Genomic DNA, 144,179 nt, shown 5'->3' on the forward strand with positions numbered 1-144,179 from the left:
TTGGGAATAAATAAGAAACATCAGAAGTTCTGTTCACTTTTTCAGGCCACTGAGACACAAATAAAATTAGTACTTTATTTCACTTCCTGCATCTTCAATCAGTAAATCGTGAAGAATAAAAGCAGCTTTTACATTTTATTGGTAACTTAGGAATGTTCTTTGTTTGGAACTCTGTACACAGCCAACAGCAGTTAAAAATTTTAGGTTTACTGATTGGGCAGTTGCATTGCCATAAAAGTAGAATATTTAAAGAAGTAGGTCAAACTTTATTCTGAAGAGCGTGAGTTAGGAAGAGAACTATTACATAATATCAAAAATAAGTTAGATAATATTATTCTTCTCAATTACTGTAATTTGTTTACTCTCACCCATACACCAGAACTTGACTATGTGTGGGCTCAGACCCTGAAAACATTTTCTGAGCAGGGCAGGGTAATACTAATTCATGAGATAATACTAAAGATGAATAATAGCTAGTATCTATGGAGTGCTTACTGTGCATCAGACACTCTTTTAGCTGCTGGGAATAGCCCATAAATTAGACAGAATATCTGCCCTAACCAGTTTACACTCTGTGGGGGATTCAGACAACAAACAAGTCAACAAATGATTATATAATTTCAGATAGTGAAATAAATTGTTAAGGTATGGGAATGAAGTGCTGAATGGGTATGTTAGGTAGTGTCCAGGATGGGACACATGGTCAGAGAAACCTGGATGAAGGAGTGTGTGAACCTGAGGAAGAACTGGGGAAAAAAGCACAGTAGGCAAAGGGCAGAATGTTTCTGGAATGGCTAAAGCCCAGTGAGTTAGGTGGAAAGTAATTGGAAATGAGAATGAAGAGGTGGCCAGTCACTAGATTATTTAAAGCTGCTTGACCATGGTAATATTTTGTACTTAATTCTAAGTTGATAGATTAGAAGCTTTTGAGAAGGGAAGTAACATGAAATGACTTATATTTTAATAAAATCTATTTCTGAATCTTCTAACTCCAGATGCAATCCACTGAGGGATGGGGCGGGAATGAAAGAAGTAGAAGTCTATTACAGCTCTAAAAATGAAGGCTGGAACTAGAGAGGTAGTGCTGTAGCTGGTGAGATGGACATTTTGACAATATTGTGCAAAGGAGAAATCTGAATTTAAAAAGCTAGATCATTCAAGGGGGTGCCTAGCTGTTTCAGTCAGTGGGACATGCAACCCTTGATCTTGGGGTTGGGAGTTCAAGCCCCATGTTGGGTGTAGATATTACTTTAAAAAATCAAATTTAAAAAAAAATAGAGCATTCAACTGTAATCTTATAGTGCTGTTGCTCCTTACCTTCATCACCTCCCGTACCCACCAATGGATATGTGTCACCGCTGGATGAAATCTGCAATCACTGCAGGCAGCATAGTACTCAGTATCCTCCAGTATTTGCGGGTATGGTATGTGATACTGAGTATTGCCAAGGAGGTACTCTATCTTTTGGGCATCTACTTCAGTAGTCAGGTGCAAACATACTCCATGAATAAAGTGGCTAATGAAATAACCCTAAGGATTACTGGTGCCAAGGATTACTGAAGCAGCACAATGTGACAGAGTTAGTGGAATGGGGGATAGATGGCCAGATGGAAGCTTCCAGAGAGTGTAGCCTTAGGTAGTAGTATCTTTACGCTTATTTGAAACATTTTTTTGGTGACACCTGTGCCCTTTTAGTGCCACGTAGGCCACTTGCAAGCAGTTTTGCAATTACAGATGGTTATCAGGAAACACTTGATATAAAAACATCTACTTGAACTTGAGGAACATTCACATTACTATAAGAAATTTCAGAAGAAATAATGTTAAAATGTTTGTGTTTTAAATATTATTTATGATGATTTGTAGTAATGACTGAAAATTATTATCAACTACTGATCCAAAAATAGTTTCTTGTCAAGAATTTGAAAAGACCATTTTAGCAAAGTTTTGATTAGGGATGATGTATCCCATTAATGGGAAAAATTTTAATATAGTCTTTTGTTAGAATATATTTGGAAAAAATATGAATTAAAAAGGTATTATTTTATCTAATATTTTATATGGTTTTAATCATAATCAGGCCATCTAAAGAAAATGTAATGATTTTTTAAATCAAACCCCATTGGGATGTCCCCAAATTCCCTCCCTTTTTTCCCCAGTGGACCATACATCTTCCATTATCTTCTCTATGTGCCATGATTTGAGAAAGGTCAGGAAGCTCAGAAAATACTGTACCCTAGGAAGGAACAGTTAAGAACATGGAGATACTTCAGATGCTCATGTCTAAATAAATTAAGAGCTTATCTTGTCCTGTTGCTTCTTAGGATCATTCAGGAAGCATAAGGGATAATATCTCTTCTTTCAGTAGAACAAATTCATCTTGAGACTTCCTCTGCTCCAGGAGAAAGCCAAAAGCTTTGTTTTAGTAGAAGAAAAGAATTGGAAGGCCTTTGGTAGAGTTGAAGGAAAGGTTAGGGAGGACCGCATTTCCCAGGATTCAGGGACAGTGGAGGAGGTAATATCCCTGTGAGTGATAAAATCTGGTCCCTATGCTAACGCAGGGCCTTGGGAGGTGGAGCTGTTACATGTAGAGTTGTTATATGTGATCGCTGGTACAGGAAGAACCCTTGGAAATATCAAAAAGTCCTAGTTGCTGAGAGGAGATGAATGGATACTCTAAGTAGTCAAAGAATAGTCTTAAAATGGATCACATGGATTTATGCCACACTTTCCCAACCAAGGTTCTGCAAAACAATTAAGCTTTTTTTTTTTTTTTAGAAATGAGTTATTTTTTTTTAATTTTTTTAAACGTTTATTTATTTTTGAGACAGAAAGATACAGAGCATGAACGGGGGCGGGGCAGAGAGAGAGGGAAACACAGAATGGGAAGCAGGCGCCAGGCTCTGAGCCATCAGCCCAGAGCCCGACGCGGGGCTCGAACTCACGGACCCTGAGATCGTGACTTGAGCTGAAGTCGGACGCTTAACCGACTGAGCCACCCAGGTGCCCCAACAATTAAGCTTAACAGGAAATGAATATTTTGCCAATTTTACAAAGGATGGTTTATAGGTAGTACCATTTTAGGAACATAGGAGAAAAGATAATTCATTATATATAATGAATGTCTTAGGGCAGTAGGGCTTAACTCTTATGGAACCCCTGGTTGAGAAGGGATGATCTGGACAATAACTTTCTCAGGAAAGACCATGATGGATCAAGGACAAAATTATTTTCCAACTTTTTGGATTGTGTATGATCTCTTGAACTCTTATACAACAATTCTTGGGTGGGAAAAAATATCTCCCTGACCCTCCATCATATTGACTTTTATTAGAAACTCTGAAAACAGTAATTTAAGTTAAAGAATTTGAATTAAAAAAAAATGTGATGTTTCTTATTACATATATTTTTTGAGGAGAATGTTTATGCCAATTTTATGTAATAGACAATTATAAACCAGAAGACAGCAAAAGAGAGAACAAATGCTAATTTCATGAGAATTTAATCATCCTGTAAGGTACAACTTAGTCGAAGATTCTTATCACTTATAGAAGAGAATTGAGAAGAACCTGGAAAAACAGATTTCTTCTGTGAGGAAAAGTGGTATCTCAGTAAAATAGTAACTTGTCCATTTCATCAAGTATGGTTTTGTTTATTGTTCTATATCATCAGTGATACTAACAAAATATTTGGTAAATAGAGTTGGTGGAATCAGATATTCTCATTGTAATTTCATTTCTACATAGGAAATCTACCACTGTACTATGTTTTGAACTTCAAAGAACTTTAAGGGATCAGGGAAGATAAAATGATTGATTTCTAAATATACAAGGATTGAACTTATTCGGTAGCACTTAAATACTCTATCAGAGTCTCAATTCACTATAGTGCCAATAATTGGATTTGGCATGACATAATGATTTGTTCCCTTTATGTTTAAATACTAAGCCTAATTTAGGTATGGCCATTTTCCTCTAAGTTCAATCTTTTCATCATTTGTTCAAAAAAAATATTTACTGCCTGCCTGCAAAACACTGTTTTATGAACAGAAAACCTCTTTTTTTCAGTCAAAATTTTTAAAATATCATTTGTTTTAATGACATTACAGAGACACATTAATGTATTTTATGAAACAGACCTTTTATCTTTCTTATCCACCCACTAAGAGACAAATAATTGGTAACAAGACAAGCTAAAAATAAAGAAAAATATATATCCGAAGTTAGTTACTTCTTAGTATATTTTAAAATGAGATTAATTTCTGTGTTTTGGATGCTAAACCAAACCAACATCTTGTCAGCAAAGCATTACTCCCTATAACTCACCCTCTGGCTGCTTAGACTGCGTTTGTTTGCACCGTCTTGAGAAATGGAGCTCACATTGCCTCTCTTAAATGAGTATTCCATAGTTGAATTGTTGTTACTCTCAGGAGACCTTTCTTTCTGGTGTTTAACCTAAATTGTTATTTTTAAAAAATAGATATACCTTCTTACACTAGACTATGATCATTTGTCCTTATTTTAGAATTTATACATTTCCCATATCTATGAGCTATTATTTTCATTCTCACTGACAAAGCAAAATGAGCATTTTTAACCTATCATCTTTCTTTTTTTTCTTTTTCTCAAAGGCATGGAACTTCATGGACTCTTTTACCACTTCCTAGGCTTCCACCACTTGGTCTATTGCTGGAGGCTCTTGAGCTGCCAAACATTAAAAAAAAAATAGTTTTCCAGGTGCAATCTTAACACAGTCATATGGAAAGTGATAATAATCCTCTCATCATGGCACGCTGCCCAAAATAGCTATTGGCATCCTTTGACACTGTGAGGAAGCAAATTTTATATTAACTTATTTCACTTTACATCTACTTGGCAGTCATGCCATGTGACACAAGTTGATAGATAGAAGACCCCCCCGATGACTGAGTTTGAGGTAATCCTACTCTAGCTAGAGAATATACAAAGTACTTGAAAATGAGGAACACATCACTCATTTCTCCACATCCGTGATACTGACAATTCAGTGGTCCGAAACCCATTACACAAGTACAGTCAGTGGTGATTAAGTTCTTTTGTGATGGTTTTACATACTTTGATTTTATTTAATCCTTACAATAACTCTGTGATATATTGTAGTTGGGTAAACTCAGTTTCAGAAGTTAAGTAGCTCAGGCTCTTAGAGCTAATTACTGACAGCTTCCCTACACACAATGACCTTTACATGATGTTTGGGTTTTTTGTTTTTGTTTTTGTTTTGAATGTGAACAGATCAGCTGCATTGCAGCCTGGATTTATTTTTGAGTAGAAAAAAAGAACAGAAGGTGGATAAACTGGTAAGAGCTGCAAAAAGGAAATGAAAAACAAACCCACAAACAAAAAACCCCACATGTAGTGTCTGCACACACAGGTTTACATAATGCTCCTTCAGGGTTTTTCCTTTCGAGGAGAAGTGTAATATACAAACAAAAAAGTGCATGTAAGTGTTCAGATTGATGGGGTTTTGCAAATCAAACACATTCATGTAACCAGCACCCAGACCAAGAGCCTTAGACACTCTCCATGCCCACTTTTAGTAACTATCCACCCCACCACACTCCAAGATTAACCAGGATCGTGAGTTCTAACAACACATATTTTTGCCTGCTTTTGTATTTTATATCAGTGAAATTATATATCATAGTCTTTTATATTTGGCTTAACTTAACATTATGCCTATAAAATCCATATGTATTGTCACATGTAGCTCTATATTATTATTCTAATTGCTGTTTGCTATTCCAAAAAACATAAGTATACCACAATTTATTTATCCACTCTACTTTTCACAGGCATTTAGGTATTATAAACAGTACTATTATGAGCATTCTAGTATATGCCATTTGGTGAAATATGTACATATTTCAGATACATACACACACACTCCTCCTGGGAACAGAACTGCTGAGACATAGGTTGTACAAATATTCAACTTTGGTAAATACTGTCCAATAGGCTTCCAAAATGATTCTACCAGTGCCAATCATTTATTATTATTACTTAATAATCACTATTGCTGATTATTTCTTCAGTTATGACTCCTACTATCACCATTATTATTCCTTGAATAATGATTATGAGCCAGGCACTGTGTTAAGTACTATATGTGTGTGTGTGTGTGTGTGTGTGTGTGTGTATGTATATTCATGTGATATATAGAATACATAATTTATAATGTATGTAATATAAATATAAACATATGCAATATATAAGCACTATATATAAATAGCAACAATAATACAGTATACTCCTTGAGGTTGGAGTATATCTTCTTCTTTGAAAGTGGTATACCTTCAAAAATTCTTTGAAATTATTCTGCATAAGAAATTTGTCTTTTCTCCCTATTTATCCATTATTCAATCATTCGTTTATATCAGTCTAAAATTATTGATATTTATTTTATACTTTGGGTTATAATACAACATGACTTAATTTGCTCAAATTGTTCTCCCTTTGGCTATTAAGAACTCTTTCACTGATTCCAGCCTTAGTCGTAAAATCAGCCATCTATCCAGGGATGTATGGAGTATGGTATGGTATTAGAAACCAAGTTCTGGATACTTGATGTTTAGTTGATACTGGGATGTTGTTACTTGTAGGCCCTTTTGGCTGACAGCAAAAAAAGTATGGTATTTATACAAACTAGCATATATACACATTTATAAATATTTCTGTACATAGCCTTCAATGTTTATGTTAATCTAAATATCAGTGCATACTGATATTTAATTCTAATCTATTCCCACGTAGATAATTTTAGGATTCTCCTGATCCTTGTTCATAAATTCGTATAACAACAGTGAAAAACATGACTCTCACCATCCACCATCTATTTACTTAATTGTTCAGTTCGAGTATATACCTATAGCAATATCAGAAATATTAACCAGTACTCCTGTGGGAATTAACTTTATCAAAGCAAACTTTATGTGCAGTTCCTCTTCCCCCTATTCTTAGAGAATCCACTCACTTTGAAATTACCTAAGTCAGCACCTTCTCCCACCCTACCTTAAGTGGGGTTGTTTCCTATATTTGTAATACAGTTAGATTTTCTTGTCACAAACTGCATTTCTTTCTGGGATCCCCAATACCCTAAATGATTTTTATAATGTTTACAAACATAGTTAGCTCTCTTTGCGATAAGGTTCTGTGGGTTTTGATCAATTCACAATATCATGTATCTACCATCAGAGTATCATACAGAATAGCTTTACTGCTCCCAACAAACCCGTGTGTTTCATTTATTCATTAGTCCCCCCAAACCTATAGCTAACACTGATCTAGTAACTGCCTCTATAATTTGCCTTTTCCAGAATATCATATAATTATAATCACTTAATGATATAATGATAAAGCCTCTCAGACTGGCTTCTTTCATTTCACGGTCTGCATTTAAAATTAAACTATGTCTTTTCATGGCTTGACAGCTGATTTCTTTTATCACCAAATAACATTCCATTATATGAATATTCCAGCTTGTTTATCTATTCACCTATTGGAGGTTGCATCTATCTTTTGCCACTCATAAGCAACACAGTTATAAACATAAATGTGCAGGCTTTTGTGTAGACATAAGATTCTGAATCACTTGAATCTTCAAATCAGTTGAGGCTTTCAGGCCATGTTCATAGACTATCTTTTCATTTATTTATATCCATTATTTTTTTATTTTTTATTTTTTTTAATGTTTATTTATTTTTGAGACATAGAGAGACAGAGCATGAACAGGGGAGGGTCAGAGAGAGAGGGAGACACAGAATCTGAAACAGGCTCCAGGCTCTGAGCAGTCAGCACAGAGCCCGACGCGGGGCTTGAACTCACGGACCACGAGACCATGACCTGAGCTGAAGTCGGACGCTTAACCGACTGAGCCACCCAGGCGCCCCTATCCATTATTTTTTTTGTTAGAGTTGTACAGTTTTCTGCAGCTCTGATCACAGGTAGATCTATGAACTCAACAGTGACTTCAGGAAAATGTCTCTCTGCATTTGACTTCTGTGTTCTTCTGTATTGGCTCTATTCTCATCTTGGCTCTCTCTAAACAATAACCTTAGAAAATTCACTTATTTTCTATGGGTTTAGCAATATCAGGAGAAACTGAAGTCTTTTCCAAGTGGTGAAAGTTTAGGGTGGGACTCTTGAGCCCCTTCTGTATCCGGTGCCCATTCTGAACCAGTCACAGTTACTCTAACTGGTCAATGAACTTAGGGGATGAGGTCAGTCTCATCACAACCACACAGACTGAGAGTGAGAGGAGACTGGTTCTCCAAAGGAAAATTGAAGTTACCAGAAATGGAGTAGGTATTTTTAATACTGGTCCAAGCAAGACTCTGCTACAGTGATGAAGTGTGACATCCAGTCACAATGTAATCATGCATCATTTTGATAGTAAAGAGATTTTGATGATGCCATATAAAGCAGAAATTAATGCTGAAAGCAGTTACTATGCTGGTTGACAATAAACAACTAGTTTGGCAGATTTCTATTCTTGGTTCAATTATCATTATAAAATATGGTCTTAGATTTCTATCTGCTCATGATTAATTCTGACTCATAACCCAGCCTTTCCTAACAATTTGCCTTTAGAAATTTCCCAATAGAAATCTTGAGAAATTAGCATTAGCTAATCTGAAGAGCATGAAGTCTAGATGAAGGAAGTATAGCCAATTTATATAATGAGGCTCTAACTTATTCAACTATAAAAGACTACACAAAATTTGGGCTCTTGAATTGTTAAGAATATGATTTATATATATCATTGGCAAATATCTTCTCCCATTTTGAAGGTTGCCTTTAAATTTGTTGATTGTTACCTTCACTGTGCAGAAGATTTTAACCTTGATTAAGTCCCAATAGTTTATTTTTGCTTTTGTTTCCTTTGCCTCCTGAGACGTATCAAGAAGAAGCTCTGGCTGGTGTTAAAGAGGTTGCTGCCTGTGCTCTCCTCTAGGGTTTTGATAGTTTCCTATCTCACATAGATCTTTCATACATTTTGAATTTATTTTTGTGTATAGCTTAAGAAACTGATCCAGTTTTATTCTTTTGCATGTTGCTGTCCAATTTTCCCAACATCATTTGTTGAAGACACTGTATTTTTTCTATTGGATATTCTTTCCTGCTTTGTTGAAGATTAGTTGACCATATGGTTGTGGGTCCATTTCTTGGGTTTCTCTTCTGTTCCATTGATCTATGTGTCTGTTTTTTTGCCAATACTGTACTTTCTTGATCACTACTGCTTTAAAATATAACTTGAAGTCTGGAACTGTGATATCTCCAGCTTTTCTTTTCTTTTTCAGGATTGCTTTGGCTATTCAGACTCTTTTGTGGTTCCATACAAATTGTAGGATTATTTGCTCTAGCTCTCTGAAAACTGCTGGTGGTATTTTGATAGAGATTGCATGAAATGTGTAGATTGCTTTGGGTAGTATGGACATTTTAACAATATTTGTACTTCTAATCCATGAGCATGGAATGTTTTCCATTTTTTTGTGTGTCATCTTCAATTTCTTTCATCAATGTTTTATAGTTTTCATAGTACAGATCTTGTAAATGACACATCTGATAAAGGGTTAGTATCCAAAATCTATAAAGAACTTATCAAACTCAACACCCAAAAAGCAAATAATCCAGTTAAGAAATGGGTAGAAGACATGAATAGCATTTTTCCAAAAAAGACATACAGATGGCTAACAGACACATGAGAAGATGCTCAACATCACTCATCATCAGGGAAATATAATTCAAAACTTCAATGTAGTATCACCTCACACCTGTCAGTATGTCTAAAATCAACAACACAGGAAACAACAGATGTTGGCAAAGATGCGGAGAAAGGGAACCCTCTTACACTACTGGTGGGAATGCTAACTGGTGCAGTCACTCTGGAAAACAGTATGGAGTTTCCTCAAAAAGTTAAAGATAGAACTACCCTATGATCTAGCAATTGTGCTGTTAGGTATTTACCTGAAGCACAAAAAAAATACCGATTCAAAGTGATACCTGCACCCCAATGTTTATAGCATCATTATTAACAATAGCAAAATTATGAAAAAAGCCTAAATGTCCATCAACTAATGAATGGATAAAGCAGATGTGGTATACACACACACACACACACACACACACACACACACACACACAACCAATGGAATGTTATTCAGCTATAAAAAATAATGAAATCTTTCCACTTGCAATGACGTGGAAGGAGCTAGAGTGTACAATGCTAAGCAAAATAATTCAGATAAATACAAATATAGGATTTCCCTCATATGTTGAATTTAAGACACAAAACAGATGAACATAGGATGACAAAGAGAGAGGCAAACCATAAAGCAGACTCTTAACTTTGGGGAACAAACAGAGAGTTGCTGGAAGGGATATAAGAAAGGGATGGGTTTAATGGGTGAGGGGTGTTAAGGAGGGCACTTGTGATGAGCACTGGGTATTGTATGTAAGAGATGAATCACTAAATTCTACACCTGAAACTAATATTACACTGTATGTTAAATAACTGGAATATTTTAGAAGTTCATTTTATTTTTTATTTTTGAGAGAGAGAGAGAGAGCAGGGAAGGGCAGAGAGAGAAGGAGAGAAAGAAAATCCCAAGAAGGCTCTGCACCAGCAGCACTGAGCCCAATGTGGGGTTCAAACCCCCAAATGAGATCATGATCTGAGCCAAAACCCAGAGTCAGATGCTCAACCAAATGAGCCACCCAGGTGCTCCTAACTGGAATTTAAATAAAAACCTGAAACTACCAAAAAATATGGTTTAGATCTGGATTTCATTGTAAATATCCACATTTACATTCATTATACATAATGAATTATTATGTATACATATGTATGTAATACATAATTATTATTCTTGTAGAGTAGATGGGGTCAGAGAGTTTTTTATAGTTGTGATATAATTGGTATATAACATTGTACAACATAGTGATTTGATATTTGTATGTATTGTAAAATGATTTTCACAATAAGTTTAGTTAACATCCATCTCTACACATAGTAACAATGCTTTTTTGTACTGTGATGAGAACTTCTAACATCTACTTTGTTGGCAACTTTCAAATATACAATACACTATTGTTAATTAACTATAGTCATCATACTGTATGTTATATCCCAGGACTTATTTCCGTTATAACTAGACATTTGTATCTTCTGATCACCTTCACCATATTTCCCATCCCCAACCCTCCAGCCTCCACCTCTTGTAACCACCAATCTGTTCTCTGCATCTGTGAGGTTTTTGTTTTTGTTTTGTTTCATTTTTTTAGAGTCTACATATAAGAGAGATCACGCAGTATTTGTCTTTCTCTGTCTTACTTATTTTACTACACATATTTTTAAAACCAAACTTTGCTTAAGCTATTCTTTTAGAGGAAGCATGGGTGAGAATGATTTCTCCTTCATAAGTGATCATAGAGTTCCTATGTGTAGTAGGAGAAAGGGTAGTTAATTAATATCTAATCAAAGTAATGTTACTACATATTAAGATAGCAGATATGGATGAATTAGAAATACTATACCAAATGAATGAACAAGTTCATTTTAGAAATATCAATACAAATGTTTTCTGTGTGTGGCAGAATCCCTGGAGCATAGGCAAAGTCAATAGAGAAGGAGGCACACATTTAAAAATAGCTCTCATAAAATGTGAATTAGTCAAGCAAAGAAATATCACATTATTTGTTGAGCTGAACTTTGCATGGTAAACATTTCATCACTCATTTTATTCCCTTCACTCTCATTGTGCTCCTTCAGTATCCTGAGGAGGGAGAACACATTGAACATGCTATTTTTATAACAGTCCACAAAGTAATAAGCAGGTTACTGAACAGTTTACAAATCAGCAGTGATCTGAAATGGAACACACACATTATTTGTTCCCTTGGCATTATTTCAACTCTTTGTCCATACTGATATTTCATATTTAGAAACATAATAATAATGTATCCTGACAGGTGCAAAGAATGGAAAAATGATTCTTTTCACTCTTCAAATATTTTCCTGGATACAGGCTTGAGCCTTATGCTTGGATAGATAACAATCCTATTCTGTTGTCACTATCAACAATATAACTTCTTTCCATCATCTGGAAAGCCATATTCTAGGAGGCTATTATTTTGGGGTCTACAGAGGCCATGGCCTTGCTCTCAGCTACTTGTTGACTATGATGAATTTCAGGAATAGATCCAGGACATATCATAGGGGACAGCAGACATTAAAAATCGCCCATTTAAGGAAGCATTTGGATATTGAAATGAAGTATTTCACTATTTCTCAAATCAGGTGGTGGTTAAAGGTATATTTCAGCTCACTATTCTTGCTTCTTCCTCAATGAAACATGAGCCATTAAGTCTTTGTTTCACTCCATTTATGGATGCTTTAAAATGCAGCAAAATGGATTATTAATAATTTAAAAATTATTTTTAAACACCTGAACACATAGACCTGTGTCTATGCTTCCTAAGGGAGATTATTTATCATATCCAGTCACTTTAACCTCAGCATTCACTCAATCACATCCTTTTAATTCAGTGAACAGAAGGCACTCTGCTGAGATAAATGACACATGGTTCTTTCACTTATAATGTGGAGAATAAAAAAGACATATATACAATTAATTATAACATAAGGTAGAATAGAGTGCTGCACAATTTTTATTTATCTGTCCAGTTTGAGCCTTACAAAAATCATTTCAGTAGAGAACCTCAAAATCCAGGTGTCTACCTTGATATCTCTCTCCTTTCCTTCATAAGAACAAGAACAAAGTCTATCGTTCTCTTGTTCCCCTCAATGTATTTGGAATATATTGGCTATTCCGTGTATACATATTGAATAATTGAATGAATAAATGTGTATAAAATAATTCAATAAAGGATAAAAATGACAGATTTATCTGGGGGTAGAGGTGATGAGAAGTAGAGGAAGCTCATGTGGTTTCTCACCTGGTTTCCCAGATTTCTAGTTTTGGCAACTAGATGGGTATTAACAGTAGGCTTTAGGGGAGGGGTGATATACAGTTTTGGAAATGTGGAAGGGAAGAGGAAATAATGCCATCGAGACATTCAAGATTAAATAAACAATAAAGAGAAACACAGGTATGGATCTCAAAAGACAGTATGGTACAGATGTAGATTTGGGAAAAGTCACAGGTGTGAATTAAAAGTATGAAGCAAGCAAAGAATATACTTAAGAATAGATCCTTTGAGAATGATACTATAAAGGCTGGGAATTATGAGAATAGCAGGTTTTTCAATGCAATTCCACTGCAGATGTAATTTTATAAGACATAGGGTCCTGATTCTTATACAAAGATATTTTGATCTGACTTTTCCTCAAAGTTTCAGATATATAAGCATGATGAAAATCAGCCACAAATGCAACGTTTAGACAAGGGGAGCAGAAAACAGAATTTAGAATAGGTTAATAAAAAAGAATTACAAAGAAAAATATATTGCTCTTCTATTCATCTTGGAACTGAGATTTTCTTTTTACTTTGAACCATTTCTTTAGATCAGTACATTTGAGAAGAAGAGGCTGAAGAAACATTGAAGGAAGAAAACCAATGCAGAGGCCATGAGGAATGAAGGATAGTATCCAGGATCATACCTGCTCTGTGTAAGCAGCTATGAGGCCCTAGACACATATTAATTTAGTCCTGATAAATGTCTAAAAAATAGATGTTGTGATCACTGTTTCCACGGGAGAAAACAGACTCTGAGAGGTAAGGGATTACTTGAGGGTGTGTGGTTCTAAGCAGGGAGCATGAAACAGATCTCTTTGAATTCTGCCCACTATTCCTTGAATGAATCTTTCAAGAGTCAGAATCTGTTATGAGAATTAAGTACATAAAAGATGAGAGATGCAGTCAACCAGGAAATTTGTTTGGATAAAGGTACTGTTTATCAATTCCAGTGAGGTACTGACGAGAGGTATATTTCAGTTTGTCTGTATCAGAGCCTCCATTCTCTTTGCTTATGGCGGAGCTTGATGTTTGGTGGTCTCTTCTTATTGGTTGCTGCCATGTCATAGTTACTAAGCATTTTGAATGTTTCCTCTAGGAACCATTAATATCATGTAAGGTACTGAATCTGGAGCAATTAATCATGGTAAATGTATAAAAGAGTCATGTTATATACAGAGGAAAAAAAAGAAGAAAAGAGAAATTTTGTCTGAGATCTCTTTTATGGGAATTCAAATGAAAGAATTGATCGGAAGATATAATATAGACTAATATAGTTTATAGGCCTTTTATGCAAGAAACACCAGAGATAGAATTTACTGCATTTTCAATTATTATCGTTAGTAGACTACGCTCATATTGGAGTCAAAGTATCCTGTGTTCAAACCTTATCTTTTAACATGCTAGTTATAAGACAAAGAGTGATTTTGTCTCTCAGATCCTCAGTTTCATCATGTGTAAAATTAGTATAGTAATACTACACATGTAGACTTGTTATGAGAATTAAATGATATATTTTAATAGGCTTGTATAATGTCTGGGATATTACAGACACTCAATGAATCATACTTTTATTATATTATTACTAGTTGAAATTATTTTTTTGAAAGACAGAAATTTTGGCATGGACATATAAACAAATTCCTCTTACAGGAGAAGAAATGTCAAATAATCGAAGGTGATACATTCTTGTTTTAGTAAACTAAGAGACAGGAAATGAAAGCAAAGGGTTATGCAAATACCCCAGGTCCATTCCAAAGCTGGCTTGCAAAGTATTAATCTTTCGAGTCCTTTTGAAGAGGACTGGTACATCTTTAACCAAGAACTGATTTTTTTCCTGATTTGAGCTAGTGTATTCTTGCACACTCTTAAAGGTAGCTCTCAAATTCATTATATGATTTAAATTTTGGTCAATGTTCCAGAATAAAAGAACTGCACTTATGCTTTTCAAAATCCTCTAAAGACTGAACCCAATCTGTATTTCCAAACATCGTCTACTATTGCATTTCAGTCATTCTATGCTCTAAATCAACTGAATTACTTTCTCTTTTCTATCTACATCCCATGCTTTCCCACTTTAATTCTTTTGCTTGAAGTTGTTGCTTTTCCCTACCATAACTTCCTCATAATCTCTGTCTGTATCTACCCATACTGACAGGCGCTGCTCAAGAACCCTGATCTGGAAAGTCTTCCTGCAAGCAGAACTAATCCTTCCTGCTCTAAATTATTTTAATACTTTGCCTTTAATCCCTCTGATGACATTTGTCACCTTCTTCATTAGATTATATTTAGGTATGTTTAGCTTCTCTGTAAGACATTATTAGTACCTAGACAAGAAATGTACCTTATTCAGTTTTGTACTCTTACAATGCCTGACATAGTGCCTGGATGCAATACAGGAAATAAAAAATGGAAGAAATAATTTATCTAGGTTTCATTGTATATACTGTATCATTACCATTTTAACTTTATTTCTAGGATTCTGAGGTCACCTGTGTCCCTCAGGACATGCAAGAAATGTGGACTCTCTCCTTTTGGAGAGTCTATGCAATTTCTATGCCATAGAATCTTAAAGAGACATCTTGACTTTGCAACTATCACCTGAGTTAAATAGATATTGAGGGATTTTCAAGCCCTTGATACTTTGCTATTGCCTTATGTTCTCTCAAATTTGGTTTCCTGTTTTATAACGTTAGGAGTAAGATTTTTCTCAGTATTATAAGAAGTACCTTACAAATAATTTTGCAAATTCTAAGTTCTTTTAAACTGTTTTCTTCCAAGTGTTAAAATTTCCTGTACTGCTTTCTCTTCTTCACACATATTTCAGGGTTCTTTGATAAAAATAGGATGTTTGAATATGTTATACATTTGTTTAAAGACCAATCCTTGTATATTTCAAGTAGACTAGTAATTACACTCATACAAGTAACTTACACTTTTACATTTAATATGTTGATCTGAAAATGTATGAAGATTATAAAAATAATCATACTAGCACATATTTTATATTGAATAACATTACATATTACATATTTTCATTTATATAGTAGTTTGTTTTATTTAAGACAGAATTGTATTTGTTGCTATTTTTATGGTGGGTGTATAACTTATACACTATTACTAAATGAGAAGAGGCACCTTTTATAAAATTTAAACTGATGCTTAAAATGAGCTATTTCACTACACGCCTATCAGAATGGCCCAAATTGAGAACACTAACAATACCAAATGTTGGCAAGAATGTGGAGCATCAGGAACTCTCATTCATTGCTGGTAGGAATGGAAAAAAGTACAGGCACTTTGGAAGGCACTTTAGTGGTTGCCTACAAGATTATATATACTCTTGCCATATGATCCAGCAATCGTGCTTCTTGGTATTTACCCAATGGTGATGAAAACTGATGTCTACACAAAAGTCTGCATATGGATGCCTATATCAGCTTTATTCATAATTGCCAACACTTGAAATCAGCCAAAATGTCCTTCAGTAGGTGAATGGATACATAAACTTCAGCATATGCAAACAATGAGATATTATTCAGCAATGAGAAGAAATGAGCAATCAAGCCATAAACGGACCTTAAAGGTATTATGCTAAGTAAAGTAAGTCAGACAGAGAAAGACACTCTATGATCCCACTTACATGTGGAATCTAAAAAAAAAAAAAAAAAAAAAAAAGCTGCACTTACAGAAACAGAGAGTGGAATGGTGATTACTGGGAGCTGGCAGTGGGGGGAGGCAAGGGATCAAAGGGTACAAACTTCCAGCTACAAGATGAATAATTTCTGGGGATCTAGTGTACAGTATGGTGGTCCTAGTTAACAATATTATATACTTTAAGGTTGCTAAGAGGGTCCATCTTAGATATTCTCATCACGAAAAAGTTGTAATTATGTGAGGTGATGGATGTGTTCACTAAATTTATTGCTGTAATGTAGTTTAATGTAATTAAATTAATGTAATTTAATGTAATTAAATTAATGTAATGTAATGTAAAATTATTTAATCATTTTGCAATATACACATATATCAAATAGTCATGTTGTACACCTTAAACAGAATGTTATATATCGATTATATATCAATAAGACTGGAAAGATTTTTATTTTTTTTTATTTTTTTAATGTTTTATTTATTTTTGAGATGCAGAGAGACAGAGCATGAGCAGGGGAGGGGTAGAGAGAGAGGGAGACACAGAATCTGAAGCAGGCTCCAGGCTCTGAGCTGTCAGCACAGAGCCCCATGCGGGGCTTGAACTCACAAACCGCGAGAACATGACCTGAGCCAAAGTCGGATGCTTAACCCACTGAGCCACCCAGGTGCCCCTGGTAACATTTTTAAATACAAGAAAAATGAAGTAGGAAGTAAAGATACTCAAGACTAGAGAAGTAAACAGAGGTGAGATCATGAAGGCCCTTAGACATCAGTACTTACTCTCTCTAGCTGGTTAAAGTGGTTCAAGAGCAAGAGTGACAAGATGAGATTTCCAATTAGAGAGTTTGCTGGGATTGTGGCTAATTTTGAAAGATTATATTGGATGCCAGTGGGTCATTTAGAAGGATACTATGGAAACCCTGGGGAGAGAAATTGGTTTCCTGGATGAGGAGAATATCGTTGGGAATGGAAGGGGGGAATGGGTGTTTATGGTTAGGAGTTAGAATCAATGTATTTTGGAAACTGTTGAAGTGTGGAATGAAGGAGAAGAAAGAATTAAATACAATGCCTATGTCAGTGTCTTGATCACTGTAAATTTAAGTACAGGATTGGCTGGTTTGGGACATACAGAGTTTGCGTTGCTATGGAACATTCAAGCAACTCGATTAATGGAGAGCTAGGTAGTCAGAACTACATCTGGGTGGGGAAGGTGTGGGGCTTTTGATTGGGAGTTAGATCAATGGTAACTGAAGACTAATAATAGGAGAAATGTCCAATGAGAGAAGAAGGCCCTAGCTGAAAAGAATCTAGAGAAGTGGCAATATACAATGAGCTGGCAGAGGAATCAGGGACTATGGTGAATATTGAGCAATAGTAGCCAGGAATTTAAGGAAAGGAAAACCAAGAGGATATGATGCAATTGTAGAAAAGATAAAAAAGTACTTCAAGAAGAATGGAGTGGGCATCAGTTAATTGTTGAAGTTTAAATAAAATACATTCTTCAAGGTATACATTATATGTGGTACCTTATTTATTAAAATCTACTACCAGTAAGAACATAGGTAATTATAACAATGGTACATTACTATCATTATTTTTATTATCAATACCATTATATTATTATTAAGTCTGATTAGAGATATTTTATTTTTAACTAAGTTTTATAATTTGAATTTTATAAACATATTTTTGTTCATTTATCCCCTTGAGATAGAATGAACGCTCTTTATAATTGAACTAAAACTGATAATCATGCACACTTCAAAATCCAAGTAGTAATATTCAGTTATTAACTAATAATTATCTGAAGATGACTATGGTGACACTTAAAGTTTTTTAAATTAAAAACATTTTTTAATGTTTATCCATTTTTTGAGAGAGAGCGTGCGCGCTGGTGCCTGAGTGGGGGAGAGGCAGAGAGAGAGTGAGACACAGAATCCAAAGCAGGCTCCAGACTCTGAGCTGTCAGCACAGAGTCCAACTCAGGGCTTGAACCCATGAACTGTGAGATCATGACTTCAGCAGAAGTCAGACGCTTAACCAACTGAGCCCCCCAGGTCCCCCTTAAATTTTTAAATCAAATAGTTACTGTTACATAATTTAAATTTAGCTAGCTGGTGTTCTTAGAATGTGTTATATTGTCTATGTCATGATTTATTTTAAAACGCTTCTAAATAAACAGTATGCTGATTTACTTGAATCCAAAACCAAGGAGTAATTTTTTAGTGACTAAATTATACCAATTATGGGGCGCCTGGGTGGCGCAGTCGGTTAAGCGTCCGACTTCAGCCAGGTCACGATCTCGCGGTCCGTGAGTTCGAGCCCCGCGTCAGGCTCTGGGCTGATGGCTCGGAGCCTGGAGCCTGTTTCCGATTCTGTGTCTCCCTCTCTCTCTGCCCCTCCCCCGTTCATGCTCTGTCTCTCTCTGTCCCAAAAATAAATAAAAAATGTTGAAAAAAAAATTAAAAAAAAAATAAATTATACCAATTAGGAGTCAATACTCTGGAGGTGGCTCTTTAAACTTTTTTTTTTTTTAATGTTTATTTATATTTGAGAAAGAAAGACACAGAGTGAGAGTCGGGGAGGGTCAGAGAGACGGAGACACAGAATCTGAAGCAGGCTCAAGGCTCTGAGCTGTCAGGACAGAGCCCAATGTGGGGCGCAAACTCACAAATGGTGAGATCGGACCTGAGTTGAAGTCGGACGCTTAACTGACTAAGTCACCCTGGAGGTGACTCTTCAAACTTTATTAACATCAAGATCAAAATTGTTACCAGGAGTAGGTTAATTAGCATAAAGGATGCTGGAAAAAATGCAAGATTTGTTGTTAGCCATAAAATTCTATGAAATATAAAAGCTTTATTTTTTAACTAAGGAATGGAATAAGCTGATGTAACTTTTTAATGTTCAAAGTTGATATTCTAAAACACCTCTAGACATAAACAAACATGCTTATTTTCTTTGTAAACAAAGCACACAAATATTTTTAGAGGTCACTGACTTAATATTCTTTAGAGGGAATAATTAAAAATCAATTTCAGATTATGACTTTGTTGATTTCAGTGATAGTATAATTTAAAATGATAACTGAATTTATCCATTTTTACAAGTACATATCCCAAAAATACATTAAAAAGTATAAACTTTCTAATTTGAATGAAGGACTGTTTGCATTTTACAGTGTTCACCACATGGTTTTTAATCTTGAAGATCAACAGGGATATCTGATAAAATTTTGGATTTAAAAAACCAAGATCCTTCATCCTTCTCTGTCTCTGATCTTTTACTGTCATACTAAGGAACCTATAGATGTTTAGCCCTTGGGAATAAGCAAGAGAAGAGTAGGTGTAAAGAATCAGTCTTGATGAGTAAAAGGAATTAAGTAGAAGAAAACATTACTCTCACAACCCAAATTATCTGACTTCCAACAGAATTCCATATTAACCATTCTAGAAACTTCCAGAGAAAGCTATTACACATTCAGTGTTTTATAATCCTCAGTGTCAAGATTTTTTTTTCTACATCTAATGCAAATGCTTAACTGACAAAATCCTTAGAGCTGCTTCTTTTTTTTCTACCTCCAGGCAACGTGCTATCCTCAGGAGGATGACACATACTTAGAAGTTATTATTTAGCTGCTCCCCTGCTTGTTATTCAATGGATGCTCATAGTAATCTAACTCATACCAGCTCGGAAACTCCAAATCAGGGGTGGGAGAGCTGAGGAAGAAGGCTGGACAGAGAGCAGATAGCAAAAATCACAGACCACAAGAGTCCATGTAGGGATGACAAGCCAAGTGTGGAAGTTTTTTGGCAGAGAAGTAAAAGGCAACCAGAAGCTAGCCAGAAATAGCATACCCTAGAATATAACATAAGTGACAACACTGTGGATTTCTTAGAAAGATAAACTTGTAACAGTTCATAGATGCAAGCAAATTTTGCCTTTGAAGGTTGTTAACGAGTGAGACCATGCATTTATTGGAATGTTGGTGTGACTGCCCAAGACTATTTTGGAATTTTTTTTGGAAAAGCCTTCAGAACCTTTGGTATACTCATCTAGCTCTCCCTAATGTAAGAAGATTTCCAGCCATTAATGGAATATTTACTAAAGTATATAGTTTCCCATAAACTACCTCAGAATCACCTAATATAGCTAGTTAAATAGGAATTTCTTGGGTTAGGGCCCACGGTTTGCATTTTTGCAGATTTTTAATGTTTTCATTAAACCATTGTATTAAAAGATGATTTGGTAAACATACAGAATTCTGTGGGGCCAAATCTGGTGACTGTGCACAGTTATACAAATGTGGACCAGGGATACATAGGATTATAAAGGAAAGAAATGGATTTTCTCATGTTACTTGTCAACTACGTTAGACTTTTCCAGAAGAAAATATCCAAATGTTTTGAGAAACACTGTAATGGTGACATTGAAAACTTTGAAGACCTTTGAAAATATATAATATGTGATATGTCTATTTTAAAATGGGCCATTTATTTTATTCTTTCAAATTTTTATTTAAATTCTAGTTAGTTAACATGTAGTGTAGTATTGGTTTCAGGAGTGGAATTTAGTGATTCATCATTCACATATAACGCTCAGTGTTCATCACAACAAGTGTGCTCCTTATACCCATCACCCATTTAACCCATACCCTGCCTACCCCGCATCCAGCAACCCTCATTTTTTTCTCTATCGCTAGGAGACTCTGACACTGTCTCCCTCTCTTTTTTTTTCTTCCTTCTCCTATGTTCCTCTGTTTTGTTTCTTAAATTCCACATGAGTGAAATCCTATGGTATCTGTCTTTCTCTGACTGACTTTATTTTGCTTAGTGTAATACACTCTAGCTCCATCCACGTTGCTGCAAATGGCAAGATTTCATTCTTTTGATGGTTGAGTAATATTCCATTGGGTATATGTGTATATGGTGTGTGTGTGTGTATGTAGATGTGCATGAATATATATATATACATATGTATGTATATATGTATATATATATATGTATATATGTATGTATATAAACCACATCTTCTTTATCCATTCATCAGCTAATGGAAATTTGGTCTCCTCCCATAACTTGGCTATTGTTGATAATGCTACTATAAACAGTGGGTGCATGTGCCCCTTCAAATGAGTATTTTTATATCCTTTGGGTAAATACCTAGTAGTACAATTGCTGGATCATAGGGTAGTTCTACTTTTAACTTTTTGAGGAAACTCCATACTGTTTTCCAGAGTAGTTGCACCAGTTTTCATTCCCTAAAAAGGTGCCATTTAAAAATAGTAATACCTTGCAGTAAATTATTTTAAGACTTTTTAAACCCTTGCCTGTATATTATCATAATATAAAAATATCATGCTTCTCGCCCAGGAGATTTTGAAGTATCCTCTTGTGAAGGTGATAGAACATGTTTTGTTGAGCATTACTGTTTGCATTCAAAAGAGCAAGAATTACTTTTTCCAAAATTATAATAATTTAATTAGAATGTACTTTACTGAACAGGCTACCCATGCTGCCCTTCAATGTTCTGATGCTTCCTTGAAGAGAGTAATTTTTTCCCAATCGAGAACATTATCATACAGAGAATGTAGGAGGGAAACTGGAAAGTAAATACTTATTTTTATATACACTTTTTTTTCCAGGCAAGTGTTGTTAGTAAACTCAAACACCCATTAGGTTCACTCTTCCTGCCCAGCCCCTGGGAGGTGCTGTTTAGTCAGAATTTTTCACGTCTACTATGATCAAATTTATAAGATGATTATTTAATTTTCTTTTCATTTTATTAAAGAATTCATACATTAAAGACAATGATACAATCTACCTCCTCCTACTAAATTAAAGGTGTTGTCACGTAAGCAGTAGCCACAGGCAGGTGTTTCTCCCCATTATGTGAAAAGATAGTGGCAAAAAGTCAGTGAACACAATTTTCAAAAATTACCTTTTAGCAGTATTTTCCCAGGTGGCTGCTAAATCTTAAATATCCATGTTCAGCTCAGGTTCCATCTTGGCATAAACAGTGAAGAAATTTAATGACATCCAGGTGTGGAGATGGTTGCTACTCGCCTGGGAATTGGAGACGTTCTTAGCCAGTCTGAAAATCAGTTTCAGAATTCCATATATTTGCATTTACTCCTTTCTCTTCAGCACAATAAATAGTTATGCTGTGCTAAGGAAACTTTGCTAACATCTAATTTAAGAAGAGTTGGTAAATGGTATTCACAGAATGGACAATATAAATGGAAATCTTAATGAGATGGCAGCAGATCTCAGAAAGCAAGTTTGCTGAAGACTCCAAGTTCCCTCATTGGGACTTAGATGCTTAGACTTGGACACTTGGGGAAAACCCTCACACCACGGATGTGCTGAGTATGGATGGAATCACCTGTGTCTCATCAACGTCTGACCAACTTAGCTGAACTTGGGGCATGTTAATAATGAGAAGTTAGAGTTGTCAATTTAGTCTTTGGTATTATCACTATTTGTATTGACTGATCTTCAATCTTCTCTAGACATACTTCATAATACTGAGTTTCTTTTTTTTTTTTCAATATATGAAATTTATTGTCAAATTGGTTTCCATACAACACCCAGTGCTCATCCCAAAAGGTGCCCTCCTCAATACCCTCCCTCCCCTCCCTCCCAGCCCCCTCCCCTCCCCCCCCTAACTCCCCCCCCCCCCCCCCATCAACCCTCAGTTTGTTCTCAGTTTTTAACAGTCTCTTATGCTTTGGCTCTCTCCCACTCTAACTTCTTTTTTTTTTTTTCCTTCCCCTCCCCCATGGGTTTCTGTTAAGTTTCTCAGGATCCACATAAGAGTGAAAACATATGGTATCTGTCTTTCTCTGTATGGCTTATTTCACTTAGCATCACACTTTCCAGTTCCATCCACGTTGCTACAAAGGGCCATATTTCATTCTTTCTCATTGCCCTGTAGTACTCCATTGTGTATATAAACCACAATCTCTTTATCCATTCATCAGTTGATGGACATTTAGGCTCTTTCCATAATTTGGCTATTGTTGAGATTGCTGCTATAAACATTGGGGTACAAGTGCCCCTATGCATCAGTACTCCTGTATCCCTTGGGTAAATTCCTAGCAGTGCTATTGCTGGGTCATAGGGTAGGTCTATTTTTAATTTTCTGAGGAACCTCCACACTGCTTTCCAGAGCGGCTGCACCAATTTGCATTCCCACCAACAGTGCAAGAGGGTTCCTGTTTCTCCACATCCTCGCCAGCATCTATAGCCTCCTGATTTGTTCATTTTGGCCACTCTGACTGGCATGAGGTGATATCTGAGTGTGGTTTTGATTTGTATTTCCCTGATGAGGAGCGACGTTGAGCATCTTTTCATGTGCCTGTTGGCCATCCGGATGTCTTCTTTAGAGAAGTGTCTATTCATGTTTTCTGCGCATTTCTTCACTGGGTTATTTGTTTTTCAGGTGTGGAGTTTGGTGAGCTCTTTATAGATTTTGGATACTAGCCCTTTGTCCGATATGTCATTTGCAAATATCTTTTTCCATTCCGTTGGTTGCCTTTTAGTTTTGTTGGTTGTTTCCTTTGCTGTGCAGAAGCTTTTTAACTTCATAAGGTCCCAGTAGTTCATTTTTGCTTTTAATTCCCTTGCCTTTGGGGATGTGTCGAGTAAGAGATTGCTACGGCTGAGGTCAGAGAGGTCTTTTCCTGCTTTCTCCTCTAGGGTTTTGATGGTTTCCTGTCTCACATTCAGGTCCTTTATCCATTTTGAGTTTATTTTTGTGAATGGTGTAAGAAAGTGGTCTAGTTTCAACCTTCTGCATGTTGCTGTCCAGGTCTCCCAGCACCATTTGTTAAAGAGACTGTCTTTTTTCCATTGCATGTTCTTTCCTGCTTTGTCAAAGATGAGTTGGCCATACGTTTGTGGGTCTAGTTCTGGGGTTTCTATTCTATTCCACTGGTCTATGTGTCTGTTTTTGTGCCAATACCATGCTGTCTTGATGATGACAGCTTTGTAGTAGAAGCTAAAGTCTGGTATTGTGATGCCTCCTGCTTTGGTCTTCCTCTTCAAAATTACTTTGGCTATTCGGGGCCTTTTGTGGTTCCATATGAATTTTAGGATTGCTTGTTCTAGTTTCGAGAAGAATGCTGGTGCAATTTTGATTGGGATTGCATTGAATGTGTAGATAGCTTTGGGTAGTATTGACATTTTGACAATATTTATTCTTCCAATCCATGAGCAGGGAAGGTCTTTCCATTTCTTTATATCGTCTTCAATTACCTTCATAAGTTTTCTATAGTTTTCAGCATACAGATCTTTTACATCTTTGGTTAGATTTATTCCTAGGTATTTTATGCGTCTTGGTGCAATTGTGAATGGGATCAGTTTCTTTATTTGTCTTTCTGTTGCTTCATTGTTAGTGTATAAGAATGCAACTGATTTCTGTACATTGATTTTGTATCCTGCAACTTTGCTGAATTCATGTATCAGTTCTAGCAGACTTTTGGTGGAGTCTATCGGATTTTCCATGTATAGTATCATGTCATCTGCAAAAAGCGAAAGGCTTGACTTCATCTTTGCCAATTTTGATGACTTTGATTTTCTTTTGTTGTCTGATTGCTGATGGTAGCACTTCCAACACTATGTTAAACAACAACAGTGAGAGTGGGCATCCCTGTCGTGTTCCTGATCTCAGGGAAAAAGCTCTCAGTTTTTCCCCATTGAGGATGATGTTAGCTGTGGGCTTTTCATAAATGGCTTTTATAATATTTAAGTATGTTCCTTCTATCCCGACTTTCTCAAGGGTTTTTATTAAGAAAGGGTGCTGAATTTTGTCAAAGGCCTTTTCCGCATCGATTGACAGGATCATGTGGTTCTTATCTTTTCTTTTATTAATGTGATGTATCACGTTGATTGATTTGTGAATGTTGAACCAGCCCTGCATCCCAGGAATGAATCCTACTTGATCATGGTGAATAATTCTTTTTATATGCTGTTGAATTCGATTTGCTAGTATCTTAGTGAGAATTTTTGCGTCCATATTCATCAGGGATATTGGCCTGTAGTTCCCTTTTTTTACTGGGTCTCTGTCTGGTTTAGGAATCAAAGTAATACTGGCTTCATAGAATGAGTCTGGAAGTTTTCCTTCCCTTTCTATTTTTGGAATAACTTGAGAAGGATAGGTATTATCTCTGCTTTAAACATCTGGTAGAACTCCCCTGGGAAGCCATCTGGTCCTGGACTCTTATTTGTTGGGAGATTTTTGATGACTGACTCAATTTCCTCGCTGGTTATGGGTCTGTTCAAGCTTTCTACTTCCTTCTGATTGAGTTTTGGAAGTGTGTGGGTGTTTAGGAATTTGTCCATTTCTTCCAGGTTGTCCAGTTTGTTGGCATATAATTTTTCATAGTATTCCCTAAAAATTGCTTGTATCTCTGAGGGATTGGTTGTAATAATTCCATTTTCATTCATGGTTTTATCTATTTGGGTCATCTCCCTTTTCTTTTTGAGAAGCCTGGCTAGAGGTTTGCCAATTTTGTTTATCTTTTCAAAAAACCAACTCTTGGTTTCGTTCATCTGCTGTACAGTTTTTTTAGATTCTATATTGTTTATTTCTGCTCTGATCTTTATTATTTCTCTTCTTCTGCTGGGTTTAGGCTGTCTTTGCTGTTCTGCTTCTATTTCCTTTAGGTGGGCTGTTAGATTTTGTATTTGGGATTTTTCTTGTTTCTTGAGATAGGCCTGGATTGCAATGTACTTTCCTCTCAGGACTGTCTTCGCTGCATCCCAAAGCGTTTGGATTGTTGTATTTTCATTTTCGTTTGTTTCCATATATTTTTTTAACTTCTTCTCTAATTGCCTGGTTGACCCATTCATTCTTTAGTAGGGTGTTCTTTAACCTCCATGCTTTTGGAGGTTTTCCAGACTTTTTCCTGTGGTTGATTTCAAGCTTCATAGCATTGTGGTCTGAAAGTATGCATGGTATGATTTCAATTCTTGTATACTTATGAAGGGCTGTTTTGTGACCCAGTATGTGGTCTATCTTGGAGAATGTTCCATGTGCACCTGAGAAGAAAGTATATTCTGTTGCTTTGGGATGCAGAGTTCTAAATATATCTGTCAAGTCCATCTGATCCAATGTACCATTCAGGGCCCTTGTTTCTTTATTGACCGTGTGTTTAGATGATCTATCCATTGTTGTAAGTGGGGTGTTAAAGTCCCCTGCAATTACCACATTCTTATCAATAAGGTTGCTTATGTTTGTAATTGTTTTATATATTTGGGGGCTCCCGTATTCGGCATATAGACATTTATAATTGTTAGCTCTTCCTGATGGATAGACCCTCCTGTGATTATTATATAATGCCCTTTTTCATCTCTTGTTACAGCCTTTAATTTAAAGTCTAGTTTGTCTGATATAATTATGGCTACTCCAGCTTTCTTTTGACTTCCAGTCACATGATAAATAGTTCTCCATCCCCTCACTCTCAATCTGAAGGTGTCCTCAGGTCTAAAATGAGTGTCTTGTAGACAGCAAATAGATGGGTCTTGTTTTTTTATCCATTCTGATACCCTATGTATTTTGGTTGGCGCATTTAGTCCATTTACATTCAGTGTTATTATAGAAAGATATGGGTTTAGAGTCATTGTGATGTCCGTAGGTTTCATGCTTGTAGCGATGTCTCTGGTACTTTGTCTCACAGGATCCCCCTTAGGATTTCTTGTAGGGCTGGTTTAGTGGTGACGAATTCCTTCAGTTTTTGTTTGTTTGGGAAGACCTTTATCTCTCCTTCTATTCTAAATGACAGATTTGCTGGGTAAAGGATTCTCGGCTGCATATTTTTTCTGTTCATCACATTGAAGATCTCCTGCCATTCCTTTCTGGCCTGCCAAGTTTCAGTAGAGAGATCGGTCACGAGTCTTATAGGTCTCCCTTTATATGTTAGAGCACGTTAATCTCTAGCTGCTTTCAGAATTTTCTCTTTATCCTTGTATTTTGCCAGTTTTACTATGATATGTCATGCAGAAGATCGATTCAAGTTACGTCTGAAGGGAGTTTTCTGTGCCTCTTGGATTTCAATGCCTTTTTCCTTCCCCAGATCAGGGAAGTTCTCAGCTATTATTTCTTCAAGTACACCTTCAGCACCTTTCCCTCTCTCTTCCTCATCTGGAATACCAATTGTGTGTATATTATTTCTCTTTAGTGCATCACTTAGTTCTCTAATTTTCCCCTCATACTCCTGGATTTTTTTATCTCTCTTTTTCTCAGCCTCTTCTTTTTCCATAATTTTTTCTTCTAGTTCACCTATTCTCTCCTCTGCCTCTTCAATCCGAGCCGTGGTTGTCTCCATTTTATTTTGAAGCTCATTGATAGCATTTTTTAGCTCCTCCTGGCTGTTCCTTAGTCCCTTGATCTCTGTAGCAATAGATTCTCTGCTGTCCTTTATACTGTTTTCAAGCCCAGCGATTAATTTTATGACTATTATTCTAAATTCACTTTCTGTTATATTGTTTAAATCATTTTTGATCGTTTCATTAGCTGTCGTTATTTCCTGGAGATTCTTCTGAGAGGAATTCTTCCGTTTGGTCATTTTGGATAGTCCCTGGAGTGGTGCGGAACTGCGGGGCACTTCCCCTGTGCTGTCTTGAATAACTTGCGTTGGTGGGCGGGGCCACAGTCAGACCTGATGTCTGCCCCCAGCCCACCACTGGGGCCACAGTCAGACTGGTGTCTGCCTTCTCTTCCCCTCTCCTAGGGGCAGGATTCACTGTGGGGTGGCGTGGCCCGTCTGGGCTACTTGCACAGTGCCAGGCTTGTGGTGCTGGGGATCTGGCGTATTAGCTGGGGTGGGTAGGCAAGGTGCACGGGGGCAGGAGGGGTTGGCTTAGCTCACTTCTCCTTTGGTGATCCACTTCAGGAGGGGCCCTGTGGTGGCAGGAGGGAGTCAGACCCCCTGCCCCAGGGGTGGCTCCGCAGAAGCACAGCGTCGGGTGTTTTCCCGGAGTAAGCAAGTTCACTGGTAGAAACCAGTTCCCTTTGGGATTTTGGCTGGGGCATAGGCGAGGGAGATGGCGCTGGCGAGAGCCTTTGTTCCCTGCCAAACTGAGCTCTGTAGTCCCGGGGCTCAGCAACTCTCCCTCCCATTGTCCTCCAGCCTTCCCGCTTTCTGAGCAGAGCTGTTAACTTATGACCTCCCAGATGCTAAGTCCCACTTGCTGTGGGAACACACTCCGTCAGGCCCCTTGGCTTTTGCCAGCCAGACTCGGGGGCTCTGCTTGGCCGGCGGGCCGCCCCTCCGCCCAGGCTCCCTCCCACCAGTCCGTGGAGCGCGCACCACCTCACTGCCCTTCCTACCCTCTTCCGTGGCCTGTAGTCTTCGCTTGGCTCTGGAGACTCTGTTCTGCTAATCCTCTGGCAGTTTTCTGGGTTATTTAGTCAGGTGTAGGTGGAATCTAAGTGATCAGCAGGACGCGCGGTGAGCCCAGCATCCTCCTATGCCGCCATCTCCGACCTGTTTTCCATAATACTGAGTTTCTTACAGTAGTTTAGTTGAAGCAATACTTTCTCCTAAGTTATTTTTGTGTTTGTTTTGATGGGCTTAATAATTCAATTATATATTATAACAGAAAGCATCTAAGTAATGGATCAAGTCCTTTTTTTCGGTTGTTGTTATAAAATAGAAAGCCTCTACCCTACTCACCCCATAAAAAAGAGAAATGAAAGCCACAAACAAAGGTGTCATTGCTATCCATGAGGTTTCAGCTTTAAGTCAGAAACGTATTTCTAAATAAGACAGTGACTGGTGTCATTCAATTGGTTTGCATTTCATAGGGAAAAGTCAGCTCCTTAGTTTCTAACTGTATTACCGTTTCCTTAATACCTCAGCAATAATGTTCTTGTTTTCTCTAATGTGGCAGTTTAAGTATGCAAACTATCACCTCATTACTTCTAGAGGATGGGAACTCTGGGTAGATGCTGAGCAAAGACCCTTTCCATTCTATCTTGTTTCTCATAAGCTAAAATGTACAAGCTTTAAGGGTATTGAGGGGGGAAGAATGACTTACATCATTTAGGACAGTAAGGGGTTTAGGCCCTCTCTCTCCAGGGTTACTGCAAAACCCCATACCCTGAGACTATTATATATCTAACTGATTTGTGTGTGAGTGTGTCTGGGGGTGAGTTATGGCTCTTATTCTTTGCATGAGCAGGGAATGGAGATTGTAAAGAAGGCTTTGTTTCATTGGAGATGTATTTCTTCATAGTGGTTTTGAAGCTCCCTAAATTATTCTTACTGCGTTATTTCTTGAAAGTAGGAAAAAATTAAAATTTATTTAAGGCTTGAAGTGAGACTCTAAAGCTGTACGTTTTTCTCACTGAAGTTTTTAAGATGATACATATATAACCCATTACCATAATTTTCACTAATATAACATCCAAATGACTTCTTTATGTATCATTAGCAATATCTGAATACAACAAGATCATGAATCAAGAGAAAATGCCATTTTCTTCTCCTCCAGGGCCATTGGACTATAACCTCTTCCCCTACTAAGGTACCTGACTTTGCTTGACCTGGAATCACTCTCCCGTAGGCACTCTGTGGGCTAATAACATTATAGATATCTTATCAAAAATATTTGTAAATCATACATCTGATAAAGGACCTGTATCCCAAGTATACAAAGAACTCTTAAAACTCAAAAACAAATAACCCAATTAAAGATGTAAACAAATATATCACCAAAGGAGATAAATATGTATGGGTACATAAATATAAATATATGTGTATACATACATGTATAGTGTATATATATAAACATATTTCCTTATAATAAATTATATGTGATTTATTATATGTAATTCATATACACATAGTCATATATTACATAATTTATTGTAAGGTATTATGGTACATATGATCATAAAGTCTGAGGATCCCAAGATCTGCAGTAGGCAAGTTAGACACTCAAGACAGTAAAAGTTTAAGTCTGAGGCCAAACGCCTAAGAACTGGGGGAACCACTGGTATAAGTTTCTGTCTGAGAGTTGGTAGACTCAAGATCCAAGAAGAGCCCATGCAATAAAGGGATGTGGTTCCTGATGACTGCACTGTGGATTCCAGCAGGATGACTGCCAGTAAGCTGCTGGAAAAAAATGTACTGTGTCTGATATTCTAGTGGTGGCTACATGACATCGTGCATTTGTCAAAACTCATAGAAATTTATGGCAAAAAAAAGTGTACCTTGGTGCAAAAAAAATTTGTTTTAAATAATATTTAGGATATCAAGGGATCTCAGGATGGCATACAGATGTGATTTTTAAAATCTAATTCTATTACAGTATATAACAACCTCAATGAAGGGGTAGGAGAAAAGTTGATGACTTAAGCAACTTTGGAAATGAATGAAGACTATAAGACTTCATTTTGTATCATCCATATATACTGTGTACAAGCACTGTTCTCAAGTAAATAAAAGTTGTTTCCCATGGAGGGTACAGGTTAGTGAATATAAAACAATTCAGAAACAACCCATATATTCCTGTTTCCCTTATATCTGCTATTCTTTTTGTTTTGTTTCGTTTTTTTTTTCCCTGTAACACAATTTTCTAGAACACTGGATTGATTGATTATTTATTTATTTATTTATTTATTATGCTAATTGTCCATTGTTTCCCCCATTTGAATGTGAGCTCTACAGAGTTGGGCATCTAAGGTCTAGATCACAGCAGATTCTCAATAAATTTTGTTGAATCATTTTTAATTGAACTGAACATCCTTTGTTAAATACCAATGTAATGTCCACTGGAGACGGCACCACAAAAAAATGTTTAATGTGATGACTTCTGTGCCAGCTCGCCTAGAGATGAATCCTATCTCCAACACAAACTTGCTCTATGACCCTGGGAAAGCTACTTAAAATTCAGCTAGGGCAACTGTCATGGCAGACGGTTAAAAAGCAGGATCACCCATCTCTTAATCCTCCCACGTATATACTTAAATTTCATTTTCTTCTCTACCAGTAATTTTAGTGCTATTAAAGCCCATATTGAAGAAGATAGGGAGAAAAAAACCTTTTATCATAGAGTTTAAAGATGTATGTCTCTAAAGAATTTTAAAAAATTGATTTTATTTATAATAAAAAGTACATAGACAGCCTGAAGTCCTTTAATGTGAAAGAAATAATATTCTAGTTGACTTTGTCTACATCAGAGCTTAGGCACAGTAGTCTTGTAGTGTTTCTACAGGAACAGTATAATGAGTAGATCAGTTGGCAAGGTTATTTGTTGAGTAAGTTTTCAAACTGAAATTTTTGGTTTTCTGATTCACCATAGATACAGAGCACCAATAGTATTGTGGAAATAGCAGGTTATTCTAACACTTGGGCCAATCTGGTAGTTATTATCATTGATTAGAATAAGGGAAATAAAATACCAAATTCTAATGAGTAAAGTGGTAGGAGAAAATGATTGATCCTCTATTAACCACTAAGTTCTGAAATTGAATGACAAAGGTTTTATCAAATGTACTTAAAATACCTTCTTTCTCTCTAAATGATAATAAAAAATATATGTCTAAGAAAGGGACTAAAACTAGTTCAAAAGAGTAGAATAGCATTAAGTATTTTTCAAACACCAAGGACATTTAAGCATATTAAGTACGAACAGTAGCTAAATTTCTGAGTTTAAACAATAGAAATAATGTTATCTATTGCCTGAGCCTGAATAATAAAATAACCCAACCAAATAATACAGAGAATAAATAAGCCTATGTGTGAATACAGGACCATATGATAAATCTCCATAACAAAACTTGACAGAAAGAGAAGAATTTCAGTAAAATATCAATTCATAATCAAATTGTTGTTTCCTTTCACAGGTGACTCAGTGTTGCTATCATTAATAGCACCAAAATGGTCTTGACATCATTTGCAACCACACGTTTTTCTTCTAACTTTCCAAAACCCTTGCCCTCTCTGACCAGCCCAACCATAACAGTAGCTTAACACAAGATAATTCCAATGGCCATTTAATGCAAATAATAATCCTGAATGATTTTGGCTTCATTAGAATGACCCATGATGCCATCGTTTCTTGGGGGGTTGTTAACTAACAGTATGCCAAAGAGGAGCCACACTACAATCCAAATTCCTCAAATTTCCTGAGTGATCTGTATAATTATTTCCCAGATGGTAAGACAGGATCTGGAAGTACAAAAATGAGTGCTACGTTCTATCTCCCTTAGGTTGTCCGCAGTCCTGTAAAGGAAACAAACTGTCCACAGTCTAGTAAAAGAAAATAAATAATAACAATTCAAGGTGATACATACCAATAAGATTATGTGCAATCAATTTTACAGAGTGGAGATTGTGTTTAGCAAGTCAGAAAGTCATGAAATCTTCAAAGAAAAACTTAACTATGTTTTTGACACTAAGAGTTTTATAGCCATCAATCTGAGCATAGGCATGCAAGAGAATAAACAGCATTGACAAGGCATAGGAGGGATATTCAGGGACCTACCAAGTGTTTTGATATTTCTAGAACACAAGGCCAGAGATACGGTCAATGTCAAGATTCATATTTTTTGGCACACTACAAAAACATTATCTGGCTGGAAATTAGTCACCGAAGGCATGTGAACTTGAGGGGGAGAAGAGCAGATTGGGATCAGATAATCATTTCAGAGAGCACACTCTGGCAGCAGTGTCCATGATACACCTTATGGAAGTGAGACTGAAAGCAGATGAGTTAGTGGCTGCTGTAATGGGAAGTGACAGACGACGAGTATTTGGACTAAAGTAAGGAAAGTGCAGATGGAGAGAGCAGAAAATTTGAAATCAATTTATGAAATTAAAGTGACAGGACTTGGTGATTAATCGGCTATTGGGGTGGATTACAAACGGAGGAGAAAGGACTCTCAGGGACTTTGTGTACTGTAAGGAATTGCCTTCAACTGCTATTAGCAAATACCAGAATTAACAGTGGTTAAAATAAGTATCACTTTCTCTCTTCAGTGAGGCAAGTGTGAAGGTGAGCACTGTAGGACAAGATGATAGCAACACAGGTTAATGGAGACCTAGGCTCCTTTGATCTGCTGCTCCACCATCTGTTTTTCTTCTTCATTAGAATTTACGTTGTCCAAGATAGTTGCTGGAGGTGAACACTGTTATCATACCCAGGCAGGAGCAGGAAGTGAAAGAACCAAAATGAGCACAACTCAGCCTTTTCTCTCCTTTTTAAAAAGTCTATAGAATCTCCACCTAACAACTTGCACATATTTCTCTTTAGCCAAAACTTAGGAACATGGTCACATCTGACAGGAGGGTGATTGGGAAGTGTTGTATTTTATCTGAACACTTTGCCACTCTGAATACTTAATGTTGGGTTACTAACCAAAAAGTAGATATTAGATAAACAATTACTTTTTTATGAGTACCTTGTAACTAACAAGAAATGTATACTAACAGAAAATGAGGTGTGAGATAGAGAATAGGGAAGGGGAGTTAATGTGTTTACTTTTGAATATATTGAATATGGTATACTGTTGATCTTAAGGAATATACAATCGATATCAGTCAGGTGTACAAATGTCCAACAGACAATCCAACTATTGGTTTAAAAGGAAAAGTAGAGTTAGCTATATTGACTTGAGAGTCATCTATGGTATGAAAATTTGAAAGATAAGCCAGAATTCCTGCTCTCATCAACAGTATTAAAGCTGAAGACAGAGAGAAATTGTGATGATGGAGTCAGGTATAATAATCACATTCAAGTACATTTTTACACCTCCTCGGAAGATTGTGTGTGTGTGTGTGTGTGTGTGTGTGTGTGTGTGTGTTTGAAGGGTCATAAGGAACATGTAGAATATTCTCAAATATAAACCAGGCCAAGGTCAGTAATGACTTCTGATCTTAGGAAGGCATCATCATCATGATCTTGGATAAAACAAGATGCCTCCAGAGGCAGCTTTTTTTAAGTTGCATTATTACTCTAGATTAATGAGAGACAGATACTCTTTCTACCTTTTCTTATCTAAATAAAGATTCCTAAAGTGCCTGAAGCCAAGCTCTAGGCACTGGACTGAAGAAAAGGAAGGTCAAAAAGGAGTCTATGTTACTTGGTAAATATGACTCGTCTCACACCTTGTTATCAATTAGCATGGAAATGAAAATAAGTAGCCTATTACCTTGACATCCACATTCTTGTCAGAAACTTTTTCAAATCTATGGCATCTAACAAGAAAGCAGAGTTATGTCTCTGGCATGTGCAGAATTCCTCATTTTTTGATTATCTCACTATTTCAGAGTCAAAGCACTCTTTTCTCTAAGTTGCATAGATGAATATATTGTACATTTACTTTTATATCTTATGAAAGGCCAAGCCTATAATTATAGAGATGATTTTTCCAATGTGGAAACTGTGAGACATAAGCCTAAAAACAGGTTTGGTAGAGTGTGCTCTTTATGGAATATTAAGCTTTGTATTATTTGAAAACTTTATAATAAAAATGATTTCATGTAATACATGTTAATTTTGATAAGCAACTCCATTAGGCTAACTACAGTTTTGTTCTTTTTATAATAATGTCCTATTTTCAAGTACTTTTTTTTATACTTTGCTTATTTTCTATAAATAAGACTGGTGTAATGAGTCTCAGATATAAAGGTCAAAACTTGTTTAGGCTGGTTCTTAGATTAAAATCAGTTTCTTAAAAAAGTTTGGATTTATCTGCAAGCTAAATTTGGTCTTATTGGCTTATCACATTTTGGAACTACAAGGAATGTTGATTTTAAATATTTTATTTCTCTGGAAATGATACCTCTCTGTTCTAGGATTAAAATTCAAAAGTGCTCAGTTATTGACACTGGACCTAGTGTTAGTTTTCAGTCATCATTTAACTCCCTGTGGATGAGTTAATAAAAGGGTGTGTGTGTGTGTGTCTGTGTCTGTGTAAATTCCATAACTTGGGAATTCAAAACATAATTACATTTTTCCAGTTTTACAAGGTAAACGTATTCCTTTGCTTACTTTCTATTCCATTTACCGTGGACTTTAATACTGAACAAACTGGCTATCCTTTAAAACATCAGTGTAATCCTCTCATACTGGTAACTGAGTTTCACCAATCTTTTTAATAATATAATCTCTTTGGTAACATCATACTCTAAGCTTTAAAGATGCAGTATTTAAGGAATTAAATGGAAACCCACCGTAAAATCCCTGATACAATTTGTAACAGTAGTGTGCTCTAATCACTATATAATTTCCTAAGTAAATTCTTTCTAATCCTCAGGACCATATTTCTAAATCCTCAGGACTGTGCCTTTTGGAAAGGAATACTTTATTTCTTATTAAAAAGCTTCTCAAGAGCTTTTCCTCAAATAGATGGTCAGGTTCGATAAAATAGAAAAGGTTAAGAGAAAAAAATATTATTGTACTTATCAGCTATGAGCCCATGTGTTTTTCCTTCAGAAAATTTCAGTGAAACATTTTTTCACATTCTCAAATATATATAGTTATCTTCACATAGTTTATTAAAAATAAACCTATGTGATAATAAAATAAGTCTCAAAATTCAGTATAATTTTAAACTTCACTTGAATAGAGTGTTTAGTTTAATTTTGCTGATTAATCCCATGCCACCCTTTGGTCTCAAACCTTGGGATTAAATTTACCAGCAGATGTATTGCTTTCTTGTCATAGTAAGAAAGAGAAAATATTAAACATAATTAAGTTTCTTAACTAATTAAGGACTTCATAGTGTCACTATGTTATAGCTTTATGTAGTTACTTTCATAGTATAGCTCTCCATATGTGTAAATGAAGATGATGCAAGAAAGGGACAGGTAAACTGTCATTCCATCTATATAAACCTGCATTTCTTTTCTGAAACTCTTGTCCTTTTACTTTTGTCCCTTTGACCTAAAATTAAAAGTAAAAAAAAAAAAAAAACCATTGTGATAAAATTCTTTGGTCATTGAGTTTGAAGACATTTCATGTATGTCTGCAAATGAAATAATAGTATATACTTTGTATGTCTATAGTTCCAGAGAGATTACATACTTGGATTAATGGGAAAATGTCTGCTCTTCTTCTACTTAGTTTCATCTTAATGACTGTTTCTTTGCTTTACTATGATGGAATATTAACGACATTTGTTGACCTATTTCTGTGTTATTTTTACCATTATCAAGGTTCATCACCCTTCAGGTAGTGTTACCAGTAGTTTCTGTATTTCAAGCCTTTTCTGAAGTTATCAGAAATGTTGCCTACTTGACTTTGAATGTCCAGAGTTTTGCCTTGTCATATTGAAAAGACTCAAGGAGAAATTAGCTGGTCACATATAATAACATACTATGCTGTAGATAAGGGAAAATCCATGTGCATAAATGCAAAACTTTTACACAAAAGATAGCTCCTAGAAGGACTAATTTGCTGAAAGAGAAAGCAGCCCAAGAAAAACTGTCAGCTGAGTATAGCCATTGGTTTCATTGCAAAAAATTTTTTATACTGTGCCTGCTGCTATAATTGGAAGTGAGAACTATCAGGGTTTAGAATTTTCCTCCTGACTGATGTCTTTTTGACATCCACGTTCATTTCACCTGAACTACATGCTTTTGCTTCTGTTGCTGCAATCCTCACAAATAGCTTTAAAACAATCCATCTTTCACCAGGCCTCAAATATGATTCTTCAAAATATTTTGAGCAAAAAGGGCATCATGTTTTGCTTTTATTTTCACTAGAATATAAAATATATTTTTTGAAGTCATTTAGGGTAAATAGTTCCAGGTTTTGCTTGTTTGTTGGGTTTTGGGTTTTTTAATATGTTTTCAGAGACTTCCAGTTCTTTTCAATCAGTTACTCTTCCAATTATGCAGTCTCCTCATTACAAGATCATCACAAGGGGGAAACAATCTGATCCTGTTAGAATCTACATATTGAAAATAGGGAGGCCCATCCTGAGTAAAGGCGATTTTTCCTGCATAAGAAGTACATATTTCAAGCCTTTTGTGAATGAAACCATAGACATGAGAAGATGAAATCAGTTTCCTTTCTGAGCTTAGTCAGTAATCATGTAATCAAGCAGTTTTCATACTGTTAATTCATGCCTGAAAGAAAACAACACCTTGAAAGAATACTGTGTGTTGGGTATACAGCAAGACTGTGCAGACATTTTCTGAGAGTTCATCAGAAGAATGAATCTAAGACTTTATAGTACTAAATCATTTCCAACTTTTCACCCAGGGCACAGAAAGAAAAAAGTCAAGTCATTAACCAACAAATGTTTGAAGTTAGAGTTGATGAAAATGTCAAGAATTTTAAGTGGTCTCTGGTGTGGTTTTCAAGTTGAGATTTTAATTTTATTTCACACTCAACTTTCCTCCTTCCTAAATCTTCAATGGCTGATTATATAAATATGAAATAAAAGAATAACTATTATATTTGAAAATGTAAAAGACTATTAATTTAAATTTTGAATGCCTGGAATAAGATAAAATATTAGTTATAAGGATGATTAATATTAAAATATAATTGCAATGAACTAGAAAATTGTGAATACAGATACAAAATATGAATCTCTTTTCTTGCAAAGGATTTATCTAGTCTGCCATGATGTTTTTAAGATTTGCTCTTAATGGCCCTATATTGGTGTAATGATTTTCTTTTACTGGACACTGGTAAACATTTTAGAATACTTCTGCTCTCTCAGAAAATAATAGAAGTAGAGTTACAGATTTTAGTTTTTTAATATGGCTTTTTAATTTAATTTTTAAATTTTTTGTGGGTATCTGTAGAGACCCATGCTCTAGGATCCATAGAATTGATATAATTCTGGATGACCTCAAATATAATGCTGTGCTTGTAGGCTAAGGATTACAAAGATAACAGACGAGAGTTTTATCTTTGACTCCATGATTTAATGGAATTGACTGGGCTGAAGTGTGATAGGAAGAGGAAATAGTGAAATGACACTGGAGAGATTTTGTAATATCAAGGCTTTAAAAATGTTTTCCTGCCTTTCCTTCATGGAATAGAAATTACCATGTAGTCAATGAAAACTCTTATGAGTCTTCAAACCTCCTTGACCTTTTCTGGTGTACAATGTCATTCAACTCCAAGCAGTCATGGCTACATGGGAGATGACCTTGAGACAGACAAGAGAAAAAAATGAGAGACAGAAATTGTGAGCAATTATTGCCAAGGTTTCATGGAGATGATCTTAACCCCACCTAATATCATGGGGATTGTCTTAGTCCTAGAAGAGGAATGACCATCTACATTAACTGGATAGTCAGGAATGCTAGTCAGAGAAGGCAGGATTCTTCAGTCTACCATAGCAAGTATCCTCCTACTTCTTAGTTGCCCCAACTGGCTACTCTGTCTCTGCACCTCACAAGCAATACAAACCACCAAGTAAAACTAGAGAAAGGATAAACTTTCCTATTTCCCTTTTGGCAAGAACAACCCTTCCACAGAAACCCACATAATATTTAATGGGTACTTACATGACAGTAACAGGATTGCAGAATTTTCTTTGTGAAAATTACAAAAGGAATGGGAAAAAAAGATTGAACTTATCATTTTAAATGGATCTGGGGTGCCTGGGTGGCTCAGTCAGTTAAGCATCCGACTTCGGCTCAGGACATGATCTCACAGTTCATGGGTTAGAGAGCCCCACCTCAGGCTCTGTGCTGACAACTCAGAGCCTGGAGCCCACTTCAGATTCTGTCTCCCTCTCTCTCTGCGCCTCCCCCACTCATACTCTGTCTCTCTCTCTTCTTCAAAAATAAATAAACATTAAAAACAAATTTAAATGGACCTGATCCAGCTGGCCATTCAAGAGTTGATAGCCTCTGGAGACTGGAGTTGAGTATACTGTATGATATCTGGTTATCAGGTAGTCTGCTAAAATGAAAGTAAGTTTACACAAAATTTGCCAAATGAACCACATGTCCTATCAGAAAGATACAAAAATAGTCATATGACATGTTCTTGCAAACTTGGAGATGAATGTATTCTCTATCCTCAAGCACACCGATGAGGACCTTGCCTGAGAAATTCACTCAAAATCACTCAAACACACCTGACAGCAAAATCAGTCTGGTTTGTAGTTGAATTTGACCACACAGTCCTCTTTGTAACATAGACCATGGACCATGTAGAGTTTGGAATATTGTGTGTTACTCCAAAGGCGTTCAGCACCTGGGCATACTGGATATTTACAAGTTGTCCATGCCAGAGATGTGCTACCATTCTGGTGAACCCCATATCTTGAGTGTCACTAAAATTCATCAAACTGGGGCACCTGGGTGGCTCAGTTGGTTGAGCGTCCGACTTTGGCTCAGGTTATGATCTCACAGTTTGTGGGTTGGAACCCTACATTGGGCTCTGTGCTGAAAGCTTAGAGCCTGGAGCCTGCTTCCGATTCTGTTTCTCCCTCTCTCTCTGCCCCTCCCCCGCTCATGCTCTGTCTCTCTCTCTCTCTCCTTCAAAAATAAATAAAAACATTAACAAAAATTTAAAAATAAATAAATAAATAAATAAAATTCACCAAACTAATTTCCAACCATCTTTACGTTAATGTTCCCTCTGGTGTACAGTTATTTAAAACCCCTTGATGGTGAAGCCATGGGCTTAGCTGCTTCAAACACTAACTACCCATGCCTTAAGCGTGAACTAAAGTTAGTTAATCCACACATTATTCTACTTTTTTGCCACAGGACTTTAAAATAAGTTACCAATGTAATATTTATGCAAACATTTTTACAGTACAGAAGAAAGGAAACTTATTCTGAGTAATCAAATGAAATAAATCAAAAGAAGGGAGAAATTAATAATTTGCAACATACAATATCAGGGATACTCAAGGGTACATTAAATCTATCAGAGTGCATACTTTGAGATCAAGAAACAGTGCCTAGCTAAAAAAATAAAATTATTGAATTTAAATGTGCAATGGAGACCTGGAAAAACTGATAAGATACTATGAAAATTAAGCCAATGAATTAGGACAGTTAAAAGAATTCTCCCAGAACACAGCAGAAAAGGGGAAAGAGATAAATTAAAGAAAAAAGAAATAAAAAACTTGAGGGACTCAAAATACATGTAATATGAAATGCAGAACATGAAAACAGAGTAGTTTCTACTATTTAGGCAATCCAAAATTGCCAACTGAATATTTATCCAAGTTATTTATGCTTATAATTAAACTCAAGAAGTTTAATTTTAATACAGAATTTGAATAGTGACTGTCATCCTAGATCTGTATTATCCAACATGGTAGCCACATACCAGTATTGAGCACTTGAAATACATCTAATACAAACTGAGATCTAACTGGGACGTGTAGGTAGCTCAGTCAGTTTGGCATCTGACTTAGGCTCAGGTCATGATCTCACAGTTCACTAGTTCGAGCCCGTGTCAGGCTCTGTACTGACAGCTCAGAGTCTGGAGCCTGCTTTGGATTCTGTGTCTCCCTCTCTCTCTGCCCCTCCCCTGCTCATGCTCTGTCTCTCTTAGAAATTAATAAACATTAAAAAAAATTAAAAAAGCAAACTGAGATGTACTGTAAATGAAAAATTTATGTTGATTTTGTAGACTATGAAAATAATATGAAATATCTAATTAAAATTTTTAACATTTTTTACATGATGAAATGATCATATGTTTGATATGCAGAGTTAACATATATTACTAAAATGTATTCTTGTTTCTTTTTACTTTTTTAATATATCTGTCCAAAAATATTTTTATTGGACAGTACTGCTCTAGACAATACTAACTTGCCTTGGAAACATTTTATTGCTCTTATTTAGAATTACTTTCAAAGCCCTGGGGCACATTCCTGGGAAAACTTTAGAAGTAAATTTCACTTGAATGTGGACCAGATCTTGGAAAACAGTCAAAAGTCATTTTGAAGTAAGCCTGTTAAATGAGGTGGTGATAAAAGTGGGTAACACATGAGGAATCAAAAACAAAGTTTAGCAACTAAATATTGAATCTTCTAATTTTGTGTGACTCATAAATTGGATTTTAGTACATCTCGTTAGAAAATTTCTTTTTCTATAAAATTAGAAGTTCTTACTAACCTATTTCGAAGACTTCTGAAGCCCTCTTATAATTGTAAATAACTGCCCTTTACCCTTGATGTTATAAGATTGTGGAATTGGTTTTGGAATCTGCAGAAATACCTAAAGAATTATATTTTAGCCATGTTCGAATCCACTGATGGTACCATTCACACTAGGAACAGAGACTTTAACCATCATAAGACAAGCCCACTAAGGCGCATTTCCTGTTTTTTCTTTCCCTTTTTGTGTGTTATCACTGGGCCCTCTCTTTGTAAATAAAAGTTTACATACTCCCACACTATACTTATTCATCCCTAAGAAGACCCTTTAGATTTCATGAAATAGTTCCTTCACTTTCCCCTTTGTTTTTTTCAACTATAAAAGATATTTCTTTGCATTTGATTTAGTGAGCCTAGTTATACTATTTTCTTACATTTTGATAAGTGTTCATCCAATGACATTAACTATAAACACTTCCATAAGAACTGAAAAATAATAAAATTGTTTTAATTGGTATTTAGAGAAAATCTTTCAAAGCTAGTGAATAGATTTATAAAGGTAATAAATCTTTTGGTCTTTTTCCATGTGGTTCTGGCAGAGTTTGCAATAGGAAAATAAATAAAATTCTTCCACTGCAAATGTATCTGTTATGTCTCTGAGCAGGAATGTGCTTTTTAATAAAACACTGAGTGTGCATATGCTGTTTTAGTCAAATAACCTAAGGGTGAAAATACATATTCAGTCATAACCTCAAATGCTCTGAAGTTTTCCCTTCCATTTTCAATGAACTCTCCTACCATCATGTTTTTTTTTCAAGGACTCTAGGAAAAATGCTGTATTCTTCAGATACTCTGTGTATGGTGTATGTGTTTTTGGCTGGTGCAAAGTATTTTCATATGGCCTCTAATGGATAACACAAAGCCTGTCCACACTGAATAAAAATGATTAAAGCCATTTGTTAATGAATAAATTTATTAAACATTAAATAAGCTTTGATTCTGGGCATAGTAACAGGCATTTTACCTATGATTCAAGATTCTCGAATCTTAAAAAATAAACGTCAGTTCTATCTCAAAGTGATAATTAAGCAAGTTGGAAAAACAATTCTTAGAACAGAGTAGGATCTCACAAAATATTTGTTGAATAAATGAACCATTGAACTATGTTGTAATAATAGAAACAACTGTTTATTAAGTGCCTGTTCTATGCCAGACCCTATAAGAACATGATGTAATTTGATATGTATAACAAGTTTGCACAAATTATATATTTTTTAAAGTTTTTATTTAACTCTGGTTAGTTAAGATATAGTGTTATATTAGTTTCAGGTGTACAATTTAGTGGTTCAGCACTTCTGTACATCACCCTGTTCTCATCAAAAGCGCACTCCTTAATCCCCAACAACTATTTCACCCATTTCCCCCTCCTCTCCCTTCTGGTAACCATCACTTCATTCTCTACAGTTAAGAGCCTGTTTTTTCCTTTGTCTCTTTCTCTCCCATTTCTCTCCTTTGCTTGTTTGTTTTGTTTCTTAAATTCCACAGATGACCCAAATCATATAGTATTTGTCATTCTCTGACTTATTTCACTTAGCATTATACTCTCTAGCTCCATCTATGTCATCGCAAATGGCAAGATTTCATTCTTTTTAATGGGTGAATAGTATTCCATTGTATGTATATACCACGTTTTCTTTATCCATTCATCAATTGATGGACACGTGGGCTGCTTCTATATCTTGGCTATTCATGCTGCTATGAACATAGGGTGCATGTATCCTTTTGGATTTGTGTTCTTGTATTCTTTGGGTAAATACCCTTTAGTGCAATTGCTAGATCATAAGGTACTTCTAACTTTCTGAGGAACCTCCAAACTGTTTTCAAGAGTGGCAGCACCAGTTGGAATTCACACCAACCATGCAAGAGGGTTCCCCTTTCTCTGAATCCTCACCAACACCTGTTGTTTCTTGTGTTATTGACGTTAGCCATTCTGACAGGTGTGACATGATTGTAATTTTGATTTGCATTTCTCTGATAAGTGATGATGAGCATTTTTCATGTGTGTCTGTTGGTCACCTGGATGTCTTCTTTGGAGAAATGTATGTTCATCTCTTCTGCCTATTTTTTAAGTGGGTTGTTTTTTGGGTGTTGAGTTATACAAGTTCTTTATATATTTTGTATATTAGCCATATATTGGATATGTCACTTGCAAATATCTTCTCCCATTCCATAGATTGCCTTTTAGTTTTGTTGATTGTTACCTTTGCTGTGCAGAAGCATTTTATTTTGATGTAGTCCCAAAAGTTTATTTTTGTTTTTGTTTTCCTTGCCTCAGGAGACATATCTTGAAAGAAATTGCTACCACTGATGTCAAAGAGGTTACTGCCTGTGTTGACCTCTAGGATTTTGATGGTTTCAGGACTCACATTTAGGTCTTTAATCCTTTATGAATATTTTCTTTTGTATGGTGTAAGAATGTGGTTCAGTTTCATTCTTTTGCATGTTGTCCAATTTTCCCAACATCATTTGTTGAAGAGACTATCTTCATATCTTCATTGCATATTTTTTCCTGCTTTGTCAAAGATTAATTGACCATATACTTTTGGGTGTATTTCTGGGTTTTCTATTCTGTTCCATTGATTTATGTGTAAAATTTTGTGCAAGTACCATACTGTTTTGATTACTGTAGATTTGAAGTCCAGAATTGTGATACCTTCAGCTTTACTTTGCCTTTTCACGACTGTTTTAGCTATTTAGGGTCTTCTGTGGCTTCATAAAAATTTGGGGATTATTTGTTCTCATTACATGAAAAATGCTGTTGGCATTTTGATACAGATTGTATTAAATGTGTAAATTGCTTTGGGTAGTATACACATTTTAACAATATTTCTCTTCCAATCCATGAGCATGAAGTGTCTTTCCACTTCTTTGTGTCATCTTGAATTTCTTTCATCAGTATTTTATAGTTTTGGGAGTACAGATCTTTCACTTCTTTGGTTAGGTTTATTCCTAAGTATCTAATTGTTTTTGGTGCAACTGTAAATGGGATTGTTGCTGCCTCCCATAGATTTTGGAGATTTAATTATAATTTGCTTCCCTGTTCTTTTAAATTTCTTCTTTGATTTCCTGGTTGACCCATCCATTGTTTAGTGGCATCTTATTTAACTTCCATGTATTTGTGGTCTTTCCAGATTTTTTTCTAGTGGTTGACTTCTAGTTCCATAGTATTATGGTCAGAAAATATGCATGGAATTATTTGGATCTTCTTGAATTTGTTAAGGTTTGGTTTTTTGCACAAGTTATATATTATCCCAATTTGATATGAGGAAAGGAGGTGGACACAAGTTGGGTAATAGACTTAGGGCTACATAGGTAGTAAATTATGGTGTGAGATTTGGATCTAGGTCCAAAGAACTACAAAGACTATCCTATGAAGACACCTGACATTGTCCTAACACCATGGAGTTCTGAAACTGTGATTGCATGTCAAAACACATCCAGGTATGGTCCAGATAACTGTAGCTCATGGTGAAGCATATGTGGTTGAGAATGCAATTTGATCACCAAAATGGTATAGGCAGTGCAGAACTGACTCAGAGTAAATTCAGTACTCCAGGAAGACCACTTATCCAATGTTAAAGATCATGAAATGATGACACTGATTTTACTATATAGCTCACATAGTTGAACATGCACAAGAAATATGCTTTATTGCTTTTCTACTGCTTGTGGTAACAAATACCACAAACTTCATGGCTTAAAACAACCCAAATTTATTATCTTACTGTTCTTCAAGTCCCAACATCCAAGTATTGGCAAGGCTGCCTTTCTTTCTGGCGGTTCTAGGGAAGAATTTGTTTTTCTGACTCTGCAATTTGTTGAACTGTTTTTGTTTTTGTTTTTAATCACAAATGGATGTTCTACTTTGCCAAATGCCTTTTCTGCATCTATTGAAAGGATCGTATGGTTCTAGAGACTAGTGGCATCCCCTGGCTTGTACACTCTTTTCTGCATCTTCAAAGCCAGCAGCAGTGGGCTTTTCATATCATATCAGTCTGACCTTGTTTCCATTGCCACATACCTTTCCCTGATCTCTTCTTCCTCCTTTGTCTACTTTCAAAGCACCTTATGATTACATTGAGCCCATTTAAATAATCCAGTATAATTTCTGATTCTCAAGATCCTAATAACAATCACATCTCTAAAGTCTCTTTTGACACAGGTTCCAGGGATTAGGGCATAGATATTTTTGGGGAGTTGTTATTTTATCTAACACATATACTAGGTCAGGTATCAGTGCCTTTCACTATTAGTATTCAGTAGCACCATCAGTATTCACTACCAGTACCAGTATTTACTATTACTATTCCTTATCCTTTGCTATTTGTCTTGTGTTTCTTGATTTTATAAACTGTTAAAAATTGGTTACCTGAAAAACAGATTTAGATTCTGAGATTTTGGAGAGAGTATTCCTAGGATCAACACTAGTCAGTGAGTGAATAACACAGGATAGAAGTTGAACTGTAATGAAATCACTCAAAGGTCTTAGACAGTCCCATGGAAAGCTGAGAAGTTGGTATGGTCCTTCAGAGTTATATCATCTTGAGGCAGGGACCTTAGACCTTGATGTCTCTGCATCAACCAGTCCCTGGAAACTGGTTGCTTCTCCTCCCCTCTCCAGAGTTGGCATGGCAAAGGGATTCAGCTGAGAGCCTTCAGTGATCAACATTCCTATTACCCGGGGGTATGAGTGTCTCCATTCTGAAAGGATTCTGAAAAGCATCCACAATACAAACTAAGCCAATTCTGGAACAATATTTTATGCCACACTTTATGTCTTTATTCTTCATTGTAGGAAAATCCAGGAGAAACTACTCCGAGTTAAATATATTCATCAAAGAGCAATAGGACCCAATATGCGTAAATTTAGTTGAGCTTAGTTTCTTGTTCTTCCTTGGCATAATCTATCCCCACAGGCACACCATTTGTGGTTTTTCCTTTTTTTTTTTTCCTAGCTGTAAAGTGACACTTGAAATAAACTGATGTCTCTTACTAGTGCTAATGTGTTTAATTAGATAATGACAGACACTTTACTAAGAAAAGAACAAATATCACTTTCAATGTTGCAATTACTCATCTGTATTTAAGTTATGAAAAAGTGTTATCATCTTCCTTCCAGGATGGATTTTGGATAATAAATGGAAAATATTCTTATGATTATTATTCTTTAATTCCACTTCTCTAAAGATGTGAACAGTAATTTTCTATCATACAATTGACAGAGGGAAAATGGTCTACACCCTTCTTTACTTAGCTTTATCTGTGTGGAGAGCTCTAGAAAAGAGCAGGAGTAGAATAGGAATAAAAAGGGTCAGGAAATTAACACCCATGTGGCTCATACTTAATATTTTTATCCTTTGGGAACCTGAAAAAAATTAGTTTGAGGGCCCAGTTTCTTGGAAGCAAAACTGTGTCAGCAGTTCTGACACCCCTGGGGGCAGTTTTAGGTCATTTTTCTCTCTTCCAAGCAAAGGAGGTAATCAGGTAGAAAATGCACTTAAGTAAACTGTGCTTCAGAGAAAAAATAAAACAATCAAAGGCTTCTCATCCTAACTTTCATAAAGAAGTTAAACATTCTTGACATCCTAGGTAATCAATGATTCAATGATGAGAAAACTGTTTTGGTGTGAGTGCTGATAAAATACAATTTCTTATTTCTTACTGTTTGCAAAGAAAAGGGGAAAAAGATATTCATTGATTTGCTTTTATTCTCTCATTGATAAATAATATTCAAAAAAAAACCACATAGCAACTTGACATTATGGCATACAAGGGTATATTAGTTTCCTAGGGCCGTCATAACAAAATATTTCAGAATTAGATGGTTTAAAACCACAGAAATTTATTTTCTCACAGTTGTGAAAGCTAGAAGTCCTAAATCAGTGTGTCAGCAGAGTTGGCTCCATTTGAGTGCTCTGACAGACAATCTGTCCCATGCCTCTCTCTCAGCTTCTGGGAGCAACTACAATCCTGGTATTCCTTGGTTTGTAGATGCATCACTCTAATCTCTGCCTCTGTCTTCACATGATGTTTGCTGTGGGTTTCTATGTCTAAATTTCTCTCTTCTTATAAGGAGACTAGTGATAGGGATTAGGGTGTACCCTAATCCTAACTTGATTATCTTAACTTGATTATATCTGCAAGGACCCTATCTCCATATATGGTCACATTTACAGGTATCAGGAGTTAGGGCAGCAACATATGTTTGGGGGGGCATAATTGAACCCATAACAAAAGGGAAGAATTGATAAGAAGAGTTAAACATGTATAGAAGACTAGAGATTTCAGATCTAGTGAGGGAAAGTTAATGCCTTAAATGTACCGCCTTGCTCTTTATACATAGTGTGGTTTGCAGACCAGTAATGTGGGCAACACCTAAGAACTTAGCAATGCAGAATTTCAGGTTTTATCCCAAACCTACTGGATCAAAATTTGACAGCAACAAAATTTCTCTGTGATTCAAATGTACACATTTAGTTTGAGAATCATGTTGTAGGGCCCACAGTCCAGAACTTTATTAGATACATAATTCTATTGACTGATGCCACAAGGACGTCATTTATGATTTTTCCTGTCTTTTCTAGCTACAAAATACACTTGAAATAAAATAATGTTTTTTATCAGGCTAGCAAGTAGATAAAATAGTTATAGGAAGATACTTTACCAAGATGGCATAACAAATATCACTTTCAACCCTGCATAAATGTAATCAAATGTATAGTGGCTTACCATAGAAGTTTACCTCTCACTCAAAGTTCAAAACAGATGCTCCTGATCTCAGAGCAACTTTCCTTTCAGTGACAATTCAGAGATCCAGGATCCTTCCATTTTGGGCTCTACCACCTTCATCTTGTGACTTCTAAGTTCATGCTGATCATCTTCTCTGGGACAGTGGACAGGGCAAGAGCAAGGTGACTATGGGGGCAATTTTATAGTTTAGGGAGATATGGATCACCTCAACTCCCATTTCATTGGTTAGAATTCTGTCTCTTGGCCATATTTTCCTAGGAGTGAGATCAGGAGGTGTGGTCTAGCTGTGTGATAAAGAAGAGGAAATAGGTTTGCTGTCCAACAAACCAACTCTATCTCAGGCATTTATGTTTGAAGCAGTAGATTATCTCTGACACCAATCTGTGAGATCCTGTGCCACAAAATATTCATCCTTAGCATTTTAATAGCTCATTCTCTAAAAGAGGTATAAGGAATTGCATGGCTACCTTTAAATCCAATCTAAACACAGACCCTAAACTACTACAGGGTAATGTTGTGAGAAATCATTAAAAGGATGGGATAGGAGGTTAAATCAGTTGCCAAAGCCGGACTTTTCATAGCTTTTTTTTAAAATTTTTTTTCAACGTTTTTTATTTATTTTTGGGACAGAGAGAGACAGAGCATGAACGGGGGAGGGGCAGAGAGAGGGAGACACAGAATCGGAAACAGGCTCCAGGCTCCAAGCCATCAGCCCAGAGCCTGACGCAGGGCTCGAACTCACGGACCGCGAGATCGTGACCTGGCTGAAGTCGGACGCTTAACCGACTGCGCCACCCAGGCGCCCCAGGACTTTTCATAGATTTATTCTTCAGTTCCATTAACAGCTTTTGCTTACCTACTTTGTGTAAGCAATGATAATAAAAATATTAAAAGGACACAGATCACGAACTCGGGAATTTTCATAGTCTAAAAAAGGGACTCAAGTTTGTTCTCACATTGGGATCCTCCAGGTAGGAGGTGGGCAAATTTACCAGATAGGTAAATTATTTTGATGATCAGACTCTACCCTAAGACAATTAAATCAGAATTGCTGGGGAAAGGAGCAGACATTTATTTGTATTCTTTAAAAGTTCCTCAAGGAAGTCTAATGTCCAGACAAGGCTGAGAACTCTTCAATGTTTGGAACTCCCAGTCAATTATCTTAAAATTTTTACCTATAGCCTATAAATGTGGCTGAGGAAATCCACAAATTCACATTTACCAGAACCATAAAGAAGCACCCTTTATGTGGCCCAGCCATCAGAGTCCATGCTTTAACCAGATTCCTAAAGAACTTTTTCAAATCTTTTCCTCTTTCACTTCCTTCCTCCCACCTAATCTCAGCTGGTGACCTTACTTTCTCCTTCACTGAGAAAATATAAACAATTAGAAAAGAACCTCCACTGACTCACAAATTCAACAATTCAAAATGATAAATTCAACCATTTACAGTCTCTATAACCACACATGATGATATACAGTCACAGAAACAAAAATTGCTTTAGGTATTCCAAGAAGAAAAGAATTCAGTACAGGGATTTGAAAAGACAGGCAGAGTGAAGTTTAAGAAAACTTCTGTTAATATATAAGAAATCAGGAAATACCAGAATTATAGGAAAGCATCACATATGGCCTCCACTTCCTACAACACTACAGTGAGTAATATGCACGAAGGTGCCTGTAAGGTTATGGAAAAGCTTATATATGACAGTCCAGCTTACTCAACTCAAGAAAAAAATTTTCAGCAATTCTCCCTCGTCTCCGAGTTCATTGTTTTTTTATTTGTTTGTTTGTTTTTGTTTTTCCTTTTTATGTTCTATGAAGATACCCATATGCTGGCTGTTTGTATCGTTTAGTCTTTCATATTTTCCCTTATTTCTTTGTCTGCTCTTCTATCAACTATAATTGTGAACTTGTCCATTTCCTCCTTTGCATCTTATATTTTGAGGCTCTGTTATTAAATGCACACATAATTTGAGTTTGTTATATATTCTTAATTGGTATTTTTATCATTATGAAATATCTTGTTTTCATTCATTAATAAAACTTTTTATTTCGCATTCTATTTTGGTAGAAATAGATCCATATTAACCTTATGTTTAGTGCTTCCAAGATATACCCTATTTTAACTCTCACTTTCAACCTATTTGTTTATTTCCCGTTAAAGTGTATTTCATGTAAACCATATGTACACAAATCTTTCTTGTTTACTTAGTCGCATAATCAGTCTTTTAACTGGAGCTAGAATGTATATTAATTTGCTATTTAATATAATGTTGCTATTGAAAGATTTAAGTCTTCCATTTAGAAGTTTGGTTTTCATTCATTTCATTTATCTTTGTTACAACCTTTTCTCCTTTTGAATAAATACTGTATTTTTTTAATATAGTGTGTTTATTTTGTGTTGTTTTTTAATCTACAACCTTATGTGTTATTTTTAGTAGCTTCTCTCTCTAGAAAATATGAATACAATATGAATCTTCACATAATTTCAGTCTCAATTCATATATTCACAAACATTTTTAAAGTCTTGCAACCAACTCCATTCATCACCTGTCGTTTTTTTATTCTTAGTATGCTTTTCTTCAATGTATGCCATTAACCCTACATTACTGTTTTTCTTTTAGCAGCCCATAATTTTTGTAAAGAGATTTAAAGCCACACACACACAATTATAACAAAAATATATTTTATGTTTATCTAAATATTTATCCTTCCTAAGTGATGTGGGAAACAAAAGCAGAAGGAAAAGGCAGATAAAATTAATTTTCCTTATAACCTGCAGCCCATTGACAAATATTTGAGGCAGGCAGAACAACATGTTTCTCCAGAAACTCCCCACTATCTTAATGCTAGTGATTTGCTAGAGGCAAAAACAAGCTCAGCTTGACAAGCGCTAGGCCTCCAGTATCCTGTGAGTCTTCTTTAGCATATGAAATCTCATTGGAAACTTCCCCTGGACTTCACCTCCCCCAACTCCATAGTATATACCCAGTCTCTCCATGATCATAGTCCTGGGGCAGCTCTTCCTGCCCATGGGTCTTGTCCCCACGCTTTAATAAAATCAACTTTTTGTACCAAAAATGTCTCCAAGAATTTTTTCTTGGTCATCGGCTCCAAACCACCCCACCATCACCCCAAAACTTCATGACTAAGAATCTTCATGTTTTCCTGCCCATTCAGTGTTTTATCTGGTATCACTTCCCTTGCTTTAAGACCACTTAATACAGTTTTGCTGGAGATAAATTCTCTCAGCTATTGTTTTTCTGAATATGTATTTAACCTTCATTTGTGAAAGGTATTTTCACTGGATAGATAAATCTAGGTTAACATTTCTCTTTCATCACATTGAAGTTCAAGATGTCTCACTGTCTTCTTGTTTGCACTGTTTGTTTTTTTTTTTCTTTTCAGATTTTTATTTAAATTCTACTCAGTTAACATACAGTGCAATATTGGTTTCAGGAATAGAAGTTAAGTGACTCATCACTTACACAGGACACCCAGTTGTTTGTCCTGTTTCTTGTCAGAAGTCAGCTATCACTCATTGTTCTTTCTTATGTAATGTCACCACTCTCTCAGTTTATTTCTACTTTATGTTGCAGACTATTACAAACTAGATGCCCTGGAGAGCTTTGCTTTTGTTGTCATTTAGAGATTTAGATTTCTTCTAAGCTGTTGGTCTGTTATACCTTAGGGCATATGTCTGCAAACTTTTTGTAAAATGCCACATTATAAATACTTAGGCTTTATAAGCCACATACGTCTTTGTGGCATATTTTTCTCATTTTCTCTTTTGTTATAAATGCTTTAAAAATATAAAATAATACTTAGCTGGTAACCACACACAAAAGAGGCCATGGGCTAGATTGCCTGTGGGCTGTAGCTTTCCAACCCCTGCAGCCTGGGCAACATGGTCATCGTTGGTATGGTGGCTGCTGTATTGCTGCTGTGTCCAGTTTCCAATAGGGAGTGAGGAAGGAGAGGGTGTGGATGAGGTGCATCTAATGTTTTAAATCCTGGAGGTCCAAGACTTCTATTTACATTCCACTGATGAAGTTTTCATCACTAGACCACCCCTAACTTCGACAGAGGCAGGGAAATGTAGTTAGTTGGTCAACTGTGTGACCACAGCTCTGTTGTGTGGGAAAGGAAGAATGGAATTTGGTGAATCATCAGCAGTTTCCTTCATGATAGTTCTGAAAAAGTGTCAAATTATTACCCTGCTGTGACAACCACACTTTAGGTTACAGGACTGGATGGCTGAGCTCACGTCATGTTGCACATGTCTTTGTAAAATACTTCAAAATCTATTTTCCCATTCAGGAATGCTAAGCCAAGGGAATCATTATTAATTTATTTTTCCATTTACCCTTTTCTTGCCATCATGCTAAAATGTAATTGAACAAGTCAGTGAAGGGGCGCCTGGGTGTCTCAGTCGGTTAAGTGTCTGACCCCTGATTTCAGCTCAGGTCATGAACTCATAGCTCATGAGATTGAGCCCTGTGTCAGGCCTGTGCTGAGAGTGGAGCCTGCTTGGTATTCTCTCTCTCCTGCTCTCTCTGCCCCTCCCTTGCACATGCTCTGTCTCTCTTAAAACAAATAAGCATTAAAGAAAAAAAAAGTCAGTGAAATTATTTAATATGTGGATTAAATAATTGAGAAATTATTAAGAAATTATTAAGAAATTAATTCTACCAATTAAGAAATTGGTAGAATGTATGATTCTTGGCTTAGAATAAATGTCATTATTTTAAGAAATGCTACATCACTATTGCTTCTCATTGCAGACAAGATGACATTTGAAGAAAAAAATTGGACACTAATGACTGAGTTAAAAAGTGACTCAGAAGAATCAAATATTTATTGGGAAGAAATTTTAGAAATACTTTAAACGTATTTTGCTCATACTTATTTATCTCTTCCTGTAGGCATAACAGTAATGTATCATTTAAAAATCATGTCTATCCAACATAGTTCTTTTTTTAAGGATAAGATACTAAAAGATAAAACTGAATGATATTTGAAGCAGCGGTGTTTTTCTTTTTTTAGTGGTATATAAAAAAGCTTGCCTTACAGTCAATACTATCTTAGATCTGATGAAACAAAGCATTGCAAATGTTATAATTGAGGTCTTCATTTAAATAATATGTCAATTCTAATGAAAATATGAGCAAAACTGTATAATTATAAAATACAAATTGCTAGTCATCATAGTAAAGAAATTAAGGTTATATAGACTATTAGCCCTTATAAAAGCAAAGTTAGTAAGAAAATGTAGGGACTAGATTAGTGGCATCTTAACATTAAACTGTTCTCACATCAAGGTTAAGAAAAAAAAAGCTAGAAAATTTTTCAACGGTCCTTAAAATACACATATATATTTTTTCTAGCAGGCTGCTAGAGTCTTTGTCTTTATCACCATGGGGTTATTCTAGGGGCCTGAGGATGTATGTTTAACTAAATTCATCCATAATTATTTCCTGTTAAAATTATTGAACACCAAGAATTGATGCCAAAGGAAAATACAAGTGTGTGTTCAAAGGGCCATGGTTAAACTACAGCTTTCAAATGTGTGCACCATTACCAGAGGATTTAATGCACTTGTACAACAAAGATTTTGTATTAAGAATTAATTTCCAGGGGTGTCTGGGTGGCTCAGTCAGTTAAGCGTCCGACTTTGGCTCAGGTCATGATCTCACTGTTTGTGAGTTCAAGCCCCACGTCAGGCTCTGTGCCAACAGCTCAGAGCCTGGAGCCTGCTTCAGACCCTGTGTCTCCTTCTCTCTCTACCCTTCCCCCATTCACACTGTCTGTCTCTCTCTCAAAAATAAATAAACATTAAAAAAAGAAGAATTTCCAAAAGTCAAAATCAGGGGCTTGGTTCATTACAGTTTAACAAATTTATATATTTTATCATATTCAGGATATATAATTTAATTATTAATCAGACCTTTCTTTTTTAAGACACAATTTTCTGGTAGAAATATGAATTAGGTAAAATATATGTTTCTGACATTTCTATTATCTTTTAATTAATTTATTTATTAAAATTTTTTTTAACATTAATTTATTTTTGAGAGAGAGAGAGAGAGCAAGCACGAGCAGGGGAGGGGCAGAGAGAGAAGGAGACACAGAACCTGAAGAAGCTTCAGGCTTTGAGCTGTCAGCACAGAGCCCAATGTGGGGCTCAAAGCCATGAACGATGAGATCATGACCTGAGCCAAAGTTTTAACGCCTAACTGACGAAGCCACCCAGGCATCTCGAACATTTGTGTCATCTTTTTAAATGTTCAAATCCAGACATAACACTGCAACCAATATGCCTTCTCCTTCAGTTCTCCAATGCATTAATTAAAGAGCAAAGTGTCCCCCTTGTAGGGAATTTATTAGGGATTCCTAAAGACAGAAAACTCCTTATACCAAGTTGAGCTTTTAGAACTGGACCCATCTGAATTTCACTCCTAGATGTAGCATTTAATTATCTCTATGGTCTTAGAAACGTTACTTAACCCTCGAAGTGCCTCAACATATTTGCCTGTAAAATGGAAATAATAATAAGTATATAGCATAATATATATATATATACACATATATATCATATATATGATAAATACATATTATATCATATGTATGATACAGTCCCTAGATTTCAATAAATAGTAGCTATTTTTATTACTGTTCAAATTACAATACAAAATTTTTAGGCTGTAAAGTACATATATGTGTATTTTTACTTATCAATTTACCAATAAAATGTAAGTTCTTTAACAGTGAGAGTATGTCAATTTTTTCACCCATATTTATTTCCTCAATATTTGGCACATGGTTTTTACATCATCAACCTTTTTATAAAAAAATGGATGAATGGATATTTAGACCTATGAAGTGAGTATTTAAGGGAAGTTGAACAGCTCACAAGAGCAATTTCTGACTGTAGTCAGCATGTGGCTCTTTTTTTTTTATAAAAAAAATTTTTTTTAACGTTTATTTATTTTTGAGACAGAGACAGACCATGAACAGGGGAGGGTCAGAGAGAGAGGGAGACACAGAATCTGAAACAGGCTCCAGGCTCTGATCTGTCAGCATAGAGCCCGGCGTGGGGCTCAAACTCACAGACCATGAGATCATGACCTGAGCCCAAGTCAGACGCCCAACCGACTGAGCCACCCAGGTGCCCCAGCATGTTCCTTCAACAAAGAGATCTATGCCCCCAGAAAGTTGTGCTTTTGCTCAGAGACTGAGTTTTTCTTCAGTGTTGGAAGGTGTACTGTGAATACCAAATGGCGGCATGACCCTAGGAAAGTCTCATTCTCTGTGGTTTTAAATATCCTAGTCTGTAAAATGACAGAATTAGACAAAATTATTGTGTTAAAATATTTTCTTAGCAGAAGAGACTTTTTCTCAAAAGTAACCACTGATGGAGCTCCATTATATAGAGCTGATATAACTAGAACTGGCATAGGAAATGTGTCTACATGTCTCTGTATGGGAGTGGGGGGCTGTGCCCCTCCAGAGAAGCAGAAAATACAGTCCATCAAGCATCATTTGAGTCACACTGCTCACCTCCTACCCCCACCCACTTTGACCATGCACATAAACCTATTAGCCAACTCTGAGAGAATGCTAGAGATCCACTGATCCCAATTTTGAAAATGGAAAAGATGATCCCTGGGTTCTACTCCAGATTTAATGTTCCATAAAATTCTAATATTAAGGTTTACAAAACCCTATATTCCTATTTTCACCCATTGCTTTTTAAAAACTGAGACAACTAAATGAAAAGAATAGGATTAAAGATTCCCTGTTAGTTTCAGGACATTGTGGTAGAGGTAAACCAGGTAAAACTGAAACAGAACAATGAGCAAGAGGATAGAACTGGAGCCCAGACTGAGTCAGACTGAGTTTGTATTTATTTATTCCATGTTATCACACTGACAGCGTCATCTTAAGCTACCAATGAATGAGTTAGAACAGACATCTTGTAAGTGCATGGTGTGACTGAACTGACCAACTGTTTGGCTGAATTGACTGAACTGTTTCTAGTATAATGTGGATATAGCCTGAGAGTTAGAGAAAGCTTGAGAGGACTTTGACTCTTCCTACTCTAGAGAAAAAGCAAAAGAAGCAATAGGCAGGTATAATGCAAGAATATGATGAGTAGAACAATCAGTAGGGGAGCAATCAATAGCCTACTCACGAGTAGGTACAATACTTGATTTCAAGGAAACTCCCTTCTACTTTAAAAGTTATTTTAAAATAAAGAAATGTTGAACAGAGATGATATGAGGCAGATGGCGGGAAAGGGTAATTTAAGACTAAAGAGTGAAAACTGCAGCAATTAATACACTATTCTTCACTCAGAGTAAAATAATCTTAGTTGTTACTATGAAAATTCATTTTGATCCTGTTAAGTTTTGTGTGTTATAACATCAATACTAACTTTTAACATAAAGCAAAAAGAAAGCTGAGTTGTTGGGAAATGTGTTCCTATCACACACACGCACACACACACACACACACACACACACAAACACACAATCTGTTCCAAAGCCAAGGAAAATTTCTTTATAGCATTCTTTTACCACTGATATGTCACTATTTATATTCATTCATCAGTCCTGGTAACATTAGAAGTAGTTATTTCTACTTGGTCAGAAATTCCACCTTGCTTTATTGTAAGCATGGAACAAAAACATTGTGTTTCTCTTCCTGAAAGGCATACCTTTTTTTTTTTTTTAACACAGTGAAAATTATAGATTAAAGTATGGGAATTTTACTCAAGAAATATTGATGAATATTCACACATGGGTTGAAGAATATAAAATATGAAATATTTTGAATCTTTCCTAAAAGTTAGGGAATAAAAATATCTTTGGAAGGCACTCCAAAACAAAACAAAACAAAACAAAAAACACAACAACAATAACCTTCAAAAAACAAAAACAAAAATACTTCTAACATCACAGGGTAAATGACAGATGTATTTATGTTATTGGTAAATTAAGACACTTTTGGACAAACTTAAGAAAGAAAATGGCATGCTATTGTGAATTAATATCAATTATGATGTACTTATGAAGTAATAGTGACAATTAGAGAAAAGGTGATATAATTTCATATATATGGCAACAGTATAATTCCAAGATAACCTTCTCCACTTTATTTTTCTCCATGGCACTTATCTCCTTATATTTTATTATTTCTTTTTAAAAAATTTTTTTTTTAATGTTTTTATTTATTTTTGAGACAGAGAGAGGCAGAGCATGAGCAGGGGAGGGGCAGAGAGAGAGGGAGACACAGAATCAGAAGCAGGCTCCAGGCTCTGAGCTGTCAGCCCAGAGCGCGACGCGGGGCTGGAACTCACAGACGGTGAGATCATGACCTGAGCCGAAGCCGGACGCTCAACCGACTGAGCCACCCAGGCACCCCTATTTTATTATTTCTAAGATCATTTACATCTTTTTGTTTATATGTATCTCTCCTCACTATAAATATAGATCTCCTACTAGAATATAATTTTGTTGTTTTATTTACCACTGTATTCCCAACATTTTTTTAATTTGCTAGGTGACAAATAGGGTAGAATGAATGAACTGATATGTGGCAGTATGTGCCAAGAGATATCCTAGTCAATTTCCTGGAGAATAAAGACAGAATCCTTTTGAAGTCAGGCAAAAAGATCAAGTTAACTAGGAGGGGGGATGAAGTCAACATGGACTCAAATTCAAAGGAACTTTTAATGCTGGTAGGTAAAAGACAGATGCATATAAGTATGAGTTCAGATTTTAGTAAAGGCAGAGTAGCTTAAATAAGGCTAAGTCTCTTGCAAGTAATTATGATAACAAAATAATGTATAAACCAATTTGGAGCACTTTAGAACAACCAAAGGCAGGCAGCAATTATGGTAGATTTCAACCCTTGAAAGAATTAAATGGCACTGTGTCAGATCCACATTGATTTGACTTTTCCCCATAGGCATTTTTCAATTCATATGGCAGAGGGCTGCTATAATTCAAGCAGAAATCTGCTGTTTTATCAGGTTGGGGTGTCAGAGAACAGAGTTTAAACTACCAGATGAGATGTAAATTGAAAGGGAAATTCCTGAGAAGGAAAGAACCACAGGGAAAGAGTCCCCAAATCAGCATATAAATTTTCCTCCAGTTCTTGGCTGACCTTTGAATGCACAAGAAAACCCCAAGAAGTCTAGTGGAAAACAACAGCTGGAAATTTGAAAAAGCTGAGCAGATATCTTAGCTACTGTCAACTGCAGAAGAGATATAATACAGCATCTGAGTCTTGTTTTATACACTTTATACACTGTGATTTCCACAGAAATTACAGAAAGCCGTAACTTCACATTAAAAACCATAAACAAAACTAAAAACCCATTTTTAGATTAAGGACAAAATGAAAAAAGACCTGTGTTTAAAAAAAATGTAAAACTTAAAGTTCTGCATGTTCAAGGTAATATTAGTCAGTAATAATTTTTTTTTTGCTTTCTAGCATCAAACCAGTAGTCTAACATTAGTAGTCTAACATTCGATAAAAATATGACTAGACTTGCAAAGAAATAGGAACTTGTTACTTGTAGTTAGAGAAAAGCAATGTACAGAAGGAAATATGCAGATGATCCAGGCGCTTAATTGGCAGCCATTCTAAAGCAATTACCACAAATACGTTTGAGGATATAAAGACCATGATCATGGCCAAAATGATTAATCATGTGTAAAAGCTCAGCAAGAAGTAAAACTATTAAAAAAAACCCCGAAATATACAATATCTTAAATGAAAAATTCAGTGGATGGACTTAAGAGCAGATTGACAATGACAAAGGGTCAGTAAATTCAGAGACAGATTACTATAAATTATCCATGTGAATGATAAAGGGAATATAATGAACATAAAAAGAATCAGTGAAGCCTCATTGACTTGTGGGGAAATACCAATAGCCTATTGTTTGCTCATTTGAGGTCCCAGAGGTGAGGAAAAGATAATGAGGTACAAGAAAACTTTGGAGGTATAATGACTGAGAACATTCAAAAGCTATGGAAGACATTAACAGATCTAAGAAGCTCAGCAAATCACAAGCCACATACACACAGAAAAATCTAAAGACACACTGTTGTCAGACAACTCAAAGTGAAATATAAAGTGAAAGTCTGAAAGCAGCCAAAGAAAAATGACATCTTATTTGCAAGAATAAAAATCATGCTGCCTCTTTGTCAAAAATAATGGAAGACCAACAATAACCAAGAATGAGAAAGAGAAGAAGAAGAAGTAGGAGGAGGAAGAGGAAGGGGGGTAGGGAGAGGAAGAAGAGCAGGAGGGGGAAACAAAGGAGAAAAACAACTATCAACCCAGAATTCCATATCCAGCAAATATATTCATTAAAAATGAAAACAAATTTAAGGAACTTTTCAGATAAACAAAAGCTAGAAAATTTGTCTGAGGAAAACTAAGCCACGAGAATTGCTAAAGGAAGTTCTTCAGATCAAGTGAACTAAAACCAAATGACAACACAGATTTGCAGGGCGAAATGGAAAGGAATGGAACAGTAAGCTTTGGTAAGCACAAAACACAATGCTTTTTTCCATTAATTTTTAAAGAGTATAATCACTTAAAGCAATATGTATATGTATACATATATGCATATGGCATTTTGGAAGTATTGGACTTTGGTAAGTTAAAACACAATTCTTAGAGAAAAACACCCAAACTGCAAGGACGTTTGGCTAAACAAGTTATTATAGGAATTAAAATAAAATTCCAAAAATATTTGATAAAGCAAAAAAAGGAAAGAAAGGATAATAGAATAAAAACATTTGAGAAACAAAATACCAAAAAATTGGATCCAGCAGTTTATAAAGAAGATAATATACTATATGCAAATGAGTTTTATTACAGCAGTGCAAGTTTGACTTAACATTGGACAATTTACCATATTAATGGAATAAATAACTTAATGGAATAAAGAGAAAAACCACAATCCTTTCAATGAATACAAAGAAAGCATGGAACAAATTTCAGAACTCTCAGCCAACTAGTAACAGGAAGGAACTTCCCTATTATGAAGAGCATCTTTATGAAAAAAAAAACTGTGACCAGTACCATATTTCATAGTGAAACTGGGGAACATGAATGAACTTGGGAACATGAAAATATTACCCATTTTGGTGTCTTTGTTCAACATTGTTCTGATGGCTCTAGTTACCACAATAAAACAAAAATAATAAAAGGAAACAGAAAAAAATTTTAAAAATCCTTACAAATTAGATAGGAGAAAGTAAAGTTGTCTTTATTCATATATGGCATGATTGTTTCTTTAAAAATCCTAAGAAATCTACTTTAAGAATTAAAAAGTAAACACAGGAGCATTGCTTGATACAGGGTCAAGATACAAAATTTACTTATACTCTATACTATCAACAAAAAATTAAAAAATAGGGGAGGCTGGGTGGCTCAGTCAGTTAAGCATCTTACTCTTCACTTTGTCTCAGGTCATGATCTCATGGTCATGAGATGAAGCCCCACGTCAGGCTCTGCACTGACAGCATGGATTCTCTGGGATTCTTTCTCCCTCTCTCTCTCTCTCTCTCTCTCTCCCTCCCTCTCTCTGCCCCTCCCGGCTCATGCTTGCATGCTCTCTCTCTCTCTCCCCCAAAATAAACAAGAATTTAAAAAAATTAGAAGACAAAATTCAAAAATTCTGTTTATACTAGCATCAAAACAAATAAAATACTTGGAAATAAAATTAGGAAGATATGTATATTGCATTTGAGCCAGATCCCAATTATTTGAGAATGTGCTTTGAATTTAGATTTTGGCTTGCTTTACTACAAAGAATGTGTTGGAATATGCTAATAAGAAGTGGTGATCAAGAAAAGTGAATCACTTACAGCCCATCACATATACATTTATACTCATTCAATAAATTGATAAGCAATCATTCAGTTAAGCAATTTAATGGCAGTGAGACCTAGCAAAGCAGGAACACACACATTACTTTAGTCTCAAAATTTGGTCAGTCTTCATCTCTCTGCTTTAGCCACCATCAGTTATCAGTTGGATTATCTACTTTCTCTTGGTTGAAGATCCCTTTGCTCAACACACAAAGAGATTGGAATTACCTTATGGCTTGCATAAAAAACTTCACAGCCTACTTGAATTATCCCACCAGACATACAGGGAACTTGTTGGCTGGTTGTTCCTGTGGCAGTGGCACTCTGAGATTTATGTTCTTTGGGACCCTGGATGTTTTCAGCATGCCTAATATTCTATTTGTTTAAGGTTATTGTTTTTAATCAGTGCCTTTAACCTATTTCTTATCTATCAGGTTGTTTAAATCTTAAGCACATGGTAGGCAGATTCCTTTCTTTTCAGATGAGCTAGTTCATGAAGATAGTTGCATTTTTCTACTGCTATATAACAAATTGCCACAAACTTAGCAATTTAAAACAATACATTTATTATATCACTGTTTCCATGGGCAGGAGTCTAGGCATGACTTAGCTGGATCTTCTGTTTCAGGTCTTCTCACAGATTGTGATCAAGTTGTTGGCTGGGCCATCTCACAGCTCAAACAGGAAAGGATCCACTCCCAAACTCATTGAGATTACGGACAAAACCTTCTTAGCAATTGTATGACTGAGGCCATCAGCTCATAGAAGTCACCCACAGTTCTCTGCCATTTTGCCCATTACTTTAAGGTCAGTCTCTCTCCAGACAGCTAAGTTGGAGTCTTATATGACAATGTAATTATACAGACAAAGAATCATTCTTTGAAACATTCTTTTCAAGACTATAAAACACAATCCATGCTAAGGCTGTCTCACCCTTCTATTTATTTCCAGGTTTTTTATCTGTCTTTTATGTTATGATTCATACTCATTTAAAAATACCCTTTTTATCTTCTCTACATATTAAGTCACAGATTTTTATCAAAGCAGTGACAGTGGATGCTTCTCTAGAGTTCTTTTAAGGCTATGAGTATGGCTCCTTTACTATAATTGCATATTATAATGGAAGTCATTCTTAGGGATTCTTATGTTTGTATCCATCAGCTGGGGTTGGAGGGGGCATTGTCTTACAAATGGCCATCCTTAGAACAATACAATAGTCCAACTACCAATAATCATCCATCTACTTGTCCTTGGGGTGAATCAGTAGTACTTTCTATCTTTCTATCTCTTGATAAATTGGGTAAATCATCCAAAAAGAATGCCATCAGATCATCTTAAAATTGGCATTTTTCTCCAGAAATACACATTTTTCTTCTGAATTTCTATAATGTGTATTTTGAAAACTGATTTGGTAACCAGAGGGTAGAAATAACAGTAAGAGTAAAAGTGCTAGCAACAGTCATAAAAGTACTACAGGTAGTGAAAAAACACATACCTTAGACTAGAAAACACTAGTAAGGGGAGGACAATAATTGATATTTTCATACATCTTCATGAACTTTTCAAAACAAAAGTAACAATATTTTTATCTGTATCAGATTGCTTTCTTCTATTTTGATGCAATGAATGTTGGGATTGCCGTTATCTATAATGTCTCCTGAAATTAGGTATTCTCTTTTGTCTTAACCCAGAGTTTACCTTTCTTGTAGGGGGTGGTTCTTGTTTTGAAGTTACCTCAGAGATTTTTATCATAGAGCATGGTTACAAAATGTCCATTTGCATTATTTTTTGCTTCTACTCTGTTGTCTCATTGACTTGATTAATACACCATGAAATTTCTAGTATTTTCTTTATATTTAGCTTTTCTTTGTCTGCATTTTATGAGCCCAGTCCATCTCTCAGTGACCCTTATTTCAGTGGAAATACGTAAGAGGTGAAATTTTCATATTTTCTCATTTGGGTTACCACATTTCTCTTGGAACTAAAATGGGTTTTTTGATCTGCCATCAATAATTTTTTTTCTACAGAGTAAGTCTTTAATTTGTTTATTTGTTCACTTACTATGGTATCAGCATGAATCCTATAGGAGTGGTAAACTATCACTACTTCTGAAGAAGTATCTGCAAGTTTCCTCACACATATGATGTAAGTTCAAGGCAATCACCTTGAATTTTTGGTACTGCGTTATAGTTTCTATAAGAAGTATCTGCTTCTACTGTGTTTTGGAATTTTGGCCTCATTGCAAAAAATAATGATTTGTAATACATTTTTAATCTGATTATCTATCAGAATTCTTTTTTTTTTACCCATTGGTTAAGGAATTGGCTTTGCCATTGTGCTTTCTGCTATAAGCAAAGCTTCTCTATCCAAGAACTAGATTTTTTATCTTGGTCCTTTGTGAGCTCAGAGCAGGGTGAAGTTTTCAGATCTAATCTGAATTTGACAAAGGCATCTCAACAGTAGCAATTTCATGATGCAAAGGTGACATGTGACGTGTTGGATTCGTCTCATTCTAAGATGTACCCTTTCCATTTTCCATGAGTACTCTACTAAGCCAGTTTTTATATTTTTTATGGGGCTAATTTGAACTACTATATGATTGGTACCTGAGTTCTAATGTTAACAGAGGTAGAGCTACTTAAGAACTCAGGGCCTTTTTAGGCATTATGAATGGCCTATCCTATGTTTTCTAACAAAGAGTATCAAACTCTTGAGTTAGCAACCTTTCTGATTCCAAACCTAATTGGCTGATATGGTTCAAATCTGTATCCTTATGTACAGGAGTACTGATGCATAGGGGCACCTGTACCCCAATGTTTATAGCGGCACTCTCAACAATAGCCAAATTATGGAAAGAGCCTAAATGTCCATCAACTGATGAATGGATAAAGAAATTGTGGTTTATATACACAATGGAATACTATGTGGCAATGAGAAAAAATGAAATATGGCCTTTTGTAGCAACGTGGATGGAACTGGAGAGTGTGATGCTGAGTGAAATAAGCCATACAGAGAAAGACAGATACCATATGGTTTCACTCTTATGTGGATCCTGAGAAACATAACAGAAACCCATGGGGGAGGGGAAGGAAAAAAAAAAAAAAGAGGTTAGAGTGGGAGAGAGCCAAAGCATAAGAGACTGTTAAAAACTGAGAACAAACTGAGGGTTGATGGGGGGGGGGAGGGAGGGCAGGGTGGGTGATGGGTATTGAGGAGGGCACCTTTTGGGATGAGCACTGGGTGTTGTATGGAAACCAATTTGACAGTAAATTTCATATATTAAAAAAAAAAAAAAAAATCTGTATCCTTATGGTCTCAACTGCAAAGACCAGGAGCCATAGTTATTTAAGGTAACTTACTCTACTTTAAAGTCAGAATACTTTGGTGTAGGGATCACAGGCATAGGATATTATAAAATATACTTGACTTTGAGAATTATTCTTTTATCTCTTTGTATCCATTTAAAACCTTGGGATTTTCTTGCTGTCTTATATAAGAACCCCAAGCAAGAAATGATTCTTACAATAACAAACAGAAGGCACAGTTTCAAACTTGGTTTTTACCTTTGGGCTGGCTATTTCCATTATTATTTATAAGAAATGAGTTGAGATTTCAGCCTATTATACTTTTTCTTGAGATAATAGCCATTCTTTAATTTGCAAAATTATTTTTCTCATAATCATGAAATCATATACATATGTATGTATACATAAGTATCATATATTATAGTAAACCCTAATTAAAATTATTAACATTTTATTTACATAGATAATATACTATTATTAGGCTGTTAATGATCTTGATTCAATCTAATAAATATTTTAGATGCTCTTTTTTGTTAAAGATTCTCCCAAACTTCTTCTCTTGTATTCATGAAATTTTTCCCAATGACTAAATTCACCTATGATTATGATCACTTGACATCTTGTATCTATTGATTCAATACATTTGAGGATTTAATTACTATAGTTAAGTGTTTAGATACAAATGGTCAGTATGGTAGAGTTACAAATGTCCCCTGACATGGCTACCACCGGGGGCCTGCCTTATTCCTATGGTTTGAGTGGTTTTCGTTTGAGATCCTGATTATTTTTATTGTAAGGAATCCTCATTTTCCACCTCTCTTCTTCATTATCATCATTATTATTTGTCTAAATGCTTCTTTATTTGCTTTTCCAGTGTTATCTTGAATATAATATTTTTTATTGGGTATAGTTTCCCTGTTTCACTGTCTTCTTTCCAATTATTTTTATTTACCATTTTCTATGTTTAACTTTCCATAATGGTTAATAATTATGGGATACTTGGTGATGGTAGTCCATCTATTTGTCTTTGGGGTATTTCTATATAATAGGTATTTCAGAAAGACCTTTGGAAACAATTTTCGCATTTATTATTTCTGTATCAGTAATCTAATTCTAATAATATTTTTCTTTGCTTCAGAATTGTATTGTTTATCTTGGACAATCTATATCATCATTATTAGAACGTTCTTTATATACTCAATTGTATTACTATGCAACTATGCCGAAGGGTCAGCAAATTTTGTCTCTAAGAGCCACATGGTAAATGTTTATGTCCTTTCACATGGTAAAAGCCTCATGGAATCCAATGAGCAAAATTAAGCAATTGTTCTTGCCAAAAGCCTAATAGTCCTTTTACATTTTATATTTTAACAGGTAGAAAACATTCTCAACTCACATGCCATCCAAAAATAGGTACAATATCAGATTTAGTACATGGGCTGTATTTGTCCAAACTTTCCACTTTAACACACCTCTATCAGATGACGGGTTAACTTTCATTGGAATCTTTTAATTTTGTTCAGCAGACTTGATCTCTGTTAGTCCCTTTTGATATTTCCTTATGAAGTTAAACTTAAATCTAACCTATAATTCAGAAATTCTCTTCTAATTTTTAGAATGAGGGGTGCCTGGGTGACTCAGTCGGTTAAGCAGCTGACTTCAGCTCAGGTCATGATCTTGGGCTCAATGGGTTCAAGCCCCATGTCGGGCTCTGTGCTGATAGCTCAGAACCTGGAGCCTGCTTTGGATTCTGTGTCTCCCTCTTTCTCTGCACCTCCCCACTCACACTCTGTCTCTTTCTCTGTCTCAAAAATAAATAAACATTAAAATAATTAAAAAACATAAGTATTTAGAATGAAACAATTTATCCAAAGAAGATTTAACATAAAAATGTATGTCACCTTTATTGACAATAGCATCAAACTAAAAATGATACAAATGTCCACTGAGATATAAGATTTAGAAAGCATTGTGACACACAAAAAGTGGAAAAATATTCCATGCTTCTGGATTGGAAGAACAAACATTGTTAATGTTAATGTTAATGTCCATGCTACTATCCAAAGCAATCTACATATTCAATGCAATGCCTATCAAAACAACACCAGCATTGTTCACAAAGCTAGAGCAAACAATCCTAAAATTTGTATGGAACCAGAAAAGACCCTGAATAGCCAAAGCAATCTTGAAAAAGAAAACCAAAGCAGGAGACATCACACTCCTAGACTTCAAGCTATACTACAAAGCTGTAATCATCAAGGCAGTTTGGTACTGACACAAAAACAAACACTCAGATTAATGGAACAAAATAGAGACCCCAGAAATGGACCCACAAACATATGGCCAACTAATCGTTGACAAAGCAGGAAAGAATATCCAATGGAATAAAGACAGTCTCTTCAGCAAGTGGTGGTGGGAAAACTGGACAGCGATGGGCAAAAAAATGAGCCTGGACAGCGATAGGCACAAAAATAAACTCAAAATGGATGAAAGACCTAAATGTAAGACAGGAAGCCATCAAAATCCTCGAGGAGAAAGCAGGCAAAAACCTCTTTGACCTTGGCCACAGCAACTTCTTATTCAACATGTCTCCAGAGGCAAGGGAAACAAAAGCAAAAATGAACTATTGGGACCTCATCAAAATACAAAGCTTCTGCACAGTGAAGGAAAAAATCAACAAAACTAAAGGCAACTGATGGAATGGGAGAAGATATTTGCAAATGACATATCAGATAAAGGGTTAGTATCCAAAATCTTTAAAGAACTTATCAAACTCAACACCCAAAAACAAATAATCCAGTGAAGAAATGGGCAAAAGACATGAATAGACACTTTTCTAAAGAAGACATCCAGATGGTCAAATGACACATAAAAAAATGCTCAACATCACTCATCATCAGGGAAATACAAATCAAAACCACAATGAGATATCACTTTACACCTGTCAGAATGGCTAACATGAACAACTCAGGCAACAACAGATGTTGGCAAGGATGTAGGGAAAGAGGGTCTCTTTTGCACTGCTGGTGGGAATGCAAACTGGTGCATCCACTCGGGAAAATAGTATGGAGGTTCTTCAAAAAATCAAAAATAGAACTACCCTAGAACCCAGCAATTGCACTACTAGGTATTTACCAAAGGGGTACAGGTGTGCTGTTTTGAAGGGGCACATGCATCCCAATGTTTATAGCAGCACTATTGACAATAGCCAAAGTATGGAATGAGCCCAAATGTCATCGACATTTGGGATGAATGGATGCATTGCAACTATGTGGATGGAATTGGAGGGTACTATGCTAAGTGAAATTAATCAGACAAAAACAAATATCATATGACTTCACTCAGATGAGCAATTTAAGATACAAAACAGAGGAACATAAGGGAAAGGAAGCAAATATAATATAAAAATGGAGGAGGGGACAAAACATAAAAGACTCAAATACAGAGAACAAACAGAGGATTTCTGGTGGGGCTGTGAGAGGGGAGATGGTCTAAAAGGGTAAGGGGCATTAAGGAATCCACTCCTGAAATTATTGTTCCAACATATGCTTTGATGTAAATTAAACAATAAATATATTTTTAAAAAATAAATAAACTTAATTTAAAAAAAACATGTGACATAGTGATTCAATAAAATACTCTCAACCATAAAAATAAGTGAACTCCTGATGTATGTAACAACATGGATAAGTGTCATATGTTGGGCAAAAGAAGCCAGGTCCTTAAGAATGCTATATTATTTATATGAACATCAAGAAAAGCCAACAAATCCAGCTTAATAGAAATAGATTTTGAGAGTTTTTGACTATGGGGAGTAGAGATTAATTGTATAAGAGCATAAGAAAATTTTATGAGGCTATAGAAGTGTTCTAAATCTTTACTGCTATATAGGCTACATGGATATAATCATTTTTCAATACTCATTTAATTAAAGCCTTAAAATCTGTTCATTTCACCATATGTAAAGTTTACTTCAAGAAAACAACAAGAAGACATTAGGAATATGAACAAATATCCCTCATTAATATAAAACACATAATATTACTTTATAAATATATATTTGGCACAATATTAGTGTATCAAACCTAATAATATATAAAAGGAATCATGAACCCACGTTGCATTTATTCCAGAAATTTAATTTCTGGTTAAATTAAATTAAATTAATTAATAAAAATCTGGCTGATTATTTGAAAATCAATAAGTGTAATTCAGAAAACTAACTGGAAAAAAATAAAAGGAGTAATACCATTGGGTAATTTTAATGGATGGATTAAAATGTTTGGTAAAGTACAACATCAATATATAATAAACTAAGAATAGTAGAAAACATTCTCAATGTGATAAGTCACCTCTAACAAAAAAAACCCAAAGCTAATACTGAACTTAGTGATGAAAGACTGAATTATTTCCCCCTGGGTTCAAGAAAAATGCAATTATGTCCACTTGTACTACTTCTATTCAACATTATGTTGGAGGTTCTAGCCATTGTATTAAGGAAAGAAAAAGAAATAAAACACATACAAATCAGGAGGAAAAAGGTAAAACTCTCCCTATTTATTAAATTATCATAAACTAAAACGAACATTTACTTGTGTATTGCTCTATGGATTTTAATGCAAAAGTTGACTCATTCTGAGAGTCCTATTTGCAATGAATCAGTCAAATTAACTCTTCCCTCTCAGTACAAACCCACTGTATCTTACTTCTTGAGCAACTTGTACCATTTCAGCATATAGGAGCTGAGATTATAGCTGCTAATATTACATCAGTAATGCTAAAGGGTAATTACTATAACTAAGTAGGATAAAGAGAGCAAAAACAAGACCTACAGCCTTGGAAAACTATATTGCCTGTATTTCATGCAAGAAACAATTGCTCAACCACTTTGGTTAACTCATATTCTATAGGATCCATTGGTTATGTGAAACACATCTGCTTACATTAACACCAGAATTGCATAGTAAATTCAATCTTCTATTTGGATAATATATGCCAAGAGTAAATGAAGTCATGTATTTTATGTTTGAATTATGTGAGAGATATCTGCCTTTGGAAAAATGATATCTTAAATTTAAATCTGAATTATCAAATGGCTCTGGACTTTCAAGTACTCTGGCAGCCACCCCACCTGACTTGCTAACTATCTAATTTCACAGTGAAGGCATAACATTTTAGACCTGTCCTTGCCTTCAACTTTTGATAATATGTCCTTTAATATTCTCTTTATTTTAGGTACAATCTGATTACATGCATCTCTTTGGTGGTTATAGGGTGAAAATTCCCATGTCCTCTCTTTTCTATGAAACAGGGTTGAAGTACCATGAGAGGCATCATTTAGCAGGACTGGGTATCAGACTGAGCAAGAGACTTGGACTATGGCTATGGGACATCACCCAGGAGCTGATGAAAGCATGAAGTAAAGAAAGCATGGCCTCTAACCTTTTTCCACCGCAGAATTTCTTGGTTTGAAAACAACTTGCCCCTCCTCTAATATATCAGAGACTAGGACCCAAGCCTTGGGAATACGGCTGCCTGACATAAGGAAAACTTTGCCTTCAGTTTTGTCACTTGGTATTTATGAATAGAGAAAAACAGACTTTCCTTTAGCAGTATGGAAGTAACGAGGTCTGACGCTACAGATAGCAACGGTATGGCACAGGGTACCAGGAGCCATTTTGCTGATGCACCACCTCTGCACTCTACCAGGATTACTCATCTTGTGTACTTAATTGGTGACTGTTTCCATGGAGTTTCTAGGAGTCTAGTACCTTTCTGGGAGGGCAGCCTATAGATAGTAGTCCTCAAATTATGGTCCATTGATGAGCAACATAAGCATCACCTGGGAAATTGTTAAAAGTTCAGGGTGAATTTCTAAGATCACAATATGAGCAGATTCCTAAGCACATTTAGTCACAAAAACTTTTTTCATATAAGCATCTCTTCAGGCTAATATTCTATGAAATACTCTTAATAAAACACAGCCTTAGAGCATGCTGCTTGAAGTGGGATGCAGTTCAAAATAATGCCTCATGATATTTCCTTTTCTGTCATCAAACAAAATGCATACAATTAAAAAGCACATGAAGGGACAAGGCTGTCTCTTTCTTTCAAAAATAAATACACTTATACTGAATGGATGGATTAATTCTTTAAAGTAACTAATGTTGAAATCTGGTTTTTCAAAAAATTTTATCTGGTGGTTAGATAACTTTAAATTCCTAAAATATACCAACAATATATGCTGACTTGTCCCCTTTTATTATATTCCTCATTTTGAAAAATATTTGGCAGATACAGTTATAATCAAGACAAATTAGATTTTTAATTAAAGAAGTAGGAACAGAACAGTTAACTGAAATCCCCAGTTAATTCAAAGCTATATTATCCTAACCAATAGATTCAACTAAGCACATAGCTGCTTCATATTCATGGTTAAGTCATTGAGAATCTAGAAAATGAAAAGCAGACCTACCGCTACTGTGCATGTTCCCACAGTTTGAATGCCTATGAGACCCAATCTGCTAGAGTTTGTCAGTGTTCCAGGTTTTAAATAAGAAGACATCTGCATATTTGCTGTAAATGGTATTCCAGGAAGCTCTTAAATTGATTTTTACTGCTATGTCACATACAAGTCCATTAATTTGAGCTGAGAACTGAATGAGTTTCTATCTAAAATCAGTTCTGAAACCAATGTGTCTTTGTATAGTCACTGATGGTCCTTTTTCCATATTTCATGAGCTATGAAAATTCACAGTTCTGTTTCCATATAAAAATGGCTTACCAGTTGAACAATTAGAACCAAATGGAGATGGTAATTCAAACAAGAAATAAGTTTAAATATTAACCATCTCTCCAGGGAGAAAAAATGAAGATAATTGATCATTTCACTTTTCAAATTGGTAATTAATGATCATCATCATAACTTAAAGTTATTAATTGATGATAATATTCCAAAATATCAAGCTCAGCAGGTTAAATTCATTATTAATTTAGAGTAAACCCCTTTCTCAGAATGTATCCATTAGATAGACTTCCTCATATGTTAAACCATATATTGAATAGCAAAAGGTTGGAAAAACCTAAGTGACCATCAATAGGAGCTTAGTTAAATAAAAATTAGCACTTGTTTATAATGAAACACCGCTGTGGAAACAGATCACTGTATGCTCATATTATTAAATTCTTTGGTCAGAAATTTTAACTAAAGCCACAAGCTTCAAACCTCAGCCTTGTGACAAAGTACATTAAAGGAATGGAAAGTTGTTGACACAAGAGTTTTGGGAATATTTCTCAGATATTTTCCTTGAAGGCACAAAGCATGTAGACATTAAGCCAAAAGGACTTTTAGAAGTCATTGACTTCTGTGTGTGGATACAGTATTGTGACAGTGGGACACGCATTAGTGAGAAAAGCACTGGGCTGAAGGCGGCCTGCATTCTGGTTTCAGTGTTGCCATGATTGTGGACAAATCCTTGAAGTTTTTTGAGTGACATTTTCCTCATTTTCCAAATCCTGCCACTTTATCAGATAATCTCTGAACCTATCAAGCATTCTACAACCTTTTATGGCATTGTAACCTAATCTGTTTCATTACTATCTTCAAGAGATCATGTCTTTAACAAGCTGAGAAAAATGTAGAAAGAATTCCTGCAGAATCAAATACTATACAACAGTATGTTCTTCCTCCCAAATCCTCTGAGCAACGGGTAGGCTCCATGTTTATTAGTGAAATTCTACTGCACACTCTGAATAGTGGGTCATTCCCTGTACATAGGCCCTATGGCCAATCTTCAGTATTCGTAAATACCAAGCCTCAAATTAGCAACTTACAGAAGGAAGGACGGAAGATGTGGGAAGAAGAAAAGATTTAGAGAGGACAGTTTTGGCCTAGGAAAGGTTTTAGGCTGGCTCAAATTCCCTCCGTATTTATTTATTTTTATATAAAACTATAACTTTCTTTTGAAAAATGTAGTTCTAAAATTTAGGTCCAATTTGGTGGATACCTGAAAAGTATTAGATAAACAAGTGTTAACCTAATACATAGTAATTATATTTTAAATAGAAAAAAGTCAGATAGCTAATGAGATGTATGCAGGTCCATAAAGTTGTATGCCATCTCCTACCTAATTTTTAAGGCATCTGACCTTGTAACATCACATGGGGAAGAGGCTCCTGGCAGAGGGAGATGGATTTCTAACGATCACTGGTGATTTAAATAGTGTTGGTTAGATCAAATTACTGGCACATTATTCTTTTCTGGAAACCTGTGAGAGCAGGATTTCTATGTCAGGATTTATTAAAAGTATGATAAAAAATAAGCTCTCAGGATTATTCCTGAATAATAGCAACAAAGGCACTAAACTGTTTATATAAATATATTGAAAGGATTCTAACAGCTTCACGCAGTAGATGCTACTACTTTCCTACATAAATCATTCATTTTAAATGGAAGAGCAACAACTATTGTCTTGAAATACTACCTAATACCTACACAAAAACTGCCAGAAAAGTAACTCGTACACATAAGCAAGGTTTTCAGAAGAATCTAGGTATGAAGACTATATTAAATCATCTCTCCAGTTTCCTTACATTTTTACAAGTGCAAAGGCTTTCTTCCCAGTAACTCAATCCCATTTCACTGATTAATTCATCTGACTACTGTGGTCACTTTTACTCAACTCAGAGATGTAGCTAAGAATATAAATGCACACTGCATGAACTAGGAGATAAAGCAAGTGTTGATGAATATTTTCATTAAACTGTGTGTTACTGATGTACATGTTACTGATGTTACTGATGTGTTGCTACAGAGTTTAAGGAGAATATCAGTTTCTACTTATTGGTAGTCTGTTACACTGGTATATTCTAGGATTGTGAGAGCTGGCCAATAAAAATGCAGGGTAATCAGTTAAACTTGAAATTGTGGATTAACAAGGAATAATGTTCAGTACAAGCATGCCCCGTATATTACATGGAACATATTTATACTAGAACAACTTTCATTGTTTATCTGAGATTCAGAGTTCACTGTATACCTTATTTTTCACTTGGGAACCCCAGCATTGCTGCCTAATGTAACACATCTTCTCATACTCATACCTTGTATAGCCCTCATCCTTAATATCTGGGCTGGTTCTATGGATTGCAGAAACTAAAAGAATGTGTTAGAAGAAGTGATATATTGTTAGTTTCAGCTCTAATCCTTAAAGAGACCCGGAAGCTTCTGCTTTTATGTTTTGTGGATGTTAAGCCATCATTTAAGAAGCCCAGCTACCCTGGTAAGACTACATGGAAGTAGTCTTACACCAGGAACTGAGGCCTCAGGGGTATGACCCCAGATGAATCACTCCACCCAGCCCCCAAACATTTGAACCATTCAAACAGAGGCATGAGACTTGTGAGTCAAGAAGCCATCTTGGGTGTTATAGTCCCAGTAGACATAGTGTGCAGAGATTTATGCCTGCAGTACCCTCTCTGATCCCTGACCCACAAATAATGAGAAATAATAAGAAGACTGCAGTTTTAAGTGCCAAGTTTCAAAGCAGTTGTTCTGCAACAATTGACGACTAAGACATACAGGCCTCAGGCCTGACTCTTAGTGATCACTTGAACTCCCCCAAGGAATTAGTGTGACCTCTCCAGACAGACCTTTTGAAAATCAGAGAAAAATGTTTACCTACTCCATAGGCATATCACGAGAGTTAAAAAAAAATTGCTTGTTTAATATGTTTGAAAATATTAAAAAACTGTACAAATGTTAGAGAGAAATATGTAAAGATTTTGTAAAACCAATGTTGATATTTAAAGAGCAAATTCAACATGGAAGAAGTAAGTTTCATCATCAGGGGTACAATACTCACAGGGGTTTCTTTCCTTTAAAAAAAATTCTCCTTTCTATTGCTTTTTTTCTTTTTAATTAGCTTCCCAGAGCTTAAATTGGAATAAGACTTTGCAGTTGATTCTTAATTTTAACTTTGCTACAAATAATTTCTAATAGAAGAGTTTCACTTGGAAACCTATTGGAGAAAAAAATCCAAGGTACTTTTTAACATCAGGAAGAGGGGAACAATTTTCCATAGATGTTACAAAAGAAACAAAGTTGTGTATTGAAATTTGGTGAAAAGTTGTACAGGTTCCCCTAAAATTTGATTTTTTAAATTAAAACTACACTTAAGGTAGATAAACTCAAAGATATCCATAATATCAATCAGGACAGCATTTGGCTGCAAATACCATAAAATTCAAATCAAGTAAAATGGCTTAACAACATACATTTTTTTTTTTATCATGTAAGAAAAGTCCTGAGAGTGGAGTAGTGTGACAATTCCACAAAATGTTGCTTCTACTTGGCTTCTCATAGTTTATATGTATTACCTCATGATTCGTAATATCTGCCTGAGCTCTAGTCATGTTTAATTGATAAAAGCAGCTCCAAAAAATGTTATGATATAACCAGGTAAGAAAAGATAGTAATTGGTAGAGCTATTAGATAAAATATGCATGGGAGAAATTCCATTCTCACCAAAAGAAAAAAAAAAGGTGAGAGTGTATGTGTGTGCTCATTTCTCTTCCAACCCTTTACACCTTGGGTAGTCTCATACCACTACAAAAACTGGGAAAAAGAAACCAAAAAAATCAAACTAATAACTTTATTCTCAATCTCTTTGCACTTTCCATTTCCTTGCCTTGTTGAAACCTGGCCCATCCTTGGGCCCCTAGGGCTCCTCTCAGAGCCTATACATTTCCTACAGAGCCCAGATGTTGTGTCATTAGTCTTTCAGCTCCCACTCCATTTCGATACCACTTCTAGCTCAATACTATTTATCCTTTGTGCAAAAACCTTTCCTCTCTGAGAAACCAACCTCCTAAGCAGTACCACCATCTCTCTCTCTGCTCTTCCTCATCATTGCCATCCATCAGTATCTCACTCTCTCCCTAATCCTTGAGGACTTTTATATCTGACTTACATCCATTCTTCACATTCTTCTGTAGGTTGTCTTAGGTCACCTCAATATCCATGTTCTTGACCCATCTGAAGCCTTAGCCTCAAAGCTTCTTAACATCCTTGACTCCAACTATTTTTACCTTTGCTGAATTTCAACCATTCTCATAATAGCAACATCTTCAACCTTGATGTCATTATGAACTGGCCTATTTCTAATGTTTTATATTTTAATGATGACTATTTACTTCCTGTCTTATAGCTTTTCAAAATTAAAAAACCCTCCAGTTTGTTTTCCCTTTCTTCCTTCATTACTATTACTCACTTTCTTCCATTTCGAACCTTGTGTTTATAGGGTAAGAGTACCACTTAATCATAACTAATACTTTTGATCCTCTATTCCCAAACAATGTCAGCTGAGTACTCAGGGAAATTCATAGATCTGTCGAAAGACATACAGAAAGCCAGATAAATAGATTCTTCTGTAATTGTCCATAATGATCTGAAATGTACACAACTCCAATTTGATGCTCAATTCCTCTCTTCTCTATGAGCTAACCAGGTGACTTTATTTTTTTCTTCCCTAAAATTTGAGAAACCTATATATGATATTATTTAACTTCCTGTCAAGTACTCAAGATTTATACTCTGCCTTCGTTCCTACTTTCTTTTATTCCTTCTCTGGAAAAGAAGTTTCCCTTCTCCTTTTCATGTCTAGGTTCTCTCTACTGTCCTCTCTGAGTCATCCTTTCCACCTCCTCAGGGTCATCTGCAATGTCATCATCCTCTGTATTCTCCCATACATCCTCATGTTTTAAGATGCACCCCTTTCATGCTCACAGAAGGCAGTCTTATGTCTACCTTCTTATTTCTCTTCTCTTCATAATCAAGATGCTGGAAAAAGCATAGTTTACATTCACTGCTTTAGCTTTGTTCAACCCTCTGAAATTGAAATGCCATCCCACCTCCCTTTATTCTTCCACTGTCACTGTCCTTCTCTTCTAAGATATCACTTGCCTCTGGTTTGCTAAATCTAACAGACACAGTTTTGTCCTCATTAGCCTTCTCTGTAGCATTGTGTATAATGCACCACTCTTGGCTATAAGAAACTTCCCTCACTGTATTTTCTGACTTACCTCTCTTGTGGAGTCCCTTCCATCTCTATGGCTTCCTCTTCTCAGGGGAAGAGAGTTCTTTAGGTGGGTTAACTTTTCCGATTTCTGTTTTTGCTCTTCTCCTCCCACTCTACAAAATCTCCTTTGATATCTCTTTACTGATACAAACTGCTCATAGATATCAAATCTCTACATCTAGACTTGACAATAGGAATGTAAATAAAGGAAAATATTATGTTGTTCTCTTTACCCAGGTAGTTTATAAATCTCCAGGGCAGGAAATATACACAATACCTGATACAGTGTTTTGCATACTGAGGATAATTAGACAATGACTAAATGGTAGAAAACTGTATTTTAACTCCTTTGTGCTTTGGTAGGGGTGTAGAGGAGCAGTAGCCATATGATCAGAAACGTACAATTTTTTAACTGAGATAGAAAGATTCAGAATCCATTTTTTCTACAAATATAAAACAGTGCCCTCTAAGCCATGATCTATCACTCTTACATGCTACTTGAGAAATAAAAAGTCAAAAGCAAAAGCAAACATGAATGCATTCATGTTAAAATATTTTCATTTTCAACTGTGCCTTATTTCTACAAGAGAGAAACTGAAGTCTGCATTTCTTATATTTCATTATCTCATAATGGAACTTATTGCATTTACTAGAGTAATTTGCTTCAACTCCATCTGCTTAATGATCTTGTTTCTCAGTGAGTAAAACTCATACATATGATTCCTAAACATTTGTAATGCTAGGCTGTGCTGAATATGAAGTTTCTCCAAGGCCATTAGTGAATTTGTCTCTCCTCTCCTCTCCTACCCCCTTCCGTTTACTTCTCTTCTCTTCTCTTCCCTTCCCTTGATCTCTCTCTCTCTCTCTCTCTCTCTCTCTCTCTCTCTCTCTCTCACACACACACACACACACTTACCATCCATTTGACAGAATTTTTCATTTTCAATTCTTGGTTTGTTAGTTTTTTTTATAACTTTTTAAAAAGTACTTTTTAATGTATGAGACATTGTCCATGTATAGAACATCATAACCTGTAGTGGACATTATAGATTTCTGACCCTCCTTCTGAAAAATGTGCTGACAATATGGTTCAAGTGTGTGTTGTCACACACTGTGGCTACGGCCACAGTTGATTGATCCAGGATTGGACACCTGTCTGAAGTTAGATTAATCTACCTTTCCAAGGTATTTTAAAACCTGGGAACATGCAGAGTGAGTTCATTTTTTCTCTGTGGAGAATATATGAATCTGGAGGTGTTGGTGCCTGTTCCAACTGTGTGGGAAAAGTTGAAGAAAGTAAAAACAACACACATAAAGAAGCAGGGCTACAGAGGGAGTCCTTTTGGATACTAGGCCCTGATTTCTACTGACTTTGGAGATAGTCTAACCAGCAATTTCTGCAGTTTCATTGTAAGAACCAGTACATTTGCCTATTTCTCTGATTTAGTTTGAGTTAACTTTCAATTGCAACCAAAGACCTGACTAAAAGTATATTCTGTAAACCTAAGGTTGAATTTGTCTATTTGTTTTTATGTCTTTTTTATGTTTCTCATGAGGGGAAATAAGTACTCTATTTAATTAACTAAAAGTGTTGAAATTGGAGCATACAGATTGATAATTTTTTATTCTGTGGCAGAGGAGTGAAGGGTTCTCCCAGGAAACCCTGTAGCTCCTTGCTTCCTCACTGCTCCTTGATGCTCCAAAATTAAACTTCTGTTGCTTTATGTATCTGTAGTGAGGAACTCACTGAGAGCTAAATGGTATAAGGCAACATTTTGCTAGGTGGGATGTTCGCCTTGGCTGCCCATTCTGGACACCAGAGTTTTGATGGCATAAGTAAACCAAGACATAGCCAACTGAAAAACAATGACAAAAGCAAAAAGCAAAACAACATAGGACTATGGGGAACAGTACCTGAAAGTTTCTACAAGTTGGGATTTTGTAAAAGCAATAAAAATATTCCAAAAGAATTTCTGGGGAAGGATTTCTTGATCCATCACTCAGTCCTATGTTCCTTTTAATATTCTCAGCTGCCTCTTTTTTTCTACCACATATAAAAATGGTAAGGAAAGTTTTGCGGCTTAAAATGTTGGGAATTTCTAAGCTAACTTTGCACTCAAAAGGAACAACCTCTTTCTACAGCAGGGAGCCACTTGTCTTGGAAGTTATTGAAGTACAGAAGTTTAGAATGTTTCTTACAAATATTTCACAACCAGCTAATAAGGAGGGCAATAAATTAGGTGTTCAGAAAAGACTACCGAGTTATAAATTCTTGAAATTTAGGGAGAAGAAAGAAATAAGGCTATAAGTCATTTACTTTTTGGTGTAATAGGTGCATATTGTTTTAGGGAACTGGGTTTTATGAAAAGGAGAAAGGAATAACTGTTAAGATATTAGCCTTTCTTGGGAATAAGCAAGGCTCTAAAAAAGATCACAAGAAGTGGGGAGAGAAGAATGGGGGTTTTTCCCCTTCATGGTTTTCCTATGACAGTCCTCAGCATACAATTCAAGCAAAGTAATCATTGTGTTTAGTGGGCCAAGCTCTTTTTGTCCATCTATTGAATTCATATAATTCTGCTTAACTCAATAAAGGGTTTGCTGACTAATGGAACAAATCTAAAACTAAGGCTTTGGGCTTATAATAACCATAAGAAGGAAATATGGAAATATTGATTATATATATGAGTCCTGTGTACTTGGGTACCATTTCAAGCAAGGCCATGTCTTCAAGTTATATTGAAGTCTCTTAGTTCACTTATCGCTAAGGATTCTAATAATTCCAATATTTGGTTCATTTGTATTGGAAAGTGTTTCCCAAACCAGGGGACTCTACACTATATAGATTCCCAGACTGTAACACTAGATCCAGGGATCAAAATATTTTCTTTATTTTAAAGATTGTATTTTTTTTATTTTTATTTTTATTTTTATTTTTATTTTTATTTTTATTTTTTATTTTTTAATATATGAAATTTACTGTCAAATTGGTTTCCATACAACACCCAGTGCTCATCCCAAAAGGTGCCCTCCTCAATACCCATCACCCACCCTGTCCTCCCTCCCACCCCCCATCAACCCTCAGTTTGTTCTCAGTTTTTAACAGTCTCTTATGCTTTGGCTCTCTCCCACTCTAACCTCTTTTTTTTTTTTTTTTTTTCCTTCCCCTCCCGCATGGGTTTCTGTTACGTTTCTCAGGATCCACATAAGAGTGAAACCATATGGTATCTGTCTTTCTCTGTATGGCTTATTTCACTTAGCATCACACTCTCCAGTTCCATCCATGTTGCTACAAAAGGCCATATTTCATTTTTTCTCATTGCCACATAGTATTCCACTGTGTATATAAACCACAATTTCTTTATCCATTCATCAGTTGATGGACATTTAGGCTCTTTCCATAATTTGGCTATTGTTGAGAGTGCTGCTATAAACATTGGGGTACAAGTGCCCCTATGCATCAGTACTTAAAGATTGTATTAACATAACAAGAGAAATTTAAGCAAAAATGTGCCCCAAATACCATCATTAACTCAAATCAGTGTTTTTATGTCTGTGTTATTTTTAATTATTTGTCTAAATTCACTTTTTAACATAGTTATAGCAATGTTAAATGCCATTCTCTTCTATATTTGAACTTAATATTGTACCATGCATATTTTTCCAATGTGCTCTTAATTTTTTTACCACCCTAATTCCCTGGTTTCCTATTCTCACCATTCAGGGAGGAAATAAATATTAATTGCCTCATGCCAATCATCTATATCTTTCTCCATGCTTATCCCAATATATTCTGCAGTGTGCTTTTCTTCCTTAACCAAGCTAATAGTGCCCTAATTCAACAGATACAGGTATAGCTTATTATTTCTTATAAGGGCATGATATTCCATATTTTGATGTACCATATTTTTTCAACTATTTCTGTATTGATGGATATTCAAGGTACTTTGTTTTTTCCTCCTCCAACTATAAAATTACAATAAACTCCTCTGCTCTTATGTATACATATGTTATATATTGATGCTTACATTTCCATCCAGCATATTTTCAGAAGTTAAGAAGCTTCACTAACATGTTTAGGCAACTAATAATCAGGTAATGGTCTAAAATGATCTCTAATATTTTTATGAGTCTTAGAGTCACTTTGCTCTACCCATAATTCTTCTGAGGTTTAAATAAAGCCCCTCAGTGCATAACGGTGTGGCAGCCCTGTGCTGGCTATAAGAGAGATACATCTACTCTGAACACATAGGCACCAAACTCTATGCTGCTGACCACTCCCTGGATAAGAACCTGATACAGCATCTGTCTTCAAGGGTTCTTCATGGTACACAGCAGATAGTTATCCACAAATGAAAAAGGCATTTTTCTTGGGAGTTTAAGTGCTGTCTTTATAGTTTCTGTTCTAGCACTTGTCTTTTGCATACTTTTATCTAGTACTTCGGTTCCAAGGAAGTAGAACTTCTTGGAAGCTATGGGTCTTGTGAATCAGCTGACAGATGATTGAGGGTCTGTGGCCATGGCATAGTCACATGGAAACAGAAAGGTTACCATGGAAACTCTCAGCCATTCTACATTGTAATCTTTTGGAACTGAGCTCTGGAAGGTGATCTGGCAAAAGTCTCAGTGGTAAATGAGCAACAGTGTTTGTTCCATATAAACTAAAAGCAGATGAATTACATTAAAAGAGAGAGAGAGAGAGAGGGAGGGAGAGAAGAAAGACACTATGGATACCTAGGAGTTTGCTTTATAGATCTATAGGCATTAGAATTTTCTTAGACACACATCTTTTATAGATATAATATTGGAGATCACCACCACAGAGGCATCTTCTGGTTACCAACCAATAGCTATTTTACTGAATGTTCCTCATGGCCAGTGTATTCTAAAAATATGATATTATATATTGTGAAATACACAAAGTTGGACGCTGATATCTTAAGTTAAAGCTTTCTTATTGCCTTAAGGATCTATTTGATACAATTATTCAGTTTTTATACTCGTCTACCCACTTTATTCTCCCTTACATTTTCTATACTGAAGCTAGCTCATTTAAAAAAAATACTAGATATGACTATCTCTTGTATTTTCTCTTTGTGTGATACAAAAATCTTCTCATTCTCTCTCTCTCTCTCTCTCTCTCTCTGGTTATCAACAACTCCATTATTGCTGATAACATCTCTTCAATTAAAATTTTAAATGAAATAACACAAAGGACTACTGTTATAAATGAATCCCAAGCATCTTTTCTATACTATTATTTTTGAATTAGAGAAAAAAAGCAAATATCATGAAAGCACAATGTTTTCACAACCATAAATGAGTTTTTTTGTTATCAGGCCTTTTAACAAACTCTCTTCTCCAGTGAAGGTACATTAAGAAAAGCAAGGATAGAAATTTCCCTTTTGCTGTGGTATTTTCCTTGATTTTTGGTGTTCTGATTTCCCAAAACTTAGCTTCAGTAATTATTTTGGTTTCTAATCCCACAATTAAATTGCCACCAATACCAGCGTTTGGCACTGTAGAGAAGACAGTAACAGCTGATAGTTGCTACTGACAATGATCAAATGTAGTGTTTCATGTCCATATGGCTTCCTAGTAATAACCTCTTGTTTAGTGTTCACATTATACAGCACTCAGAAAAAATATCGATGAAGACAGCCCTAAATTATTTGGGGGGTAATTTATGGATACATGCATTTAAATAACAATGTATTTAAATTGCTACAATTCAGCCAAATTGTAATTTTACTATTTTGATTTAGAAAACAGTTTCAGCATTCAAATGTACTGCAAAAAATTGTTTGGGTTGTGTGTGTGTGATTTATTTTTGTTTCTGCCAAGCACAAACTAGGAACTATAAACAGTCTGCTTATCCATAATGCTTCCCTTTAAAATGTGTTTTTCCATCATTGAAACCTTTTAGGCAATTAGGAATTGAGTTAACATATGTGACAAAAGCAATTAGGGACTGCTTGCCAAACTATATATATATATATGTGTGTGTGTGTGTGTGTGTGTGTGTGTGTGTGTGTGTGTGTGTGTATGTGTATATATATATATGTGTGTGTGTGTGTGTGTGTGTATATATGTGTGTGTGTGTGTATATATATATATATACATGTGTGTGTGTGTGTGTATGTATGTCAGAGACTAAAATAGGATGTAACATCATGCCAAAAGTGCTTGGAGAGTTATTTGGAGAAATCGTCCTTATATAGCCCATGAGAATTTCAATTGATAAAAATAACATGAAACTGTACTGGATTTATTTACAATACCATTAATTCTTTCTTTGAAATATATGATAGCAAAAATATGTTGAATGGTAAGTCATTACTCCCCCCAACCTATGTATATAAAGATCTTAAAGGGTAAAGTCTAAAACCAGGAGGCTCAAAGTCAATTAATTTTGTCAAGGAGCCAAGAATATGTAATGAGGAAAGATGGTCTGTTCAATAAATGGTGTTGGGAAAACGGGATAACCACATGCAAAAGAATGAAACTGGACCTTATACCATACACAAAAATCAACTCAAAGTATATTAAAGACTTGAATTTAAGACTGGAAATCACTAAACTCCTAGAATAAAACGTAGGGGAAAAGCCCTTAACATTGGTCTTGGTAATTGCTTTTTGGATTTGTCACCAACAGCGAAGGCAACAAAGGCAAACATAAGTAAGTGGGTCTACATCAAACTAAAAAGCTTTTGTACAGCAAAGGAACCACCAAAAAAATGAAAAGTCGATGTACCAAATAGAAGAAAATATTTCCAAATCATATGGCTGATAAAAGGGTTAATAATACAAAACATATAGGTAATTCATATAATTCAATAGCAAACAAACAAAAAATTTTTGATTAAAAAAATGGGCAGAAAAACTGAAAAGACGTTTCCAAAGACATACAAATGACAAACAGATTCATCCAAAGGTGTGCAACATCACTAATCAGACAAATGAAAATCCAAACTGCAATAACATATCACCTCACACCTACTAGAATGGCAGTCATCAAATAGATAAGAGATAGCAAATTCTGGTGAAGATGCAGAGAAAAGGGAACCCTTGTGCACTGTTAGTGGGAATGTAAATTGGTGTAGCTGCTATGGAAAATCAATGTTACTCAAAGAATTAAAAATAGAACTACCACATGGATGGACCTTTAGAGCATTATCCTAAGTCACATTAGCCTGACAGAAAAAGACAAATGCTGTGCAAGTATCACTTATATGTCAATCTATAAATAAAAACAAAAACAAAAACTGTCAAACTCACAGGAATAGAGGAGAAAAGTGGCTCCCAGGGGCTAGAGGGTGTGGGAAATAGCGAGAGATTGGTAAAAGGGTACATACTTTCACCTGTAAGATGAATAAGGTCTGAAGATTCAGAAAAAAAAAAGTTCTTCTTTGTCCCTAACTTCTTATAGTCCTCCAGCTCTGTCTTCCCAAGTATTCCAGGCACACTTATTGCAAATTAGCAAAGTACAGCCGACCATAAATATCCTGCCTTTATACATGCTGTTCCCCTTCCTAGAATGTCATTTTATTTTTTCTGAAATGGGCTCCTATTCAGTGTTTTTAGATGCAGTTCAAATATTACCTCCTCCATAGTAGAATGAGTAATTCCTATTTCTGGAGTCCTCCCAGTATTTTGCATATGTCCCTTGTATTTAAATGAAATCATTGAATATTTGTATTCCCACTGTGTGAATGAAAATATATAAAATGCTAGAAACATAGGCATTAATGTAGTTGGGGGCTCGGTTCTTACAGTCTTATCACATGGCATTGCACTGGCTCTCTGCCTCAGTAACTTATTAACACATCACCATTCCTTATGCATGTCTAGTATTGCACTTTGTAACACTGTCTGCACATAGAAGTTTCTTCAATAATATATGCAATAAATGTATCTAAGAATGTAAGGCAACATCCTAATTTCCTGATGAAAAAAAAAAAACTACCAAATAATGATGGCCAAAAAATATAAAAATTATTAGAAATTCAAATGACATACTCAAATGTTTATTTATAATATTTAATTAGTTCATACACCTATATATACATATTTTACAACATTAATTAGGGGCACTTGGTGGCTTAGTCGGCTAAGAGTCCGACTTTTGATTTCAACTCTGGTCATATTCTCATGGTTTGTGGGATAGAGCCCCATATTGGACTCTGCACTGATGGTGTGGAGCCTACTTGGGATTCTCTCTTTTTCTTCTCTCTCTTGTATTTTGTCTCTCTCAAAATAAATAAACATTTTTTAAACAACATATTAATTATATAGCACATAACTTCACAAAAACTTATCTGTCTATCCAAATTCTCCAAGGATATGAGAACTAAGATTTTTACAACTCATTTGATATGACTATTCATCAATATACTTCCATTAAGTTTGATTATTAGATTCAGGGTGTTAAATAATAAAAAGTATATACACTTTCTAAAGTCTGAATTCTAAAATAGCACTCATCTCAAAGATTTGGGATAAGGGATAAGAGACATATTAATTTTCAAAATATCAATATTTTATGCTTACATTTATAAGTCAATCTCCCTCCAAGCTATTTTAGGCATCTTCAACTTTGGAATATTAGTAATCCATGGAGCCGTTTGTGGTTCGTCTAACACCTTTTTAAAGCTATTGTGCTTGTTCTAAGTTGTTTAAGATTCAGAAACTTTTAAATTCACACTTGATGCTCTCCCTGCATATTTTAAGTGCCAAAATACACCATTATCATCATTATCATCATCATCATAATCCTTTTTGTTTATTTCTTCTGTCTATGGCTAAAAACTGTATTCAAAATATTTAGCAACTTGTATTTCACGGTCCCTCAGGACAGAAATGATCACAGTGCTGAAGAGTTCTGTGGTCCCCCTCTGGCCCAGCATTATCCTCTCCTTTGTTTCTGAATCTTGTGGTGGTACAAGGGTTCTAGCGGAGGAGCCAGAGCAGGAGCCAGGCTCTTGAGGAATAGGTATTTATGGATTATAGTATTTCCATATTCTGGACACTGCTTCAGCTATAGTGGTACAAGAAGATGGAATATCAGCTGGGTTTGTACCTACATTATCTATGCTCTCATTAACCAAAGTATTTCTTTTATTGTTTTTGAAAATGATCTTCTAAAAGGTTGGTTTACAGGGACATTCAACACATGCAATTGTAAAGTTAACCTTCAGGAATAAGGAATCATTACTCAATCTTTGTTAAAATGCCTTCCCCTCCCCACCCACTGTTTGTTGTTGTTGTTGTTGTGGTGGTGGTGGTGGTTTTGTTTTGTTTTTAGATTAGCATTGAATCCAATCAGGCTCAGGATTGAAATTAGTACAGAATCCATATAGAATTTTGGTGCTCAAACTAAATTCAGTGAAAGTGCACTGCATAATGTAGATGACTTCAAAAGGACTTAAATATAAGGCAACTTTGACCCTGAGACATACTTTTGAAAATATATTTAAAATGTTTTACATTAAGTCATATACAACATATATGACTTCTGGTGCTTTCATTAAAATAAAATTCTATGTCGAAATTTTCCCCAAAGAGGGAAAAAATGTGAAATCTTCTTTTCTAGTGTCTTTTTAAAAAATTTTTTTTTAACATTTATTTTATTTTTGAGACAGAGAGAGACAGAGCATGAACGGGGGAGGGGCAGAGAGAGAGGGAGACACAGAATCGGAAGCAGGCTCCAGGCTCTGAGCCATCAGCCCAGAGCCCGAAGCGGGGCTCGAACTCACGGACGTGGGGCTGAGCTGAAGTCGGACGCTTAACCAACTGAGCCACCCAGGCGCCCCTTTTCTAGTGTCTTAAGAGACACTAGTCTGAACTTAAGATCTGATTGTATTGCTATTAGATTTCCTATCTTAAATTTTCTTGTATGTCCTGCTATTTTAACTTAATTGATCATACCAAAAATATCTTGGCCTCTGTTGCATATCACGTGTATGAAGACATGTTTTTTTGTTGTTGTTGTTTTTTTTTTTTTTCTTTCTTGACTGTTATGGAGCAGGGCATTTTAAAGGCACAGAGGATCCCCCTTTGCTATGGTCCTTACTGCATTGTGGAAACAGAAATTACTAACAGGGTGACAAGAGGTACAGATCATTGCTCATTGGCTGGGAAATGTATCCTGTGCTGTAATGACATGGGGAAAAGTTGGGTAACAGATTATTTATTTTCTGTCGCTCAATAATTAGATTTGGCTTTTATTCCAAACTTATGTGAGTTTGATTACAAATCATAGAATGCTTATGTAAGTCAAATCGTGCTTTGAGAAAGCAAGTCAGGGATAAAATGGAAATTGGTGCTGATCCATTATATAACCTCCAGTTTGTTCTATAATTTAGGGTTGCAGAGACTTGCACACTTGTAGTTTATGATTGTCAGCTGTTTTCCTGCATCCCCAATTTCTGGGTCTTTCTCAAGAAAAGAACGTCTTGATGGAAATTTGACAAACCTCTGACTCAATGATGTGGTGTTAATAAGGGAACAAACCTTACTAACAAAACTTGCAGTTACGTTTTTTTTTTTTGTTTTTTTTGTTTTTTATATTTTAATTTTACTGTCAAATTGGTTTCCATACAACACCCAGTGCTCATCCCAAAAGGTGCCCTCCTCAATACCCATCACCCACCCTGCCCTCCCTCCCACCCCCCATCAACCCTCAATTTGTTCTCAGTTTTTAACAGTCTCTTATGCTTTGGCTCTCTCCCACTCTAACCTCTTTTTTTTTTTTTTTTTTCCTTCCCCTCCCCCATGGGTTCCTGTTATGTTTCTCAGGATCCACATAAGAGTGAAACCATATGGTATCTGTCTTTCTCTGTATGGCTTATTTCACTTAGCATCACACTCTCCAGTTCCATCCATGTTGCTACAAAAGGCCATATTTCATTTTTTCTCATTGCCACGTAGTATTCCATTGTGTATATAAACCACAATTTCTTTATCCATTCATCAGTTGATGGACATTTAGGCTCTTTCCATAATTTGGCTATTGTTGAGAGTGCCGCTATAAACATTGGGGTACAGGTGCCCCTATGCATCAGTACTCCTGTATCCCTTGGATAAATTCCTAGCAGTGCTATTGCTGGGTCATAGGGTAGGTCTATTTTTAATTTTCTGAGGAACCTCCACACTGCTTTCCAGAGCGGCTGCACCAATTTGCATTCCCACCAACAGTGCAAGAGGCTTCCCGTTTCTCCACATCCTCTCCAGCATCTATAGTCTCCTGATTTCTTCATTTTGGACACTCTGACTGGCGTGAGGTGATATCTGAGTGTGGTTTTGATTTGTGTTTCCCTGATAAGGAGCGACGTTGAACATCTTTTCATGTGCCTGTTGGCCATCCGGATGTCTTCTTTAGAGAAGTGTCTATTCATGTTTTCTGCCCATTTCTTCACTGGGTTATTTGTTTTTCGGGTGTGGAGTTTGATGAGCTCTTTATAGATTTTGGATACTAGCCCTTTGTCCGATGTGTCATTTGCAAATATCTTTTCCCATTCCGTTGGTTGCCTTTTAGTTTTGTTGGTTGTTTCCTTTGCTGTGCAGAAGCTTTTTATCTTCATAAGGTCCCAGTAATTCACTTTTGCTTTTAATTCCCTTGCCTTTGGGGATGTGCCGAGTAAGAGATTGCTACGGCTGAGGTCAGAGAGGTCTTTTCCTGCTTTCTCCTCTAAGGTTTTGATGGTTTCCTGTCTCACATTCAGGTCCTTTATCCATTTTGAGTTTATTTTTGTGAATGGTGTGAGAAAGTGGTCTAGTTTCAACCTTCTGCATGTTGCTGTCCAGGTCTCCCAGCACCATTTGTTAAAGAGACTGTCTTTTTTCCATTGGATGTTCTTTCCTGCTTTGTCAAAGATGAGTTGGCCATACGTTTGTGGGTCTAGTTCTGGGGTTTCTATTCTATTCCATTGGTCTATGTGTCTGTTTTTATGCCAATACCATGCTGACTTGATGATGACAGCTTTGTAGTAGAGGCTAAAGTCTGGGATTGTGATGCCTCCTGCTTTGGTCTTCTTCTTCAAAATTACTTTGGCTATTCGGGGCCTTTTGTGGTTCCATATGAATTTTAGGATTGCTTGTTCTAGTTTCGAGAAGAATGCTGGTGCAATTTTGATTGGGATTGCATTGAATGTGTAGATAGCTTTGGGTAGTATTGACATTTTGACAATATTTATTCTTCCAATCCATGAGCAGGGAAGGTCTTTCCATTTCTTTATATCTTCTTCAATTACCTGCATAAGCTTTCTATAGTTTTCAGCATACAGATCTTTTACACCTTTGGTTAGATTTATTCCTAGGTATTTTATGCTTCTTGGTGCAATTGTGAATGGGATCAGTTTCTTCATTTGTCTTTCTGTTGCTTCATTGTTAGTGTATAAGAATGCAACTGATTTCTGCACATTGATTTTGTATCCTGCAACTTTGCTGAATTCATGTATCAGTTCTAGCAGACTTTTGGTGGAGTCTATCGGATTTTCCATGTATAATATCATGTCATCTGCAAAAAGCGAAAGCTTGACTTCGTCTTTGCCAATTTTGATGCCTTTGATTTCCTTTTGTTGTCTGATTGCTGATGCTAGAACTTCCAGCACTATATTAAACAGCAGCGGTGACAGTGGGCATCCCTGTCGTGTTCCTGATCTCAGGGAAAAAGCTCTCAGTTTTTCCCCGTTGAGGATGATGTTAGCTGTGGGCTTTTCATAAATGGCCTTTATGATCTTTAAGTATGTTCCTTCTATCCCGACTTTCTCAAGGGTTTTTATTAAGAAAGGGTGCTGGATTTTGTCAAAGGCCTTTTCTGCATCGATTGACAGGATCATATGGTTCTTCTCTTTTTTTTTGTTAATGTGATGTATCACGTTGATCGATTTGCGAATGTTGAACCAGCCCTGCATCCCAGGAATGAATCCCACTTGATCATGGTGAATAATTCTTTTTATATGCTGTTGAATTCGATTTGCTAGTATCTTATTAAGAATTTTTGCATCCATATTCATCAGGGATATTGGCCTGTAGTTCTCTTTTTTTACTGGGTCTCTGTCTGGTTTAGGAACCAAAGTAATACTGGCTTCATAGAATGAGTCTGGAAGTTTTCCTTCCCTTTCTATTTCTTGGAATAGCTTGAGAAGGATAGGTATTATCTCTGCTTTAAATGTCTGGTAGAACTCCCCTGGAAGCCATCTGGTCCTGGACTCTTATTTGTTGGGAGATTTTTGATAACCGATTCAATTTCTTCGCTGGTTATGGGTCTGTTCAAGCTTTCTATTTCCTCCTGATTGAGTTTTGGAAGAGTGTGGGTGTTTAGGAATTTGTCCATTTCTTCCAGGTTGTCCAATTTGTTGGCATATAATTTTTCATAGTATTCCCTGATAATTGTTTGTATCTCTGAGGGATTGGTTGTAATCATTCCATTTTCATTCATGATTTTATCTATTTGGGTCATCTCCCTTTTCTTTTTGAGAAGCCTGGCTAGAGGTTTGTCGATTTTGTTTATTTTTTCAAAAAACCAACTCTTGGTTTCGTTGATCTGCTCTACAGTTTTTTTAGATTCTATATTGTTTATTTCTGCTCTGATCTTTATTATTTCTCTTCTTCTGCTGGGTTTAGGCTGCCTTTGCTGTTCTGCTTCTATTTCCTTTAGGTGTGCTGTTAGATTTTGTATTTGGGATTTTTCTTGTTTCTTGAGATAGGCCTGGATTGCAATGTATTTTCCTCTCAGGACTGCCTTCGCTGCATCCCAAAGCGTTGGGATTGTTGTATTTTCATTTTCGTTTGTTTCCATGTATATTTTAATTTCTTCTCTAATTGCCTGGTTGACCCACTCATTCGTTAGTAGGGTGTTCTTTAACCTCCATGCTTTTGGAGGTTTTCCAGACTTTTTCCTGTGGTTGATTTCAAGCTTCATAGCATTGTGGTCTGAAAGTATGCATGGTATAATTTCAATTCTTGTAAACTTATGAAGGGCTGTTTTGTGACCCAGTATATGATCTATCTTGGAGAATGTTCCATGTGCACTCGAGAAGAAAGTATATTCTGTTGCTTTGGGATGCAGAGTTCTAAATATATCTGTCAAGTCCATCTGATCCAATGTATCATTCAGGGCCCTTGTTTCTTTATTGACTGTGTGTCTAGATGATCTATCCATTTCTGTAAGTGGGGTGTTAAAGTCCCCTGCAATGACCACATTCTTATCAATAAGGTTGCTTATGTTTATGAGTAATTGTTTTATATATCTGGGGGCTCGGGTATTTGGCGCATAGACATTTATAATAGTTAGCTCTTCCTGGTGGATAGACCCTGTGATTATTATATAATGCCCTTCTTCATCTCTTGTTACAGCCTTTAATTTAAAGTCTAGTTTGTCTGATATAAGTATGGCTACTCCAGCTTTCTTTTGGCTTCCAGGAGCATGATAAATAGTTCTCCATCCCCTCACTCTCAATCTAAAGGTGTCCTCAGATCTAAAATGAGTCTCTTGTAGACAGCAAATAGATGGGTCTTGTTTTTTTATCCATTCTGATACCCTATGTCTTTTAGTTGGCGCATTTAATCCATTTACATTCAGTGTTATTATAGAAAGATATGGGTTTAGAGTCATTGTGATGTCTGTATGTTTTATGCTTGTAGTGATGTCTCTGGTACTTTGTCTCACAGGATCCCCCTTAGGATCTCTTGTAGGGCTGGTTTCGTGGTGACAAATTCCTTCAGTTTTTGTTTGTTTGGGAAGACCTTTATCTCTCCTTCTATCCTAAATGACAGACTTGCTGGATAAAGGATTCTCGGCTGCATATTTTTTCTGTTTAGCACACTGAAGATATCGTGCCAAGCCTTTCTGGCCTGCCAAGTTTCAAAGGAGAGATCAGTCACGAGTCTTATAGGTCTCCCTTTATAAGTGAGGGCACGTTTATCCCTTGCTGCTTTCAGAATTTTCTCTTTATCCTTGTATTTTGCCAGTTTCACTATGATATGTCGTGCAGAAGATCGATTCAAGTTACGTCTGAAGGGAGTTCTCTGTGCCTCTTGGATTTCAATGCCTTTTTCCTTCCCCAGTTCAGGGAAGTTCTCAGCTATAATTTGTTCAAGTACCCCTTCAGCACCTTTCCCTCTCTCTTCCTCCTCTGGGATACCAATTATGCGTATATTATTTTTTTTTAGTGTATCACTTAGTTCTCTAATTTTCCCCTCATACTCCTGGATTTTTTTATCTCTCTTTCTTTCAGCTTCCTCTTTCTCCATAACTTTATCTTCTAGTTCACCTATTCTCTCCTCTGCCTCTTCAAGCCGAGCCATCGTGGATTCCATTTTGTTTTGCATTTCGTTTAAAGCGTTTTTCAACTCCTCGTGACTGTTCCTTAGTCCCTCGATCTTTGTGGCAAGAGATTCTCTGCTGTCCTGTATACTGTTTTCAAGCCCAGCGATTAATTTTATGACTATTATTCTAAATTCACTTTCTGTTATATTATTTAAATCCTTTTTGATCAGTTCATTAGCTGTTGTTATTTCCTGGAGATTCTTCTGAGGGGAATTCTTCCGTTTGGTCATTTTGGAGAGTCCCTGGCGTGGTGAGGACCTGCAGGGCACTTCCCCTGTGCTGTGGTGTATAACTGGAGTTGGTGGGCGGGGCCGCAGTCCGACCTGATGTCTGCCCCCAGCCCACCGCTGGGGCCACAGTCAGACTGGTGTGTGCCTTCTCTTCCCCTCTCCTAGGGGCGGGATTCACTGTGGGGTGGCGTGGCCCGTCTGGGCTACTTGCACACTGCCAGGCTTGTGGTGCTGGGGATCTGGCGTATTAGCTGGGGTGGGTAGGCAAGGTGCACGGGGGCTGGAGGGGCAGGCTTAGCTCGCTTCTCCTTAGGTGATCCACTCCAGGAGGAGCCCTGTGGCAGCGGGAGGGAGTCAGATCCGCTGCCGGAGGTTTGGCTCCGCAGAAGCACAGAGTTGGGTGTTTGCGCGGAGCGAGCAAGTTCCCTGGCAGGAACTGGTTCCCTTTGGGATTTTGGCTGGGGGATGGGCGGGGGAGATGGCGCTGGCGCCTTTGTTCCCCGCCAAGCTGAGCTCTGCCGTCCGGGGGCTCAGCAGCTCTCCCTCCCTTTGTCCTCCAGCCTTCCCGCTTTCCGAGCAGAGCTGTGAACTTATGACCTCCCAGACGCTAAGTCGCGCTTGCTGTCGGAACACAGTCTGTCCGGCCCCTCCGCTTTTGCCAGCCAGACTCGGGGGCTCTGCTTGGCCGGTGGGCCGCCCCTCTGCCCTGGCTCCCTCCCGCCAGTCCGTGGAGCGCGCACCGCCTCGCCGCCCTTCCTACCCTCTTCCGTGGGCCTCTAGTCTGCGCTTGACTCCGGAGACTCCCTTCTGCTAATCCTCTGGCGGTTTTCTGGGTTCTTTAGGCAGGTGTAGGTGGAATCTAAGTGATCGGCAGGACGCGTTGTGAGCCCCGCGTCCTCCTACACCGCCATCTTGCTGTTTTCTCTCAGTTACGTTTTAAAGTAAATCACTGATTTCAGTTTGAGGATATTATTATTTTTTTAAAGCTCCTCTTTTTCTTATAATCATATCCCAATATTGTTCCAGTAAGTCTCCTTCTCTCAAGAGAGTAAGTCAAAAGATCTTGCTATGTCTTTCACCAAGGGGGTATACGTTGAATCTTTGGGTCTGAATACATCCTTAGGGGCATGTGTGAAGTATAAAATGCAAGGCTACACAATGTATACTGTCATTCAGATACCCTTATTTGGAACAGTAAAGATCTACTCAGAAATAGCAAATAGTGTAAGGAAGGATTAGTCACACAGCAATAGAACAGTAGGTCTTATGCTCTCATAAAGCCTGACCCTCCCAGAAGGGGAAAGCAATAAATAAACATGGTTTTAAATTTTCAAATGGGATAGAACACACAAGGAGGGATTTAGTCAAAACATAACTATGGCTTTAAGCCTTTGTATTAAGCAAGATGCCTGAACACTTTTGGATCCAATGGTTTCAAGGATGTCTCAAGGGAGTTTTACCTACATGATGTTAAATCCTTCCACACCCACTCCAGAAGCCATATGAGATTGGCTAAAACTTCAGAAAATGATTTCAAAATCCTAGAGGCAGTGAAAGTGACCATTTACGCAATATATACTTTTTTTTTTTTAACTGATAAGGACATTGAAAGCCAGATAATGTGAATGGCTTCTCAAACCAAGTCATGAGTAATTCTTGAATGAAGACCAAGTCTGTGGACTTTTATTTTTGCTCTCCTTCTTTTGCTTCTGGTAACTTCTCAAGAATCCAGAGGAGTAGGAGTAGGCCTACCTTAATAGTCTCATGAGAGGAAGAGGGGGTGGATGGTTAGTTTGGAGTACTGACCATTTACTTGTCCTCAGTCCAAAACACAGGAACCACTGCCATGGCAACCATGGCCTGAGACACTAACTTGACCACTTAGTTCACTAAAACATAGATTCTATTTGAGATAAACAGTAGAAATAAAAAAAGAAAAATAAAGGAGAAAGTCACGGATATCCTGAGTCAGGGAGTCCTGGGATGAGCAGAAAGTGAGTTACTGAAACATGGAAATATTTGCAGAGGTCTTCGTAATTTCTGTTACTGTGCTGCTTCTTAGTTCTTAATTTATCTTCAAGAGCCTTCATAGTGAAGATTTACAAAAATAAATGTTTACTACCTCATCATATTCTGAAATGTTCATAGATCAATGATGGGATTACTTAGGCTTTCATGAGATCTTCAAATGATGACCATTTAAACTAGTAGTTCAACTTTAAAATTTTTTTCAATGAAATACATATTCTGAAGAACATGTAAAACATATGAAAAACTGACCGAATAAAAACATACATCTGTGCATCCAATAGCCGAGTGATGAACTTGAGATGCCCTATAAGGTGAGGGGTCCCCATGAGTAATTCCTTCATTATATACACCTTCCTCTCTCCCCACCAACCAAGGACTTCCAGAAGTTTGTGTTAGTCATTTCCCTGCTTTTTAGAAAAGTGAATAGCTTCACTACTGAAGCTGTTCCCTTAGACAATGTATTATCTTGATTGCTTTCCAGTTTTATGTAAGTGAAATGAGACTTTATTATTTCACTGAGACTTACTTCTTTGGCACAACATGAGTTTTTGAGTTCCATCCGTTTTGAGGGCATGAAAATAAAAGTTTTTTCTTAACTATATAGTATTTCATTGTATCAATATAATATTTTTTTCTATTCTAATAGTGATAATTAGGGTAGTTGCATTGACTTAGACTTCTACTAACCAATATATGGGAACTCCAATTATTTCACATATTGGCCAATCTTTCATATAGTCAGACTTTTTCATTTTAATCAATCTAGTGGGTGTAAAACAGCATTATTTAAACACACAATCCCATGGTTATCAATGGGTTGAGTATCTTTTCATATGGGATTAACCACCAGGTTTCCCTTTTCTTTTTGTCATTGCTCATTTTTCTACTAAAAATTTATCCTTTAATGATTTGTAGCAATTCTTTATACATTCTGGATACCTATAAGTTTTGTTCACATATATATATAAGTATTTATTCACAGTTTATAGTTTGTTTTTTTCTTTATATGGTAAATATTGAGGAAAAAAATTATTCATTTTACTGTAGTCAAATTTAGCAATCTTTTTCTTTTTTTTAATGTTTAGTTTGAGAGAGTAAGAGAGCGAGCCGGGAAGGGGCAGAGATAGAGGGAGAGAGAGAGAATCCCAAACAGGTTCTGCTGTCAGCATAGAGCCTGATGTGGGGCTTGATCGCACAAACCACGAGATCATGACCTGAGCCGAAATTAAGAGTTGGATGCTTAACAGACCGAGCCACCCAAGTACCCCTCAATCTTTTTATTTATATTAGTTTAAATTCAAAATTATACTTTTTTGTTTTTCGGCATCACAGATTTTCATTTCTGTTTTATAAAAACTGTTGCATGTCTGTAATTTCCTATCGTTCAACATAATAATTTGAAAATTTTGTGTCTTGTTTAAGATATCCTTGACATTTTCATAATGATATTACATTTTGTCTAAAGTTTTATAATTTTACTTGTCATATTTAGGGATTTAAGTTCTTATAATAATATTTTTTTGTGAGTTGAAGTCCAATCCTATTTCTCTACATATGTAGTGAGTTGTTCAAGAACCATTCATTACCCTTTGTTGGGAGACATTCCTTAATAGGCCTCTTATGTTTCTGCATCTGTTCTGAAGCTTTTGATATACACTATCTTTTCAAGAATGTTTGTACAGTAAACAACCTTAGAAGACTTAAATGGTACCTCTTCTCAGTTTGAACACTCACACACACATACATAAAATATTATTGAGGAAAACTGGCACCTTTATATTACTGAGGTGTCAATACATAAACGCTTTTTCTCTCCATTTATTTACATCTTCTCTAATGTCTCCAATAAAGTTCTTTAATTTTGTTCCTAAAGGTCTTGGTCATAAATTGCACCTTATATTTTTATGTTTTGTAAATGTTATATCTTTTGAAATATTTTAAAATTTTTAATAAAATATTTTGTATAAATATACTCATGTACAAACTAATTTTATATATTAATTTTATCTAGAAAATTGCTAAACCCTTATGTTAAATATAACAATTTCTATAAACATAATTATGTTATTGTTAATAATAGTTTTATCTATTTCTTTCCATAGTTTAGACTCTTTGTTGTACTTTGTTAGCTATAGTCTCCAGTAAAATTTTGAATAGAAGTGATGATAAATAGTATCACTGATTTGATCCTGATCTTAAGGGAAAAAACTGTAATTTTGCCATTTACTTTGATGTTCATTATACAGCATTTGCAAATATGTTTTATAAAGCTTTTATGACGTATTGCTGAATTACAGCAAATGTTTTTTCCATCATCATTAAGATGATCATATGATTTTTCTCTTCAATATATTGTTTTGTCTTAACTATTTTAGTGTTTAAACAAATTTTGATGACAACTCAATCTGTTATTTTCTTCTTTTTTTTCTTAGGTTTGTGTGCTATTTTTTTAACTTCTTAAGATAGATACTGAGATTACTAATAATCAAATGTTCTTATTAAAAGCATTTACAGGGGCGCCTGGGTGGCTCAGTTGGTTAAGCGTCCGACTTCAGCTCAGGTCACGATCTCGCTGTCCGTGAGTTCGAGCCCCGCATCGGGCTCTGGGCTGATGGCTCAGAGCCTGGAGCCTGCTTCTGATTCTGTGTCTCCCTCTCTCTCTGCCCCTCCCCCGTTCACGCTCTGTCTCTCTCTCTGTCTCAAAAATAAATAAATAAATAAACAAACAAATAAATAAATAAATAAAAGCATTTACACTTAAACACTTTCATCAAAGAAATGCTTTTGTTGTATTAACATTTTTTGGCATGTATTATTTTCATTATTTCTCAGTTTAGAATCTTTCCTCATTTCAAATATTTCATTTCTGACCCATGCATTACTTATAACTGTCTTTATTTCCAACTAGAATTGCTGCCTCCCCCCTGGAGATTTCCTTGCTTGATTATAGTAGAGAAAAATTTTTCTATGACAACAATCCTTTAAAATTATTGAAATTTGTATTATGAGCTAGAATATGCTCAGTGTTATTGTGAAACATGTTTGCATACTTGAATAAGTATGCATATTCTTCAGTTGATTTTTGTTTGCTCTGTCCTAAATAAACCATATGGTTTGTTAATCTTGTTCAAATCTTCTATATCCTTCTAAATATTTTGTTTGTTACTAAAAAGGGCATATGAAAATATTTCACTATGATGGGGTATGTCTATCCTTATATCCCTGAAACTTTTGCTTTATATATTGTAAGGACATATTTCTATCTCTCAACAAATTTAGAATTATGCTATCTTCCTATTGAATTAGACTCTCTTCTTCATAAAATATCCTATTTCTAATAATGCTTTGTATACTGAAAAGTACTTTGATATTATTATAACTATATCAGCTTCCTATTTTTTCATCCTTATGCTTTCAAACTTTCCATGGCCTCATATTTTTTATATGTTTCTCATAAACTACACATAATTAATTTAAGCCAACACTATTTTGTAATTATGACTATATTTGGATATATTCCTAAAGTATTCTCTTATTTTTATTTTTTAAGTGGATAAAAATACAGTTGGGGGGAGTGTGAATTTCAAAACATTCCTTCTGGGTATAGAGAATCCATTTGCAGTCTTGAAGGTTGGAGAAAGGTCTGAGTGGAGTCTCTAGGTGAAATAAGCCAGGTTACCTTAATGTCTGTGTGAAACAAGCACTTGCTGACAAAAATCCATACTATACTGTAAAATGAAGGAGAAATAAGACTTTTATGTTACACCATTTAGATTTTGAGGGATTGTTTGCTACAGTAGTTAGTGTTGATAATACAACTTTCTACCAAAGCCTTTGTGATAAGACAAATTGTTTTTGAAGAAACACATATTGCTTCAAATGCATTCCAATTTTTAATAGACCCAAATAAAAGAATTCTGTTCTTGTCCTACAAGGTCATAACAACTACTAAATAAGCCAAAAAGAGTCAGAAAGTCCATAGATTGAGTCCTAATCCTTTATTTATGTCTGTATGATGTTGGGCATGATGTTCACTATTTATCTGAGACCTTAATTTCATATCTGTACAATATGTATAACAGTGAATATGTAATAGAATTTTGGATGGATTAAATATGGTTCCTTAATTATAGATGGATATATTAATAAAAGTAATCATTGCTAAGTGTTAACTGAAACACTGTATTTTACTATTACTTTTATTAAGAATTTGTCCATTACTATGCCAGTTCAATGGTCCCTGTTTTCATGGAGTTAACCCAAAATGAAATATTTTATGTGGGCATATCTGCTTTTAAAATACACAGATCGGGGGCACCTGGGTGGCTCAGTCGGTTAAGCGTCTGACTTCGGCTCAGGTCATGATCTCATGGTCCGTGAGTTCGAGCCCCGCGTCGGGCTCTGTGCTGACAGCTCAGAGCCTGGAGCCTGCTTCAAATTCTGTGTCTCCCTCTCTCTGACCCTCCCCCGTTCATGCTCTGTCTCTCTCTGTCTCAAAAATAAATAAACATTAAAAAAAAATAAAATAAAATATACAGATCGTTAAACAACTAATACAGAGTCAAAAATAGAAAAAACTCAAAGGTTTACTTAACATTGAGAAAATAAAATAATTTAAGAAAGACTTATTTCTGATATGCAGTGTGTTGATGTATATCAATTAATTTTTTCTCTGAACTCTAACTTTAGTTAAAATTTGAGTGAAAGGATCAAAGGAGACAGAGAATCAATGAACACTGATTAACAAGTTTTGCTGGCAACACATCCTGGGCCAGATGGCATTGTCAAGCAGAAGGTATTTGTAAAGACCTGTTGCTAAGCATTGCCAACAAGTTGGTCCCTTATGAGCAGCTACATGTACAAGAGGCTCTGTCATAAGATCTGTACTGAGATGCCAGGAAAAAGTTGTGGAAGCTGTTTTAGTACCTTAAATTCTGCCTTATATACAATAGCTCAGGCTATATCTCTATTTGTTAGCATATACTACATCTCTTCAATAATGATTTTTGATTTCTATCAACTTGCTTATTTTTCTTTATGATACTGGATTTTCAGTATTTCCTGGACTTTTTAAAAAATATAGATGTATTCCCACCATGAACTAGAAGAGATAAGGTTGTTTTGCTGTTTTTATGTCCATGAAGATTAGTTTTATATACATTTTTAATTAGAATGTCTATGTATTGGCAATCGCTGAAATATTATTTTAGAGATTTCTTTTTAATGTTTATTTATTTTTTAGAGATAGAGCGTGAGTGGGGGAGGGGCAGATAAAGAGGGAGACAGAATCTGAAGCAGGCTCTGGGCTCTAAACTGTCAGCACAGAGCCGGCCGAGGGGCTCGAACCCACAAACCGTAACCTGTGATATCGTGACCTGAGCCGAAGTCAGATGCTCAACCAACTGAGCTACCCAGGCGCCTTTAAACGTTTAAATAAATATATACATACAATCTCTTCTAGCTTTTTTAAGTGGGTACCTGGTTACCCGTTCATAGTGGTCTTTTTTTGTCACTTCCCCTTCATTCTCCTGCCCTACCTAGGATGACCATAGTGTCAATCATTTCAGAAATAACGAATTTGAATGGGCCAAAAGATTAGGCCCTCCGAATAATCGTACATCAAATCTGACACAATAATGTTTTTCCTTCTCATAATCCTGTGTTCTATGCTCCCAAGAGCACTAAATCTAATGTTGACACATTAGCTCAATCTGCAAACATTCTTTTTTTTTTTTAACGTTTATTTATTTATTTAATTTATTTATTTACTTGAGACAGGGAGAGACAGCATGAACGGGGGAGGGTCAGAGAGAGGGAGACACAGAATCTGAAACAGGCTCCAGGCTCTGAGCTGTCAGCACAGAGCCTGACGCGGGGCTCGAACTCATGGACTGTGAGATCATGACCTGAGCAGAAGTCGGATGCCTAACCGACTGAGCCACCCAGGCGCCCCAAACATTCTTTAAATAGTCATGACTGTCCGGGTGCCTGGGTGGCTCAGTTAGTTAACGTTAGACTTCGATTCAGGTCATGATCTCACAGCTTGTGAGTTGAGCATCAGGTCAGGCTCTTTGCTCACAGCTCAGAGGCTGGAGCCTGCTTTGAATTCTGTGTTTCCCTCTCTCTCTCTACCCCTCCCCCACTTTTTCTCTGTCTCTATCTCAAAAATAAGTAATAAAACATTTTAAAAAATTTTAAAAATAAATAGTCATGACTGTCATATACCTTTGCAATTGTGTGTGTTCTTATTCTGCATCAATTAGTCATCAACTATTAATTTTACAAATGTTTTTTTTATTTACCTGTAGAAAACAACTTTATTTTTTAAGTAATGATAATATCTGATATATCAGGTTTATCTGAATGCAAGCTAAAATTCCAAGTAAAAATGATTCTCTGAGGAAGGATAAAAAAGTAGAATATGTCATAGACATCTCCTTATTTCTAGTTTTGTTGGCTTATTTTGCATCTTTAGTTACACAAGATACTGATTGATATTTCAAATGATCTCTATCAGTGTTATAGTGAGGATACTTCTATATCAGATTATGCCATTAGAGTAACCTATATAGTTCATGTCTTTGATGTTCTAATATTTCAAATTTATTTTCAAATTTTATATTTTATTATGGAATTTTGGGAAACTGTATCTGGAACTGCTCTATAAATTACATTATAAATATGAGGTTTGCCAAGTGTGAGATATTATTTTAAAATGTGTGGGAGACACAAGAGGCATGAAAGAGTCCTTCCCCTCTTGCCCACAAAACCTTAATTTGAGAAGAGAAAAAAAAGTTCAACTTTCGGTATTTTGTACATGCTATTTTCTCCATCTGCCTTTCTCCAATACTGTCCATATTCCTCCACCTGCCTCTTTCTAGCTGACCCCTTTCCTTTCAGATTCTACTTAAACTTTAATTTCTTCCAAGAATTTTTCCCGATCCCAGAGACCACCTTGGAGTAGCCAGCCAGTCAACAGCATCCTGCGCTTTCCTTTTCACCATTGCTTTTACTTCAATTTCTTGCTTTTTGTCTGCCTTCTCCACTAGACTGTAAGCAGTGCGAAGGCACGGCCTTGTTTGTTTTATTCACTACTATCGCTTCCAAATTAGAAGAAACCCAGTAAATATGTGTTAAACAAATGAATAAGAATGATATATCGTAAACTTTTGAAGCAGGGTAAAAAAATTTCAAAGTGCCATTGGCATTTTCAGAAGGAAACAGCTGACATTAAGTGGTCAGGAAAGAAGACTCCATGCGGTAGGGTAGGGTCTGGGGTTTCTACTATACCCAAAACTAAGGCGAAAAGTAGAATCTGTGAGTAGTGATATGATTGAAATTGTGGGCTGACATTTAAGGAAAGGAAAAGCAGCCATTCATCTCTGGTCTATGGTTCATTTCTAAAATCAGACTTAACCTGGCTGACATATTACATTCTGCACACAGCTAACAGCTCCAATTGATGGGCTTTATGTGCAGTGCATCAAATGAGTTGGCATTGCTAGATAGGAATGAAACAGCTTTTTTTTTTTTTTTTTTAAAGGTGAAGGGTACTGGTCAAAACAACATACAACATACGGTTTTATTTCTTTCAAATGGTTTTCTTATAGAAGTAGTGGGTATAAAAGATCAAAGGATTACAAAGAAAGCTATTCCTACAATTTTAAATGGGTATCAGATACAGGTTTGATGATGGAAACTGTTTTTTATGGGATTTTCAAGAAATTTTATGAAGCTTTCTTCTTAAGAAAAGTTATAGGACTAAGAATTTTAAATATACAAGGAAATAATCTTGGGTTACTGGATTTAATATGATCTCATTATTTTTTATTTTCCCCATTCAGGACATCATATTGTTCCCTAGTATATTCTTTGAAGAGTAATTTGTACTACTTTCCTTTATGAGAGAACCATAAAAGAACTGATTGTGCTAAACAGATGACAGTGCCCATTACAAAGTATGCTTGGACCATAACACTTCCATGCAATTCCATATCTTTACAGTTCTATTACCAGTGATGACAAAAATGTAATTTTAGAAGTCTCTATTTTTATTCTATGAGAGATACAAGAATGCTTATTGGTTTTTTGAATTGCTATTTATTTTTTTTTCATTGCTATTGTCTTTTAGATGACAGAGAATTACTGTTTTCTAATATGATTACAGTATTGCTTAGTTACTTGAATCTCAAAATAACTAAAATTGAGAATGCTGTAAGACTCAACAAAAGCTAACAAAAAAGTTATTTCTCATAAGTAATGAGATTTTCTAGTGATGATCTTCATCCAATAAACATAGTTCCTCAAATTCCCATCTGTCACTACTCATTGTTAGCATCTGATTTGGGGAGTTTATAACTGTGTTGGCTAGAATCCAAGTGAAAATATCCTAAAGTCTGCTAATAATTCGTTTCATCATGGTATTTTTCAATACACATTTCTTAAACCAAGATTGAGAGAGGTGTAAGAAGGAACTAAAATTTTAATTAACTGTTCTTTAATTCTGTGTTTCTACTGCTTTCAAAAGTTAATGAAGACCTTTGGTTAATAAAACTTGAGATGTTGGCACTTGAAATTCACAGTATCATTATAAGTGTCTATTTGAAATCTCTTTTCCACTGCCAAATACGTTACTAAAACAAAAGAATCATTAGCCTATTTCTCTCATTTTATTAATAGGTAAACACCTTAGAAGAGTACACTTCATGCTTTAGTCCAGTACAATATGGTCTTTGACTCCTTCACTCTAAAAATAGTTTTTATTATGATCATCAATAACCAAATCAAAAGATAATTTCCCATTCTGTTTTATTTTATCCTCTAGTTGCATGAAACTTTACGTCATATATTTCTGTGACCTAAATTATCATTATAATCCAATAGCTCCCACTGTTTTTTTATTTTACTTTTTAATGTGTATTTATTTTTGAGAAAGAGTATGAGCAGGGGAGGGGCAGAGAGAGAGGGAGACATAGAATCCGAAACCTAGTTCCCACTATTTTAAGCTCCAGACCAGATTTTTTTCTCCTGAAGTTGTGTGTCATATTTCAAATGCCTACTGGACACTTCCATTTGGATGCCTTAGAGAAGCTCAAGCCCCACAAGTTCAAAACTAAATACATTCTATAACTTAGTTCCTTTATCTGTAAAATTGAGATATTAAAAGTTCCTATTTCATAGAAAGTAGAGGGAAGATAACATAACCTAGCACAGTGCCCAGCAGAGATAAAGCAGTTAGTTATATTGTTATTATTGATATCAACACTATTATTCCTAGTTGCTTTTTGATTCCGACTCCTACTTCATCTGTGATACCCTATTTTCTCATCCAGTGCCATTCTTTCTCCTTGCTTTCAATCCTCCAGCTTAAGCAGTGTCCAATCAAGCCAAAATCTGTTATATTCTAATCCAATATGATGCAGTCAATCCTAAACAGCATCTCTGACAGTCTTCCCAAACTACTAATGGATTATCCTGAGGTGACTGCTTTTATACAATTAGTTTATGACTCAAAACTCATACAGAGATGCATTATCTATAGAAACTTTTCAATCTCTTCTCTTTGAAAAATTAGCTCCATCACCTTCTATTTGAAAGTTTGGCCTCCTTTAACGCTCTGGGTAACCTTATGTTTTATATTTCCTTAATCTGTTCTGACTTATTTCACTTTATGCTTACTATATGAATAAAATGTCCGTTTTAATTTAATGCTGGAAAACTAGGTCACTATGATAGAAAAATAGGTCAAAAGTGTTTTTAGGGTACTCAAGAACAACTAAGTAAATTTAAGTACGTATTACCTGAGAATGTGTGAAATGACTGAGAAAAGTGGAAAAAAAAAAGCCATCCATTTTCAGGATGTCTAGTGACTTAGACTTCATTTTTACAAGATATCTGTTTCAATCATGAGGAACAAAATATTATCTTCATACATTATCTTTGTTCCTTAAAAATAAAAGTTCTAGTTTTAAACAAATCCTCAAGGTATTCCTTGTTTCCAAGCAAGGAAATTAACAGGACCAGCAACTGACTTGTTTCTTTTATTTTGCTCTTTGATTCCCAGTTTTACAATAGTTCTCCTCAGATAATCCTCAACTCTATAGTTTTTGAAATTATTGCTTTTCAGAATCCTTTAGTAATTGCTTGTGACTGGATCACACCACCTGATTCCATGGATCCCTTAATATTCAGGTAACCTGGCAGGGTTCATTAGCAACCCCGTTATAACTATGAAATGGGATTTCAAAGATATGGGGTATAGCCTAATGCTTTTCTCCAGAAAAGTAGAGAGGCAGTCCAGAGGGAAAGCTCAGTAATTTAAAACATCTGACACCATAGTTCTCCTTAGAACAGTCATATCTTTTTGGACAAATGCCAGAATGCTCTCTAAAGTGCTTTTTATAAAGCCCCCAAACTCCTAGTTCCTACTAAGTTCTGTTTACTAGTTATTGTAGATAGATCATCCCCCGCAAACAGTGCTGTTTCCTGCAGATTACTCAGATGCTGATTTGAAGCTTTATTACAAGCAAAATACAGTATTTTATTCCTTGAGCTCTAATACTTCTATATAAAATCATTTTTTAAACTGCATTTAAATCCACATTAGTTAACATATAGTGTAACAATGGTTTCAGGAGTAGAATTTAGTGATTCATCCCTTACACATAACACCCAATGCTCATCCCCAAAAATGCCCTCTTTAACGCCCATCACCCATTTAACCCATCTACCACCCATTTTTAAAAGCAGTGTGTTCATTGTCTAGTCATACACGGTTACAGTTTCCAAAGCCACTGACAACGTTCGTGGCTCCATAGTCATAATAAATTGCAGAGTATGTGAGAGGGACCAAAAAAATATGGCAACCTTTTTTTCTTTTTTTAAGAAAAAAGAGTTCAATGTGATGGTTCATACATTCCCTTAGGTAAATCATTAGAGACTGGTTAGTTCTCTTTCTTCCTTTTTTTTGAACTCAGGCATGAAGATAACATTAAAATTCTGGCCAAATCAGCAGTTGCTGGAATTTATAGAACAGTTTTGGAGTTACCAATTTAAACTTCATAGTTGGCTGAGAATCCAGCTGTGTCGGCTCAGCCAGAGTGTAATGCAAGGTTAGGCATGTGACATCATCTGGCATCATACAATAAGGGTCAGGGCAGTGGTGGTGGGGCACTCAACATAGAAGAGCTCCTCTGCAGACAGTGAGAGGCGGGGGGAGGGGGAGATGTTTTTGCATCGGAAATAGACTCTTCATTGGAGTCTTCCTAAAAAGGAAAGCAATTTTAGCTTTAATTGTAGAAATAACTGCCTTAGTCTCTAATTTGTGTGGTTTGGGACAGTCAGCAGAGTATCATAACCCCCATGCCCCTGAGGTGTGAAAAGCTGTCTGCTTTACACAGTGAGCCAAATGGCCAATTAAAGTGAATGTGAAAAGGCAGGATGCCAAATAGAAACACATTTTCTGTGGTGGCTATTTTTAACTTTGTGCAGTATCTTTTGACCTATTTCCCCTTGCTTGGCTATCTCCAAAGTTCACATTCTGAAGGATGACACATCTGAATACTATGCACATATATTCCTCATTTCCAGGTTCGACAAAAGAAGGTGGGGTTCTGACCTTGAAATAGAGGCTGGCTTTTGACAAGCTGACATGGCCTATCAAGTTCACTTTTCCACTTTGCTAGTGGTATCGATTCAGTCTCTTGACTGGACAAGTCTAGTCCTATTTTATTTATTTTTATTTTTTTTAAAGGATTTTGGATTTTTTAAGCTTATTTATTTTGAGAGAGAGAATGCAAGAGGGCAGGGGCAGAGAGAGGGAGAGAGAAACTCTCAAGTAGTCTCTGTGCTGTCAGCACAGAGTCCGACATGGGGCTGAAACTCACGAACTGTGATATCATGACCTGAGCTGAGATAAAAAATTGCACACTTAACCAACTGAGCCACCCAGGCACCCCTAGTCCTGTTTTATATGTGCAGTGTTTCTAGGTGATACTTCTCAAATATTCACAAGGAAAGAGACTGTTAAAGAAAAGTCATCTCCTCCTCTTTGTTCTTCATAAAATCACAAATGCATTCTAGGGATGTTTGTTCTTCTGCTTTGTGCATTTCCCAAATGCTTGATTGTGAGTGTCCACATGTATCAATACACACACAAGCACACATACACCATGCACAAGGGTCTAGTGGAGCTGCTTTAAATGTTAGGGAGGAGAACATGGCAGCTACCTCAAGAGGAAAACATATTACCTGCCTAGGTAGGTTTTCTGCCTAGAAAACCATTACAGAATTATACATGGAGTACGCCCCATGGTACCTTTACTGAACATTCGTCATTTTTTATTCCACCACTAGGAGAGGAAATAGGAGTGCCCTTTCATGTTTAGGGGCTGAGAGTGTTGATGATAGAAGACAGAGGTTTGCAGTTATTTAAAGTTCAGCACTGAGTATGGAGCTCATAGTTCTTTTGGAGAACTATGTGAGTACCCAAAATATTTTTCCTCCTGAAGCAGTGCACAAACCCCATTTGACATTAGTATGTTGGTTGATAAATTGAATGTTGGCAGACCAGTTTGGTGCTGCCAGAGCAGTAAAAGTGATGCTCCCCGCCATGCCCGTTCTATAAAATTCCAGCACACTTTCAATATGTGAGAAAAAGTAAGAGCAAGCTTCATGTCCACTTTAAATGTATATTGCTAGGGCAGGATGTTTGAGAGCTACCAGCCTATCTGTAACTTGCTGTGGGTATCCATGGAATAAGGAACACTCACTATTATACCACTTATATCTGTAGAAACAAAGTTTTCTTCTTATCTTTTCAAAGCACTTTCATATCAATTATCTTACTTAAACTTTGCAAACCTTTAAAGCAATTAGGACAGAAATCAGTACTTCCATATTGAAGATAAGGAAGTTGAGGCCCAACGAATCTATTTAACTGATAGAAGGTGATATAGAAAAAGGCAAGGTAACAATCAAGCCTTCATGAAACTAGAACTGAGGTCACCAGAAATTAGACAGTTTCCTTCCCCGAGGGCTATATAATCTGCCTTTGATAACTCAAGCAGATCTGATCGAGAATCAAATCAGCAAAGTCCACCCTGAGGATAGGTCCTGAATCTATGGACTGGTTAAATATTGAGGCAAGAGTGTTCAATCAGACACATCAGCAAACAAGTCCAAAAATGAGTCTAAGAGAATGCCAAGGTCAAATAGTTAAAGGAAAAGATGTTTTCACATCCAAGAGAGTAACATAGAGTTAAAAAACAGATGAAACTTAAAAGGTCAAAATCCATGTAAATGCAGGAAAAGAGTAGGCTGTGCTTCCCTTGACTATCTTCTTCATTGGTTCTCAACCTGGCATGATTTTGACCCCTTTGGGACAACTGGCAGTAGCCAGAGGTATTTTTGCTTATTGCAACTGGGAGTGAGAGGGAGGCTCTTATTGGCATCTCTTAAGTAGAGAGGCCAGGGATACTGCTAGATGTCCTTCAGTGCACAGGACAGCCTCCCTCAACAAACAATTATTTGGCCCAACCTGTCAATAGGGCTGAGGTTGAGAAACCCTAGTTTACTTAGGGTAGTCATCTGGTAAGTGGTAGATCAGCTTGATTTCAAGGGAGAAAAGTATGATGTCGAACATTCCTTCCACCTTTCTGGGATACCTTCTGGTTTGTTTTCTCAGATGGTAGATAAGGCTAGAGTAGCTTGCATGGACAAAGGACTTAAAGAGAAGCATGTGTCAGTTCTGTTGTCTACCCTGTGTTTATGCTGTATGAAAATAAGTTATATAGATGTTGGCTTCTCCTTTCCCATTGTATAGGCTTAAAAAATACTGTTTTTTTTTTTAATTTATTTCTTATCAGAGGATGGAGTGCAGCTATTTTTGATATAATCATCAGCCCCTTTAGTGGCAAGGGTGGTATATTTTAAATTACATTGTGTCAAATTTCAGAAATTGTGTACCATTGTAAGAGAGATGTTAAATTCATTTTTGTGTATCCTTTTCCTGGTTGCTCAGTAAATGTATGCGTATCCATAGATTCAAATCAGCACTGGCTGTAGGGAAAGAAAACAATGTATAATTAAGTGGGAATCTACAAACACCCATGGCTTTGCTGACTGGCTCTACTGAAAGCAATTGTACCCTGTGTTTTCTTGCCGAATCCCCATTGGCAAGGCAGTGTTTTGCCAGTACCATCTTTCTCGTGCTGGGGATTTGGCCGTCTGCATTGAACACATTTAAAAAGAGATGTTTTATATTTTTTCATTTTGTATTGCTGGCATGAGCTAAACACAGATAAGGTGAAAAAAATAAGACAATGTAACCAGGAAATTTAGGCTCATTTAATATTTACTAGAAAAGATCCGGCTCGAGGTTGTTTAAAGCAGGCATTTGCTTGGCTTCCATAATCTAGACCTATGCTACCCAATTTGGTAGTCAAAGGTGGCTATTCAATTTTTTTAATTAAAACTAAAATTAATTAAAAATTCAATTTTTTAGGTGCATTAGCTACATTTGAAGCATTAAAATAGTGGCAGTGACTACCATACTGGGTAGTGAAGATAAAGAACATTTCCATTACCAAAGGAAGTTCCACTAGACAACACTCCTCCAGTTAAGTGGATTCAACTGTTAACGATGTGAGGACACTGTGAAAGGCCAGAGAGCACCTTCCTGAGCATGCACAGTGCCCCTGCATGGTCACTTGAAGGCTCCACCTAGGGGCAATAATTGTAGAAGTCTCACTTCATTTTCATTTAATTCACCCAATAATTACTTATTTAATATCTAGTATAGGTTAGGCACAATATTTGCATTAGGAATAAAAATGAACAAAATTGATAATGTCCAGGTCTTCATGGAGATTAAATTCTAACGTGAAAGTCCATAAATAACGTACCTACATAAAGACATGTATACCCATACAGAAAATATACAGCCAGTAAATGACCACCGTTAAGAAAAAAATGTAAGGGAATGTAAGGGGATAAAGTGAGGGGCGGTAGGTGCTATTTCAAGTAGAGCTGGCAAGAAAGACTCCTCTGAGGAAGTGTAACTTGAACAGAGACCTGAAAGCAGTAAGGAGTGACCCATGATAATAACCAGGGGCAATGCATACGAAATAGGAAAGCAAAGGCTCTCAGGTGGGAGCCTTCTTCATAGCGTCAAGAAAGCCCAAGGAGGCCAGCATGGCTGGAGGGTAATGAAGAACAGTATGAAATGAGGTTGGTTATAGGCAATGGCCAGATCACATGTGTATTAAAAGCCATGGGAAAGATTTGAATTTTGTTCTAAAAAAGATTGGAAGCCTCTTTTAGGGTTTGAGCAGTGAAACAACATGATCCAATTGAAATTACTTATTTTTTAAAATATTTATTTGTTTTTGACAGAGAGAGAGAGAGCGTGCACAAGAGGGGGAGGGGCAGAGAGAGAGGGAGACAGAGGATCTGAATCAGTCTGACTGCTCTCAGTGCAGAGCTCCGCACTGAGAGCAGTGAGCCTGATGTGGGGCTCGAACTCACAAACTTTGAGATCATGACCTAAACAGAAGTTGGTTGCTTAACTGACTGAGCCACCCAGCTGCCCCCAATTGACATTATTTAAGAGTTCCTCTTGCCGATGTATGTAGAACCAGTGTGCAAGTGGAAGCAGTATGACCATTTAATAATCCAATGTTGTAAATTGGTTAGGAAATGATGGTGGCTTAGACTAGAGCATTATTAGCACTGAAGGGGATAAGTTATTCAACTTGAAAAATACACTCTTCTCTCTCCCTCTCAAAACAAATGAACTTAAAAAATAAAAAAGGTGGGGTGGGAGGGTGCTGGGTGGCTCAGTCAGTTAAGCATCTAACTCTTGGTTTTGGCTCTGGTCATGATCTCACGGTTCTGGAGTTGGAGCCCTATATTGGGCTCTGCACTGGCAGTGAGGAGCCTGCTTGGTATTCTCTCTCCCCTTTCTCTGCCCCTAGCGCACTGGCTCTCTTCTGTCTCTCTCTCTCCTCTCTCTTTCTTTGTCTCAAAACAAATCAACTTTAAAAAATTAAAAAAAAAAAGAAAAGATATATTAGAAGCCACAGAACTAACATAGTTAACTGCTTATTTGAATGTATGCTGTAAAATAAAAGGAGGAGTCAAGAGGGATTCCAAAATTTTGTTTCAACTACTAAGTAAATGGCAATGTGACATTATTGAGATTAAGGAGTCTGGGAAACAAGCAGATTGGAGATGAGTGTGGTAGTCAAGATTTCACTGTGGGCTATGTTTAATATGAAATATTCATTGAACACTGAACATGAAATTTGCAGTAAGTAATTGAATATAAAAGCCTGAAGGTCAGAAAAGAGGTTGGAGTTTATGATACCAGTGTGAATGCTACCAGTACACATATAATATTCAAAACTTGTTAATGGTGATCACAAAACGAGTAAGTATAGACGGGAAAGAAATACCCAAGGACTGAATCCTTGGATGTTTCAATTTACAGAAATTAGGAAGGAAAGGAGAGGTAAAGAAGACTAGGAAGTAACCAATAATGTAGGAGAAAATGAGCATAGTGATATATCAGAAAACTGAAGAAGTTATGTTGAAAATGAGAATGGCCAATTGTGTCGAATAATTACAATAAGATGGTTGAGATGAGAAATAAAAAAACTTTCCATTTGTGAAACAAATCCTGTTTTCCTCCTTAATCTTTGCCTTTAATGGGGATAAGTTTTTAAAATATTAAATCTTATTTAAAAAAATAATTCTACAAGAGCCTACCTACAAAACTTTGTGTGGAAGACCTAAGGCATACTAAGGCAGATGTTTTTTGAGAGTGGTCACAGCTCACTTCCTGAACTCTCAGCCTATTCCTTCTATATCCACTTCACTGTTACCCTTAGAAGATAATCTTTGAGCACATAAATCTGTGACACTCTAAAGACACAAAAATAGACTTCACTGATTCCAGCCATGAACATACTCTCATTTAAAACTGATTCATATCATCATTAAAAAAGAAAAGAAAAAAAGGAACACAGGTGTGACTGCAGACCAAGGTAGGCACCACATGTTTCTCACTCACTTCAGGTAAGTGTCAAGATACTAAAACAAAACCTCAATAAAAATCTCATTGGTGACTTCACTGGAGACTCATTAAATGTATAACACATCTCATTAGTGCCTATTACATTAAGAATAGGGGGAAGAAGTGGCAGGGTTGCAACATATTCTTTGCTCACTAAGAAGAGTGATGGTACAAGCAGTGGTGGTGTTCATGTGCACATTTACTATAGAAATGCTCACACACCCCAGATTGCATTATAGCACAGAAAAGCTGTCCTTGTGCCCTAGGAGTTGTAAAATGGTATTGTCAGGACATGGATAAAAAAATACAAATCTTACGAATGGAAGGACCTAAAAAGTACATGGCAGCTATTACCTCTACACTAAACTAATTTCTAATAGAATATAAGCAATAAAAAAGCCAAAGGTGGGATAACCTTGGTGAATACAAGCAGAGCGAAATCACATTACCACAGCTTGCCAAAGTGTCAGATACAAAACGATCTCAGAGAAAGGGGATCCTAGGGATCTCCTGGTTGATAAATTTCAAGTAAATGAGCTTTTCTTATATCTCATTAGGATAAATAGCCTGGCTTTGATTTACATCAAGAACAGAACAGTGAGTTCTTAGTTTGCTTTAGTTTTCAAATCGATACCGTCCACTACCTAGATTTGGGGATCTGTGATTGTAAATCACATATTCCCAGGGCGCCAGAGCACAAACAGTTAAAATTCAACTGGTAAATACTGCTAAATGTTTTGAGGGCCCTTTCATCCAGCTGAGGTGAGAATTCTCCATCTGCTTTAAAACCCTATGAGCAGACAAAACCACATGTAGCTAACTTACATAATTATTTCAAAGAGAAAAGAAGCCTTAGGCTGCTAAATGTCAAAGCAGCTTATTTCTCAGCACAGTCCAATGCCAAGTCAGCAGTGCTGAAATGGATGTTTGAAGGTGAACAACCACACAGGTCTGAAGCCAAAAGTCTGGGCAGGAGACGATGATTAAAGAAACTTATCTATCATTTGTTAAAATCAACCCCTCAGGAGAATAGTGGTTTCTTTCCTAAATTAGCTTTGCTCACACTTACAAAGCCCAAAGGACAGTGACAATGGATTGATGATTTTGAAATACCACTTTACTTTGTGCAAGCCGAAAATGGGACGATGACAAAGAATTAAATGACTACTGCCATTGCTTCCCCCAAGTTAAATGAAGAAATCAAGTCACAAAACATAATGTCCAAATGTTTTGTATCTTTACAGCTTCATATGACAATACTTCCTTTTGTTCAAAAATGAAGTTATTCACCAGAATTCTCTGCCTGTGTTTTAGACTGTCCCTTCCTCATTAGCTGATTATTGATGTCCTCTGTAGCAGCAATATTTTTGGCTGTTCATAGAGTCAACAAATATAAACTGAGCACCTGCTATTTGCAAGACATGTTGAGCAGTAAATAAACTGATTTTGTACTTAATAATTCATTTTCAAGCCCAATAACAGCAATGATTTTACAAATTAATGCTGGTATCTATAAAGTCCCAGGTGAGGGAATTTAGCAACTTGTTATAACTATTAGAAACAGCAGGGTTTCTTAGACTGGGGTCCTTGGAGAAATCTCAGAGAGCTCACACACCACTCAATGTTTTTTGCAAATTCTATCTTATTCCAGTTTGGTTGGAAGACTGTCAGTCAGTATGTTTCAATAAGAGGTTTTAAATGAGATAACAAAAATGAAAGCTTGTTCCTTTGCCAAAGCATGGTTTACTACTTCCCTCCGCATAGGGTCTCCTAGTGAATTTCTAACGTTCCAACTTCCAACTGTAGGATGCAGATCTGGGCTTGCTTGTTTTAGGGGACGCATATGGTATGACATGAGGTCTGACATCTAATGTCATCCTAAGGGTGTTACTTTTCCATAGACTCTGTATCTAAAGAAAGCAGGCATTTTTTTAAATTCTTTTTTCACCATGTGGCATTTTTTTTTAGGCTGAGGTTACAATAAGTTATCTAGGTGTGTGTGTGTGTGTGTGTGTGTGTGTGTGTGTGTGTGTGTGTCTGTACACGCGCGTGCATGTGCACGCACACAGGTGCAGAAGAACCTCTTTTGACTTTAATGTAACTTGGGTCTGCTTAAGGATCCTTTCTCCCTCTCCATCTGCTATAGCATCTGAGAATTTTACTTATTTATATTGGACCTGGGGAATCACAAGTAATATATTTCATATAAAATCATCTTGATGATTGATGCAGGGTAGCAGGGGCACCTGGGTGGCTCAGTCAGTTAAGCGATCATCTCTTAATTTCAGCTGAAGTCATGATCTCAAGACTGTGAGATCTAGCCCCAAGTTAGGCTCCACAAGCTGAGCATTAAGCCTGCCTACAATTCTTTCTCTCCCACTCCTACCCACTCTCTGGCCCCTCCTACCCACCCCCCATCTTTCTCAAAATAAATAAATAATTAAACATAAAAAAAAGGCAGAGTAGCAGATAAATCCACAGTTTGTGTAAGAGTTTATTCCATGATTTCCTGAAACAGGCTGGATTCCCCTGAGTTGGCCACATTCTGTCCTGTTTTGTTTCTTCAGTAATCCCAGACCGTCAGCTTCGTGTTGTCATGACTATGTTTTCTCATCCCACAAGTGCAACTTCAAGCCCTGCAACCTAAGAGGTCCTCGGCGTAGACAGATGGTGGTGCTATTGGTGTTTCCGTCATTGCTTTCAGTAACCTTCTTATCTGCCTTACTGCAGAACTTGCATAAAATCTGCACAACATTACTTTGCTGACTTCATGAGATAGATTATTGTCAGATAACAATATTGTTATTGTCAGATAATTCACTCCACATTGACATAAAACCAGTGGGGTAGACAGAAAGGATGTGTTTCCTTAAGTCATGGCAGCCTGTCCCTATAGTTATTAATTTATACTTTCCCCAAAATGTGTGTAGGCCAGCATGTAGAGATGGTCATAGCGAATGCTAGCAGCTTTGAGCAGTTTATCTTTCCCAACACAGTCATCCCTTTGCACTCATTCCAATTTCAATCAAGATACACAGATGCAGAGTTTACTGGAATGAGACAAGCTGGGGATTTATAGTCAATATACCTCCCACCAGTTAAGAGGAATTACCCAAATAACTCTCACCCGTGTTGATTGAAATCTAGGCATATTTGACATGAAAGTAAACATTTTTATAAAATAAAGGCACCATTATGCTTTTCTTTTAAGATCAGCCACATTGGTATCTTGCATTTTCATTCAGAAAATAATGCTGGTGAACAAACTGCTCTGTTTCTTCCCAGTGGTGCCCTAGAGACTCAGACATTTCATTGTCCATTTACTGGCAGAAGATACTCAAAAATCATAGAAGAAAAAAATAAATGTTTCTTACAGGCTGAATATAGCCTTAAAGCTTAGCATTTATTTATAAACAGCTGGGAGGAATACAGATAAATATCTTTAAAAATGAATTAACCTGAGCTTAGAAAGTTCAGAAAAAATACACATTAGTAAGTTTCTGACCAAGTTGAAGGAAAGTAAATATGCTTGATAGTAGTTAAAACTTTGTACCCTTCTTCTGGTGCCAGCACCCTGATTCCTTTCATGTGGTAGTAGCTGAGCTGCTCCCATCCATAACACCAAAGGTGAGCATGGCACTGGTCCTCACCAAATTAATACACTCCTTAACTAAAGTTTGGTTTTTTTATTTAGCATTTCTAAAAATTTTGTACAGGTAATATACACATATAGTCTCCTAGAGTATTCCAATAACACAGATAGAATAGAATTCCTACAGACGTTCCCACCGGTCCCTCTCTCCCAATTCTAGGCTGCCAAATAGTCAGTGAGACAGCTGAGAAGCCAAATAAACTAATGGCTGGCCATTTTCTTCAAATTTAGAAGCTTAGGAAACGTCAGCAGTGGCTGTGAGATAAGCAGTATTATTCTATTAGTAGGGTCCCAAAGCTTTATTGGAATAGATTTAGTAACAATTGGGAAAAGGGAAAGTGAGGCAAAAAATAAGTAGATTCTTAAAGTTTGCTGCAAGGGGAAGCAAACAAATAGAGTGGTGGTTGGCAGAAGTAGAGTAGCAATGACTCTCTGAAGGATTCCCACTACACATGACTGAAATTGTACTATCTACCTGGCTACACATGATTGCTCAAGAATGAATCACTGACTCAAGGTTAGCCAGTGTGCATACCTCTGTCTCTCCCTCTTACTCCCTTTCTGTCTCTCCCTCTTTCTCTGCCTCCACCTCTCTCTCTCTCTCTCTCTCTGAATGCCAATGAGCTATCTCCTTTTCCTAACTCGAAAGGGCTTGGAGGTTCTTTAAGATAAATGACTAGAGAACACAAGGATAGTGAGGACTTGGTGTCAAGAGGACTTGTATTCAAATTATGTAATTACATATCACTAGCAAACTAGCTTGATCTCTGTAATGGAGTTCACTATTATGCTATATAGGGTTGTTTTATGAGAGTCAAATGGTAAGAAGTGTGTGAAGAGAATTTTAACCTGTCAAACATTCAATATGTTAGTCTGTTTTCTGCACAATGACCAAAAGGAATTAGAAGGATATAGTGCATAGTACATAATAAGAGCATTTCTCTCATAAAGCATGCCATTGAAGGCTCTCAAAAACTTTTGTTTCCTTCCTCAGCCTTACTTTCTACTCTTCCATCATTGGTGCTATACAAGTAGCCTCACTAAAAAGACCTTAAAGAATTGCACAGTCTTCTAGGTGACTCATACCCCATTGTGTTTGTTCCTTCTACTCTGACTGCCACTGTCCTCTGGCTTCTCCTACTAAATGCATTTTTATGGGTCCAATGAACAAATGATAATGGCTTCCTCTTCTCTGGGGTCTGCCAATGGGTAGCCTTACTCACGGCTCCTAGCCTAGCCCAGGATAAGGGTGAATTTTACCTCCCCATAGCTCTCTGGTTATACTCAGTGTTTGTTTATCACTTTGCCTCCACTGGTTTAGAAACCTGCTGAGATTAGGACCTTTGCTTTACTTATCAATATACCCCTAGCACTTACCAAACCATGGCATATAACAGACGCTCAATAAACAGTTTGCCAGATGAATGTAAGATCTCATCTATGCAGTCAAATGCACATACAAAGAAACTACAGAAGTGTGTGGAATGTAAGAGGAATAAACATCACTTTTATTTCTCTGTTGACTCTTTGCTCCCCAGCCCCAGGAAAATGATTATCAAGTGGGTGCATGCTCTTTCACTATTGACAGACTCTGTATCTTAAAAACAATTGCTTGAAAGCATAGCTCCACCATACTTCCTTTCCCTTTGTCATTAAAAAATTTTTTTAAGTTTTTAGACTTTTTCTGGGACACCTGTGTGGCTCAGTTGGTTGAGTGTCTGACTCTTGATTTCGGCTCAGGTCATGATCTCAAGGTTCATGAGTTCAAGCCCCAAGTCTGGCTCTGTGCTGACAGCACAGAGTCTGCTTGGGATTCTCTCTCTCCCTCTCTCTCCCTGCCTCTCCCCTGCTTGCTCGCTCACTCTCAAAAACAAAGAAATAAACATTAAAAAAAGTTTTTAGACTTTTTCTTTTGAATTATATACATCTTTGCTTTCTATTGCTGCAGGAAATGTGTGGATGCATCTGTGTGTGCGTGTGTGTGTGTGTGTGTGTGTGTGTGTGTGTGTGTGTGTGTGTGTACGCGCGCACGCAAGCGCGCGTGCGTGAACGAGAGAGGGGGGAGAAATCCCATCTTCAGTGTAATGAAGTTTCAGTAACATTTGTAAGGCCTGTGTGTTTTTGTTTTTATAAATACATCCCTGAAAAAATGACTCAGATTAATGAAAGAAGGTGAGTCAATAAAGGAGATTCAGAAAGATTCAATTCCAGCCCAATGTGCCAAGGAGATGTAAGCAGAGTCATTCTCTGGCATTTCTTAATTTTCCTTGTGACTCCTAAAAATACACCTATTTATTGATGCAGGTCCTGAGGATATGAGTAAAAACACCATTACACCATTTAAAAATGTTTGTTGTAAAAATATAACCTCTGTCACCCTTTGTGATGGTTAGAAAAAAATGTCATTGAAAAATTTCTAATTTCTATAATGTGCACATACAGCCAGCAACAGGGGCAATCTGAGTTAGAGAACCATTAAATCACTAAATTATCAAAATTAGTAACCTTGAGAATTGGTGCACATTGCTCTATACTAAACTAGGTTCAGAATGAATCAAATGAGATATTATTATTTAAAGAAAAGTTTGACTCAGGACCATAAAACCTACATTTATTCTTGGTCAAACACCAAAGGCTAAGCTATTCACCATGTAAGAATTGGGTACATTTATTCCCTTACTGCAGTGACTTTCAACAAGGGGCCATCTCTCTCCCCCATCCCCACCCCACCCAGGCCAGGGGACAATTGGCAGTGTCTGGAGACACAATTGGTTGTCACAACTAAAAAGAGGGTACTACTGTCACCTTGAGGGTGGAGACCCTAGATGTTGCTAAATATCCTGCCATATGGAACAGCACCCTACAACAAAAATAATCTCACCCAAAATGTCAATAACTCCACGGCTGAGAAACTGCTCTACAGAAACTCTCATTTAGTTGTAATCTGCAACACTGGGCAATACTGTTATTAACTGAAAAGTCATTTTTGTTGCTTTTGTTTAAAATGGAAAAAAAAATCACATTTTTAGTTGGGTTATTACCATGTTAAAATATTAACTACTTGGTGACATAATAAAATGGCACTGTAAATATTTTTTTATGAATCATTAATTACTAAGGGTTTAGAAAGTTACCAAAATCCCTACAGCTGGTATTTACTATTTCATGCTCCAGTTTGCTAATGCTACAACGTAACTTCTGGTAAAATTCTGATTATGAAGCAACTTTACAATGAAATTGGATATCAAGTGTTTTGCTTTAACTATTTTCTCATGTTAAGTCCAATTTATTTTAATATGAAATATTTACCATAAATTAACCTCGAGGTGATTATTTATGCCCTCTCTTTTATTGGAATCAATTTAAGATTTATAAAGGGACTTTTATAATTGTTATTATAAAATATCATTTGTGCTGCTCAGCATTTAAAACGGACATACATCCAAAGAGCTCTTTCGTAAGAAAACCGAAGTGTATACTTCTCAGTGTCAAGGCCTCTCTTCACCTGGTGGTCATTTTCTTAATTATCCACTAAAGGGAATTATACATTTACATCTTTGACTTTTCACTTATCTGAAAAAATAGCAATAGTCACGGAGTTCACATAATTTGTTGGTTCTCTGGAATTGGAGTATTGGTGAATATCAAGTTATCTCTATATATAAAACACTAAGAAATCACCTATACCAGTAAAGGGCCCTTTTAGCCACCATCCTGCACATAGATGATCTCACTCTGTCCATTCTGTTCCTTTTCTTCCACAGTATTCTAATGGCACATTCCAGGATCAGGCCCTTGATCCTTATCTTCTCCCTTCACTTCCAAATTTAGAGGTGCTATATCTCATTCCTTAGGTTCCCTTCATTCTGATTTTCTCTAGGGAAGGAGAAATTTCCTGTGCTCAGGAGTTACTGTCTCCTGCCCTCCAAGGAACACATTCACACTATAGAAGCACATTTAGGGAGGCACAATATATTAACCCAAAGAAAGGTGTGACTCTTACTCTGGTAATTTCAGACTCCAGTAATTCACTAGCTTTGAGAAAAACAACAGAAGTTTAAGGAACTCCTGATTTATAACACCATATAAGCACTTGCCAAATTTTACTACAAAGGTGTCTGACAAGGAATGTGTCTATGAGTCTGCTATTTAATAAAAACTATCTGAGACTTCTAAAATTCAAATACCTTAGTTTTCATACATCTTTTTCAGTGAAATTGATATTCATATTCTAGAATATATTTTTAGGCTTAAAAACATAGGATCCTAAAATCCCATGTTCCACAATATTTTTGCTTTATCAAAAGTTGTCACAAAGTATTGCTGTTTCTCCTCAATACACAAACTCCCATAGGTTGGATTGTGCTCCCTCAATTCATATATTGAAGACCAAACCCCAACTTAATGGTACTTGTAGATGGGGTCTTCAGGAGGTACTTGGGGTTTAAATGAGGTCATGAGAGTGGGGCCTTCATGACAGGATTAGTGCCTTTATAAAAAGAGGTAACAGCTTGCTTTCAACTTCTCTCTCTGCCCCTCACCCCCCAGTCCCCACCATGTGAGGACACAGCAGGAAGGGCCATCTGAAAGCCAGAATAATAGCCTTCACTGATGAAGTGAATCCACCCACCCCTTGATCTTAGACTTCTCAGCTTCCAGAACTGTAGGAAATAAATTCTTGTTTACTCAGCTTATGGTATTTTGTTATAGCAACTCCACACTAATTTACAAACAAATAAGCAGAAAAAGAAAGAATGAAACTGTCTTCCTGTATTGTCATTGTAGATATTAGGAAATAGTTCTACTTTTTTCTTAAAACTTTTTGTTGTATAAATGGTATCATAATGGCAGTATCGGGTATTATAAAAATTTGCCATAAGACTGCCATCCAAACAAATGAGCTCTTTTCTTTTAGAGTATTCTTTACAAAATTAGGTTCTTCATTCATCACCAATCTAAAGTCTTTCTCCAAGGGGTTAGTATCCAAGAATATATAAAGAACTTATAAAACTTAACACCCAAGAAAATAAATAATCCAATTACAAAATGGGTAGAAGACATGAATAGACATTATTCCAAAGAAAACATACAGTTGACCAACAGACACATGAAAAGATGCTTAACATCACCGATCATCAGGAAAATGCAAATCCGGACTACAATGTGATATCACCTCACACCTGTCAGAATGACTAAAATCAACAACATAAGAAACAATAGGTGTTGAGGATGTGGAGAAAGGGGAACCTCTTGCAATATTGATAGGAATGAAAACTGTTGCCGCCACTCTGGAAAATAGTAGGGAATTTCCTCAAAAAGTTAAAAATATAGTGCCTGGGTGGCTGAGTTGGTGAAGCGTCCAACTCTTAATTTCAGCTCAGCTCATGATCTCATGGTTCATAGGATCACGCCCTGCATTGGGCTCCCAGCTGACAGCATGCATCCTGCTTAGGATTCTCTCTCCCTCTCTCTGCACCCCCTCAGTGTTCTCTTTCTCTCAAAGAAAATAAACATTTTAAAAAAAGAAAGAAAAGTTAAAAATAGAACTACCCTATGGTCCGGCAATTTGCACTGCTAGGTATCTACCCAAAGAATATAAAAATACGAATTCAAAGGGATACATGCACCCTGGATGTTTATAGCAGCATTATCTACAATGGCCACATTATATGTACCACTTATTTATCCATTCATCTGTCAGTGGACACTTGGGCTGTTTCCATAGATATACATATTCAATGGAATATTACTCAGCCACAAGAAAGAATGAAATCTTGCCATTTGCAACAACATGGATGGAGCTAGGGAGTATAATGCTAAGGGAAATAAGTCAGAAAAAGACACATACCATGATTTCACTCATATGTGGAATTTAAGAAACAAAACAAATTGAGTAAAGGGTGGGGAAAGAGAGAGGGAGGCAAATCAAGAAACAGATTCTTAACTGTAAAGAACAAACTGATGATTACCAGAGGGGAGGTAGATGGGGAGATGGGTAAAAAGGTGATGAAGATTAAGGAATGCACTAACTGTGATGAGCACCAGGTGTTCCATGGAAATATTGATCCCCTGTATCGTACACCTGAAATTAATATTACACTGTGTTAACTAACTGAAATTTAAATAAAAACTTAAAAAATAAATAAAGTCTTTTCCTAAGGGGATTGAAATGCTAGTTTGAGAAGAGCTCTTATAACTTACGAGGCAACTCTTGATCGAGATGCATTACCTGTCTGGCTATAGTTTGTGTATATGAGATGGAGACTCTTAAATTGATACACCACAGAGAATTATAGCAAGGAATCTGGAAAACATCACCATAGACATGAGCAACACCATAATGCTGCAATAAGCTCTGTGTAACTCTTGACAAAAGTAGCTGTGTACATTATTTATTTTAATGTGTACATTAAACCATCAAATAATCTTGGGGGCATCTTGCAGCCAATCTAAATAAACAGAGTCACATTCTGAATAAGACTAAAATCACCAATCAAAAGCCTACTGCCTACTAAGATGCAAATGGTAGAAAAAGATTTAAAGCAATAAAAACACTAATGATCCTTGCTATATTCTATGACTGTTTCGAGGGCTTTGCAGGTAAAACTCATTCAACCATCAAAGCAATTCTATGAATATTGTATACTACTCGGGCTTCTTAACTAAAATGCTCAACTAAATACTTCACAAGTACAGCAGCCAAGGAGCTACAGTGCCCTAAATGAGGCACAAAGGAGAAAAACACCAACTCCTGAACCAAGACATGGTCTTGTGGCCTACTTTCCAGTTATTTTATGGTCAGAGATTTTAAGAAATCCTGAACCCCACACATCCACTGCCACAGTAGCAATGCACATGCAGACATAAGGAATCATTACATCCATGAAGTGACAATTTGTTGAACTGAAAGTTAAGTCACTGAAAAGTCTGACTATAGAGGTGGTTCATATTTCTTAGGCTAATTAGCCTCAATTCTCCCAACTATTAAAACTACCTCAGTTGACTATACAACCTCCAGGATTTGGAGATTTTTTTTTCCAGTTGCATAAGTATTAGACTTGAATCCAGTGTGCCAGACAAAGGCTATATATAGAATAACACAAATCACTGCACAATGAAATTAATACAGTGTAACAAGGCTAAGCATTAAACCATCAAATAATCTTGGGGGCATCTTGCCGCCAATCTAAATAGCAAATCAAATGAGATTATAGGCTCTCTGGAAAGCAAGGGTGGCTAATCCTGGCTGATTCTCCATCAACCAAGTTCCTTGTGAAATTTGGAGAAAGGCACACAGGTTTTTCTGCAGGGATTGAGGTCAATCTAGGTATCCCTATTTCAGATTCAGGCTGCTATACTGCTGGATGAAGGCAATGTTCTTTTAAAACCATTCAGATCATTTTTTTTGATGGTGTAGGTTTTTCTACTTTCTAATTCTTGCAAATCTACTTTAAAATGCTAAAGATAATTTTCATTTAAATACCAACATAAGCCTTACAAATATTATTGAGAAAGTAAAAATGTAAAATTAAAAGGATATTTACAAGATGAACTGTCCAAACAAAAGAAGAGAAAAAGAAGATAATGAGAACAAGCAAAAGAGAAAATACACACAAGGGAGAAATTGCAATCAGTGGATGTGGAAAGAGTGTGAACAGATTTCAATTCATTCTTGCATTTCTCATGAAGCTGTGTAAGGTAGTCCCAAATGCTTTGTCAGTCTGGGGCTGGAGGATCTGAGCCTCTATGACAACAAAAGAAACCTACTGCCTTGTTGGATACATTCTAAGCATGAGGTTAAGCAACAGCCTCTTTTACCTATTCAGAATATTGTGTTCTCAGTCTCGGTCATTGCACCCCACATAAGCGTGAGCAACTAGCCCACTTCCTTAGCTCCCTGTTTCCTCCTATCTTCTGAATTCAGAAGTGAATTCCTTCCAACTCTTCATCTCCTCCACAACCTCCCAGAGTTTATAGGCTATTTCCTTTCCCACATCATTCCAGTAAACACTCAGTGCAGTGTACATATTATGTCTAATACATGATGCTGCAGAAACTCAACAAGTAACCTTATCATTGGTGTTGGCCAAACTGCCCAGCTATTTCCAGTGATGTTTACTGCCTCATTGGAAACACACTGCCTGTATTCATCCTTTGTTCTCATTCCACTCTGAAGGCCAATAAACAAATCAACACCATCCACTAACTAAAGACAAATGAGACCTCTTGGACTGCAAATTATTTCTGTCGTCAATGCAGACATTCTAATATATCTTGCTTTTTCATTATGAGACCATTGTTGTTAATTTTTCAGCTTTATCTGGCTAGTGAGACAGGCATAATACATTATTTTGTAGGTGCATTAAGGTTCCTAGATACTTAGTTATCTTCTCATGCTTGGAAGGGTTTATTAACTAAAAGATAATGGAGTGAGCATCCTACTTTTTAACATTTCTCAAAATGGTATCTGTGGACCACCTGCTTCAGAATCACTCCTATGTTATTGAAAATAATTCTTTATCAATGGAAAAATTTTTAAATAAATTGTGATATTTTCCTACAATTGAAATCTATTCAGCAATAAAAATAAACAAAGATACACTTCATGGATGAATTTCACAAATGTTCTACTGAAAGAAAGTGGATGCAAAAAGTATATACCGTGTGGTGTGATACATTTATATGGATTTTCAGACTAGTCAAGACCAACCTATGGTTATAGAAATCAGATCAGTAGTGGCTTCTGGGAGGGGGTTACTGACTGGGAAAGCCATGGAAAGATTTTGTGAATGAGAGATATGCTCTATATCTCGATATACATTCATAAAAACTGACTGGAACAAGTAAGATCTTGGTATTTTATTGTATGTAAACTGCACCTCAGGTTTTTAAAATGTGGGTTCTGTTCTACCACCCAAGCATCTGTATTTATCAAAATAATAAATGTTTTAGAACTGTTTTAGATTTACAGGAAATTTTCAAATAAAAGACAGCCCTTGTATGCCTGAACTCAGTCTCCCACATTATCAACATTTTACATCACTATGTACATTTGTTATAAGTAGGGACTGGTATTGACACATAATGATTGACTAAACCTCATACTTTATTTGGAATTCATTAGTTTTTTCCCCCGTTATACACGTTTTTCTGTTTCAGGACCCCATCCAGGATATGAGATTGTATTTAGTTATCATGTCTCTTTTGACTCTTCTTGGCTGTGAGAGTTTCTCAGACTTCCCTTGTTTTTGATGACCTTGACAGTTTTGACTAGGAGTTTTGATGTACATCCCTCGGTTGGCACTTGTGTGATATTTTTCTCATAATTACAGTGTGGTTATGGATTTCGGGGAGGTAGATGTCTGGGGTAAAGGGACATTCTTGTCACACCATAGCAACATTACATGTGATCAACAAGATTTATCACTTACGGTGGGATATGGTATCATCACCTGACTAAGGAGCATCTATCTGCATTTTAAAACAAGCTCTATGGATATTTCTTATATCCACTAGTTCTCAAAGTACTGTATTAAGTTTAACATTTCCTAGAACATTGAATAAATCCATGTAATAAGCTGTAGAACAACTCCCTTCTGAAAGCCATCTATTGCCCAGCAGAAGAGGTATCTGCTGATACCTATGTATCTATCTATTCCTATGTCTTGTATCACTGTCTCTGCAGACATGAACAGTGTCCTCCTTACTCGTCATTGCTTTTTGCACAGGGTGATTCCTCCCTCCTTCCTAAAACCATCAGTTTCTATGAAGGTAGTGCTATTCAATGTGTTTATGACTCAGATTCTCTTTGGCTCAGCCATCTACAGGCCTCTGAATTGTTTTCAATAATTTCCTGGAGATTTTAGTTCCTGGGTATCTATTCTTTCTGACTATTCCCCTCCTATTTCTAAGTGATTTCAATAGCTGCACATTGTTTACTTCCCAGACATGGCCTCTCCATTCCAGTGGTCTTGCCTGTATTACACCTCAGTCTAAATCTAATCATTAACAATAATTTTACCCACTCCAAATATTCCAATTAGAATCACCCATCAAAACATCCATTCTCTGACCAACCATCTCCAAACTATCCACTCTGTTTAGAGTATTACCACTTCAGAAGTTCTTTGCTTCTATAAAAGCCTCTAATCAATTGTCCCTGATAGCAGTTTATGGCCCTGGATTCCCCTCATTTCCTCACTTTTCCTAGTTACTATGGTCTAACATTATAACATTTTGTTCTATCCATCCCCAAATGGCCAACCTTAATCTCAGCTAGATTCAACTCTCTGCTGATCTTGCCCCTGAAATCTAACAGTTGACCATGGATGGTAGAAAACTACACAACATACTACCATGCTCATATTAATTTCATGATCACACTCTTTAGCGTTGCCCTGCAATATCTTTTCATGTTCACTTATACTCCTGGTTTTTGGGCAATTAATTTATACTTTCTTTTCTCTCTGAAAATTTTTACCACCTTCTCCTCCTACCTCAATTTCAACTAATGAGCATGCTTCTGATTTCACTGAGGTAGTGGAAACAATTAAAAGAGTTCCACATGCTCCAACCACCATATCTACCAGCATCAATACCCATATACTCTGTCTGAATGTCAAGGTACAAATTACACTTTTTAAAATCTGTCCAGTTAAGTAATGGAACACATCTACTTTAGGCTACTCAAGGTCACTGCTCTTGCTATGGTCTATTTTTCTCTACTTCTATTAGTATACAAATTCTATTAGTATACAAATATATACCATCTTAAAGAAAGCTTTCCTTGATTCTATATCCCTTCAAAGTTTCTGCTTCATTTATCTGCTCTCCTTTCAGCAACATTTCTCAAAAAGTTTTTGATGTCACAGTGTCTCACTCCCTCCTGTGCTCTCCTGCTCCCAGTCCATTCAGGCTTGCATACCTGCCACTCCACTAAGACTGCCCTTGGCAAAGGCACAAAACCTCTGTATGATACTATCAAATGATCATTTACCAGTTATCCAATTTGACCAATCAGAATCCTATTATATAGGATTACTGGAAACAATTTCTGTACTTGACCTTCAGAGTACCAATTTTATTTTAATCCATACCTCTGGCTTCCCCTCTCAGTCTCCTTTGATAAATCCTTTACATATTCTGTATCTGTAAACATTGGAATATTGCAGGAATCAGTCCTCTAACTCAGGTGATCTTCTGCCTTGCAGATTTAAATAGTACTGCAATCCTGAAAATTCCTAAAAATCCTTGAAATTACATTTCCAACCTGGAACTCCAAATGTATGTGTCTTCTTGTCTTGGTATCTCAATTTAGATATCTAATAGGCATCTATAAAACATATCAGGTCAGTTAAACAAGGAAGGAAAACATTATTCAAGATTTGAGCAATAAGGAAGAGAGATTGAACTCAACTATGTTGAAAGAACAAGAAGAAAGTACCAATCTTGGGGTAATGCTGGTCAATGTGTTTAGACCATCAGTTTTGATAAATGGTATGTATTGAAGTTAGCCTCCTAAATCCCCACAGAAAATGCAAGCTAGGGGTGCAATCCTTCTTAATGATTATGTTTCAAAGATATTTCTCCTAGGTCCTTGGGAAAGACAATTCTGGGTTATAGAAGATTTACATCCAAAGGGCCACAATAATTCTTTTCTCTTGCATACTCCTGAAGTAAATGCTCTTTAAAAATGTATGTCAGGGAGCTACAGTGAGGAATTCCTCAGGAATATGTATCCAGTTTCCAACCACTTCTTGTCTTCACCATGCCACCATAGCCCAAGGCACCAAAATTACCCAGTGGTTATTAAATTACTTTCCTAATATCCACCCTGGTTTTACCCTTTTCCTTCCTACTGTCTGCCAATTAGACTGCCAAATTTCCAGGGCGCCTGTGTGGCTAAGTCGGTTAAGTGTCCAGCTTTGGCTCAGGTCATGATTTCACAGTTCGTGGGTTCGAGCCCTGTGTCAAGCTTTGTGCTGACAGCTCAGAACCTGGAGCCTACTTTGTAATCTGTGTCTTCCTCTCTCTCTGCCCCTCCCCTGCTCATGTTCTGTCTCTCTGTGTCTCAAAAATAAATAAAACATTAAAAAAAATTTAGGCTGCCAAATTCCCATTTCACTCACAGTAAAATCCAAAGCTCAATATACTCTTCCTTCTGTTTTTTTCCCTTACCTCAACCTTGACTTTGGCCTCTATTCCTAAGCATTCTGTACCCCAATCACATTTGCCTCTTGGTTGCCATTCATTCCAATCATGTTCCTGCTCTAGGGTTTTTGCATTTGGTTTTTTTCTTTGTCTGAAACACTCTTTCTACAGATATCAAAATGGCTTTCCTCCTTCTCACTTGTAATGTCTAATGTCTCATCCTATCTCCTATTTGAAGTCTTCCCTAAGTATATATATTACAATATAATAACCCTGCTTTATTTTTCTCTATAGTCCTTACCATCACCTGACATATTATTTTGTTTGCTCATTTGTTTATTTTCTACCTCTCCAACTAGAATGTGTATTCTATGAGAGCGGGCTTTGTATACTTTTGTTCACTACTAAAGTGGCCGGGCACAGGGAAGGCAATAAGTATTTGTGGAATAAATGAATGAATACCCTTGCCTACCTCAATGTTTACAAATGGCTATTGACCTCCATGAAAACACTTTACTCTCTTCAATGAATTCAGTGCCAGACTCCATTATTCTCTCCACTATGACCTCTGTTATCTTTGATGATTAAAACATCAACCTATTTACTTACCTTAGCCATACAGTTTTCATTATCTTCATTGTTTAATAAAACTATTTAATAAAACTATTTAATAAAAAAGCTGTATCTGAAATGCTGTCCAACCCTGAAGTTCTCTTCTCTGAGTATAACCTTTTGCATTATCACTTCTCCCCATTGTTTTGATCAACTGTACCTGGTTCTACATTGGCCATGATTTCTATTTCCTTAACCTCGCTCTGGTCTCTCAGGCTGTTATTTCACATCTTACCCTTGTTTTCCATTCAACCTCTTTCTCTCCTAGGATGTGTCCTATAATTGGTCATTTTGGTAATATCCACATTACTGCCTAATTCATTCATCCTTTAGGAAACGTTTAGGTTTTGAACCTCTCTAATCCCTAGCACTGGGAAATCTTGATTATGTACCTCATCTGTTCAAATTCATTGGCTACTTATGACTGATTCTATTGCTTTCTGCTATGTAGTTTAAATTTCCAAGTTGAGAAACTTAACAGAAACCCATGGGGAAGGGGAAGGAAAAAAAAAAAAAGAGGTTAGAGTGGGAGAGAGAGCCAAAGCATAAGAGACTCTTAAAAACTGAGAACAAACTGAGGGTTGATGGGAGTGGGAGGGAGGGGAGGGTGGGTGATGGGCATTGAAGAGGGCATCTTTTGGGGTGAGCACTGGGTGTTGTATGGAAACTAATTTGACAATAAATTTCATATATAAAAAATATAAATAAATAAATAAATAAATAAATAAATAAATAAATATAAATTCCCAAGTTGGGTCCTTATTTACTACTTAGTAATCTTTTCTTTTACATGACATAGATTTTGTTGTCTATGTTTCCATTCTCCATGGATTCCAGTGTTCACCCTGTAAAATCATTCCTATGTTTCTCTGAACATCAATCCAATTTCCTTTTCTATTGCATTCAATAGGCAACCTAATGTTTTGTTTTATTAAATGGTCATTTGATGTGAGACTTTCAAAATCTCTCTTTAGCATTTAAAATTCAGCTCCCCCAACTTTTAAGTTTATTTATTTATTTTAGAGAGAGAGCACGTGAGCAGCAGGGCAGAGAGGGAGAAAAAGAGAATCCCAAGCAGGTTCTGCACTGCCAGCACAGAGCCAGATGCAGGGCTCAAACTCACAAACTGTGAGATCATGACCTGAGTTGAGATAGAGAGTCTGACGCTTAACCAACTGAGCCACTCAGGTGCCCTCAGCTCCCCTTTTTAAATCTCTTCCTTAACTCCATATTCAAGGAAGAAACACATTGTTGCTTTGGTACCCTTTATCTCCAAACTCTGCATTATTCACATCCTATCCCTCCTTATTTGAAATATTCTTCCAATATATACATATATATTACTTTTTCCCAACAGACTTAATCAACCATGTCTCTCTGTTTATAGCTGTTCATGACACTAAAATTTTTAAAGTAGTCCTTTTTTTTATTTGTCTACATTGATTAGTTCAAAATTTCTACGGACAAAAATAAAGTCTAACTATCCCCAGTGTTTTCCATAGTGTAGAGCTATCATTCTATAAATATTGAATGAATGAATGTTTATTGTTTAAGGCTTTGAAAAGAGTCTGCAGGGGAGAAAGGACAGAATGTTATATAGAATGTTAGATGCTTTTCTCCACACAACATATCCCAGAATTACCATAAGAATAATAGCTTATTATTACAAGTTTGTGATCATAGTGGTGATAGTGGTATGCTATTTAGTTTAAAAAAATGTATTTCATTACTTTACTTTAATTTACAATTACTTTAAACAATTCCACACTCTAAGACTGAGTGCTAAGTCTTAGACCTCACTTCCTTTGCCCAGAGTTCAGAGCCCAATTGGATGATTAATGGAATCCTTACTCCACTTGCATTATAGTTTTGAATGGTCTATTGAATCTCCACTGAATCCAACTTCATCCATCAGTCATATTGTCTGGAAAAGTCTCAGGAAATCACTTCCAGGAGTTCTAGATTCCTCTATTTGACCTCACAGAGAGAGAGAGAGAGAGACTGCTTTTGAAATTGTACAATGCAACCAAAATTTCCATTTAGTATTCTTTGTTGCCATGAAAGCAAAAGAGCCTATACAAAGATAATGTTTTTATTGATCTGCTGCACTTGCATTTTTTTTGAAATTGAAACAAAGGTCTAAATCTCAAAATGTATTCTAGTGTATTTCACTTTGGCAGTTAGTTATTAGAGGGCTCTGTATTGTTGTCAAAACATATTAAGGTCCTTTTGTAATTTTTGTGCTTTCATGAGTTTCAGATCTGGTAATAAAAATGGCAAAAACTTCTCATTACTTTTTTATTTTCATACTTTTAAAATACTTTTTACTTAGACTTTTGATGGCCTTTCTATACATCTTCCTCTGCAATAATAGGTTTCAGAATGCTCCTTTAAACTTTTCTTTGATACAACTGAAAAAGTAAATAAATTTTTACAAAAAGAACAACAATAACAACAACAATAACAAAAACTAACGACACCCTTATCTTTTGTCAGAAACAATCTGGGGTGGAAAGAGTAGTAGAACAGAGTTAAGGAGTTCTTTTGCATTTCTCTTTCTGTCACTAGGATTCCATGAAATTAAAGAAGAAAATAAGGCTTCTTCCTAAAGAGTTACTGTATTATAAACCTGGACCTTATAGGCTAAGAAGAATGTAGAAGTCCAAAAAAATAGCCTCCTAAAGAATATCTACATTGTAATTCTTTGAACCTATCAATGTTACCTTTTATGAAAGGTCTTCACAGATCTGAGCAAATTAAAGGATCTTGAGATGGGGAGATTATTCTGAGTTATCTGGGTGGGCTCTAAATACCATCACATTTATCCCTATGAAAGACACAGAGAGTAAGATTTTATGCACACTACACACATGTATTAGAAATTAGTCAATGTGAGCGTTGAATCACTCAACTGTATACCTTAAATTAATATACTGTATGTTTACTAACTGGAATATAAATAAAACTAAAAAGAAGTCAATGCGAAGATGGAAGAAGAGATTAGAATATGCATCCACAAGCCACAAGCCACGAGAAGCCATCAAAAGCTGAAAGAGGCAAGGAATGAATTCTCCCCTAGAGTCTCCAGAAGAAATGTGGTTCTACTAACTTAATTCTGACACAGTGAAACTGATCTCAGACTTGTGGCCTTCAGAACTGTGACAGACTGTCTGTGGTTCTAAGCTATGGAGTTTGTGTTTTTGTAACAGCAGCCATAGGAAACTAATACATAGTATAAAGCACGTAGAGAAAGAAACTGAGGTTCATGGAAGTAATAGTACTCACATAAAGTTACAGTTAGTGGAAAAACTAGGGCTAGACTCTCAGTTTCCTGATTCCCAATTTAGGAATGTTTCATTCATTTTATCATCACATTCTCTTCATGTTTCATTTGGGCACAAGCAGAGGTAGGCTTGACATTTTTCCCACTGAAACTCTTAGAATTAATATTCTTGTTACCCCCATTCTCCTTCCCTGGCTCTCTCTTCACATGTAAATGGTTTTGTGTTGAATAAAAACATAATATGCATCTAGCTCCTACCAAAGAGTTAGAGATATCTGATGTCAAAGATCCAACATATTTACCATTCTTTCCTTTCAAAATCTGTTTAAAACCCAGGAACAGGAAGCATACCCAAGCTATTCAGGACTAGGAAATTTAGTAATCATCAACCTACCTGACTAATTTCCTGAGAAGAATAATTGGGGAGGCTGCCCAGGGGCTCTTGCTTGGGGGCTTACTATGAAGTGCTGGAACTCACTTCTACGTTCTGGTATCACTAAGGCTAAATTTTGAAATGTCTGTCTTTAACATTATTGCAACCGACCCATGCAAGTGCCCAGCAGCGCAGCCACCTTTTAAGGAAAGAGCTATAATAGTTTAGTTGTACTGGCCTCACTCTTTTCTCTGATGGCCTGGCAAACTTCTTACTTCACCTTCCGTCCCCTTCCCTACTTTCCCAAATTGCACACTGAATGAGTGTACACACTCATATGGGCCTTAGGCATGGATGTATTGGTGATTTTAGTGTTGAACATTTCTACAGATTGATAAAAGTCCACCTCCTGTCTTTTCTTTTCCCCTTCTCCTAATATACACACATACCTTTAAATTCAAACATACGTGCTTTATGTGTATTGAAAACAATATTGCTACATCCCGTTTGTGGTATTAGATTATGTGTAAAGTATAATTATTGGGAGAGAAGCCTTAAAATCTGTGTAATTTCTCAATATTACCCATGAATTCAACAAAACTCAAAGAAATTAGTTTGCTCAGGGTCACACACCTAAATTGTGACAGACGCGACTAGGGATCAGATTCTCTGAAAATCTAATTGATCATACATTCATTAAATGCTCAGTCTCTGTCAATTTTCACATACGCTTTCTCAGTTAATTTTCAATATAATATAAAAAGGAAAAATTAAGTGATTCATTCATCTCACAAATAGAATAATAATAGAGTTGTGTCTTATTTTTATAACTTTTATTTTCCCTTTATTATAGACATAATGAAGTGTAATTGTAGAAAAATAGGAAATACACATAGTTAAAAAGAAAGAAAGAAAAGTAGAATATTGTTATCCTATCAGACTAAACTGACCACCATTTGCAATTTTGTATGTATCAGATTTTGTCTACAAATTCAAATGTTTATCCTTGTTAAACATGGCACTGTAGTTTACATAGTTAGAAATGTGTAAAATTTAGTCACTTAATATATTATGAACATTTTTCTAGCAATGACTATGTGTTTGCTATTTCTAAAGGCTAACAAACCTTTTATTACATAGAGGTATCATTATTTGTCTAACTCTGCTATGAATGACCACTACTTCAACTTTTGAAAAATTTTTCAATTTGGGGGGTTACATTTCAGTTTGGGGGAGTTATTTTCTTTTAAAAATGCTGGTTGTAATAAGCCATTATATGGGAATTTTTTTATGTGTATGTCTTTCAGAATTTTTTTACTTTTCCTTTCTAAGGATAAATACTTCTCAGGTAAATAATTCTCAATATAAGGGGATGCATACTAAGGTTTTCCCAGTGTGTATAAGGCCCTTAGATATTTATGGATGTTGTCATTGTCCCAATGTCTCCCAACATAAAATATTAATATTTTTAATCTTTAAAAATTGAATAGAAGAAGAATACATTTGATTTATTACTGGACTCATATCTTCTGACTCCAGAGACTCCTCTGTAATATAATAGTGTTAGTGATTTATTATAAACTAATATTTTAGGATCCAAATGAATAGGAAAGTTTTTCCATGGCTTCAGTGAACCATTTTGTCAGTCAAAGAAGGCTTGAATTTTCTATTAATCAAAAAGTGATTTTAAAAATCTGTGATCCATAGATGTCTACTTTTTGAAGCTCACAGCAACCCTATTCTCTGGAAACATTTTATTTTAACAAGCAAGGATTTATGTGTGATGCCCTTATCAGTGGCAAAGACAACACAACCCCATGGATAATTTAGCTTTAATGATATTCTGAGTTTCTGTTGGGGTCATCCTGGCTGGATTAAATTTTTTCCATTTTCTATTTTTACTTAGAAGACGAAGGAGGAGGAAAAGCCATTAATTTCATATTAGTTGAAGAGACACACTTCAGTATCACTTTATCTAAATATAGCTTCCTTCCTTCCTCTTTAAAATGTTTGTTTATAGCACCAAAACATGGCCATAAAATGCTAATGGTTGAACTATGAAACACAGACCCCAAGATAATTAGTTGCTTTCTAATTTAGACTTCATAAAAACAGACCAAATGACTTGTTAAGTCTATTTTAAGAAAAATTCAACTATGGCAAACTACTATCTCCTTAGCCACCTGCATTTTTCAATTTCTACTTCAGTAAAACCTCATAAAAAATAATAAGAGAACCCTCTTAAGGTTTGTGGTAATTAAATATTCTCACCATTAAAAAAATGAAGACATTTCCTTCAATCAGTATATGAATAAGAAAGTGAACAAGTATGTCATATAAAGTTATTTAAATTAGAAGTTTGTATTCTATTGAACTTATAAAAATCCTTATTAAGTGCAGAGTACCTGGGTGGCTCAGTCAGTTGAGCATCAGAATCTTGATTTCAGCTCAGGCCATGACCCCAGGGTCATGGGATCGAGCTTCCTGCTGAGCACAGAGACTGTTTAGGATTCTCTCTCTCCTTCTCTCTCTCTCTGTCTCTGTCTCTCTCTCCCCCTGCCCCTCCCCCCGCCACTCATGCACTCTCTCTAAAACAGAAAAAAAAAGCCAAATGCACTGTTCTATTAATTTTTATGACTCTGGAAAAAAATTTATGCCATTGATTTTTATTAAAATTTTAATGCCTGTAAAATAAAAACAACAACACCAATACTAAAGGTAAAAATTCCACCCTCCAAAAAATGTGGTGAACTCTATTCCAAGCCTATTTCTGTGCATCCACATGAATACAAACTCTGAATATGCCGTGAAACAAAGATACATGGTAGTGTGAGAGAGTAACAAAGGAGATGCCATATTTTGGGTCCCTCCAAAAGATGACTGAGAAAAGAACTGAGATCCAGGTAGTTTATTTGGGAATTGATCCCAGGAGAATATATGAGGTAGTAGAGAAAGTGACCTAGGGAAGGGAAAAATTTAATGAAGAGCACGTTCATGAATGGATTGCCTCTGTGGACCATTGAAACCCATTCCTCTTAGAGACCTTTTAAAGAAGTAAAGGACTCTGTGGAACACATGTCAAATGTTTCCCACCCATTTATGAGGGAACTGGAGTATTTATCCACCAACTATTCTTTGGTTGAGGTTTGCCTCAGGGTCATGAAATTCTCAGCAACTTAAGGGTTGCCAATGGCACCCAAGCAAGCTCTGGGGAGGGGAAGCATAAAGATGCAGGCATCTGAGGCCAGAGATGATGTGCACAGACACTGTCCACCACAGCTGCAGATGAACTCAGAGGAGGACAGGAATGAGTTAACAATACATGCTACAGGGAATTTGATCTAGTCAGGAAAGCCAGAGAAGAATTCCCTAAGAAAAGTAATGAAGAAAAAAAACCCCACAAAAACAAAAAGGACACATTCATTTGTATACTAAAAGCAATGGAAACCAATAACAGGTTTTATATAGTGGGTTGAAATGAAAACATATGTATCTTGAAAACATTAATTTGCAGATTGGAAATCCAATACAAATAGGAGCCAGAGCAAATGACGATATGCCCCTTTAAAGATGACTGTAGTTGACCAAGCTGGAGGTGATGGTCTGGGACTCATAAAGTACCATTTTTAAATGACACTTTAATGGATTCTAGCACTAGAATACTCATGTTTGTAGCTGTCTTTACTCCTTTCTAGCAACTTATGTAAATGTCTTGTGTCAAGATTCTTGATGTGTAAAATGAGAATAATGATAGAAATGGGATAATTCTTACAAGAGGGCTAACACATAGTAAGTGCTCTATTAATTTTAGCTACTCCTATAAGGAGGTAGGCTTGGGGATAAAATGTAAAATCTATTTAAAGACAAGGCAGGGCATCAGAGAAGTAATAAATAAAGGTAAAATAGCAGAAGGTTGAAACTAGACCACTTTCTCACACCATTCACAAAAATAAATTCAAAATGGATAAAGGACCTGAATGTGAGACAGGAAACCATCAAAACCCTAGAGGAGAAAGCAGGAAAAGACCTCTCTGACCTCAGCCGTAGCAATCTCTTACTCGACACATCCCCAAAGGCAAGGGAATTAAAAGCAAAAATGAACTACTGGGACCTTATGAAGATAAAAAGCTTCTGCACAGCAAAGGAAACAACCAACAAAACTAAAAGGCAACCAACGGAATGGGAAAAGATATTTGCAAATGACATATCGGACAAAGGGCTAGTATCCAAAATCTATAAAGAGCTCACCAAACTTCACACCCGAAAAACAAATAACCCAGTGAAGAAATGGGCAGAAAACATGAACAGACACTTCTCTAAAGAAGACATCCGGATGGCCAACAGGCACATGAAAAGATGTTCAACGTCGCTCCTCATCAGGGAAATACAAATCAAAACCACACTCAGATATCACCTCACGCCAGTCAGAGTGGCCAAAATGAACAAATCAGGAGACTATAGATGCTGGAGAGGATGTGAAGAAACGGGAACCCTCTTGCACTGTTGGTGGGAATGCAAATTGGTGCAACCGCTCTGGAAAGCAGTGTGGAAGTTCCTCAGAAAATTAAAAATAGACCTACCCTATGACCCAGCAATAATAGCACTGCTAGGAATTTACCCAAGGGATACAGAAGTACTGATGCATAGGGGCACTTGTACCCCAATGTTTATAGCAGCACTCTCAACAATAGCCAAATTATGGAAAGAGCCTAAATGTCCATCAACTGATGAATGGATAAAGAAATTGTGGTTTATATACACAGTGGAATACTACGTGGCAATGAGAAAGAATGAAATATGGCCTTTTGTGGCAACATGGATGGAACTGGAGAGTGTGATGCTAAGTGAAATAAGCCATACAGAGAAAGACAGATACCATATGTTTTCACTCTTATGTGGATCCTGAGAAACTTAACAGAAACCAATGGGGGAGGGGAAGGAAAAAAAAAAAAAAAGAAGTTAGAGTGGGAGAGAGCCAAAGCATAAGAGACTGTTAAAAACTGAGAACAAACTGAGGGTTGATGGGGGGTGGGTGATGGGCATTGAGGAGGGCACCTTTTGGGATGAGCACTGGGTGTTGTATGGAAACCAATTTGACAATAAACTTCATATATTGAAAAAAAATTAAAAAAATAAATATATAATGATGAAAATAAATAAATAAATAAATAAATAAATAAATGTAAAATAAAATGTTATATTATTCTTATTTTTAATTTATCTGAAAAATAACTGTGGGTTAAAGCAAAAATAATAACAAACATTGGGTGATGATAAGAGATAGACAAATCAATGGCAGCAATGTCATCATGGATGGGAAGAACAAACTGTAAGTGCTCTAACATAAATGCACTGCATGTGAATTGGTATGGTATTAGGGTCATAAAAGCAGTCAGGTGGGGAGAAGCAAGGAACAAATATAACAAATAGAAAACAGTTACAGGCATTATTGATACAGTTCTATCAATCGTCACTTCAAATGTGAATTATCTAAATCGATCGGCGAAAAGGGAGACATTTTCAGAGTGGGTTAAAAAGAAACAGGACTCAATTATATATTGCCTGCAAGAATCTCAATTTAGATGCAAATCCTCAGGTAGGTTAATGGTAAAGTGATGCTGAAAAATATTATACATAGTAACACTAATCAAAAGCCAGCTGAAGTAGTTGTATTAATCTCAGACAAAGTTGACTTCAGAACAATGAAGATTATCAGGATAAATATGGGCATCATATGATGATAAAGGTGTCACTTTGCCAAGCAGACACAATAATCCTAACTTCATATTCTTCTGTGTCACTTTGCCAAGCAGACACAATAATCCTAACTTCATATTCTTCTAAGAACATAAGTGCCAAAATATATGGGGCAATAACTGATAGGATTGCAAATAGAAATAGCCAAATCCATAATTAAAGTTATAGACTTCAAACCCTTTTTTCAGTAATTGATATATCAAGAAGGCAGAAAATCAGTAAGGAGGTAGATGATCTGAACAGCACTATCAATCAAATTTATATAACTGACATTTATAAAATGCTCCAAACAACAGCAGAATATACTTTTTTTCAGCCAAACTTTTAAGTGAACATGGAATATTCACTGAAACAGACCACATTTTGGATGATGAAACATAACAAAATTTAAAAGATAGAAATCATACAAAGTAGATCAGATGCTAATGGAATGGAAATTGATAATAAAAAGATAGCTGGAAAAACTCCAAATTGTTGGAGGCTAAACAACACATTTCTAAATAATTTGGGTCAAAGAAGAAGGCTCAGAATAAATTTTAAAAATTATTTAATTAAATGAAAATACAATTTATCAAAAGTTGTGGGATGCAAGCGAGTAGTGCTTATTATGAAATTCATCATATTAATTATATATACTATAAAAGAACAAATATATAAAAAATATTTAAAAGGAAAAAACCCCAATGTCTTGCCTTAGGAAGCTCGAGAGGAAAAGAAGGTTAAAAGTAAAGTAAGCGGAAAAAAATAATATTAAAAACTGGAACAGAAATAAATACAATTCAAAACAAAAGTCCATGGAGAAAAGCAATAAACCCCAAGACTGTATTTTCAAAATACCAGTGAAACTGAAAAACCTCTAGCTAGAGTAAACAAGAAAAAAAAAAAGAAAAAAAAGGAAACAATTCACAATTTAACAAGATCAAAAATAAAATAAGTAGCCACTATATTGAAATTAAAATAAAAGAATACGATCAACAAATCTATGTCCAAAAATCTGATAACTTAGATGAAATGGAGAAATTCCTTGAAAGACAAACTACTAAAACTCACACAAGGAGAAATAAAGAATAAATAAATTGAATACATCTATTAAAGATTGAATTAATACTTACTAACCTTAAAAAAGAAAGCAAAGGTCCAGATAAAATTTTACCAAACATGTAAGGCAAAATAATATCAAATGTACAAAATCCCTTACAGAAAGTAAATGCAGAGAAAATACTTCCTTACTCATTTTATGAGGTCAGAATCATCCAAACACCAAACCAGATAGAGACATTACACAAGAAAACAAGACACCAGTATTTCTAATAATCATAGGTGCAAAATTCCTCAACAAAACATGACCAAACTGACTCCAATAGTGTATGAAAAGAGTTATATACCATGTCCAGGTACACAAAGTTGGTTTAACATTTGAATATCTATAGTATAATCCCTCATATCAATGGGCTAAAGAAAAAAAAAATGACCATATTAAAGAAGAAGAAAAAGCACATGATAAATTCAACACCCATTCAATATAAAACAAATAAACAAACAAAAAACTAGTAATAGAAGTGAAATTCTCAACTTGATAAAAAAGAACTGCAAAAACCTATAGCTAATATGATACTTCATGGTGACAGACATGCTTACCCTTTTAAGATGAGGAACAAAGCAGAAGTATCCCTACTCACCGATCCTACTTAAAACTGTAATGGATATCCTAGTGAAAATAAGAATATAACTCCATATTTTAAAATTTAAATTTTATTTTCTTATTGAAGGTATATTCATGGAACATAAAAATTAACCATTTTAAAGTGAACAATTCAGTGAGATTGCAGTGTTGCAACCACACCTTATCTACTTCCAAAATATTTCCATTACTCCAAAATAAAACCCCATTGCACATTTAGCAGGTCAACAGTGGATAACTTCTTCCCCAACCCCAGTTCTTGGTGTCTACCAATGTGGTCACTGTTTATATAGACGTACCTATTCTGGATATTTCATATAAGTGGAATTCTACAATATGTGACCTTTAGTGTCTCAATTCTTTCACATACATAATGTTTTCTAGGGTTATTAACATTGTGGAATGTGTCAGTAGTTCATTAGTTTTTTATTTTAACAACTGAATAATGTATATATGCCACAATTTTTTCCCATTTATCCACTGATGGACATTTGGGCTGTTTCCTACATTTTGGCTATTGTGAATAGTTCTACTGTGAACAGTCATGTTCAAGGACTTGTTTAAGTACCTATGTTCAGTAATTTGGGGTATATATCCAGAACTGGAATATGCTAGATGATATGGTTATTGTATGATTAACTTTTTGTTGACATCCTTGTCAATACTTGTTATTTTACTTTTCTTTATTATAGCTATCCTTGTGGGTATGAAATGGTATCTCATTGTGGTTTTGATTTGCACTTCTCTAATGACTACTGATGTTGAGAATTTTTTCATGTGTTTGTTGGTCATCTATGTATCTTCTTTGGATAGATGTCTGTTTAAATCCTGTCTATTTCTTAAATGGTTTGTTTGTTTTTTTTTCTTGTTACATTGTAGATCTTTGTATATTTTGGTTACTTGAGCCTTATCAGATACGTGTCTTGTGAATAATTTATTCCATTCTGTAGGTTGTATTTTTATTTTCTTGATAGTTCCTTTGATACACAAAAGCTTTTAATTTTGATAAAGTCCAAGTTATTTTTTCTTGTGTTGCTTTTGGTGTCATATCTAAGGATTTATTACCAAATGCAAGGCCATGAAGCTTTATCCTTCTATTCTCATATAAAGAGTTTTATAATTTTACATATTTAACTTACTGATCCATTTTGAGTTGATTTTTATATGCTGTGAGGTAAGGATACAACTTCATTGTTTTGTATGTGGTATGTAATTGTCCCACTATCACTTACCGAGGAAACTGTTCTTTAATTGCTGATAGTCTTGGCACTCTTGTCAAAAATCAGTGAAGCACAGATGGTATACATTTATTTCTGGATTATCAACTCTATTCTATTGGTTGAGATATTTATCTTCATGCTAATAACATACTGTTTTCTTTACTGTTGCAATGTATTAAGTTTTGAAAGTGGCAAGTGTGAGTCTTCTAACTGTTCTTTTTCAAGATTGTTTTGGCTATTTCAAGCTCCCCATAATTTGTTATGAATATGAAGATCTCTTCCTCCCCTTTTTCAACAAAGGCTATTAAAATTTTGTTAAATATTGCACTTTATCTGTATAACATTTTGAACATTTTTGAAATCTTTATGTCTTTGAATCACGTACATGAGATATTTCCCCATGTATTTAGGTCTTTTTAAATTCCATAAAATGTGTTTTAGCTTTCAGTATACAACTCTTTCACCACCATGGTTAAATTTATCCCTAGGTATTTTATTCTTTCGGACATCACTGTAAATGGAATTGTTTTCATATTTTCTTTTGGCTTTTTTGTGTCCAGTGTATAGAAACACAACTGATTTTTGTGTGATGATCTTATATCTTGCAACTGTTCAGAATTCATTCTGAATTCAGAAAGGATTTCATGAACTTGTTTCCAATTCTTTTAAAACCTTCAACTTCACATATTGCTCTAGTTAAATTTTCCAGTGGCCTACAATTAACCTAAATTTTTTGAAAGTATCTATGAACTAACTTTAAAGTTTAGATGGAAAGGCAAAAGACCAGGAATAACCAACACAATATTAAAAAATAAGAAGAAAATTGGAAGACTGACTCTACCTGACTTCAAGACTTAATATAAAACCACAGTAATAAAGACAGTGTGGTATTGGCATTGGTATTCATATTGAAAGAACAGACAAATAGATCTATAGGACAGAATGGAGAGCATAGAAATAAATCCACATAAATATAATCAACTGACTTGACAGTGGAGCAAAGACATTCTCTTCAACACATGGGTCTGGAATAACTGGGCACCCACATGCAAAAAAAGTGAATCTAGACACAGACCTTACACCCTTTCCAAAAACTAACTCAAAGTGGATCACAGTGGCGCTTGGGTGGCTCAGTCAGTTGAGCTTCTGACTTCGGCTCAGGTAGTGATCTTGCATTTGGACAGTTCAAGTCCCACATCAGGCTCTGTGCTGACAGCTCAGGACCTGAAGCCTGCTTTAGATTCTATGTCTCCCTCTCTCTGTGCCCCTCCCCCATTTGTGTGCATTCTCTCTCTCTCTCTCTCTCTCTCTCAAAAATAAACATTAATTTTTTTAAAGTGGATCACAGAACTATATGTAAAACAAAAATATGAAACTCCTAGAGGATAACACAGAAGAAAACCTAGATAAACTTGCTAGAGTGATGCCTTTTTATTTTATTTTTTAAATGTGTATTTATTTTTGACAGAGAGAAAAAGACAGAGCATGAGTAGGGGATGGACAGCAAGAGATAGAGACACCAAATCCAAAGTAGGCTCCAGGCTCAGAGCTGTCAGTACAGAGTCCAGCATGGGGCTCAAACTCACAAACCATGACATCATGACCTAAGCTGAAGTTGGACACTTAACTGACTGAGCCACTCAGGTGTCCCAGAGTGATGCCTTTTAAGATAAAACACCAAAGACACAATCTATGGAAGAAAGAATTAATAAGTTGGACTTCATTAAAATGTAAAACTTCTCGGTGAAACACAATATCAAAAGAATGAGTAGACAAACCATGAATTGGCAGAAAATATTTGCAAAAGACACATCTGATAAAGGACAGTTATCCAAAATATACAAAGAACCCTTAAATTTGACAAGATAAGAAACAACCTGACTAAAAAGTGATCCAAAGACATTAACAGACTCCTCATCAAAGATGATATACAGATGGCAAAGAAGTGTATGAAAAGATGCTCCACATCATATGTCATCAGGGAAATGAAAATTAAACATCAGTGAGATACAACTACACATATATCAGAATGGCCAAAGTCCTGTACACTGATAACATCAAATGCTGACAAAGATGTGGAGCATCAGACACTCATACAGTTCTGGTGGGAATGCAAAATGGTAAAACCACTTGGAAAAAAGATTTGGCAATTTCTTACAAAAGTAAATATACTCTTACAATATGATCAAGCAATCATACTACTTGGTATTTACCCAAAGGAATTACAAATTTATGTCCACACAGAAACTTGCACACAGTCTATAGGAGCTTTACTATTAACTGTGCAAACTTGGAAGGAACCAAGTTGTCTTTCAGTACCTTAATGGATAAATAAACTGTGGTACATCTAGAAAATGAAATATAATTACTATTCAGTGCTAAAAAAAAATGAGCTATCAAACCATGAAATGACCTGAAGGAAACTTATATGCATATTGTTAAGTGAAAGAAGCCAGTCTGAAAAGGCTACATACTATATGATTCCAATCATATGACATTCCAGAAAAGTCAAAACTGTGGAGACAATAAAAATATCAGTGGTTGCTAGTAGGGGAGAAAGGTTGCTGTGGAGATGAATAAGAAGAGCACAGAGAATTTTTAGAGGAGTGAAAATCCTTTGTAAGATATACAGCGATGGACCTATATCATTGTACATTTGCTCAAATCCTTAGAAGCTACAACACTAAGAATGAACTCTAGGGTAAACAATGAACTTTGGGTGGTGATCATTAGTCAATGTACGTTCACCCTTGATAAAATATGTGCCCTTTTGGTGAGTGACATTGATAAAGGGGAAGCATATGCAGGTGTGCAGGCAGGGGTATATGAGAAATCTTTGGACTTTCCTCCTGATTTTATTGGCAACCTAAAACTGCTATAAAAAATGAGTATATTTTTTAAAAAGAATATTTTCAGAAATCTTGTTAAGTTGCTTCTTGAAGCCCAGATACATCATGCTTAATACATTTACTGAGCATCTGTTTAGTAATCCTATCAAAAGAAAATGAACTATATCTACAATGACTTGCCCTACATGAATATACGCTGATTCTTCATGATCATTTTCTTCTTAGTGCTAAAAAACTATCCTTTTAATAATGTACTCTAGAATCTTGATGAGATAAAGTCATTAGTCTACAGTTTCTGGAATATACTGTCTTTTCTTTTTGAGAATAAGAAATTTTGCTAGCTAATGGTCACAAGGAAAAGATGAAGATAATTAAAGAGTGTTTATTAAGATTTATTGCAGAAAATGAATATTTTATTTATTTTTTTATTTTTTTAATGTTTATTTTTGCAGACAGAGAGAGAGAGAGAGAGCAAGCATGAGTGGGGGAGGGGCAGAGAGAGAAGGAGACACAGAATCTAAAACAGCCTCAGGCTCTGAGCTGTCAACGCAGAGCCCGACTTGGGGCTCAAACTCACGGACAATGAGATCATGACCTGAGCCGAAGTTGGACGCTCAACCAACTGAGCCACCAAGGTGCCCCAGAAAATGAATGTTTTAAAATACAATGGATAGAATTATCCTGAAAAGAAAAGAAGAATATACATGATTCTGAGGCGGAGGAAGGAAATTTAAGCTTTCATCAAAAGAATGATGAACAGAAACTGGTGACAGTAAAAGGAGAAGGAAAAGGATATAACAAAAAACAAAAAGTAGAGAATTAACCCCACAGAAAGAAGCAGCCACATATTCTGTGACACACACACACACACACACACACACACACACACACACAAAGTAAAAAAGATTATTACTAAATATTGGCCAGATCCAAAAGAAAGTAAGACCTTGAAGCTTTTGACAATACTCTGAGGTATCACCTAGAAGTTTAAAACATTCTCAACAAAGCCCATCAGAGTGGAAGAGAGACCCAAGTTAAGACATTTATAAACACTGCAGTTCACTACCCACCCTTGACAACTCATAATGAAACCAGGGATGGGAAGTGGGAGTCAAGATGGTAGAATAAGACAAGGTAA

This window comes from Panthera uncia, chromosome A2, assembly GCF_023721935.1.
Source record: "Panthera uncia isolate 11264 chromosome A2, Puncia_PCG_1.0, whole genome shotgun sequence".
Taxonomy (NCBI): domain Eukaryota; kingdom Metazoa; phylum Chordata; class Mammalia; order Carnivora; family Felidae; genus Panthera; species Panthera uncia.